Here is a 144179-nt window from a genome sequence, read left to right as displayed (position 1 = left end):
TCCTAATAAAACCACTAACAAAGTGCTAAGGAAACTTTTTCTATGGTTCTCTGTAAAAAAAGTGTATTTCGGTAGGAAACACATAAAGCATACAACGCCAGTGTGCTAGAAATTTTGTTTTCAAAGCATATAACTCATGTAGCCTTATATCACATGTGCAAGAAAGAAACCATATATGATTAATTAAAATGTAGCAGCAGCAAGGGCAGGTTTGTTGAAGGGTGACTTGGAGCAGCAGGTCGTCCAGGGAGCTGAAGCAGTGAAGATGGCGGCTCCTTCTTCCACAAGCAGGATATGCAGTCGCGTACTCAAGATGAAAAGCAGCTGGTCCCTTATGCCGGCTAAGCTAGAGTTGTATCAATCGCAGCTTGTGCGCTGCTGTGGGTGAAACTCCCGTGTTTGGAACCCCAGTTAATCTCGTAGTGTATCTTTTGGACAGCTAGTTTGTTGCCTAGTTTCTGGTACTGGTAGTAGCGGTAGTTTGTGTCTATGCCTATGTGTGATCATTTGCATGGATAAGTTTTGCAGTGGTGGTTATGTGTTACGGTCACTAAACTGATACTATCTGTAATTTCGTTGCCATGGTAATGAAATTCGGTTTTACCGGTGTGGAAAAAAAAGACATAGCTACTTAAGCCCAGCATCAGTAAAATAAGTTGTAACCTCAAATCAACATATTGTAACAAGAACCCATCATCTATAACATTGCATAAATGATAGAAGGAAATATTTGCATACAATTACCCTTGCAATTTTTCTTCAACACTTGCTCTGGTTGTCTAGTCGATTAAGTGCTTTGAAGAAAAAAGATTGACCAAGATTTGTTGTCTAGAAGGGAGGACCAAGGGGAGGGAATACCTAGTGTCCTGGTGGTGCTCGTCGCCGGCCAAAGTGGCGAGTGGCGAAGTAGGACAGCAGCGACGGTCGCTGGGACACCGGGGCTGCAGAGGGCGGACGCCGTGCCGGAGATGGTCGCAGGGACACCGGGGCTGCAGAGGGCGGACGCCGTGCCGGAGATGGTTGCGAGGACACTGGACCCCAGGTGGTGCTCGACCAAGCGCGGTCTCCTCTCCGGGTTGCGGCGCGGTGAGCGGATGGAGGAGATCAGCCACGGGCGAGACGAGTCTAGGCGGCAGGGCCGCCGGCGGGAGCGGCCGGTGTGGGCGGGCGGGCGCGCGCGGGGCGACGCGCAGGCGCGGCGTTGCGGACGGGGTGGCGTGCGGGGCGGTGACGGGGGCGGTCGGCGGGCCAAACTTTGCCGGTGGAGGCGGCTTCGGGGCCGCGGCCGCCGGGCGCGAGCACGGCGGGCGGGCACGAGCGGGGCACCGCGGGAGAAGGCGCGGCGGTGCGAGGATGACGGGTAGGGCGGGGGGCGGCGCTGGCAGGGGCGGTGAGCGGGCGTGCATGAGTGAGTCTCGGCCGTGGCAGTTAAGTATTGGGTCAAGCCTTTGCTGAGTGTCCGCGATCCGGCACTCGGCAAAGCCGGGATTTTTTAAAAAAAACATTAAAAATCTTTGCCGAGAGTCAAACCGATAAAGCACTCGGCAAAGACTATACTTTGCCGAGTGCTAACCCTAGGACACTCGGCAAAGGTATTTTTTTTAAAAAAACTTTTCTATTTCCTTTCCCTTTTCCTTTACATGTTTTTTCCAAATTTGTTCCAATACACTTTGAAAATACCTTGTCAAATTCACTCAACAATGCAAATTTGATGCTTCAGCGAAAAATAGACCATGATTTCATGTAGTTATAGCTCAAATTCCATTTATATAATTGCAATTACAAATTAATAATTATCAAATGGATCCAAAAAATCACTAAAATTTAACATGACATGATCTTTCATGTCTATTGGCTATACAAAAAGTTTCGGAGTCAAACCATAACTCGACCGTTACTTTCACTCCAAATCTTACCAGATCATACTCAACAATCATGAAACTTCTTCGGAGATGTTTCGGTTTGTAAGCAATGTACGTGACAACTTATGCGACACCTTCTCAAATTTTTACCACAGCCTCCACATAAGATATCATGACATCTTATCAAATTTCATGATTTTCGGACTTCTTTTGGTTTTTATAGAATTTAAAAACCATTCAACCACACGCTCGGGGTCGTGTTTCCAAAATAAGATGTTCGAAAACCCTTATAATCTTATAGGTAAGGCCTCAAACTGGGTTGAATAACATGAATATCAATTTTATACTCATTTTTTCCAAATATTTGAATCACTTGCAGTTCAAATTTAACTTAATTCAAAAAATTGCTTGAAATGCAATTAATTAGTTAAATATAGCAAATAAATTCAAAAATACATCAAACTTAAGCATGGAGTACCACATGTGGTGTGTGGAGAGGTGAAAAATTTTGAAGTGCAGGAGCCAAAAAAAATTATACTTTGCCGAGTGTCTGCTATGGACACTCGGCAAAGAGCCTCTTTGCCGAGTGTTGCATTTGTACACTCGGCAAAGAGCTGACGGCGGCAGGCTGGATTAACAGCGGGCCAAAATTTGCTAAGTGTCAGACGTTGACACTCGGCAAAGAGACGTCTTTGCCGAGTGTCAAGCCTGAGCACTCGGCAAAGAGTAGCTTTGCCGAGGGTCGTGTCTTTGTCGAGTGTTGAAGTTTGGGCACTCGGCAAAGACATCCTTTGCCGAGTGCCCGATATAAAATACTCGGCAAAGTTCTTGGCACTCGGCAAAGCTTGCGATTCTGGTAGTGCACCGAACGCGCACGCGTGCGTGTACCCTAATTTTTTTGGAAAAATTCCAGAAAAAGGTGCGAATACCAGAGTTTAAACCCTGGTAGGTAGGGACCAACTGAACTATCCTACCATTAGACCACAGGACCATTCACGTATTGCAGTTATTGTGGCGCGGACTGTTGGTTCGCTCTTCACTATTAATCTCAAGTCGAACCATGTTAGGGAGATAGGAAAGGGTTTGAACCTGCATGGCTATCATGTTGTTCCCTTTTGTGAGCTTCCGCACATGTCACATACACACGCATGGACACACACGCGCGCACACAGACGCGCCCACACCCACATGCACACACGACCGAATACACATTGACACACGCACAACACACACATGCACAAGCACACACGTGCGCACGCACACGCACACGCACAGGCACACAAACGCACCCCCACACATAGACGCGCCCACACATGCACTCCACCGCACACACGCGCACACAGAGACACACATGCACATGCGCACACACGCGCACACACAGACACACATGCACACATGTGCACGCACAGACACAAGACACACAGAAGCACGCATGCGCGCCCACACACAAACACAAACACACATGCAGACACATATTCTATGTACTTGCTTTATCACACAATGTACACAGCATGTAAACCTCTACGCAAAAACAATAGGATCATGGTATTTGGATGTTGTACATACATGTTCATGAGACATGTCGGTAACAAACCTACTGAGATTCTGGTAGGAGCACTGCTCATTGAGCTCGGTTGAATCCAAGAACTCTCAAGGTGCGTCCTTCGACCTCCATGAATAATGGAATAGAATCTGACATTACCTAATGAAAATGTATTGGCATTAATTGATGTTCTCCACATTACCCAAGTGTATAAAACACAGTATGCACTATGTAACAATAAACCATAGTGCCTCTAGTGAGAATGGACCATTTCTGGCCTTTTCACAACCGTGGTCGAAACCATTGTATTTGGATCTCCAGTGTCTTTGTACTAGTGAAAATAGTCCCTTAGACGCTGGGAAAGTTGGATTGAAAGGTGGTTCTTGAGTTGTGATTTGAGTTTGGGAAATATTTTGCTTAGAAAACATACAATTTTGAACTTCTTTTTCTTTTTTTTTTCCTTTTTCATGGCGGCATGTTTCAGTTTGAATTTATACGTTGGATTCTTTTGGAGACAGACATTTTTTTATCGTCTCAGTTAATGAAATGGTCTACAGCACAAATCATTTTGTAGTAGTAAAAGCTGAAAATTTATTTATTAGTAAAGCTAGTTTCTTCATTTAAAATAACAATAGCCACGCTAACCGTCGGATAAAGAAAGTTGCTTATTTATGCACGTCACTGTATAGTGATAGTTGTAACATTTTTGGGGAGACTGTTTCTAGGCCCCATAAATTTTATATTGATTAAATATTTTTCATAATATTTATGGATTTCAGTGTCGTATATGTAAATTCAACTTAACAGTGTCCTATATGGGCACAGAGCAGAGTCATTGAGCTCGGCGCTTCGCTCCCTGTTAGTGTCCTCTTGGATCCGGTTCGATTGGTTAGCTTTACGAAAGGAGTCCTTGCTAGTCACTAGTCTCTACTTACACAAGTCACCATTAACTGCAGCAAACCTGTGGAAGTCCATGGGACAATATGTAGAATATAAGATATCATGTCTAAATTGCCGTGAAGCCAATGATGGGCAAGCTAGGCATACTTACATTTTTGTTAATTTCTGCTTCTATATATGTGGCTGCCCTGCTGGTCTGGAAGAACCAGATTGCCCCATCTGAACAATGGAATAAGATCAACAATTATTATTGATCAAGTTCGACATAAATGAAACATGAATTAGAATAAATGGAATAAGGTAGCAGTTAAGTTAATTGAATTCCTCTTGAAAGAGTATCATTTGCTTACAGAAAAAGCTGTGAACACACGATGAGAAGGTTTATTACCTGACTTCTTCCCGATGGTCTGGCCAGTCCATGATTCAAATCTGATAGCAAGAGCAACACATCTTAAATAATTTCGAACATCATCAGATGACAGTCAGATTAGCACATGATAGCAGGCTGCAAGACTTATCACCTGGCGGTGTCACTAGCAGATACATGCCGTTTCCATTATGATACATGGGGATATAATATCCAGCTGGGATAGCAACAGCGGGACACAACATAGCTGATGACACAAGATGCAAATAAATTTAGGAAGGAAAATATAATATTATTACCCAATGCAGAAATATTGTAAAACATTATATATGTGTCGCAATAGCTTAGAATTTGAGATAACCTCGAAGCTGGAATAGCATAAGTGTTATTTTCGTGCCTCGCATGACCCTCCCAGCTTGTGATATAAGAAGAATGAGCAGCCTGCAGTAGGTACGATTAAACCTCTCTACTAGCACGGACTGGTGGTCAGCTGTTTACTATTGATCTTAAGTCAAGCAGTGGTAGTGAGCTTCTGCACATGTCACATACACATACACACGCATGCACTCACACATATACACGCACACACGCCCGACACACACACACACACAACACGCACAACCACACCCACATGCACACACGCCCGAACACACACACGCACAACACGCAGACACACACGCGCGCGCACCCACACGCACAGGCGCACATACCCACACATCCACACAGCTCCACACATAGACGCGCCCACACATGCAGCCCACCACACACGCTCGCACACACACACACGCACATGCACATGCGCACACACGCACGCCACGCGCCACTACTACAGATTTGATATCTTGTCCCGGTTGGGAACTGGTTTTAGTCCCGGTTTCCCAACCGGGACTAGCGATCCGAGACTAAAGTGTTGTTCTTTAGTCCCGGTTTACCACAACCGGGACTAAAGATCCTCCCGGCTTTAAAAAAAATAAAGCCTCCCACCGCTGCTCCCCCTGAGATTCGAACCTAAGACCTCATGCACTGTCCTCGCGCGGAGCTTACCACCCCACCTACACAACACATATAACAATGGATGGGATGCTTTCCTTTTGAACTAACCCATCGGAGGACCTTTAGTCCCGGTTGGTGTTACCAACCGGGACTAAAGGGTCCTTTAGTCCGGGTTGGTGTTACCAACCGGGACTTAAGGGTCTATCTTTAGTCTCGGTTGGTATTACCAACCGGGACTAAAGGTTGGAGGACTTTTTAGTCCCGGTTGGTGGCTCCAACCGGGAATAAAGGAACATTTAGTCCCGGTTGGTATTACTAACCGGGACTAATGGTCCTTTAGTCTTGGGGGCAAAAAATGCCGAGGCTAATACTAAATTGAGACATCGTTCTAAAGTCTGTTCTCTAGTAGTGCGCGCACACACACGCGCGCACAAGCACGCACAGACACAAGACACACATTCTCAAGTACGCACGCGCGCCCACACACAAACACGAACACAAACACAAACACATATGCAGACACATATTCTATGTACTTGCTTTATCACACAGTGTACATAACATGTAAACCTCTACCCAGAAACAATAGGATCATCGTATTTGAATGTTGTATAGGCGAATAAATCCCTCAACTAGCTCGCATACAGATACAACGCAATTAATTCTAAGCTAGCTAGCCGCGCGCAGCTCCTTGTTGATGCGCTAGTTGCTGGCGCAGGCCCTGGCGGCGCTGGCAGGAGGATTAGGGTCGCCGCCCTGACCGTTGTGGTCGTGGATCTCCATCTCCAGCTACTGGCGCTAGAGCTTCTGGTATGCCCTATCTTTCTGGGCATGGGACCTGTCTAGCTCTGCCCGGACCGAAGAATACGGTGAGCCTTGTGGCTTGGAGATGATCTCCTCTAGCAAGCCTGAGTAGGAGATCTTTTCCAGCTCACTGTTGAGCTGTAGCTCGAGTTTACCAATCCTCGCGTCTAGAACCCTAATCTGTAAGCAGGCATCGACAGTGGCGGAGGACAAATACAGGTTAAGGTGTGGCACAACTATACCAATAGAGCTCCATGGCTCATTTTATTGTGAAGATATAGGAAAAACACTAGAAAAAACAAAAATATAAAAGAGAGAAAACGATGCACTAAAATCAAGGTGTGGAAAAGGCCCTACCTAGCCATATTGAGCCCTCCGCCACTAGGCGTCGAGAGAAAAAGTTATTATACTCCTCATAAGTCATAATCGATCAACAACGCACCACCTAATGCAATCGAAAAAGGGACAACAAACGTGAGCGAGCTCGTACGTACTTCACGCACGACGTTGCACTCGTACACAGTCGTCATCTTGAGTTCCTGAGCGGCGACCATGGATGTTGTGGATAACCTTGCCTTTTGAACGACAATCGATCTCTTGTCTTAGATGGCTATGCCTATACATGTTCAACATATCAGTAAGAAACCTATTGAGTGTCTGTAGGAACATTGCTAATTGAGCATGGTTGAATCCAAGAGCTCTCGATGCGTCCTTCGCCCTCCATGAATGGAATAGAATCTGACATTGCCTAATGAAAATATATTGGTAGTTTTGATTTTCTCAACATTACCCAAGTGTATAATAACATAATATTCACTGTGTAACAATAAACCATAGTGCCTCCTCCAGTGAGAATGGACCATTTCTGGCCTTTTCACAACCGTGGTCGAAACCATTGTATTTTGACCTCCAGTGTCTTTGTACTAGTGAAAATAGCGAATTTGAGTTTGGGTTATATTTTGCTTAGAAAACATAAATTTTGAACTTCTTTTTCTTTTTTTTTCCTTTTTCATGGCTGCATGTTTCAGTTTTACACGTTGGACACTTTTGGAGACAGAGACATTTTTTATCGTCTCTGTAAATGAAATGGTCTATGTAACATCCCAAAATTTGCTTCTTTTAAAAATAGGATTAAAATGATTTAATTCTGTATTTTTGTGCTCATGAAACATAGGAAAATAAAAGTTTTCATTAAATTAAAAGTTATCATAAGGTAGCAACATATTTGTGCATACATGCCCTTGCATTTGATGTATTTGATTGAGTGGTTTTAATTGAAAATTTAAAATGGTTAAAATTGCTTTTGCAAATGAAATAAAAAAATGCTTTGAAGTAAAAGAAAAGAATGAAAAGAGAATTAGAAGTAAAAGAATTTAAAAAGTTGTAAAAATTTATTTTTGAAAACTTACCAAAATTTCTCAGTTTACTTTGACTTGAAAGTATAATTTAAATGATATTTAAATTTGGTTTTGATTCAAGGTTCAAATGAATCTAAAACCCGTTTGAAAAAGTATTAGGAAAATCAAATTTAAAAAAATTTGATTGAGCAAGCCTTGCTTCTGGCCCATGATTTTCTCCCACCGGCCCACCTTCTCTCCATCCGCGTGGCCCTTTCTTCTTTCTCCCCTGCGCGGCTCGTTCCAGTCCGGCAGCCCAGCTCCTTCCTTCCCCGCGTCGGCCCAGCTGGCCGTTGGCCTTTCTCCTCTCCTTCCCGCTCGGGCCGCCTCTCCTCTCCTCTGCGCCGGCTCATCTCCCGCGCCGCTCCACACGGCCCAGCTGAAGGCCCAGTCGCCGCGCGCCTCTCCTTTCTCTGACTGCTGGCCCTCACTCGCCGACGCCGACAGGTGGGACCATCCTGTCCGCTCCATCTCCCCCACAAGCTCGTATCCCGCACGAGCACTCCGTCCACCAAAGGAGTCCATGCTCACCCTATCCATCGCCGATGCCATGTGCCCTAAGCTACGCCAGGGCCATAAATAGTGACCTCAGTGCCGGTTTTGTTCCTCACCGAGCCCTAGCGCAGCCGCCATGCCTTCCCATGCCCCAGCTTCGCCATTGAGTTTCCGCCGAGAGGAACCTGACGTCGCCGAGCCGCCTAGTTGGTTCTCTGTCATGGTAAGATCATCTACGAGCTTCGCATTGGATTCTAAATTGCACAGAGCCCCTTAATCCTCTCCCTCCCGCTCTGTGCTGGCTTGTTCCGTGTAGGAGTTGCTCCGCCGCTGCCATAGATCATCGCCAGCTTGCTCTGCTCGCCCATAGCTGTTGTAGGTGGCCGAATTGAGTTTGGCGCCTCCCAATCTTGCTCCATGTGCCAAACTCTGAGTCCAATTTAGCCCCTCGTTGATTTCCCAAAATCTCCGGTGAGGTGCTCTGTTTCCGGCGATGGCCGCCCACCGCTTGGTCCTAATCCGGCCAACGGAATAAGCCCAGCCCTTCCTCATCCGTTCATTGCGTGATCTGTAGTCCAGATCGGGCCATACCCTTTCAATGGTCGTTTTGCTTAAGAGCCCCTCCATTTCTTCGAAATAGTACCCGCAGTCCCTAGCGCCTTTCTAGACTTCGTTTTCTTGTTTTGAAAGCGTAGTTTCCTCGGTTTAGATCCAAAATACGTTTTCACTTATTTACAAAATTGTCACTGATTTTGTTTTAGCCATAACTTCTCCGTTTTAACTCTGATTTGACCCGTTCAACTTGCGTTAGGTTCGTAATTTCATAATCTACATGTTTATACTACTGTTAGATGTGTTTTCAACTTTTAAAGTTCGTAATTTGATTTAATCTATTATTTTATTGAAGGAAATCTTGTTTAATTCATATCTTCTTCGTTTTAGCTCAGTTTTAGTACATTCAAGTTGCGTTAGATTCATAGCGATGAGATCTACACGTTAGTAACAGTGTTTATCATGTCACTAATACTGGAATTTCATGGTTTGAATCATATCTTAAATAACAATTGTGCAACTAGGTTTTGTAAATAAAATATGATTTGTTTTACTTTAGTTTTATAATTTGAATCTAAATTTGACTTAATTCAATTTATCTAAGCTTTTATATAGTTAAAATAAATGAAGCTTATAGTTTTCTTTTCTGTGTATAAAGCAAATCTATATGTAGTTGTATCTTTTCAACTATAGCTTCGATTAGTGTGTTTTTGCGCGTCTGTGTGTTCGTAGCGAGACATAGATTTGTTTTACAAACTTTTCATCTTGATTTTATGTTTGGTGTACTGTTCTAATTTAGATCTATTGTTTGCTTTGTGTATGATTGTATGGATGCTTGTGTGGTGCTTTATGATTTCATCCAGTCGGTGAGATATACGTGGTGATCAAGAAGAAGAAGAAGAACATTGAAGATTAAAGCTTACCGAAGGATCGGTGTTTAAGGCAAGTATAGCATGAGATCTTCCTTGTTGTCCTATACACCTAAAAACATTTAATTCATACTGCATGTGTCTACCTTGACTGCCACTAAGGATTTCCTAATATTTTGTACTTGTACCTTGACTCCTTTGGGATATGCATTGGGTAGTATGATGCTAGTGCTCAACTACAACCATGATCTTGTAACTTGACTAATGGGTTATGCAATAAACACTAAAAGATGCTTTTTAGCAACATGGAATCAAGGGGCTAGAGCATTGGGCTATTTTTAAGGTGCTATAGATTCCTCTCCCTAAGGTCTTATGTGTAAGTGATCATTCGGGAGTTATAGTACAACTGTGAGGGTTGTATGGCTCTGGCTTGAGCTCAGTATGAGGACATTTTCTAGCTTGTTAGTGGTTACCTTTATTGGCATAAGAATGGCTTGCCGAATCGGGTATAGTGTGGCCTTTGTCCCCTTGAGTATAGGTTGCGCGTCATTGTGCCATCGGGAAGGGGGGCTCTATATCTATTTGCTGAGTGAATCTAATGGCCCTAACTTGTTAGATGAACCTTTGAAAGGCTTCATAGTGAACCCTGCCGACCTTCCTTGGTAGTGGGTCAAGAGGCTGATCACCTCGGACGAAAGGGTAAATCACGACTCACAGTGAAAGTGTACAATCTCTGTAGAGTGTAAAACTGGTATATCAGCCGTGCTCACAGTCACGAGCGGCCTTGGAACCCTTATAGAATAGATGATGAACACTAATGATATGGATGATGAAGATGCTCACTAATGGTTAATTGTTTATGCTATTCATTATTCATGTTTACCTGATCATGTGTTTACGGGCTTGTGATAAATTTGTTGCCACCCCATTGCTAAAAGATGACTCATTAAAAGCTAATCGCAGTTAAACCAGTGTTAGCCTTTTGAGCCTCATGAACCCCATGTTATATTTGTTGAGTACGACATGTACTTACGCTTGCTTTACTTTTCAATTATTTGGATAAAAATCCCGGATGGGTACCAGATTGCTAGAGTTTGGAGGAATTAGGCTTGTGATCAACCAGTCAGTTGTCCCTATGGATTTGGAGTCTTCGCTTGAAGATTGAAGTTTTCTTTCCGCTGTCTATACTCTGAGGTTATAATCTTTATACTAATACGCTATGTATTTAAGCATTATCTTTTGATATTACCCTATATGTGAGATTTGACTTCCTAGGCTCACATATGGTGTGTATCTAGTTTTGTTCTTAAAACCGGGTGCTAAAAAGTGGTATCAGAGCAATGCTGACTGTAGGACGCAAGCCTAGTAGAAACTGGTCATTCTAAGGTTTAGAAGTTGCTACAAAAATCCTTTCTATGAACCTTGATATTTTCTTCTCTATTATATCTCTACCTTTGCTACTCATCTCTACATTGGTGCTTATTTTGAAGTCTTTGTTCTTATCTCCACTCCTTGATTTGATTTGCTTTTAGAACGGTTTCTCATCCCCTTCTTGCGTAATCTGAAGACGAGTCTTAGGATTGGTACCCCTAGTATAATGAGGCTGATAGTATCGCAAGTTGAATCAATGATTGAGTTTTGCATCTTTATTGCTTGTTGAGTTGTCATTTTGCTTATGATTGTTTTGAATCTTTGTAATGATTGCAATGATATTGTTGGGTGTTCCCACAATTTCATTTAGCTTATAGGCTTAAGGTATAAGGATTAATGAAATAAATAGTTTGGTTATGGTTTTCTTCTATTTTCATTATCCTGTCTTTTCGGAACAGTCTACACTTTTCAGCTTATATCTCTATTCTTGCACAACCAAAAATCATGATAAAATTATGGACAATAGTAGACTACCATATCTTTCTCTGAGTGCAAGAATCAGCTGGATAGCTGTTTTGGTTATGCAGATACGAAAATCACAAGGCAATGCATTTGTATTGTTTGGAACTTGGAGCAGTTTCTGTTGTGCACTATTTTTGACCACCGAAACTACAGAATTTGGTAGAGTGTTCTATAAGAAAGTTGTGGAGAATTTGATAAGCTTTCCAACGGTATAAGCTACAACTTCGTTGGGTTAACAGAATGGGAGTCACAGCTGTTTTACTGCACTGCTGTTTTTCATCTCGCGAGAAATTTCAGGTTTCTTGTTCTTGCCCATAAACAAGAGTATCGTTGGGATGTCAGAACATCTTGATACTAGTTAGCTCCTCTCGAAGAAGGTGAAAGCTACCCTTCTTGTGTACCCTACTTTATCTTTTCTTAAGGGGGGTAGCCAAGTGAAAGAATTTGTAAGATGAAGTATCATATGTTCTAGTTTGCGTAGCAGAAGCGTGGTGGTACCCAAAGATGTGTGATGTGTCCTTATGCAAGAAGAAAAGTAGTACCTTGTTTATTAAGTCAACTAAGGAAACATGAGATGAACTACCTAACGTGTTATTTGGAGTTATCCATTGTGGAGCATGGAAGTACTGTCTTTTTGGAAGTAAAAGTGATATCTAGGAGGATCATAAGAATCTACAGGACATCTTCACTAAGTTGGTCCTGAGCTTGTGTTATCTTCGTTGGAATGAAATCGCTTATGACTTGGAAAAGTGCTATCACCTGGAGAAATAGAAGTCACAGCCGATGCCCTTAGCAATGGAGAGTCATGCTAAGAAGGTTCGGGTGACACCAAGGACTAAGAATTGTGTCCCAAGTTCGAGCAACTTAACCGGAATCATTAATGTTTGAAGAATGGTGGTAGATTCTCCTTCTGACCAAGAGAATCATCAGGCTTTGTTGGAAGATAAATATTTTAGGAAAGACAATTGATATTAAAGGAAAGGTGGCCTAGTGATTGGAAATACCAGAGCATTGGTTGGAGTACCTGTCAGAATCTTGGAATCAGTTCAGTAAGTTACTTTGAGTAAGGTATGCAAAGTAACGTGGAATCCTCACCAAGACGATGGAGCTACACGATGAAGTAAAGAAGAGTCTTGAGACAAAGTATCCCTATCTCTGAGTTAACGTCTTCCGAATCTCGAGGACAAGATTCATCTTAAGGGGGTAGAATTGTAACACCCCAAAATTTGTATCTTTTAAAAATAGGATTAAAATGATTTAATTCTGTATTTTTGTGCTCATGAAACATAGGAAAATAAAAATTTTCATTAAATTAAAATTCATCATAAGGTAGCAACATGTTTGTGCATACATGCCCTTGCATTTGATGTATTTGATTGAGTGGTTTTAATTGAAAATTTAAAATGGTTAAAATTGCTTTTGCAAATGAAATAAAAAAATGCTTTGAAGTAAAAGAAAAGAAAGAAAAGAGAATTAGAAGTAAAAGAATTTAAAAAGTTGTAAAATTTATTTTTGAAAACTTACCAAAATTTCTCACTTTACTTTGAATTGAAAGTATAATTTAAATGATATTTAAATTTGGTTTTGATTCAAGGTTCAAATGAATCTAAAACCCATTTGAAAAAGTATTAGGAAAATCAAATTTAAAAAAATTGATTGAGCAAGCCTTGCTTCTGGCCCATGATTTTCACCCACCGGCCCACCTTCTCTCCATCCGCGCGGCCCTTTCTTCTTTTCTCCTCTGCGCGGCCTGTTCCAGTCCCACGGCCCAGCTCCCTTCTTCCCCGTGTCGGCCCAGCTGGTCGTTGGCCTTTCTCCTCTCCTTCCCGCTCGGGCCGCCTCTCCTCTCCTCTGCGCCGGCTCATCTCCTGTGCCGCTCCGCACGGCCCAGCCGAAGGCCCAGTCGCCGCGCGCCTCTCCTTTCTCTGACTGCTGGCCCTCAGTCGCCGACGATGACAGGTGGGACCATCCTGTCAGCTCCATCTCCCCCACAAGCTCGTATCCTGCACGGACACTCCGTCCGCCGAAGGAGTCCTTGCTCGCCCCATCCACCGCCGATGCCATGTGCCCTAAGCTACGCCAGGGCCATTAATAGCGACCTTCGTGCCCGTTTTGTTCCCCACCGAGCCCTAGCGCAGCTGCCATGCCTTCCCATGCCCCAGCTTTGTCGTTGAGTTTTCGCTGAGAGGAGCCTAACGTCGCCGAGCCGCCTAGTTGGTTCTTTGTCAAGGTAAGATCATCTACGAGCTTCGCATTGGATTCTAAATTGCATAGAGCCCCTTAATCCTCTCCCTCCCGCTCTGTTCTGGCTTGTTCCACGTAGGAGTTGCTCCGCCGCCGCCATAGATCGTCGCCAGCTTGCTCTGCTCGCCCATAGCTGCTGTAGGTGGCCGAATTGAGTTTGGTGCCTCCCAATCTTGCTCCATGTGCCAAACTCCGAGTCCAATTTAGCCCCTCATTGATTTCCCCAAAATCTCCGACGAGGTGCTCTGTTTCCGGCCATGGCCGCCCGCCGCTTGGTCCTATTCCGACCGATGGAATAAGCGCAGCCCTTCCTCAGCCATTCATTGCGTGATCTGTGGTCCAGATCGGGCCATACCCTTTCAACGGTCGTTTTGCTTAAGAGCCCCTCCATTTCTTTGAAATAGAACCCGTAGTCCCTAGCGCCTTTCTAGACTTCGTTTTCTTGTTTTGAAAGCGTAGTTTCCTCGGTTTAGATCCAAAATACGTTTTCACTTATTTATAGATTTACCACTGATTTTGTTTTAGCCATAACTTCTTCGTTTTAACTCTGATTCGACCCGTTCAACTTGCGTTAGATTCGTAGTTTTCATAATCTACATGTTTATACTACTGTTAGATGTGTTTTCAACTTTTTAAAATTCGTGATTAGATTTAATCTATTATTTTATTGAAGGAAATATTGTTTAATTTATATCTTCTGCGTTTTAGCTCCGTTTTATAGCTTTCGCTTGCTGCTAGTAGGTGACAAAAGGAAGGAGTTGGATTCTTGAGCCATTGTTGTCGATGGGATACTGGTGTGGTAGCAGCAACAACATCTACAATGGGAGAGAGCGAGTGGGAAAGAAGCAAGAGGGAGGGGCGAAGTGGGAAGGAGAGGGAACCTTAGAAACAAAGTCCACTCAACCTCACGTGCAGCGCACGTGACCCATGCGTCATGTTGCCTGATGACATGGACTTTGTTACGTTGGATCTATTCCCCAAACAAAGGGGTATGGACCTACATTGAACGGCTTAAAAGGTTTATGGCCCAAATTTGATGGACCTGAATGACATCGAGCCCAGAAAGTTAATGCACCTACGGTGCATTCACATTGGTTCTATTTACCAAAAGAAGATGTGTGAACTAGCAGTGAACTACTTCAAAAGTTTATGGACCCAAATCTGCAGTTTCATAGTTACACAGCCCAAAAAGTTAATGGACCTACAATGCATTTATCTTTATCTAAAAAAATCAGAATGACTCATAATTTGGAATGGAGGGAGCTAGTCATATTTGACTTGAATATAAGAAAATCACTCATAAGCAAAATCGTACTAGTTTAAGAAAGATAGAGATGATGTGTAAGGCAGTACCTCCATAGTGATGAGCAAAACATGTCCAAAAAAGTAATTCGAGAAGTAATTCACAGGTATATGAATCAAAGACATTTCTTGTGTGCCCAAATCATACTTTAGATGCTCGTGCAGTCTTCTCTCAAGAAGTAGAGTGCATTACCCTCAACCACACTGGCTTTCGGCACTTGGCCAACACTGCAGTGTGGATGCTGCCTACAGGTTGTCTTAGTCCTTGAACCAGCCTCTAGTGACTAGACATAAGTCAACATCTCCCTTTTCTTGAGGCTAACTACCACAACAAGGAAGTGTTTTCCGTGGCACTCTTGGTGGTGGCAGCCTCGCTGGTGCCACCTAGCCTGGCGGCGCAGAGCACAAGCTGCATTCGAGCTGTGAGCCTATGACAGCCAAGGATCCTAGACAATGAAGGCGTAGTCCATGGTTTTTTCGTGCACTCTGCAAAGGAGGAGGCAACCGTGGTGGGCGTTGATGACCTTGCACTTGCGGTGGAGGCGGTGCAGACCAAGTAGGATTTCATCCCACCTTTACAAAAGAAGCCGAGCATGTGGGGGGCGCTGTGTAACTCCCAAAACCTACAGCTGAAGGCAAAGCTATAGATGAAGTGGCACCATCCACTAGTAGAGTAATGACCTTTGATCCACTTCAAAATTTGGCTTTAGTCCCGGTATTTTTCGCGCCCGGGACTAGAGAAACCTTTAGTCCCGGTTGGTAGCTCCAACTGGACTAAAGGTCCTTGCGCAATGGCTACCGCGGTAGGCTTTTGCTGCAGGGGACCTTTAGTCCCGGTTGGAGCTACCAACCGGGACTAAAGGTTAACTTTTACTCCCGGTTGGTCCCTCCAACCGGGAGTAAAAGTCTACTCCCGGCTGGAGGCTCCGTCCGGGACTAGAAAGGGACCTTTAGTCCCGGTTTCTGTCTCCAACCGGGACTAAAGGTCCCCTCCTATATACCCCTTCTTCCTTTCTGACCCTGAGCCACTTTGACCTCAGTGTTCTTGCTTCATCGCCGGCCTCTTTTCTTCCTCATCGCCGGTAATCACAAGATTTTCTTCGATTCCTCCATTGATTCTTCAATTGTAAAGGTTACCAACTTTATACTCTCATGTTTTATCAGTAGCATATCTCATTTTGTGGACTAGATATATGTGGTTTTTTATGGTGGATTTTTTTTATTTGTAAGCCATTGAAGCTCAAAATCACTTTAAAGATTGCATATTTGGATGAAGGAAGGTTAAAGTAGTTATTCAAAACTAGTATTCAGCTTTCATTTCTAGCATGCATAGCACACTTCATGGTTTAGAGATATAGAGAATTTTAGAGTTTTTTTAATTTTATTTGTTTATAAAATAAGAAATTTATATTATATTAAAAATGAGTATAGAGAGTAGATGGCAACTGCTTCTGGGTCCTCGGCCTCTCATCGGCAAGTGTGAGGAGAAGATTGTGATGGAGTACCGGGTGAGGAAGGAGTGTTCAGGCTGGTACTAGGAGGAAGAGTATATTGAACATGTGCAAAACTCTCTTGCACAGGCGGCTACGGCGGCTGATGAGGCAGTGATCCTGCGAAAGAAGCCCATAGATGTTGAACAAACGCATGATCTGTCTGTTTTAGTTGGGATTGGTCGTGAAATCCTTATGCTGCTGAAGTGCATTTTAGCTTTAGTTTTTTTAGTGGTAGTTGGGATTGTCTACATTGTAGCGAGACTTTCATAAATTAATACCTTGTGTGATGGCATGCATGTCATATAATTAACTAATTATGTTCTAGGTTTTAATATGGTATGTATGTCATGTAATGCATATGAGCCGCCATTGGATGTACAATGCTGATCGCCGCTCCCAAGAGTTCATTGAGGGCGTGCATTCTTTCTTACGTGTGGTCGAGGCAAACAAACGCGATGGTTTCATGTGCTGCCCATGTGCCATATGTAAGAATTTGAAGGAATATGCTAGCTCAAGGAGTCTTCATTCACACTTGTTGAAGTCGGGTTTCATGCCAAACTATATTTGTTGGACAAAGCACGGAGAAACTGAGGTGGTAATGGAGGAAGGTGAAGAAGAACAATGGGACGATGATGACATTATTGCTGAATATGGTGGCTTCAATGATACTGCAATGGGGGAAGCTAAAGAAGAGGTAGGGGTAGAAGATGAGCCCGCTGATGATCTTGGTCAGGCCATTTGTGACGCACAAAGAGAATGCGAAAGTGAAAAGGAGAAGATCAAGTTCGAGCGCATGCTAGAGGATCACAAGAAATTGCTATACCCAACTTGTGATGCGGGGTAGAAAAAGTTGGGTACCACACTGGAATTGCTGCAATGGAAGGCAAAGAATGGTGTATCTGACAAGGGATTTGGGGAGTTACTAAAAATCGAAAAGAAGATGCTTCCGAAGGATAACGAATTGCCCGCCACTACGTACGAAGCAAAACAGGTAGTCTGCCCTTTGGGATTAGAAATCCAGAAGATACATTCATGTCCTAATGACTGCATCCTCTACCATGGCGAGGAGTACGAGAAGTTAGATGCATGTCCGGTATGTCATGGATCGCGGTATAAGATCAGGCGAGATGACCCTGGTGATGTTGAGGGCGAACGTCCCACGAAGAAAATCCCTGCCAATATTATGTGTGTTGACACCGTTTATTTGCACGTGTCAAAATGATCAGAGTGGGCTAATCGGCAGGAGGGAAGTTACTGTATACGCTGACAGTCGATGAAAATCAGCTTGTAAAGATGGTTGCCGATGAATGGTGGTGATCGATGGAAAGGTTGATTTAGACTCGGGCGTTGCCGATAAGGTTGGAGATGTTATTGTCGATGCCGATGAAGGAAGGCTTGAAGACTACTGCCGATGAAACAGGGAGTGTGCCGATGGAAATGGAGGTCGGTGAGAATTTCCATCGTAATTGAGGCGGACAGGGAAATAGTTAGGAGTTGATGTCCTTTTCTATATTTGTTAGAATATGATTCATGTAAGAGTCACGTGTTTCCTTAGATATGGACTTGGTGTCCTAGTTGTATTTGGTTATGTCTCTTTAGATCAGGGTATAAATATCGATTGAGGGGCAATGTAATAGGGATATATCAATCAATATCAAAACCAATTTTTATTCCTATTTGCATCTACTTACTTTTCGACGACTTCGTCAATTTGCATATTTTTCCTTTTTACGAGTTCTCATTGATTCGGCGAGCTGCATCGCTTCAGTGCGACCTTCGGCGATTCTCGAGTTCCGCGTGAGTACCTTTTGGCCATGACTTCCGGGCGTATCGCTGTTGTCAGGACCAAAGTGCTCGTATCTTCATCCTTGTCGATTAACAGGTCAAATCGACTGGCACGCTTTGGATATCGATTCGGGTATTAGTCCTTTGTGTTTGCAGATCCACTTTTGCATCAACACATCTTTTGGCACGCCCGGTGGGACCAATCAATCCGATCAATATGTTCAATTCCGAGATCGATTCAGGGAACATTATCGCGGTATCAGAAGAAGATCTTAAGGAAGAGCAGAGGCAAGCTATGGAGAAGGCTATAGAAGAATACAGGCAGCTTTATCTGAGATCGTTTAGCCTGAACAAGAGTGGACAAGTCATCCAGAAGCAAGATTTGTCGTTGCCTCGACAGGTTACCTTTGACTCCAATCCTGGTAAACTTCAAGAGATGGTTAATTCTGCAGTAAATCATGCTTTGATTTAATCATTCCAATGTGCTGTCCAATACTGTTCATAATGCTGTGGTTCGAACTCTCAAAGAAGGACAAGCGTCACCGTATTACGTTGGGCCTACCTATCACCAACCAGAGCCGGCATCTATCAATACTCCATCGGCTCCCTCGGCCGTTGTGGGTACAGAAGTTACTTCTACTCCAGTATTGGCAGGCTTGCCTAATATTCAATCTACACCGATACGATCAGATCCGGTACTACCAGGAGGACGAGTTCAGCTTAATACAGATCTATCGGCATCAGCTATGACAGGCCCTGCGTCTCAGAATAGCCAGATTCCTGCTAATTGGTGGGGATATGGTATGCCTCCGGAGTCATCTGCTTTCAATCCTAGGTTACCTCAAGTGTTTGATGCAGTAGGAAAAGCTCCTATACCATCGGCTGTTTCGCCGATGGCTCAAGTGCCTCAATATGCCACAGCAACTACTGTGCAACCAACTCCAGGAGGTTTCCAGATGCCTTTGGTTCAAACACCCAATTCAAGTCCATCGGCAAGCTTACTGCCGATGCAGCAGAAAGCCCCTGTTATGAGTCAAACTAGGGTTCAGTTCGTGCCTCAAGCTGGTTATAATTATCCAACAATGTCAGCAAATTACCAGCCATCGGTAAGTTTTGTACCGATGAGTTCTAATAATGGTTGGTCAGGACAGTTACCTGTTCAACATACAGTTCAGCAAAATCAGCAGGTTGCAAGGATTCAACAAGGTCATATGCAAGCTGGTTTCCAGAATCAAGCATCGGTAGATCAGCCGATGAATCCTTTCCAGCAGGTTAATGGACCACAAGTAACGGCAAATATGCCGATTGCTGGAGATCGTGGGCCACAAAGATATGTGGAGGGATATCAACAGGTACCTCCTGTAGAAATTCAGCCAGTTCGTCAGCAGGAGGCTGATACTTTTTAGGCCGATAAGATAGCAGAAATTATGAAGGATCAGTTTGGGATAAAGCCCAAGGTCAATACTTATTCTTATCGGACTCCATATCCTCCTGCATATGATTTAATTCCTCTCCCAAATCGGTACAAGGTACCAGATTTCACTAAATTCTCTGGGCAAGATGATACATCAACAATGGAACACGTCAATCGCTTCATTATTCAATGTGGAGAGGCAGCTAGCAGAGATGAATTAAGAGTTCGATTATTTTCATCATCTTTGTCTGGATCGGCATTTACATGGTTCATTTCATTACCACCAAATTCTATTATTACTTGGGCTGATCTAGAAAAACAATTTCATAAGTATTTCTTTGCTGGAATCCATGAAAAGAAGCTTACCGATTTAGTAAAATTGAGACAGCGTAATGATGAATCGGTAGAAAGCTTTGTGCAAAGGCTACGAGATGTAAAAAATAAGTGCTATAGCCTGGTGCTGGATGATCGGCAGCTTGCCGATCTGGCTTTCCAAGGGTTATTGCCACATCTTAAAGACAGATATGCTTCTCAGGAGTTTGAAAGCCTCAGTCATCTTGTGCAAAGGATCTCTGATCAAGATACTAGGGTTTTTGAACCTAAAAAGAATTGGAGTAAAAAAGTATCATTTGTTGAAGAAGTAGGAGATTCTGATTCTGATGAAGAACCAGTTATCGGCTTAGCTGAGTGGGTTAAGAATAAAAAGCCGATATCTTGTCCCTTTGGTCAGAAAGAGCCAGAAAAGTTTACCTTTGATATCACCAAGGCCGACAAGATATTTGATCTTCTGCTTCAAGAGGGCCAAATTAAGCTGTCACCTAATCATGTGATACTACTACACAAACTTTACTGGAGGCGGGCATTTTTGGTTTTCCGCGGCGGGATTGACAAGATCCGTCCGTGACTTAATACCATCCTTTGTCTTGCCCTTGATGTCCAGCAGGACACCGATCGTGCTTTCGAAGACATTTTTCTCCAGGTGCATGCAGTCGATGGCATGGGGTGTATTCAGTGTTTTCCAATACGACAGGTACTTGAAGAAAATTGACATCTTCTTGAAAGGAACGGTGGCGGGGACTTCCTCCGTCTGGTCCCGCTTTCGCTTCCTTGTCTGCTTGGGCCCCTCTTTAGGCGGCTTCTTCTTCTTTCCAAACTCCACCTGATCCATGTCCTTGACCATCTCATACACCTTTGTTCCCCAACTAGTCTGCGTCATTTGATCACGCTGCGGCTCGTCTTGATTGTCAAAGTATTTGTTCATAATACTTCTTCTATACCTACGATTTTTGGTGAGGAACCGTCTGTGCCTCGTGTACACCATCTTATTGGATCCCTTAAGGTAAGTGTAGCAGGTCTCGTCGATACAAATTACGCAGCCGGTCTTCCCTTTGATCTGCCCCGATAGTGAGAAGAGACCGGGGTAATCGGTGATGGTGACAAAGATGATTGCTTTTAGTGTGAACTTCTCCTTGCGGGATGCATCCACCATCTGGACCCCAACATCAAATAGTATCTTCATTTCCTCCATGAACGGCTCCAGGAACACATCTATATCGTTGCCGGGCTGCTTCGGTCCGGAGATAAGCATGGTCAGCATAAGGTACCTACGCTTCTGACATAGATGGGGAGGTAGGTTGTACATGGTGAGCACGACGGGCCAAGTGCTGTGCGAGCTGCTAAGCTCACCGAACGGGTTCATCCCGTCGGTACTTAGCGCGAACCTAACATGCCTGGGCTCCTTGCCAAACTCCGGGTAGGCCTCGTCGAAATCCTTCCACTGCTTGCCATCGGATGGGTGCCGTAGCTTGCCATCGTCGTTCAGGCGGTCAGCAGATGCATGCCAGGACATGAGCTTGGCATCGTCCGGGTTCCCGAATATTGCACGCAGGCGATCGGTCACGGGCAGGTACCACACCGACAGTGCTGGACTTTTCCTGTGCGTGTAACCCTCTTCTTCATCGTCCTACTGAGCCGAGATCTGTTTGGCCACACTGCTCTTCTTTGCCCCCTTCTTGTTCTTCTTCCGACCACCCCGCAAGCCTCCCTCGTCTTCTGCATCCACGCGACAACTAGCATTTTTCTTGTACCGACTAAAGCCGCAGTGCGGACAACTCGTCAAATTCTCATACTCATTACCCCGATACAGGATGCAGTGGTTAGGGCATGCATCAAACTTTCTAAGCTTCATCGCCACTGGCCGGATCAGCTTCTTGGCCCGATAAGTATTGGAGGGCACCTTGTTAGCCGTTGGGTACGTGGTGGCAAGGTAGCTTAACAACTCATTGAAGCTAGTGTCAGACCAACCATGACGAGCCTTCAACATCAACATATGGAGGTTAAAACGGAGCGCCGTGCAGTCCTTTGGACAATCGCCGCCGTCCTTATAGAGAGGATCAACTGCCGCCTGTTTCAACTCTCTGAAATTCTCCAACCACTTTGGGCAACCCAACACAACGTCGTCTTCATCGAAGTGTTTGACAAGATCTTCAACAAGCTGCACATCCTCGGGTTGGCTCACAGTATCCTGACCATCAACACCGTCGCCGGCTTCGTCGGCCATGTCTTGCATTACATCATCCACCGTGATGTAATCACGACAACTGTTGTCACTGTCGGCTGGCGCAGCTGCTGCGGAAGGATCTTTATTCACCGGTGGTGCTGTCGTCGTCGGCGTCGAAGAGGTAACTCCAGATGCAGCGCCACTCGCACCAACTCTTTCGCCGTGAAATGTCCAGACTGTGTAGCCCTCGATGAAACCATACATGATCAAATGAGTTTGCACCTTGCTGTCTCGGTGGGCTTTCAGGTTCTTGCAACGAGAACATGGACATATGGTTGTCATCCGCTTCAGTCTCTCACGGTGAGCTTTACCAGCCGCAATAAACTTCCTTAATTCAAAGAGGTACCGTGGATCATTCACTCTATCGATCCGGTACATCCATTCCGATCTATCCATCGTATCTGCGAACATTATCCATCACAATCAACATTAAATAAAGAAGAATTAGGAGAAATTGATGATTTTTACGTCCAAAATCATGAAAAAGAGAGGAAATGACGATGTGAAAGATGAAGCATGCATCTATGATGAATCTAAAGTTAAAGAAATACATGACATCATTTTTTCCATTAAAATTGATCTAGATCTAGATCTAGATCTAAAGAGAACTCTAGGTGATGGAAATAAAGAGAGAGGATGGAAGGAGAGAGGGAGAGCCTTTATGAACCTCTTATGATGTCCTCCTCCCTCAAATCCAAGCCCTTCAACTCAAATCAAAAGTTTCCTCAAATTTTAGGGCAAAGCCTCCCCCCATGAGTTTTGAGAGAGGAAGACCCGTGGAGAAGAAGGAGGGTCTGAGGCCTGTATATGTACAGGCTTTACCGCGGCGGGCAACATAAAACGCCCGCCTCGGTAAATCAAGTCTTTACCGCGGCGGGCAGTTTAAAGCGCCCGCTATGGTAAACCGTATTAACCGCGGCGGGCTATTCATACCGCCCGCTGCGGTAAATAACGATTTTCTGCGGCGGGCAGGTAAGGTGGCCCGCCGCGGTAAACCAATTTCCCGCAGCGGGTGCCCCGGTGGCCGGCCTCGCTGGCCGGCCACCGGTTAACCGTGGTGGGCAAAAAAGGTGCCCGCCATGGAGCGTGTTTTGGCCACGCTGCGCAAATTCATTCCTGTAGTAGTGTGATCCCATCGGCAGAAGAGTTGAAGAAGATCTTGTACTGCAAATGGCACAATGCAACTTCACACAGTACAAATGAGTGCAAGGTGTTCAGGCAACAGTTACAATCGGCTATTGAATCTGGGAGAATTAAGTTTGGTACTTCCAAGGCCCAGAAGCCGATGAAAATTGATCAACACCCTTTTCCAGCAAATATGTTGGAGGCCAAAGGGAAGACCAAGGTATTGACATCAGAGGCTGCTGAGAAAAACGCATCAGTGGATCCCCAACATCGGATAACTACCGATGATGCAAAAAGTAAGGGTTTGCTGGGAGAAAGCAGTAGTTCCAAAAATCCTCCTCGGCCTGGCATTGTGATTACTCATCGAAGGCAGCAGGAGGGTTGGCGTCAGCAAAATGACCGATATCGACAACAGCAAGAAGAGAGACGTCGGGAAGAATGGTATCGGCATAAAGATCATTGGAGGTGCCCGTTTTTTGTCCGTTGCTGGGAAGAAGGTATTAAATTGCCAACTGTTGAAAATTGCCCTGAGTGCAATGGTTATTATGGGGTCAATCGGTCAGAAAGGAGGTTTCAACCTAGCAATCAGGGTTTATTTATCAATGAGCCAATCAGAGGCAGAGCATCAGTGCATGATCGGCTGGGGGGTAGACTAAGTGTACATGAGAGGCTTGGTAAACGCGCTGGATATTTTCCAAGGAATCAAGAGGAGCTTGAGGAAATGGCAAATGCAAGAGTTCCCGATGAAGAAATATTCTATAGGGACCCTAATATACGCCGTGTAGAATCAACTAGGACCTGTTATCAGCCGGTTTGGAAAACCAAGTTTCCTCGATGGTGCCCGGAGGGTCTGACAAAGACACAGAAAAGGAGGATGCAACGTGAGCATCAGGAGGATTTATACCGGGAGGAAAATTCCTCCAATGAGAGCTCTGGTCATCAGCAGTGGCAGGTAAAACACAAAAATAAGGGTCCAGCGGCAGATGTTAATATGGTATTCATGTTGCCGATGGAGTTTTTGGCACTATCTGATAATGAGGAAGAAGTCGTTCTCTCTGATCAAGTAGCTCAGTTGACACTAGATCCAATGATGGCTGTTTTTGAGAAACCTACTGATGACGAGAGACAGCATCTTAAGGCTTTGTTTGTGAAAGGCAGAGTTGATGGGCAGCCTGTATCTAAGATACTTATCGATGGAGGGGCTGCGATTAATATTATGCCTTATGTGATGCATCGGAAACTTGGCAAGGGAGATCAAGACTTGACCAAAACCGATATGATGCTGAAGGATTTTGAAGGCAATGTGTCACCGGCTAAAGGGACAGTATGCGTTGAATTGACTATCGGCAGCAAAACCTTGCCGACGATGTTCTTTGTTATTAATGGCAAGGGTGCATATAATCTGCTTCTAGGGAGGGATTGGATTCATGCTAATTGTTGTGTTCCTTCTACAATGCATCAATGCCTCGTACAGTGGATTGGGGATAAGATTGAGGTTGTCCCTGGTGATTCTTCTTATATCATCGCATCGGCAGAATCAGATACTTATGAGCGAACTAAATGCATATCAGGAGAAGTTTGGGAAAAAGAGTTCCTTAGAGTTGCTGATTATGAAATTCCACCGATCCAAGCAGTCGGTTCTGAAGAAGAGTTTTAATGGATAGGTTTGCCGATGATGGAAAATTAGGTCAAGGGTTCACATCGGCAGATGATTTAGTAGAAGTAGATATTGGTGATGGCGATAGGTCAAGACCTACTTTTATTAGTGCTAAGTTAGATTCCAAGTGTAAGCAGTGAATAACTAATTTGTTAAAAGAGTATAAAGATTGTTTTGCTTGGGATTATACTGAGATGCCTGGATTAGACCGATCGATAGTTGAACATCGGTTACCTATCAAATCTGGATTTCGGCCACATCAGCAGCCAGCGCGCCGATGCAACCCTAATATACTTCCTGACATTAAGGCCGAAATAATTAAATTAATTGAGGCAAAGTTTATTCGGCAGTGTCGATATGCAGAGTGGATCTCTAATGTGGTTCCTGTTTATAAGAAAAATGGAAAACTTCGTGTTTGTATTGATTTCAGGAATCTCAACAAAGCCACACCAATGGATGGCTATCCAATGCTAATTGCTGATTTGTTGATTGATGCTGCAGCCGGACATCAAATTATCAGCTTCATGGATGGTAATGCAGGTTACAATCAAATATTCATGGCTGAAGAAGATATTCCCAAGACTGCTTTCAGATGTCCAGGTCATGTGGGGTTGTTTGAGTGGATAGTCATGACGTTTGGTTTGAAAAATGCGGGCGCTACTTATCAAAGAGCTATGAACTTTATTTTTCATGAATACATCGGCACATTAGTGGAGATCTACATTGATGATGTAGTGATTAAGTCTGGAGATGTCACAAAACATTTAGCCGATCTACGAAAGATACTGGAGTGCACAAGGAAGCATGGATTGAAGATGAATCCTAATAAATGTGCATTTGGTGTATCGGCAGGTCAATTCTTGGGTTTTATGGTGCATCAACGGGGCATCGAAATCAGTAGGAAGTCTATTGATACAATTAACAAGGTGGTTGCTCCTGCCAATAAGACTGAATTGCAATCTTTGATCGGTAAGATTAATTTCATTAGAAGATTCATATCTAATCTGTCGGGTAAGATTAAGGCTTTCAGTCCATTACTTAAATTGAAAGCCGATCAGGAATTTGTATGGGGAGCTGAGCAGCAGTTAGCCCTCGATGAAATTAAGAAATATTTAACAAATCCTCCAGTGCTAGTTCCACCTCAACACGGGAAACCTTTCAGGTTGTATTTGTCAACTGATGATACCGTTATCGGTTCAGCTCTTATTCAAGAATTTGAAGGGAAAGAACGTGTTATTTATTATTTGAGCAGAAGATTAGTGGATGCTGAGACAAGGTATTCGGCCATCGAAAAATTATGTCTGTGTTTATACTTTTCTTGTGTCAAATTAAGACATTATTTGTTATCTGCCGAATGTACGGTCATATGCAAAGGCGATGTAGTCAAGTATATGCTGTCGATGCCGATATTAAGTGGTAGAATCAGCAAGTGGATTTTAGCATTATCAGAATTTGAACTACGTTACGAATCGACTAAGGCAGTTAAGGGGCAAGTTATGGCTAATTTTGTCACTCAGCATTATAATACAGTGGACTCTCTGGAGGTTGCTCCTTGGACACTTTTCTTCGATGGGTCCACATGTGGTGAAGGAGCAGGTATCGGCATTGTGTTGATTTCACCTCAAGGAAGGAAGTATGAGTTTTCATTGCCGATTGTTGCTACATCGACAAACAATCAGGCTAAATACCAAGCCTTGATAAAAGGGTTAGAATTGCTGAAGGAGATACGTGCCGATGCTGTTGAAATCTTTGGTGATTCTATGCTAGTTATAAATCAATTGGCTGGGATTTATGAATGCCAAAGTAAAGTTTTGATTTCGTATTATGAAAGATGTTTGCAATTGTTGAGAGGATTTAGAGATTTTCGTCTTGAACATATTTCTCGACTGCATAATGAGGAGGCTAATCGACTAGCTCAACATGCTTCAGGGTATCAGCCTATTCAGGAAGTGCTAACATCGGCAGTCGATACCGATGACTGGAGAAAGGAGATTGTCGATTATTTAAAGGATCCATATAAAAAGGTTGAAAGACGTATAAGGTTCCAAGCTACCAAGTATGTGCTCCTCGATGATGAATTATATTATCGAACTATAGATGGAGTTTTACTCAGATGTGTTAGCAGTGATGAATCGAAAAGCTTGATGGGTGAAATTCATGAAGGAGTGTGTGGGGCGCATCAATCGGCTTTCAAGATGAAGTGGATGATCAGAAGGAATGGATACTATTGGCTAACTATTCTTGAAGATTGTTTTAAATATTTTAAAGGATGTCAGGGGTGTCAAAAGTTTGGTAATATTCAAAGAGCGCCTGCATCGGCTATGAACCCTATAATCAAACCTTGGCCGTTCCGGGGATGGGCTATCGATCTCATCGGTCAGATTTATCCGCCATCGAGCAAAGGACATAAATTTATTCTGGTTGCTACTGATTATTTCACAAAATGGGTTGAGGCAATTCCTTTAAAAAAGGTGACATCGGTTAATATGATCGATTTTATGAAGGAGCATATTGTTTACCGATTTGGTATTCCTCAGACTATCACTACCGATCAGGGTACTATGTTTACATCAGGAGAATTTGATGAGTTTGCTGTAGGTATGGGAATTAAAGTTTTAAATTCTTCTCCATATTATGCTCAAGCTAATGGTCAGGCTGAGGCTTCTAACAAAGGGATCATCAAACTCATTAAGCGCAAAATTAAAGAAAATCCTAAGAGGTGGCATACAGTATTAAATGAAGCCTTGTGGTCATATCGGATGTCATATCATGGTGCAACCAAAGTAACGCCTTATCAGTTAGTGTATGGACACGACGCAGTATTGCCTTGGGAAATTAAAACTGGCTCTAGGTGAATACGTTCTCAAAATCAGCTAACAGCCGATGATTATGATGCTCTTATGAAGGATGAGTTGGAAGATGTGGCGGGTCATCGGTTAAGGGCTTTAGTTAGCATCGAAGAAAATAAGAAAAGAGTAGCCAGATGGTATGACAAGAAGGTGAAGGTAAAGGAGTTTGCCGATGGAGATCTGGTCTGGAAATTGATTTTACCGATTGGGACTAAAAGTTCAAAGTTTGGGAAGTGGTCTCCTAATTGGGAAGGTCCATATCAGATAAATCAGTCTGTTCCTGGTAACGCATATATTCTAGAAACCCTCGAGGGGGTTGTGTTTCCCAGAGCATTAAATGGAAAATATTTAAAGAAATATTACCCTAGTATCTGGATGGATGCATAAAAGTATAAGTGCCGATAACAGTCCTATCGGCTAGAATTATACAAGGATATCAATGCCTCATAAAGTGCCGATGCAATAGACAAGATTTACAAGTTTAACAAGGATTGGATAGCCAATATCGCACGCAGGCGAATCTGGTCGGCTTCCTTCATTTCTTTGATGTCTTCATCGGCAGCACCCTCCACAGGCTTGAGTTTTTTCTTCATGGCCAAGGCTTTGCGAGCCTGGATGTCTCTTTCTTGCTGAAGGGCCTTGATGGCATCGGGTAGCTGGCTTTCTTCTTGTTGGGCATGAGTTAGGGCTGCCTCGACTTCTTTCAATTCAGCCAATAGAGCCATCTTCTTTGCTGATAAATCTGAGATTTTCTGCTTAAGTTCAGCGCCCGAAGTCTGCAAGTTGCCGATGCCCTTGTGCTTCTCATCGGCAATCTGTTTTAGTTGTAGCATCTCTTCTTTGAGTTGAGCCTGTGCTGCTCTATCGGCAATGCGTTGAGCAGCCCGTTGATATTGCAGTTGGCGGCTTTCTAAATGGGCTGCTGGGAAGAGTGCTTCTTCAACATCGGCAGGGACCTGGCCACGGATTGTTTTGAAAATTGCCTTTGCGGGGTCCGAGTCCTCTATCAGTTGGGCGGTATCCTGCTGTAACAAGTCCAGGAGAGCTTCCAACTTGGACTTAATTTCTGCCGATATTGTTCCCAGTGCAAGGGAAGAACTTGTTTCCTCTCCATCATCGTCAGAAATGTCAATGGCAAAGGAAAATAGGCTATTTGGGGAGTCTTGTTCCTGAGAAAAAGAAAAAGAGGTCAGTTAAGGGTAAGTATGAATATTATAAATCGACTAGGTCAATCGGCTTACCTTTTTCAAGGCGATTTCCTGTACTTGGCTGGAGGAGGCAGCCTGGAGTATGCCGTGTGGAGGATCGGCTGAGCTTGCCGATGGGATATCCTCTGTGGCCTCATCGGTGGTTAGCCCTTGGGGTATGATGACCGATGGTATGTCCTGTACAGGAGGATTAACTGCTTGCTCAGTTGCATCGATTGATTCTGGCCGGCTTGCAGACGTTGGGGCAGATGGGGGGATCGGCATGGACTTCTGTCGTTTTGGCTGTGCCTCGGCATCTGTTAAGGCTTTGCGCTTTGCTTGGGCCTCAGCAACGGTTGGCTGGGGGCATTGGCACTTGTTGGTTGTGGAGCTTGAACATCTGGTACGCTTGCCGATGTACCCATTTGTTGTTGCAAAACAAGTGTAAGGTATGATATTTAACAGATAAAATGTAAAATCAAAGGAATACCTCTGAAGGATTGTCAGAGGTAGTGGTGCTTGATGTCGGAGGAATTGCCGATGACGATCCAGCAACAGCTCTTACACCCTGATGATTAATGTTAATACAGTTTGTGATCGGCATAAGTACAAATAAACAGGGTTGTTACCTTGAAAGCCTTGATCAGGTTTGTAGCAGCAGCCAATGGAGTGGCCCTAGCTGTAGCCAATTTGGACTTGGAGGTGATGGTCTTGGCACGGGTCTTCTGGTGAGTCAAAGCAGCTAAGGTGGGGGCGTTGTAGCCGATCGGTGATATCGGGGAAACGGGCTGAAGATTGAAGGGTTTCCCACTTTTGCTCATAGATGGTGCTGGGTTGTTAACCTGTCATGAGAAAGTCAGTTACCGATATATGAAACGAAAAAGCAGAAGGGAGTTAAAAGAAACTTACTGCGTCATCGGGGATGGCGTATTCAGGGTCGATCATGTGCCGATAGGTGTGAGCAGATGTTGCAAACAGTTGTTCCTTCCACTCTCGCCACCATTGCTTATATGATTCGGTGATGAAAGACACTAGCGTCTAGGTGGATATATCGACATCTGTAGTATCGGCATCGGGGGATAGTCGCACTACCTTGCTCCAATCTGTTCCGCAGGTGATTGTTTCTCTGGGTTTGATCACATCGGCAAAACAAAGTTTGATTGGCAGTTGCCCAAAAGCCAATTGACGGGATACTGCCGATGGGTTGTAAAATTCATATGTGATATTGGTGTTTTTCCCGCTATCGAATGTGTTTACTAGGATTGCCCTGGGAGTAATGATGGCCGTCATGAGTTCATTGTCCTGATTCAGAGTGTCATCGGTAAAGTTGAAAAGAAGGGGGAATCTGTTTTCTTCGTCAATATAAGGTACCCAAGCCCTATGATCACGAGAAAGACCATTGTAGAAGCTTTGGAAGAATCTGCCGATTTGGTCTTCATTGGCCTCTGTTCTAGGGAGGACAATTATAGCTTCACCAAAATTGAGGGGTGAGCGTGTTGCCGATTCCTCATCCCCAAGCACGTGGTCTTCAGCAATTTCTCGTGGGAATTGTTGGGCAAAGAAGTCCCATTGCAGACGCTTATGCATATGGGCATTCAGCCACATGTTGATAAACCACCACGGGCCTCCTAAGTTGCCGATGGGTTCGCCAAGCAAAAGTTTCTGAGACACTTGATGAAGAAGATGATAGGTGGAGCTCAGAAGGTATCGGCCAAGAGGGAACCTTACACCATTAGCCAAGAGTTCAGCCGCGGGGAGGAAGGCGTTGGTTGGTCCTACTGATCGACCATAGAAGATAAATTTTTCTAACCACATATTCAAGAATGTGGCATGTTCCCTCTGGTTAACTGTCCCGGTCTTCTAGCATTCTTGAATGTATCCCGTCCAACCGCCGATGTTGCGGGTATTCATCCTATATTCAGATTTTCTGCCATAGATGGAGCCTTCATCGGCGGTTGAAATATCCAAGCCAGTGAGCATGTAGACATCGGCAAGTGTGGGAGTAGCTGGGCCATGTCCAAACATAAAAGTGTTTGTTGTGTCTGACCAGAAGTAAGCAGCTGCAATCATCATTGACTCGTTCTTTTGCATATCGGCAATGGATAGCCTAATGCATTGGTCTAGTTTCCGTTCTGCCCAGTGTACTTGCATCGACCTGTTGACCCTCAAGTACCAAACTTTCCACCCTTTGGTGGTTTTGGGCCAAGATCGGAATGTAACTTTCCATAAATTCAGAGAGAAATTTTGGGCTCTAAAAGGGATTCTATTAACTTCGGCGTTAATCAGATCAGTTGGATCTGGGTTGCCCATTGGTCCTAGGCATTGGACATGCGGCTGATCAGTTGGAATAACTAATTTGTTGAGAAATTCCTAAGTTTAGAAGATCCGAAGAACAAAGAAAAAGAGAAAAATTACCAACTGTATGAACTCGCAAAGACCAGAGGAATCGAGGTAAAAGGTAATGGAAGTGGAACGAACCGTAGGGACATCGAAGTTGATTGCCATTATCTTCAGGTGGATGGGGGCACGAGCCGGAGACTCGAGGTTGACGCTGGAGAAAAGGTCTTGTTGGTTGAGGTCGCGCAGTTGTTCGTCGGAGTCACCGCCGGAAAGAGAGAATGCCAAAGATTGGAATCTGAGGGTAGAAGACGGGCGTTCCGGAGAAATCTATTTATAAGCCGCTCGGAGTAGGGGTATTTTGGACTTATCTCTATGCCGCGTGCATGTAGGTCGAGGTGGTTCAGGTGGATATGGTAACTGTCCGCACGATAATCAAGGGATTGTACAGATGATTCGATGGCAAGTAATCATGACTTGGAAGAGATCTCGGTACAGGATATTTTAATTCTGAAAATGGCGGCATTATTATGTTAGGATCTTGCCGATGGATTATTGTTTCGGTATCTTAACCATAATCAGGGCAAGAGTGGTTGGAAATTGTGCGATATTTACTGAGGTGCGTGAATCAGGACTAGATTTGATTAGATTTGATAACAGATCAAGTTTTGGTTTGGAGGATGAGTTACGGTAATTGGGCAAAGGCAAACGTTATCTGGAGTAAATTTCGGAGCATTAATGGTTTTATACTCCGAAATTGGGGGGCATGTGTTGACACCGTTTATTTGCACGTGTCAAAATGATCAGAGTGGGCTAATCGGCAGGAGGGAAGTTACTGTATACGCTGACAGCCGATGAAAATCAGCTTGTAAAGATGGTTGCCGATGAATGGTGGTGATCGATGGAAAGGTTGATTTAGACTCGGGCGTTGCCGATAAGGTTGGAGATGTTATTGTCGATGCCGATGAAGGAAGGCTTGAAGACTACTGCCGATGAAACAGGGAGTGTGCCGATGGAAATGGAGGTCGGTGAGAATTTCCATCGTAATTGAGGCGGACAGGGAAATAGTTAGGAGTTGATGTCCTTTTCTATATTTGTTAGAATATGATTCATGTAAGAGTCACGTGTTTCCTTAGATATGGACTTGGTGTCCTAGTTGTATTTGGTTATGTCTCTTTAGATCAGGGTATAAATATCGATTGAGGGGCAATGTAATAGGGATATATCAATCAATATCAAAACCAATTTTTATTCCTATTTGCATCTACTTACTTTTCGGCGACTTCGTCAATTTGCATATTTTTCCTTTTTACGAGTTCTCATTGATTCGGCGAGCTGCATCGCTTTAGTGCGACCTTCGGCGATTCTCGAGTTCCGTGTGAGTACCTTTTGGCCGTGACTTCCGGGCGTATCGCTGTTGTCAGGACCAAAGTGCTCGTATCTTCATCCTTGTCGATTAATAGGTCAAATCGACTGGCACGCTTTGGATATCGATTCGGGTATTAGCCCTTTGTGTTTGCAGATCCACTTTTGCATCAACAATGTGGTATGCTCCTATAATACCACGCTTGAAACGTCTGTTCAGAAACAAAGACCATGTAAAGTTGTTGCGATGGCACAAAGAAGACCGTAAGGTAGACAATATGTTGAGACACCCTGCTGATGGGTCCCAGTGGAGAGCAATCGATAGAGAATTCCCGGAGTTTGTAAATGACGCAAGAAACTTAAGGTTTGCTTTAAGTATGCATGGTATGAATCCTTTCGGGGAGCAGAGCAGTAGTCATAGCACTTGGCCTATTATTCTATGTATCTACAACCTTCCTCCCTGGTTATGCATGAAGCGTAAGTTTATTATGATGCATGTGCTCATCCAAGGCCCAAGGCAACCTGGCAACGACATCGATGTGTACCTGAGGCCACTAGTTGAAGAACTTCTACTTTTGTGGAACAGACCAGGTGTACGTGTGTGGGATGAGCACAAATAGGAGCACTTTGACCTACGAGCATTGTTGTTCGTAACAATCAATGATTGGCCTGCTCTAAGTAATCTTTCAGGACAATCAAACAAGGGATATAATGCATGCACGCACTGTTTCGATGACATTAAAGGTATATTCTTGAAAAAATGTCGAAAGGTCGTGTACCTTGGCCATCGTCGATTTCTTCCTATGAATCACCCCCTAAGAAAGAAAGGCAAGCATTTTAAAGGTAAGGCAGACCACCAGACCAAGCCAGGCAACTGAACTGGTGAGGATGTACATAATATGGTCAAGGATGTGAAAATAGTATTTGGAAAGAAACATGGCAGAGAACCTGTTCTGAACGACGCCGACAGTCACGCACCCATGTGGAAGAAGTTCATATTTTGGGAGCTACCCTATTGGCAAGTCCTAGAGGTCCGTAGCGCAATCGACATGATGCACCTGACGAAGAATCTTTGTGTGAACCTGCTAGGCTTCATGGGTGTGTATGGGAAGCCTAAGGACACACTTGAAGCACGATAGGACCTGCGGTGTTTGAAAGAACGAGACAACCTGCATCCAGAGAACACAGATGATGGACGCCATTACTTAAGTCCTGCCAGCTACACTCTTAGCAAAGAAGAGAAGAAAAGCATGTTTGAATGCCTAGCAAGCATCAAGGTACCATCTGGATTCTCCTCGAATATAAAGGGTATAAGAAATGTGCCAGAGAAGAAATTCCTAAACTTAAAGTCCCATGATTGCCACGTGCTCATGACGCAATTGCTTCCAGTTGCATTAAGAGGAATTCTACCTCCAAATGTACGTCTAGCCATCGTGAAGCTATGTGCATTCCTCAATGCAATTTCTCAGAAGGCAATCGATCCAATGGATCTAGCTAAACTACAGAATGATGTGGTTCAATGTCTTGTTAGCTTTGAGTTGGTGTGGATCTAGCTAAACATATATTGGTACGCAGGACAATTATTTTAATAAAGCACACTATACAGTTATGCAAAACTCCTCCTTGGTGGATCTGTATATCGAGACACATAAAGAGTTGCTCCGATCCGAGTTTCTAGGGAAGTTTGGAGCTTGGATTACGCGTCAGCATATGGAAACTTTCAGCGACTGGTTGCGAAAAGAATGTCAGGGTGTTGAGAGTATTGATGAGCAACTGTATTTGTTGGCAAGGCAGCCATCATGGCATATCCTCACATACAAAGGGTACGAGATAAATGGGAATACATTTTACACAGTAGCCCAAGATAAAAGGAGCACCAACCAAAACAGTGGTGTCCGCATAGATGCCACCGACCCTAATGGAAATAAGCAAACATATTATGGCCGCATAGAGGAGATATGGGAACTAAACTATGCACCTACTTTTAAGGTACCTTTGTTCAAGTGCCAATGGGTAAAGTCGACTGGAGATATGGGAACTAAACTATGTATTCATATTTTCTATGATTTAAATGAATTTTCTGCTTGACGGTGGATTTCCTGTGGAGAATGTGTGATGAAAAAACAAATGATCAACGTCAATAAGATGTGAAAACTAATTTCCTATCGAAAAACAATAGTTTTAATTAAGTAGTACATTTTTGCATGGTGAAAATTATGATTATTATTTACACTGTTAAATATTTATACGGTAAAACAAAAGAGTTTAGGTTACATATTTTTCTTATGTACAATAATGCAAAACCAGGTCCCAGAATTCTTTTTGTAATTTTTTTGCTTATATTTTATTTACTAGGTAATTAACAACTCTCTGTATATTTATATAAAAGAAATATATAAAAAAGGAAAAAACTTCTAGAAACTGGCGGGAAGCCAAACTGTAGCCCACCAAAAGGGAATGCCACAATCATGGTGGCTCTCGGTGTTTTTTCTCCTCTAGATCCTACCAAGACACCAAGAATCCATGGGGCAATAATACCACCTAGATATGTTAGCGTCTCAGTGCATAGAGTTATCAAAGGTTTTAGTGATCTGGCTCTTGACATTCCAGGAGGTGATGGGGAGAAGACTCTAGGAAAAGCAGAGAAGACATTCATACTATGGCGCAAGCGCTACATCATTATTCCTGGGGTCTCTAGTCCACCGCCGCTTCCTCAACTGCCAGACAATAGGTGCGGACAAAAGTGAACGAAACAATTTTTTCACTAATTTTCTATTGACATGCATGATTAATAATAACAATTTCTTATACCTAATTATTCTTTTTTATACTCACACAGCAGGACCTCTGCCAACCTAAGTCCAATTATTCAATCTCCAGATCATCATAGTGCTCTGAGCAATGATTATGCAACGCCGCCACCGCTGCCACCTCCAAAGACGTCTCCAACGCCTCCAAGGAGGTCTCCAACGGCTGCCCCGCCTCCCTTCATGACCAAGAAGCAGCCAGCTCCTAATAGGTCCGTGTCGATAGAATATGCTCGGCAGTCCACCGAGGGGTATCCCGCAATGGTAGATTTGTCGGTGGGGGTGCGCGTGATTAGGAACCGGATGGTGACACAAGGCGTAGAGACAGTGATTTAGACAGGTTTGGGCCGTCTGATCGACGTAATACCCTACGTCCTGTGTCTATGGTTTATTGTATTGAGATGTAGTAGATAGATCTTGATGGATCTTCTATGTATCTTGTCCGCTAGGGGATCCCTGCCTCTCCTTATATAGTCTAGAGGGACAGGGTTACAAGTAAAGTGTCCTATTTGGTACTATACAATATCTTACGGTGCACGCCGAGCAGCGCCGTGCACGCCTTGATCTTGTGGGCTGGGCCACCACTAGGGGTGCAGCCCATATCTTGGGGGCCATACCCCCACAGCTAGTCCCCGAGCCTAATAGTATGTGACGTAGTCACGTGGTGCCAGGGTCATAAAGTAGAAGACCAGCTGAGCAGATAGCTAGTCCCCGGGCGTAGCCTCGAGATGAGAACAAGCACATTCACCGCAAGGTGAAGTGTGCCCACTTAGTCCTCGAGCCTGCTGGAAGATGAAGAATGAATCTTGTAGCAGGGTCAAAGAAGTCTGAAAGCTTGCCGATGTCATCCGACATGTGCGTATCAAGACCCCAGACGTGTTGTCCAAGATCAGCACCCTAATCTGAACAACATGGAGCAGCTTGATAGCACACCGATGAGACGTAGCAAGATCCGACCACCAAGGGAGTCCCTGGCATAGCTGGCGATGTCCGAGCACCGAGGAGCGAGGAGTCCCTGATGTCGCTGGCGATGATCGAGCACCGAGGAGCGAGGAGTCCCGGTGTCGCTGGCGATGACCAAGCACCGAGGAGCGAGTCCTCGGCGTCGCTGGTGATGTCCGAGCACCGAGGAGCGAGGAGTCCCCGGCGTCGCTGGCGATGACTGAGCACCGAGGAGCGAGGAGTCCTCGGCGTCGCTGGCGATGACCGAGCACCGAGGAGCGAGGAGTCCCCGGCGTCGCTGGTGATGACCGAGCACCAAGGAGCGAGGAGTCCCCGGCGTCGCTGATGATGACCGAGCACTGAGGAGCGAGGAGTCCCCGGTGTCGCTGGCGATGACTGAGCACCGAGGAGCGAGGAGTCCCCGACATCGCTGGCGATGACCGAGCACCGAGGAGCGAGGAATCCTCGGCGTCACTGGTGATGACCGAGCACCGAGGAGCTAGGAGTCCCCGACTTCACTGGCGATGACCGAGAACCAAGGAGCGAGGAGTCCCCGGCGTCGCTGGCGATGACCGAGCACCAAGGAGTGAGGACTCCCCGGCTTAGGCGGCGATGTCTGAGCACCGAGGAGCGAGGAGTCCCCGGCATCGCTGGCGATGACCGAGCACCGAGGAGCGAGGAGTCCCCGGCGTAGGTGGCGACGTCCGAGCACCGAGGAACGAGGAGTCCCCGGCATAGGCGGTGAGGTCCGAGCACCGACGTAGCTGACGATGTCCGTGCGGTGATGTGTGCCCACTTAGTCCTCGAGCACGAAGAATTCGAGTGCTGAGGAGTAATCGGCGTAGCTGGCGATGAAGCACGAGCGGCGAACAGCCTGGTCAACTGGTCAGCGGTGAAGTGAGCATTAAGTAGAAGCGACCGACGAACAGTCCAATCAACTGGTCGGCGATGGAGTCCATGAACCAAGTGGTCTGACCAGTTGATCGGTGGAGAAGTCCGAGCACCAGGTGATCCGATCACCTAGACGATGATCCTGCAATACAAACATGTAGAACGGGTAGTACATGATGTAAAAATAGATGAACTCTGGAGAAAAATCAGCAGTGGTGATGAAACGACGTATGCAGCTCGGCGATCAGTTGGAGCGAAAATACATTTATGTTTACTATAAACCGCTCGAACAGTTAGTGTGTAGCTGAGTCTCCAGCCCCAGCTAGCCCATAGTCCATAATGTCGAGCGCGGAGCCCATGCATGTGTAGGAGGAACAGGCATGACCAAGGAGCTGCTGTCGACCAGCCATAACGCAGAGCGCGGAGCCCATAGCACGTGTAGGGAGGAGTCAGAGATAGGGCCGTCTCTGGAGACGTCCGAGCATCAACACGACTGTTCGGGGGTTCGGAAAATCGTTTGAAGAGCAAACATGGAGAAAACAGTTCGTAGAAACATTATGGCGATATACGGAGATTGGAGAATATTTAGGAGAATATTAAGGCGTGACTTAGCTTTGGACGGAGCGTCTGGTCGGCGGCGTATGGCGTTATCAGGTTGGCGTTGACGGCGAGCACCTGACGGGCGGTGAGTTGTTGGTAAAGACGACCTCGGAGGTGGTTCCAAGATTGGATCTGCTGTTGCGGGGGCCGATGTAGCCAGTGATGAATCATCGTCGTGGACTAGCATGGATCTCCACGAGATTGATGATGAGAACGCGCTGTTGATTTGAGGTCCATCCGGCTCGCCATGGATCAAGCACACACCCCTACCTAGCGCGCCAACTATCGACAGAATATGCTCGGCAGTCCACTGAGGGGTATCCCGCGATGGTAGATTTGTCGGTGGGGGTGCACGTGATCAGGAACCGGATGGTGACACAAGGCACAGAGACAGCAATTTAGACAGGTTCGGGCCATCTGATCGACGTAATACCCTACGTCCTGTGTCTTTGGTGTATTGTATTGAGATGTAGTAGATAGATCTTGATGGATCTTCTATGTATCTTGTCCGCTAGGGCATCCCTGCCTCTCCTTATATAGTCTAGAGGGACAGGGTTACAAGTAAAGTATCCAATTTGGTACTATACAATGTCTTGTGGTGCACGCCGAGCAGCGCCGTGCACGCCTTGATCTTGTGGGCTGGGCCACCCCTAGGGGCGCGGCCCATGTCTTGGGGGCCATACCCCCACAGTCCGCCCCGCAAACGAAGCCGTTGGCCCACCAGCCGGCAAAGAAGAAAGCCTCCTCTAATCCAGTTATTCCCCAAATACTGGCTTACGAGAAAAGTGAAAAGGAATTAAATGCTGTAGTACAAAAAGATGTGAGCAGTTTCTTCGAAAAAGTAAGAAAGCAACAAGAAGCGAGGGAGAACCCGGAGAAACCATACTTCTACCTACCTCCACATCTTCTAAGAAAGAAGGTGGACCAGAAAAAGCGGGAATCTAAAAGACCCTGCCAAAATCGGACTACGACCGCTCTCTCACCAAGTCATTTGAGGCGACGCAGAAAAAGACTAGAGCAGGGAAAGGTGTTGCACAACTCGGACAACAATCGCAACAATCAGTCCCCCCTCTTGTCATTCGTAATGAATATGGTTCAAACTTAGACGTACTGGACGTCGATTTTGAGGACCTAGCTCGGTTTTACGAGTATATCGGTTTGGACCTTGCCCAAGTGCTCGCTGAAGGACCATCTGCTCCAAAATTGGATCCTTGGAAGAAATTTGAACATGGAAAGAGTCTATACAACTCTAAGACCTTAGGTGAACTGGGTACGTAAATGTACCTGCTAAACAAGTGGTACATGGCGGCATGTGAACGGGGAGAGACCTTTGTTTCTGTCAGAGTTAGAAACCAACATTACTTCCGTGGCGATGACGTTATATATGTCGAGTTTTCAGAATTACACCAACTATGCCACCTGGACTCTCTCGACAAATGTCTCATTAGCTGCTATTGTCTGTAAGTGTGATTATTTTCTACTATTAAAGTGTATATATATAAAGCTACATGTATATATATAAATTATATATCCTCACACTATATTTTTATATATGCAGATATGAGATGACAGAACTCAGAAAGAGAAAGGATAATGATGTTGGTTTCGTTAATCCAAATGTCGTATTCAAACACCCTAATACCCTGCCTCAATGGAAAGCTGAACTCGAGAAAAATCTCATGAGGTTCTTAGTGAACCAACAAAACAAGGACATACTCTTCCCCTACAACTTCAAGTGAGTGTTAAATAATTAATGTCAATCATATGGACATTTGTTCAATTATTTGCTTACTAGCTAAGCTATCTCCCATATATATATATATATATATATATATATATATATATATATATATATATATATATATATATATATATATATATGTTGACTCTAGTTAATGTCAATCATATTTGTGTATAAAAATATATGCAGCAATCACTGGATATTGATGGTCATCGATATGGCCAATAGTCGGTTGAGCATCTCAGACTCGTTAAGAAAAGAGCAAACAGAGTACCAAGACATGATAGAAATTATCCAAGGGTAATTTGGTCTCTCTAGCAACTATATATACCCCGATCTCTTAACTGCAACAATTATTAAAGGCCAAATTAATTTTTTATTTTATTGGACACAGTGTTTGAAAAAGTTTCATTGAGGAACACCACATGAAACATTGCAAAGCGCCACTGGATGTAATCGCACACAAAGTAAGTACTAGCTATATTTATATATATATAATTCAATTAACACCATGCATGCTTTCAATTCACTTGATCTTTTTTCTCGTAAAAGTGGGTTCTGAGGCAAGAACAGGGGAACAACTACTGCGGATACTATGTTTATGAGTTCATCATGGCGTACTAAAAAAGAACTCCACCTCAAAGTACGTTATATAAATATATTCATATATTCACAATTTCTTTCATTGCTCATATATATAAGTAATCACGTGACCAACACACACACACACACACATATATATATATATATATATATTAATAGTTTTTCTTTAACTTTTATTGAAGACTCTATGGTTGAAGGAAAAAGTCATACGACATGACCAACTGAAAGCAATTCAAGAGACCATAGCAGGATTTCTTAATGACCAGGTCCTAAACCCTGCCGGCGAGTTCTACAATGACGTGAACGAAACATGGAAGCCAAACCAGATAGAGTGAATTTGTTATGCCAAGAATATAATAGAATATACAATGCAAGCTTTATTTGTAATATATATATATATATATATATATATATATATATATATATATATATATATATACACATATTATATGTACATAAAATAACGTACAATATATATATATATGCATATAATATATACGTTAGTTTCATACTTTAGTTTGTACAAAATGTTCGAACATTATAAACATGTAGAATACGTATATTATTAGCAGCGTAGAATGCGTATTCGAAAACCTATTCGAAAACCAAAATGAATCATCAATTGAAAATAGAAACAAAAATAAAGAAAAAAAAGAAAACCTTTAGTCCCGGTTGGTAATATCAACCGGGACTAAAGGGCCGGACCACGTGGCCAGGCTGGGAGGCCTCTTTAGCCCCGGTTGGTATTACCAACCGGGACTAAAGACGGTCCCGGGCGTGAAATCGGGACTAAAGGAGGGGCCCTTTAGTACCGGATTCGTGCTCCCAGTTCTAAAACTGGGAGTGAAGGGGGTTGAGAACTGGGAGCACACCTAGTTTCTCCACTAGTTTCGCGGCACGCTGTGTAACTCTCGGAACCTGCACGCAGGGTTGCCAGCAGGAAGCAGATGAGGACCTCCTCGACAAGCTCTTCTAGCAGGCGGCAGCTCCGGTGGTTAGCGCTGGATAGACCCGCTGGCTGGCTCAATACTCCGAGGATGCGAAGCGACGGAATCAATGGGGTGCTGATGTAGTTTTCGGCGGGCCCAACAGCGCTGGTGGCGGGAGGGTGCTGCGGCGGCACCATGCTGCGTGGTTGGTAACAGAAAACTGGGCCATAACAAATCTTTCAGTTCCAAAGATGTGTCATGAAAAGGCTAAGGTATTGCTGAGTAACCGAGTTCATTTTTCCAAACAAGGAACACCAAGCGAAAACATACAGAAACTGGAACACATTTTGTCATTCATGATCACAAGTGAGATTGTGAGCAGAATTGACATTGCTTCTAGGAAGCTGAACTGAATCGCACGGGTGCTTTGCTAAGTATTAAGATATGTGGCTTTCAGAAATCAGAACAACAATTGGCAAGAAGTCACAATAAAAAAACTTTCTTGTGTTGACTAACAAATGGCCCAACTGTGTTAGCTTCGCTCATATCACTGAAAGTAAAATGTTCTACCAAAGTATTATATACTAAATGAACAACACGGGTAGCAAATGATCCGAGAATATCTGAAAAACCATATCACATACACGACGGTTCTCTGACCAATTACGGAATGTCACTATGTAAAAAATGATTTTTAGCAACGGGGCGAATTTTTTGTAGGGGCGGCTGGTGATGGAGCCGCCCCTACAGTGGCGTGCTCGGGTGTCCAGACACCAGCCGCTCCTACAAATGGAACAGCAGGGGCGGCTGGTGATACGAGCCGCCCCTACAAATAGGGTCTGATTTATAGGGGCGGCTCAATCACCAGCCGCCCCTGGAATTTCTATTTGTAGGGGCGGCTGGTGATTAAGCCGCCCCTACAAATGCCCACGTATATATAGCTCGGATTTGTAGGGGCGGCTACAAATGACCCACATATAAAATAGCTGCAGCACTTCTTCCTCCTCAGGTCACTCACTCCAACCCGTGAAAGAAAGGTGGGGAGGCCTTGGGCACCTCCCAACAATTGCTCTACTAAGGGGGAAGGTTTTGATCTCAAATCCTTTGGTGGAGAGGTTGTAGAAGGTAAGAAAATACTATTCCACATTTTTTTTTGAAGTTTTAATGGTTGGTTTGTGAGTAATTAGAGTTTTGTTTTTCTCTCTCTTCTATGGTGCTTGAGCTACTTATGAAGCAAATTAGAGCCAAGTTTTAAATGTACTACGGTAAATTAGGGAGGAGAACAAGATCAATACCTTATTTGGTCCATATTTTTTGATTTTAGTGAACAATTAGTTAGTTTTATGGATGTTTCATGTGCATGTGGATCTAGATCTAGGGTTTGGTTTTTTTATTAATTTTGTTTTTGTTAATTTATGTTTGATGAAATTGGACTAGGGTTTGTATGAAAGATATTGGGTAAAGTATAATTGTTGCTAATTGTTGTCTTTGAAATTGTTTATTGTAATCAATAAATATGTAATTTAATTATTTATGGATAAATGGGCCATTAATTAATTTTCCTCTACCATGGTGTGTTTGTATGCTTCATGTAATTATATTAGATTTATATTCATATATATATGAAGTATATACAATTATTCTCAAGTAATTATTAATTTGATTCATTTTTATATATATCTGAATAAGTAGACCTTTAATGTTTGTTTTGTTGTTGTTGTAAAAGATGGAGTACAGGAACTCTTGGATGTTTGGTTCGTTAAGGTTCAAGGCAGGTTTCCGTGAAGAGGTGGATAAATTTATTGAAGCCGCAAAGAAGCATGCAACGACATTGAAAGAGAATAAGGATACAATTATTTGCCCCTGTAAAGATTGCAAGAACCGTATGGCATGGACAGATGTGACTATCATCAGATCACATTTGATTATGCGAGGATTTGTTGAGGACTACACAGTGTGGATTCATCATGGTGAAACGGTTATTGTTAACGACGAGGATGAGGAGGAATACGACGATGAAACCATAGAATCTCTGTCCCAATATTCAGCAGAGCTTGATGCACGAATGGATTTCGAGTTTGGTAATGAACAAGGTGGTGATGCTGGTGGTTGGGATGGTAACGACGAAGATGGTGCCAATAATGATGGTGGAGCACGTGTCGGGGATGAAGATGATTTGGAGGACATGATTCGAGCCCTTGGACCAGAGATTTTACTAAATAGCCTGAAAGGTCTAGAAAATTTGGAAAGGGTAACAAAAGCATCGAAGGAGACTGTGTATGGTGTTGAAAAGGGTTGTCCGACACATTGGACATTGCTACGTTTTGTGCTTGAGCTACTCATCCTGAAGGCTAAGTACGGCTGGTCAGACTATAGTTTCAATGATCTATTGCATCTCCTGTCATGGGTGCTACCACAACCAAACTCAGTTCCTGCCAACACATACCAAGCGAAGAAGGTCATAAGTCTATTGACAATGGGGGTTGAAAAAATCCATGCATGCCCCAACCACTGTATACTTTTTTCATGGCGAAACATTCAAGTCACTGGATAAATGTCCCCGGTGTGGGGCCAGCCGGTACAAGAACAATGACCTTTACGGTGGGGATAAACCCTCCATGGGGAAAAAGAGGAATAAGAAGGGTACAAAAAAGGTGGTACAAGAATCTCAGCCCCCAGAGGACACTCCATTAGGCAACGATGCAAAGCAGAGAAGAATTCCTGCCTTGGTAATGTGGTACCTGCCAGTGACCGACCGCTTGAGACGTGTCTTCCTAAACCCTAAAGAAGCCGCACTCATGACATGTTGGGATGATGAGCGCAAGGTGGATGATAATAAGATTGCACACCCGGCTGATTGTAGTCAGTGGCAAAGGTTTGAAGAGAAGCACAAAGAATTCAATGATGTCCCAAGGAATGTACGGTTTGGCTTGAGCACCGATGGAATAAATCCCTTCAATGAGAGGATGAGCGACCACAGCACATGCCCAGTGATCTTGACCATATACAACATCCCAACATGGTTGTGTTAGAAGAGGAAGTACCTTCTCCTCACTATTCTTATTTCTGGCCCTAAACAACCAGGCATTGATATAGACGTGTTCCTCGAGCCTTTGATGCAAGAAATGGAGAGGCTATGGAGGCATGGGGAGCAGATGCACGATGCGTTCTGAAAGGAGGACTTCATATGTAGAGCAATAATATTCGTTACTACCAATGATTATCCCGCGCTATTTGCTTTGTCTGGACAGATCAAAGGAAAGACGGGATGCTTGGTTTGCTTGGATGGTACTACATGGGTGTACCCAGATGCATCCAAGAAGATAGTTTACCTAAGGAACCGACGCTTCTTAAAGATAAGTCACAAGTACCGCAGCAAATTGTTCTTTAGATTTTATGACAACACCCCGAAGATTGAACCCCCTCCGGAGAGACGTCATAACGGAGAACACGTGTACAGAATGGTGAAAAACATACATGTCGTCTATGGAAAGAAGAATCCGGATGGAACGAACAGAGATAGAAGCACACCTCCTGTCGAAGGCGTACCTTTCAAGAAACAATCGATCTTCTTTCAGTATCTGCCTTATTGGCCAGACTTGGAGGTCCCCCATGCCATTGATGCTATGTACGTGCAGAAGAATGTCTTTGAGAGTCTCATTGCTACCTTGATGGACACAGGCAAGTCAAAGGATGGTCTAAAAGCACGGAAAGACATGGTGCAGCTAAACGTGATGCCACAGCTTCACCCGGTACCTGAGGCTAATGGAAAATACACTCTGCCCGTGGCGTGCTTCAACCTAACACCAAACAAGAAGAGAGCTATATGCACTTTCCTGAGGGGGATCAAAGTCCTGACTGTGTTTTCAGCAAATGTTAAGAAGCTAGTGTCGATGAAGGACTTGTCAATAACACACTACAAGGCTCACGATTGCCATGTGATGCTGACAGTATTTCTACCTATTGCAATCAGGGCTATAAAGCCTGAGTTCTTGAAAATGGCCATCATCCGCATGTGCTACTTCTTTTCGAAGATCTCACAGAAGACGATTGGCAAGCAAGAGCTGAGTGACCTACATGAATTTGTGGTGGAGACACAAAACCAACTGGAGATGTGTGTTACCTCCTACTTTTTTTGATATAATGCCACATCTCATGATTCACATGGTTCATCAGATACAGGTGCTGGGCCCTTTCTACTTGCATGAAATGTGGTCCTACGAGCGGTTCATGTCGGTTCAAAGTCGATATGTGCATAATCGAGCATACCCAGAGGGCTCCATGATAGAGGGTTACAGTACTAAAGAAGTCGTCGAGTGCTGTCAAGAGTACCTAAAAGTACAGAAAGGGATTGGTAAACCCGATTCTCGTCACAAGAGAAGGCTGGCCGGGAAGGGCACCAGTGGTAGAAAAGTGTTCATCGACCATGATTACAAAGAGGTGAGTCGGGCGCATTACAGTGTCTTGCAGAGTACACAACTGATGCAACCGTACATTGATGAACACTTGGCTACCATTATGGCAGAGAGAAATGGCTGTTCGGATGATTGGGTCATGAAACAACACAAGCAACGACTAACTACCTAGTTGAAGGACCAAAACATACCGCCTAGAGAAACCACAGACTCTATTACCATCAGTAGGTTGGCAGAGGGGCCATCAAGACAGGTAACATCTTGGAATGCTTATGACATCAATGGGTATACGTATTATACCCACACAAAGGATAGTAAATATGTGAACCAAAATAACGGCGTTCGAATAGAGGCTCTCGATGGATTGGGGCGAAAGATCCAATACTTTGGCATCATTGAAGAGATATGGGAACTTGACTATGGAAGGGATATAACGGTGGCCCTGTTTTGATGCCGCTGGATCAAACAACACCAACTGAACGAGATCGGATTGAGAGTCATGGACCTCGAGAATCTTGGCTACCAAGATGACCCTTGGGTGCTCGCTTCACGTGTCGCACAAGTTTTCTATATGTCTGACCCACAAAGTAACCTCCCCCCGAAGAAGAAGACAAAGCACGTGGTTGCCTATGGGAAATAGCACATTATTGGAGTTGATGGCGTGGACGATGTTGAAGCTTACAATAACTACGATGAGATGCCGCTATTCATAGACTTTCCTAAGAAGATCAGTGTTGTGGAAAAGAACCTCCCCAAAGATATATTGCCATGTGAACGAAAAAGTGTCAAGGGGAAAGTCGTTACAGTGGGCTAGCTAGTTGTTGAACGTGGAGTGTTTGTGTAAGTGTGTGTTTGTAAGACTTCATTTATGCATGCGTGTGAGACTATATATTTATGTACGTGTGTAAGACTACATATTTTTGTATGTGTGTGAGACTACATTTATGCATGTGTGTGAGACTACCTTTTGCAACATCCAGATGACTCTATTTGAACATCCACTCTATTACTACTAAAACTTTATGAAATCACTTAACACTTTATGAAATGAAGAAATGACCAAAATAAAAGTAGGAGATCTTGATGAGTTATACGACTTTTATATTCATCACCTTTACAGTTGAAATCATTTAGTGTTTCAAAATCAGGTTTGAAGCTGTCATTTTCTAAAATTTAAAAATTGAATTGTTCAAAATTAGTGACAAAGATAGATGACTAGACTAAAATAATAGAGCATGATTTTAGAAAATTTTAGAGAAAAAAACCATCACATTTGGAGTTAGTATGAGGGAGAAAAACTAGTTACAAGTTTCAGCCACAGATGAAAAAGAGAAATCACACTTGTTCATCATTGATCATCATGAACAGTTGTGATTTTTCTTTTTAATCTCTGGGTAAAATTTGTAACTAGTCTTTCTCCCTCATACTAACCCCAAATGTGATGATTTTGTTTCCTAAAATTTTCTAAAATCTTGCCCTATCAAGTTAGTGTGTTGATTTGGTCATTCTTTTCATTTGACAAAGTTTGAGCACTTCAAATTTTCAAATTTAAAAAAATGACAAGTTCGAACGAGATTTTTAACCATTAAATGATTTCAGTTGAAAAAGTGATGAATATCAAAGTTTCATAACTCATCAAGATCTACAACTTTTATTTTGATCATTTCTTCATCTGACAAAGTGATAGTAAACATTGTTTACAAATCAACATGATTCTCGTATAGTTTATGGAACTATGAGTCATATGTGTATTTATAAACAATGTTTACTAATACTTTATCACATGAAGAAGTGACCAAAATAAAAGTTGTAGATAGTGAGGAGTTCAACAACTTTTATGTTCACGACTTTTATTGTTGAAATCATTTAAGGTTTCAAAATCTTGTTTGAAGTTGCCATTTAGTGAAATTCAAAATTTCAACTGTTCAAATTTGGTCAAATGAAAATATGATCAAAATAAAAGTTGTACATATTGATGAGTTCTACAACTTTGATATTCATGAGTTTTTCATCTGAAATCATTTACTCTTTCAAAATATTGTTTCAAGTTGAAATTGTTTGAATTTCAAAATTTGAATCGTTCAAACAAAGTCACATGACGAGATGACCAAAATAAAAGTTGTACATGTTGATGAGTTATACAACTTTTATGTTTACAACATTTTCATTTTATTTCATTTAATGTCATAAAATTGTAGTCAAAGTTTTAAAATTCAAATTTTTAATTTTTGTTTTTTTGTTTTCTATATTGTTTTGACCACAATTGTTTATATACATATTTTTTCATATATAGAATAATACAAAATATTATATTTGTGCATATACACAATTTTTGTTATATTATTTTGTGTTTTTATGATATAAAAAATATATAATTTATTATTTAAAAAATAGAAACTATTTGTAGGGGCGGCTGGATCAGGAACCGCCCCTACAAATGCATTTGTAGGGGTGGCTGGATCAGGAACCGCCCCTACAAATCATCCCGCCTATATAATCAAGGCCGTACACGGGAGTTGCCTGTTGGGCGCTCTCTTCTTCTCCGACGCCGTCAGGCTGCCTCCCCTCAACGCACCCGCGCGCCCCCTCCCCGCACCCGCGCGCCCCCTCCTCCCCGACCTAGGGTTTCGGACCGGCCGGCGGCGGCCCCATCTCCGCACCCGCCCCGCCGAGCTCGACTTCCTGTTCCACTCCATGCAGTGGGAGCCACCGTCCACACTGGTCTCCGTGGAGGCGTACGTGTGCCTGCAGTCGACCAAGAGGATCGTCGGGAACATCGGCACCTACGAGTCGGCCGTGCTCGGGGTGGCCAACGCCAGCCAGCTGCAGGCGCTGCGCCGGTCCATGCCCAGGCGACCCAGGCCCAATGTGAGTTCATATCCACTCTTTCCTGCTTCTCAATTGATTTCAAGTGCTTGTTCGATTCTAGTGTAGCCACCTCTGCTGTGTGCCCCTTCCAAGATCTTCTAATCTTGTGAAGTTGTTCTGCTACTTCCTCCATTGTTGGTCTCCGTGATAAGCTTACATGCCCCTGAAAAATCTGCGAGCTTTGGCAAAAAGTTATTGTCTAGAAGTATAGTAGATGCTGCAACATTACCATGTCCGATGATACCAGTAGTTGATGAATGGAGGTACTGTAATGCTTCTGCAGTCTTAATTGCAATCCCAATACGTTTGTCTAGGGAAAAATCTTCCTGGCTGCCTAAAATGTCCATGAGGCTACCTTTATTAGCATACTCATATATCAATATCAGACTTTCAGCTTCCAAGCAACAACCCAAAAGTCTGATAACAAGAGCAAATACAAAAGATAGCATCTAAGGCATGCAATTTTTCATCCATACAGATTTAGGAAGGCAAAGCCCTCGAAAAAAAGTGCATATCCTCATTTGGGTTCAAAATAGAGGCAGAGCGGTAGTGTGTTAGTACATGACATACAACATATATGAGTAGCTAGCGTGCTGTCTAGATCAATACGGCATCTGTATATAGTCATCACAATTCACAATGATGTCTGTATATAGCCCTAGGTAGATAACAGGTTCCTAGATAGATAACATAATTATTAAAAGGGCTATTGCTTGTGAAATATATATTCAGACACAAGAAAGTGCAATGGACTGTGATGTTTCACTCCAGCGCTTTTCTTTTAGTTGCCCACAGAGGAGGAGTGCATAGTTTCTTCATGACACCTGGCTTATCAAGGCCCTAAGGACAATAAATACAAAAGTAGGGAACTAGAATCAATCCAGAAACGAAAATATCTTAGTACAAATGGTACCATACAGCACAAGATATGACGCGTTACCTTGAACATCTTAGCTCAGCTTCCCTAGCTTTCACCTGTAAAAGTGGGGGAGACCACGTGTAATTGAAACTGAAGCAACAAGAATGTTGAAAGGCTTCCCAGGAAATAAATCATCATACATATTTATCATCATCATCCTCATCCTCATAGTCCCTCTTCCACTTTGCAAAGTATCCAAATGGCAAACCCACATTCAAGTGACCAGCAGTGTATCCAACAGAACTGCTAGGGTGCTTCATACCAACATCACCATATCTGGTGCAACCATAGCAGTGACCTTTATTAACAAAAAAAAAGAGTTAACTGCAAAGGAACCAACCAAGCACAAACACACAATAATGTTAAAGGTAATAAAAAGTCATTATGCAATCATTGGTGTGCATTAACCAAGTTTGATATTATAAATAATAAAAAGCTCCAGGACAACGAAGGTGGCACACATGGAACAGGGGCAAACAAACAGGTCAACACCGTAAAGATCATATGCTACAGCCAGAGATACATTACAATTACAGGCAGATAAGTTGAAGTTAGCGCGACCAAATAACTGAATTTGAACAGTACTTAATTTAAGATAAAGAGTATATAATACCATTGTCATTCAGATTAACTGTGCAGAAACGGTTGACAAGCAGTTCTTTAAGCTTTCCTTGTGGCATACATTTCACTTCCACAAAGAAAAGATTGTCCATGCTACATTCATTTGGACCAGCCCTTTTAATCTTTGTAGTGAAATTTAGATGATAGTAACATTTCAGGTTCTCAAAACTTGACTTGTAGTGTAAAACGTCTTTGAGTTCGTGTGCAAGATCCTGAAATAAGAAGCATGGGTCAGATCAGCAATAGCCCTTTTAATAATTGTGTCTGAATACGGCATCTGTCTAGATCAGGTTCCACCAAATTAATGGAATGCACTCATGATGTGCCACCTCGTCTAGGATGAGTTGGTTCCATAAACCAAGCACAGCCCAGCTTTTCTTCTGTATATAGTCATCACAATTCACAGGCAGTAAGCATAATAACTTTACAAAAACTGCATTTGCAACTAGGATTGTGATGACACACTGAGTAGAGTAAATCTGTATTTACTCTACTCTACTACTTTCTACTTACTACTACTACTTGCTACTCCTAAGTGGTTGCTGCTCTTACTCTACTACTACCACTCCTTCTCTGTTTTTTTTGCTTATATATTGCTGGTGTGTAGTGGCTGTTGCTACTACTACTACTCCTCCTACTCCTACTAGTACTCCTCCTGCTCCTACTACTCCTCCTTCTCTGTTTTTTTTTGCTTATATACTGCTGGTGTGTAGTGGCTGCTGCTGCTGCTACTACTACAACTCCTCCTCCTACTACTCCTCCTCCTACTCCTACTACTCCTCCTCTTACTACTCCTATTACTCCTCCTCCCTGTACTTGCTACTCCTACTACTGCCCTTCTTTCAGTGATGCTCCTACTACTACTCCTAAGTGGCTGCTGCTCTTACTCCACTACTACCACTCTACTGCTACACTTACTCTACTCTACTACTTTCTACTTACTACTACTACTTGCTACTCCTAAGTGGCTGCTGCTCTTACTCTACTACTACCGCTCCTTCTCTGTTTTTTTGCTTATATACTGCTGGTGTGTAGTGGTTGTTGCTACTACTACTACTTAACTACTACTACTACTACTACTACTACTACTACTCCTACCACTACTCCTACTAGTACTCCTCCTGCTCCTACTACTACTCCTCTGTTTTTTTGCTTATATACTGCTGGTGTGTAGTGGCTGCTGCTGCTGCTACTACTACTACTACTACTCCTACAACTCCTCCTCCTCCTACTACTCCTCCTCCTACTACTCCTCTTACTACTCCTACTACTCCTCCTCTTACTACTCCTATTACTCCCCCCTGTACTTGCTACTCCTACTGCTGCTCTTCTTTCAGTGATGCTCCTACTACTCCTCCTAAGTGGCTGCTGCTCTTACTCTACTACTACCACTCGACTGCTACACTTACTCTACTCAACTACTTTCTACTTACTACTCCTAAGTGGCTACTTCTAGCTACTAACTGTTGGCTGCTGTTGCTTTTTTTACCAAATCTCCCAGGACTCGCCCAGGACTTGTTGTCCTGTCTTTTGCCATCAGCTGCTGCACTTTGTTTGCTAAGCAGCTGTTGGTTTTTTTGCCAAATCTCCCCTCTCCTCTTCTCTCCTTTGTTTTGCCAATGATGAAATTGTCCAAGTCCATACATTATATGGAATATGAGCTGATGATCAAGAACTTGTGAGGAACTTGGCATCATTAGCAGCCGCCCCTACATTACCTTCTCCTCTCTTCTCTGTTATGATGTCTTGATGCTCCAAGTTCAAGATCAGATGATGATTGACATGTTTCTGAGGCCTCTACCACTACAACTACTCTTTTTTTGATATATAATCTGTCATTATAGCACCTACTACTACCACTCTACTGCTAAGTGGCTGCTGCTCTTACTCTACTACTACCACTCTACTGCTACACTTACTCTACTCTACTACTTTCTACTTATTACTACTACTTGCTACTCCTAAGTGGCTGCTGCTCTTACTCTACTACTACCACTCCTTCTTTGTTTTTTTTGCTTATATATTGCTGGTGTGTAGTGGTTGTTGCTACTACTACTACTACTCCTACTCCTACTAGTACTCCTCCTGCTCCTACTACTACTCCTTCTCTATTTTTTTTGCTTATATACTGCTGGTGTGTAGTGGCTGTTGCTGCTCCTACTACTACTACTACTACTACTACTACTACTACTACTACTACTACTACTACTACTCCTACCACTTTTCCTACTACTCCTCCTCCTACTACTACTCCTCTTACTACTCCTACTACTACTCCTCTTACTACTCCTATTACTGCTCCCTGTACTTGCTACTCCTACTGTTGCTCTTCTTTCAGTGATGCTCCTACTACTACTCCTAAGTGGCTGCTGCTCTTACTCTACTACTACCACTCTACTACTACACTTACCCTACTCAACTACTTTCTACTTACTACTCCTATGTGGCTACTTCTAGCTACTAACTGTTTGCTGCTGTTGCTTTTTTTTGCCAAATCTCTCAGGACTCGCCTAGGACTTGTTGTCCTATCTTTTGCCATCAGCTGCTGCACTTTGTTTGCTAAGCAGCTGTTGTTTTTTTTTGCCAAATCTCCCCTCTCCTCTCCTCTCCTTTGTTTTGCCGTTGATGAAATTGTCCAAGTCTATACATTATATGGAATATGAGCTGATGATCAAGAACTTGTGAGGAACATGGCATCATTAGTAGCCGCCCCTACATTACCTTCTCCTCTCTTCTCTGTTATGATGCATTGATGCTCCAAGTTCAAGATTAGATGATGATTGACATGTTTCTGAGGCCTCTACCACCGCTACTACTCTTTTTTTGATATATTGTTGTTTTATAGGACTACTTTGGTTTATAGCCCTTTTTGATTTCTAATACCTTCTCGCGTACCTAAAGCACACTTTCTTGCATGTATTAGAACAAAGCGTGAAATAATGTCGTGAACACCAGACAGTGCAGCCCGATGCCTCGAGCATGATGAGCACCCAACCAATGAGGAGCAAGCACTAGACGACCAGCTAACTCAGGATCAGTTCGATAACGAGTTAGAAAAGGATCTAGAAGTGATGCTTACTCAGGAGCAGTGTGACGAGGAGAAAGGGGGAGCAGAAGGAAGAGCAGGAGAGGCTGCTGAAGGCGAAGAAGAAGAGGATGATGATGATGATGACTCAGAAGAGGGATATGAAAGTCTCGAGGATCCTTTCCCACGTGAAGCCAGAAGGAGGCCAACGGAGGAAGATTTGGACAAGGATTTTGACCCGAACGAGGAGGTAGGGAAAAAGCCTTAGCTTGTAAATTTTGCTAAAGCTTTGGCTGTGTTACCTCTGCTAACACTTTGACCTATCGTATATTCAGGTCCCTCCTGAAACTCGGAAAAGACGATGTCGACGTCCGCGACATCTCGCTGGACAAGATGGAGTAGAGGAAAGGAGAGCAGATGCAACAGCCATAGAGACGGATCACGATGCCTCTGCTCCACAAACTCAAGACACAACCACGACTACCAAGCCTAAGAGGAAACGAGGGGATAGAAAAGGAAATTTATATCCAGATAAGGCATGCTATGTGATAACGGAGGTCGGGCCAGCAGGGGAGATCCTTGAGCCGAAGGAATTAAGAGGAAAATTCCGTAATGCGATCGGGGCCCTAGTAAGAGATAAATTGAACCCATCAATCCCTAACTGGAAAGAGGTACCAGAGAACACAAAGAATGCCTATGGGATAGGCAGTTGAAGGTCAATTTTAGATTTCTGGAGGGTAAGCACGAATTGGTAAAAAAAAATGCTATCAGGATGATGGGAGAGTCATTCCAACGTTGGAGGTCGGAGCTCAACACGAAGTATATCCAAAAGGGGTTAACTCCCTTCAATGAGTTTGGCAAAATAACTCCTAGTCAATGGGAGGAGCTCGTGGCTCAGAAGACTTCACCGGAGGTATTGGAGCTCAGTGCCCGTAACACCGAGCTGGCGAAGAGGAACAAACACCACCATCATCTAGGCCCCGGTGGCTACTATGCCAAGGAAGAGCAGTTTACGAAGATGGACAAAGAGGTCGCAACTGCTGGAAATATCGATGTGACGAATTTGAAGGTACGCTCAAGGAACTGGATATATGCGAGGAGTACAGAATCATCCGGCAGTAATCTTAAGTTTGATAAGCCAGAGACCCAAGAGGCGGTATCAAGGATACTGAAATATGCTGAAGACAAGGAGAAGGGCCCATTCAATCCTTCCAGAGAGAGGGACGAGCTTAGCCTTGGCTTGGGAAACAAGGAGCACACAGGCCGCACCAGGGGGCTAGGGAAAAGGACGACCTAGAAGCAAGGATTCGAAGAGGACAGGCACATGTACAAGAAACATGGCTGAGACCGGGAGACTAGTCTTGAGCTCCAAGTGAAGGCTTTAGTTGCGAAGGCACTGGAGGAGCAAGGACTGTCTACGGAGCCACGAATATTAGAGACGCCATCGGGAGAACTGGCATTAGTTGGCAGCCCTCCAAAAGTTCCTAGCAGCCAAGGTTCCACTACAGCCACAACCCCAGTCGATCACATACGGGAACCAACTAGTTGCACCTTGTTGTTTCTCAGCGGCCGGCAGAACACTGTGATGGAGGTGGCAACGGGTGTGGCACATCCTCCCGGTGGCTTACACCACAATAATAAGATACCTCCGGACTACACTAGGGTCTAGGTGCATACAGTGAAGCCCGAGTTCATGCAGTGGAGGATAGCCTATGCAACTCCCAAGGGGCTGGTGTTACTCGAAGACGTTATGGGGCAGTTCATCCTCTGGCACAAACGAGACATTATATTGACTGCTTCTTCGCCGCCTCCCCCTCTCCCAAATTTGGAGCGAGTTGTTTAGGTCGGGGAGATATTTTTGCCGTCTCGTGACCCCACATTCCTGAGATGCCACATTCTTCCCCGCCTCCTAGCGAGCATGTGCCTGATGAGATGCCACAACCTTCTCCAGCTCATACCGAGCAAGTGCATCATGAGATACCACAGTCTTCTCAACAAGCATAGCCGATACATGAACAACGAGTGCCTCCTGAAGAAGCTGCAGCACAAGAAGATGAGGACGTGCCTGTATGGGAATTTTGAAAGAAGCATCCAATCACCATAAGGCCAGTTTATGTTCCGATCAAAGACGTCTCGTCGGTGTCCAAGTGGTATTCCCATGACCAGTTCAAGCGTGAGAACCAAGTTAAAAAAGTCCCATCACGGGGTTCTGAGGAGGCCGTCACTAGCAAACTCCACCAAATTGCAAAGCAGTATCCAAATGTTGATGCCATCAAATGGTCAAAGGATTGCCCGAAAACATATGAAAGAGGCAAGCCCTTCCTACCAAACCGGGACATCCAGCGCCTACCACTTGGAATGAGAAGGTTCCATGATTGGTACTTGCGTGTTCTCCCAACGAGCATAAATATCATACAAGCATGCTTTCCCACCGGCACATTTGGAAGCCCAGCCGGGAAAATTGTCTTTGACTTCAATGACATGCAAACATGCTTTCACTTGGGAGAAATGGAGATGAATCTAATTCGCACGTGGTGCCTGTACGTCCTTGTCCTCCCGATATGATATGAATGTAATCTTTGAATTTTGTTGTAACTAACTCACACCGTGATTTGTAGAATGCAAGTGCACATTGTCAAACAAATGCCAAGTGTGAAAGCCGGGTATGTGGACCCTCAAGCTAGAGCCCAAACAAATTTCAATTACCCTAAACGGTGGACACTTGATGCCAAAGAGCTAGCTGCTGCAAAGACTCTTCGGGAGAAAGAGCACATCCATACGGCGAAACTAAGGGAAGAGTCCCTTAAGGTTGCGGCATACATTGCCCTGGCTTTCAAAAATCTCCAACAACACTCTACTATATGGCTACGATAAAACTTCGAGTAAGCTCAACTCTATACTTAAAGCTTTGTTCGATATATTTTATTCGATGCAAAAGAGCTTATTTAGTTCTATGATTAAATCCATGCAGCAACCACTGGATTTGTATAGCCGTCGATGTCGGGAGGAGCATGGCATGGGTCTTTGATTCATTAGATAAGGACACGGTGACATACAAAGACTTCATATCGATTCTCAAGACGTATACATATCGACAATCCTCATTAGCTTATATGTTTGTATACATACTTGTAACGTTCACTTTTGGATACTAACAAGTTATATTTGCTAAAATAATTCGAACAGGGCATTTAGGTTCTATGTCACTAATCATCATGGAAGGCATGATCCAGCAAGGAAGGAAAAGCTGGCTATAAAAACACTATGTGCGGTAAGTGTAACTTACTTCTTCAGTACTCCATTACATGGCTGTCAAAAGCATTACTTAACATTTTCATATGCAAAAGACACAGTGCCCCAAGCAGAAGCCTGGGAGTGTACATTATGGATACTATATATATTCTATAATGAGTAACACCGGTGCCTACAGGAGACACCCCTTAAGGGTAAGTTTGAACCTCTTCACCCGTAGTATAAAAACTTCGTAAATGGTATGAAATACTAAACTGAAACTTGTTCTCTTGTAGTGGAGAGAAGAGAAAGGAATGAAAAGAGACCCATACAAGGATGACCAACTCTTAGAGCTCGTCGGCGACCTTTGCAACTTCATATTGGACCAGATTGTACACGTCCGAGGCGCCTACCATGACCGAGAGTCTGAGTTAGGTACAACTCCTCAGTACCAACACCTTCGTGAGACTGAAAGGCTAGCTCTAGGACGTTGATAACAATGTATATGGAATTTATATATTTAATGATGGATTGTATATATTCTTGTGAATTGGACTTGTAATTGCAGTTTATAGAATACTCTTGTGCTTGTAGTCACGGTCGCGGGGCGTTCGGCAACGCGAACGCGGTTCGGAACGCGAACGCTGGTCGCGGGGTGTTCGGCAACGCGAACGCGGTTCGGAACGCTGGTCGCGGGGCGTTCGGCAATGCGAACGCGGTTCGGAATGTTGGTCGCGGGGCGTTCGGCAACGCGAACGCGGTTCGGAACGTTGGTCGTGGGACGTTCGGGAACACAATTTTGAATTGTAAATTTATTTTTTTTGGCAGGAAAACGTACTGTAGGCGCGCTTCTAGATTGAATCGCCCCTACAAAAATACCTGTTTGTAGGGGCGGCTGGTAATATAAGCCGCCCCTACAAATAGATTTGTAGGGGCGGCTGGTAATACGAGCCGCCCCTACAAATCGATTTGTAGGGGCGGCCTGGGAACCGTCCCTACAAATGCATGATTTGTAGAGACCCTTGCGTAGGGGTGGCTGGGCAAACCGTCCCTACAAAGGGTTACCAGCCGCCCCTGGAAATGCTTTTTGTAGTAGTGTGTGCAATTACCATGAGTGTGCCATACGGATATTTGCTCTCTTAATAGAACTTCCAGATAGTGCGATCTTACTGTCCTGTCAGTTCCCTCATGCAACTATCTCTTTACACTTTAGCAATGCCTTCCTATACAAGTGAACTACTGAGGATATCCGAAATTTAAACATACAGCATTCATATATTGCAAATAGGACCCAAATATTTTCATGGCTAGTTATTACCGAAAGATCGACGGGGTAGTATTGACCGTTAATTTCTTTACTGGAAGTGGTGGAATGAGTACTTTATTTTTTTAATCTCAGTTCTCATCTTCAAGCCCTAGTATTCGAACTTTGAAGCTTAACCAATCTAAACGTACGAGTAACATGGCTCATGAATGGTATGTAGAACATATTTTTGCACAGAGAACCATATTCACCGCCAGATATCTAAGCCTGTAGAGTACCGCGTACCACATCATAGACAAGACTGTAGAGCTTGAAAATAATGATCAAGTTCAGAAACTTAAAAGAAACATGCGCATCAAAGAAAACCCCAGAAACCTAACACGGCCTAAAAAATCTAGAATTGTTCCTTCATAATTTCTCATTGATTAAGAATCTATCACACTTGAGCGCCTTAAGTTTGTGATGAAGTTGAAGCACTCCAATTTGGTCCCAGAGCCGAAGAAGCTGCTCCCAGAGCTGGAAAAGGACAGAGAATTTTGAAAGAAAAACAGTTTGCTGAGGAACCAAATTTATCCTAAAAAAACATTTTTTCTCTGCAGCCAGAAGGAGCAACAAATTAAAAAATATTAAGAGTAATTAATGAACTCCAATAATTGGGAAGAACGTGTCGATGCTCCTTAATTAAGGGGAATAGGGTCTCCAGCTGGATACCTTCCCAGCTCATTCTAAACCTAAATCAAATGTCAAGTTCCAAGTACATGAATAGATTACTAGGCATTTTGTACCCAATTTCAAGAATGGTGCAAGCCAAGGCTACTTTTACAAAGTTATTTTTCTCATTTCTTGATGACATATATAACATTGTCCACATTTTCTTGTTATTAACTAATTAAAGGTATTTTCATTCCGAATATTCAAGCCATACCTGGAGTGGAGAAGCTCACAAAGGGAACAACACCATAGGAATGGAGTTTTAAACACTTTCCTATCTCCCTAACATGGCTGGCCTTGAGATCAATAGCGAAGAGGCCATCAATAGTCTGCACTATAACAGTAACTCCAATACCATCCGCGAAGGCAACCAATTGAGGCGGATACGAGAAGGCGCTAGAAGGGAGCAAAGTGCTGAGCTCAATGACTCTGTGCTGTGCCCATCCATGGAGAGTTTAGACTGCTGGATCATGGCAAATCCCAGCGTGCCATCTTCGGTATCAGTGAGCAATACTCTCTCACCTTCAATGGACGCAGGTCTTTGCTCAACCCAAGACATCTGGGTGTCCAAATCGTGCTTGAGGACTCCGCTACGGCCTTGAAACAAAAAATACAGTGCATTCCCCACCAGGGTGGTTCGTCCCGAGCCGATGGGGCACCTGTGCTGAACGGTTGTGAGCACATCACTCCACACACCAATCTCTGACCAGTAGACGTAAACAGACGCGAGTGATGGCGAAAGCCATTGTGTCCCCACGAAGAAGACACGGAAGGGACTGCCGGTGCAGTCTAGGTGGTCACAACCGGCTGCCGCGCAGACAAAAGCTGCGGTTCTGCTGCAGCACAACGGGAGGAGCCGCGCCCTGGGCAGCGTCCGCAGGTAGCCCGTGATAGGATCCCAGACGAGGAAGACCCCCTTCGCGGTGTGTGGAGAGTAGCGGTGAATGAGGACGCGGCCGTGGCGGCCGTCGATCGCCCGGTAGATGCTGCTGCTGCGCTCGCCTGCAAAGCACGGGCGGAAGGAGGTGGTGGGCTGGAAGCGGAATAGAGCCCCGCGCTGGCGGAGGAAGCCGAGCATGGAGGCCATGCGATGGACCTCGCGGATTCTGCGCCGGAATCCGAGGGTGGAGACGAGGCAGCGCTCGCCCTTGCAGACAAGGGCGGCGCGGACGAGGGCCACGGGATCGTCTGGCGGGAAGCGTAGGAGGATGTCCTCCACGAGGTCGTCCACCAGCGCCGGTACCGGCGCCGTCGCCAGGCTGCTCGGTCGGATGGATCTCACCCAGGCGGCGGCTGAGCGAGGGTTTTGTTTAGGGTTGGGACTTGCGACGGGTTATTTTCTGAGGCCTCTGCCAGGCGGGGCCATGGAGCAGCGGGCAAACTGTTTGGCCTTTTTTTTAGAATGAACTGTTTGACTAATTAGAATGAAGGTATTCAACGTAGTCTCGCTGGTGGGCTAAAAAGAGTTTGAGGCCCGACGACTTTGCCAAGAAGCAGGAGAGGACATCGTCAAAACACCTTGGATGCGGGCCAAACAACGTGAATCTTGCGCTGACCATCCCTTCCCTCTCCCTCTCCCTCTCCCATGCGACACTGCGCTTAGGGCCCGGCCCAACCTCTCCCACGCGACCATGCGCCAGGCCCCGCCGAAGGCGGCAGCTAGGGTTCCGATGACGGCGGCGACTAGGGTTCCGATCATCCGATGTCTCCCCCTCTTCTTGTCCAACTCTAGCGGACTTAGAAGGGGTTTCGGGGGAGGTATGTCGGTCAAACAGTGGAGGCAGTGGCAGGGCAGTTTAGTGTCCTGGTGGCGGTGGAGGCGGCCGGACCAGGTCGAGGCGAGGGCATTGCGGCGGTGCTCACCGACGAGCAAAAGGACAAGGCGACGTTCGGAGTAGGGCAGGGGAGGGGAAGAAGAAGGCCGCAACAGCCGCACTAGGGTTTCACCGAGTCTCCACAACCGTAGAGCTATGGCGAACCCATAGGGCGGCCGCAAGTGGGGGGGTGGGCGAGGAGGAGGTGGGGGAGGGGGGCGGGGTCAAGGACGAGCGCGAGCGCGAGCTGGGGGAGCGAGGTTGAGTGCGAGCATGTGGTAGAGGAGGAAGATGAACAGGAGGTGGTCGTCACGATGCTAAATGCCACCTTGGTCGGAACCTAGCACGCCCGCCAAACAGCGGGTTCGCACAATGTACAAGTGAAGTGCATGACACTTTACACACATGGGCTGCAAACCTTTAACAGGGTGCATGTAAAAGGCTTATAAAACTCCGGCATCACCTGAACAAGCTGCTTACCGGACCTCTCTCTGATCAAGCTATGGCAAAACAGGAAGGAGCTGCAAATTCAAATACAAAGGGTGTCCAAATCCAGAGGGCACTCGACGCCCGCCACGGCCGCGTCCTCCTCAGCCACTACTTACATCTACGCTTGAGAGCGAGGAGGACCTCGTCGTGTGCGACCCTGTCAAGGGCGACCTGCTAACACTGCCGTGGCTCTACCATTGGTGCCGCAATGACTGGACTGCGACGTTGGTCTGCGCGGTCGCTGGGTGCGACCACATCGACTATGCCCGCGGACCCTTCCGTGTTGTCTTCATGGGAATCGACACGGCGTGGGCGTTCGTCATGTCCGTATGCGTCTACTCATCTGAAGTGGGTGCATGGAGTGAGCACTGTGGTTTCTCCCTTTTAACGACGATCGCCGCCTGGCACCCTGTGCCCTGGTGTGGAATCCACTCTTTTTTCGATGCTGCACCGGAATCCTGGAGCCCGATTTGGACACACAGGATTCTAATGTTAGATAAGCACCTGCATTCTTCATGCAGGATCTCGGCGCCGTGCTCATGACTACAGAAGATGGTAAACTAGGATTGGCTGTCATTCAGTAGTCCAAACTCGTCCTGTGGTCAAGGGAGGCTCTACCTCAACTCGATAGCAGGAAGGAGGACACTGGATGGGCATAGAGCAGAGTGATTGAGCATGTCGCTTTGCTCCCTGTTGATGTCCTCTTCCATTCGGCTCGATTGGTTGGCTTTATAGAGGATATTGTCTTTATTGTACAACTTGGACGTACACAACCCACACACTCCACGCTCACACCACACGCACACAAACGCATGCGCGTCCATACACATGCAAAGAAGAGATTGGAAGGCTCTCCAGCCTCCAGTGCGCAGCCCACCGAACGCGCACACGTGCGTGTACCCTAATTTTTTTTAGAAAAATTCCAAAAAAAAAGTGCGAACACCAGAGTTTAAACCCTGGAGGGTAGGGACCAACTGAACTGTCCTACCATTGGACCACAGGCCCATTCACGTATTGCAGTTATTGTGGCGCGGACTGTTGGTTCGCTCTTCACTATTGATCTCAAGTCGAACCGTGTTAGGGAGATAGGAAAGGGTTTGAACCTGCATGGCTATCATGTTGTTCCCTTTTGTGAGCTTCCACACATGTCACATACACACGCATGGACACACGCGCGCGCACACAGACGCGCCCACACCCACATGCACACACGACCGAATACACATTGACACACGCACAACACACACATGCACAAGCACACACGTGCGCACGCACACGCACAGGCACACAAACACACCCCCACACATAGACGCGCCCACACATGCACTCCACCGCACACACGCGCACACAGAGACACACATGCACATGCGCACACACAGACACACATGCACACATGTGCACGCACAGACACAAGACACACACAGAAGCACGCATGCGCGCCCACACACAAACACAAACACACATGCAGACACATATTCTATGTACTTGCTTTATCACACAATGTACACAGCATGTAAACCTCTACGCAAAAACAATAGGATCATGGTATTTGGATGTTGTACATACATGTTCATGAGACATGTCGGTAACAAACCTACTGAGATTCTGGTAGGAGCACTGCTCATTCAGCTCGGTTGAATCCAAGAACTCTCAAGGTGCGTCCTTCGACCTCCATGAATAATGGAATAGAATCTGACATTACCTAATGAAAATGTATTGGCATTAATTGATGTTCTCCACATTACCCAAGTGTATAAAACACAGTATGCACTATGTAACAATAAACCATAGTGCCTCTAGTGAGAATGGACCATTTCTGGCCTTTTCACAACTGTGGTCGAAACCATTGTATTTGGATCTCCAGTGTCTTTGTACTAGTGAAAATAGTCCCTTAGACGCTGGGAAAGTTGGATTGAAAGGTGGTTCTTGAGTTGTGATTTGAGTTTGGGAAATATTTTGCTTAGAAAACATACAATTTTGAACTTCTTTTTCTTTTTTTTTCCTTTTTCATGGCTGCATGTTTCAGTTTGAATTTATACGTTGGATTCTTTTGGAGACAGACATTTTTTTATCGTCTCAGTTAATGAAATGGTCTACAGCACAAATCATTTTGTAGTAGTAAAAGCTGAAAATTTATTTATTAGTAAAGCTAGTTTCTTCATTTAAAATAACAATAGCCACGCTAACCGTCGGATAAAGAAAGTTGCTTATTTATGCACGTCACTGTATAGTGATAGTTGTAACATTTTTGGGGAGACTGTTTCTAGGCCCCATAAATTTTATATTGATTAAATATTTTTCATAATATTTATGGATTTCAGTGTCGTATATGTAAATTCAACTTAACAGTGTCCTATATGGGCACAGAGCAGAGTCATTGAGCTCGGCGCTTCGCTCCCTGTTAGTGTCCTCTTGGATCCGGTTCGATTGGTTAGCTTTACGAAAGGAGTCCTTGCTAGTCACTAGTCTCTACTTACACAAGTCACCATTAACTGCAGCAAACCTGTGGAAGTCCATGGGACAATATGTAGAATATAAGATATCATGTCTAAATTGCCGTGAAGCCAATGATGGGCAAGCTAGGCATACTTACATTTTTGTTAATTTCTGCTTCTATATATGTGGCTGCCCTGCTGGTCTGGAAGAACCAGATTGCCCCATCTGAACAATGGAATAAGATCAACAATTATTATTGATCAAGTTCGACATAAATGAAACATGAATTAGAATAAATGGAATAAGGTAGCAGTTAAGTTAATTGAATTCCTCTTGAAAGAGTATCATTTGCTTACAGAAAAAGCTGTGAACACACGATGAGAAGGTTTATTACCTGACTTCTTCCCGATGGTCTGGCCAGTCCATGATTCAAATCTGATAGCAAGAGCAACACATCTTAAATAATTTCGAACATCATCAGATGACAGTCAGATTAGCACATGATAGCAGGCTGCAAGACTTATCACCTGGCGGTGTCACTAGCAGATACATGCCGTTTCCATTATGATACATGGGGATATAATATCCAGCTGGGATAGCAACAGCGGGACACAACATAGCTGATGACACAAGATGCAAATAAATTTAGGAAGGAAAATATAATATTATTACCCAACGCAGAAATATTGTAAAACATTATATATGTGTCGCAATAGCTTAGAATTTGAGATAACCTCGAAGCTGGAATAGCATAAGTGTTATTTTCGTGCCTCGCATGACCCTCCCAGCTTGTGATAAGAAGAATGAGCAGCCTGCAGTAGGTACGATTAAACCTCTCTACTAGCACGGACTGGTGGTCAGCTGTTTACTATTGATCTTAAGTCAAGCAGTGGTAGTGAGCTTCTGCACATGTCACATACACATACACACGCATGCACTCACACATATACACGCACACACGCCCGACACACACACACACACACAACACGCACAACCACACCCACATGCACACACGCCCGAACACACACACGCACAACACGCAGACACACACGCGCGCGCACCCACACGCACAGGCGCACATACGCACACATCCACGCAGCTCCACACATAGACGCGCCCACACATGCAGCCCACCACACACGCTCGCACACACACACATGCACATGCACATGCGCAAACACGCACGCCACGCGCGCACACACACGCGCGCACAAGCACGCACAGACACAAGACACACATTCTCAAGCACGCACGCGCGCCCACACACAAACACGAACACAAACACAAACACATATGCAGACACATATTCTATGTACTTGCTTTATCACACAATGTACATAACATGTAAACCTCTACCCAGAAACAATAGGATCATCGTATTTGAATGTTGTATAGGGAATAAATCCCTCAACTAGCCCGCATACAGATACAGCGCAATTAATTCTAAGGTAGCTAGCCGCGCGCAGCTCCTTGTTGATGCGCTAGTTGCTGGCGCAGGCCCTGGCGGCGCTGGCAGGAGGGTTAGGGTCGCCGCCCTCACTACTGGAAACAGAGACTTTGCCGAGTGCAAAATTCTTTGCCGAGTGTCAAAAATCGGGCACTCGGCAAAGACCTTCTTTGCCGAGTGCTGCACTCGGCAAAGAATTGCACTCGGCAAACACGGGCACTCGGCAAAGGACTTCTTTGCCGAGTGTCAGACTCTCGGCAAAATCTCTACACTCGGCATAGGCTGCCCGTGAAACGGCGTTCGGTTACGGCCTTCTTTGCCGAGCGCCTGCAGTTAGGCACTCGGCAAAGATTTGATTTTTTTTTAAATTCTTTGCCGAGTGCCCCAGATCTGGCACTCGGCAAAGATTTAATTTTTTTTAAATTCTTTGCCGAGCGTCTCAGATCTGGCGCTCGGCAAAGAAATTTTTTTAAAAAAAAATACTTTGCCGAGCGCCCCTAGGACGGCACTCGGCAAAGATTTAAATTTTTTTTATTATTTCTTTGCCGAGTGCTCCTGTGGATGCAATCGGCAAAGTGGAATTTTTTTAAAAAAATTTAAAACACGCTTTGCCGAGTGCCTGATGGTTGGCACTCGGCAAAGACACCCTTTGTCGAGTGCCATGCCCCGGCACGTGGCAAAGTTTTTTTTGTTTTTTTGTTTTTGGCCTCCAATTTTTTTGTGCAGCCCTTTTAAAGCACCAGGAACTCCTAGTTACAATTTGGAGATTTTTTGTGGCTTTTTGTTATATTTAGTTACTTTATTTCGTTTACTTGAATTTTTCCGGAAATTAGAAATTTGAACTGCACGTGGTACGAATAATGGAGTTTAATGATTCAAAAATTGATAGTCATGTTAGTGAGTGTTGTGAGAGGCCGTATCCAGGAACGGACCCGAAATTTCGGACACCTTGTTCACGAAACATGTCCGCGAAATTGCGTGTGAAGTGTTTTTAAATTCTATAAAAAGAAAACGAAGTTCGAAAATCATGAAACTTGTTGAGATGTCGTGATATCATATGTGGAGGCTATGATAAAAATTTTAGAAGATTTCGTGCACGTTGTCACATACGATGCTTACAAACCAAGACATCTCTACATGTGATATCCCTGATCCGGCACTCAGCAAAGCCGCGGGGCCGGGACTTAGTCATTTTTGGCCGGCCGGGCAGTCAGAGCCAGCCAGCCCCGCGCCCACGCCTGCCCGCCCCGCCCCCGCCTCCGCACCGCGCGCCGTGCCCACACCGGCCCGCTCGCCCGCGCAGCCACCGGCCGCCCGCGCGCCCGCGCTGCCCGCACGTCCGCGCGCCCGCTCCGTCGTGCCCTCGGCCGGCCCTTCCCCCGGCCGCGCCGCCCGCTGCCCGCGCGCCCTGCTGCCGGCCGCGCCGTGCCCCCGGCCAGCCCTTCCCCCAGCCATGTCGCCCGCTGCCCGCGCGCCCGGCCGCCCGCGCTGCCCGCGCGCCCTGCCGTCGGCCGCGCCGTGCCCCCGGCCGGCCCTTCCCCCGGCAGCGCCGCCCTGACCCCGGCCGGCCTAAGCCCTGGCCGCGCCCTGCCCCCAGTCGCGCCCCGTGGACCACCCGCCCCGATGCCGTCCGTGCCCGACCCCGTCCCCGACTCCGCCCGATCCCGACGCCGCCCGCCCCTACCCCGTCGCCCGTCAGGTATGCCTTCTCACTTATTATTGTCGAGGTAGTGGTAGTTGTAGTAGTATTAGTTGTACTAGTGGTAGTAGTAGTACAACTAGTGGTAGTATTAGTAGTAGAATTAGTGGTAGTAGTAGTAGAAGTAGTGGTAGTAGTAGTAGTACAACTAATGGTAGTAGTTGTAGCAATAGTGGTAGTAGTAGAACCAATGGTACTAGTAGTAGCAATAGTGAAAGTAGTAGTACAAGTAGTGGTACTACTTGGATATATTCTTTTGCATGGATTGATATCCAAACTACATGGCTTCTATTGAGCCATATGTGCTTGTCGGCCATCGTGCCGTTGTTTTTTGCAGGTTTTTGAAACCTCACCGTGCAGGGGAGGTTCTGCCGATTTTTTTTGTAAATGACAGTATTTTGTTCCATTTTTGTAGAGAAGAGCCCGTCGGAGTTGAGTCGGAGTTCTCGCCACCGTGCTGGTCTGCCTGCACCGCGTCGTCTCGCCACTGCACCGACACGCCACGGCCCCGCTAGCCTGACTCCGCCGCCACCCTAGGTATAACCCCTCTTTTCGTATCATTGTCGTAGATCACGTAACCCAGTTAGACGTCTCCCGTTCAAAAGAGATACGGTTGGAGGTATGCAGATCTTTGCATATCTATGACCGTATCTATTTCGGATTGTCCACGCTTTTTGGACAGCCCGCGGATGCGTAGATGGGTTAGTTCCCATGTTCCGCTCTGGTCCGAGACAGAGTTTCGGCATCACCTCCCTGTTGTTCTCTGGATACACACTCTTCTTTGGCAGGACGTGTATCTGGAGAACAGCGGGGAGGTGCTGCCGAAATTCTGTCTCGGATAGGAGTAGAGCATGGAAACAAACCTCATCTATGCATCTACGGGTGGGATTAGGACCTATCCTCACCTATTAGACAGTAGGAACACCATGTAGATGCAATTGATGGTTACATTACTCACTGATACATATGTTAGAGGATGGATGACCGTCAGTGGATGTACATGGGCTGGAGAAGTCAGAGTGATTACACCACGGAATGGATGAACAAGACCGATGCTTTCTGGAACAGTGCATTTGGCAACGCTGCTAAAGGACATTGTCTAGTTTTGTGTCCCTGCAGCAAATGTGGAAACAAGAGAAGGGTAAACAAGGTGGAAATGGGTAAACATCTTGTGAAGAATGGATTTACACCGGACTACACCCGGTGGGTCCACCATGGTGAAGCCCATCGTATGAGAGAGGAGGTGGTGAGACCACGGGTGGAGGCTTTTGATGCTGATGCCGGGGTAGCAGACATGTTAGATGACTTTCACCACGGATAGTTCGATGAGGGACGTGAGAAGGAGGAGATGGAGGCAGCCGCACAGGCGTTCTACGATATGATGGACTCGGCACAGAAACCCCTTCACGATCGGTCAACGGTGTCTCAACTGGATGCCATTGGACGCTTAATGGGGTTGAAGTCCGAGTTAAACTTGAGTCGACCTGGCTTCGATAAGATGTTGGCCGTGATTGGCACCCTGCTTCCGGAGGGCCACATTCTGCCAAAGAGCATGTACGAGTCACAGAAACTCCTTCGAGCACTTAAGATGCCGTATGAGCAGATACATGCTTGTCCGAAAGGGTGCGTCCTATTTAGGAAAGAACACGAGCATGCAAAGTTCTGTCCAAAGTGTAAATCCTCCAGGTACCTGGAGGTAGACTCTGATGATGGCCAGAAGAGGCAACTTACGATCCCCATGAAAATCCTACGGTACCTTCCGTTCCTACCGAGGATCCAACGGCTATACATGACCGAGGAATCCACGAAACAGATGACATGGCACAAAAATGGCAAACGGTACAATCCTGACAAGATGGTACATCCATCCGATGGTGAAGCTTGGATCCGCTTTAATGACAAACATCGTGACAAAGCAGATGAGGCTCATAATGTACATGTCGCATTGGCAACAGACGGGTTCAATCCTTATGGAATGATGGCTGCCCCATACACATGTTGGCCCGTCTTTGTTATCCCCCTTAATCTCCCCCCCCCGGTGTCTCCTTTCAACGACATAACATATTCTTGTCGTTGATAATTCCTGGACACCCAGGGAGTAATATGGGTGTGTTCATGGAGCCCATGTTTGATGAATTGGTCCATGCTTGGGACGAAAGGGGTATGGACATACGATCGAGCTACAAAGACAACCTTCAAAATACACGTTTGGTACCACTACTCCCTGCATGACTTCCTGGCAGTATGGGATATTCTGCGCCTGGTGTGTTCATGGGAAGTTCCCATGCCCAATATGCAAGGAAGGTGTGAGGTTTATTTGGTTGCAGAAGGGTGGCAAGTATTCAGTCAGTTCGACAGACATCGTCAATTCCTACCTCTTGACCATCCATTCAGACAAGACATCAAGAACTTTACTGAAAGGTGTCAAAGTGACAAACCCTGCACCGTGGATGATGAATGGTGCCGAGGTTCATGCTCAGATAGGTGCTCTCGTGCCCAATGAAGAAGGTGGTTTTGTGGGATATGGTGAGCAGCATATGTGGACTCATATCTCGGGCATGACGAGGCTCCCCTATTTCGATGACCTTCTTCTACCACATAACATTGATGTAATGCACACTGAAAAGAATGTCGCCGAGGCACTTTGGGCAACACTCATGGACACTGAAAAGTCTAAGGACAACCCAAAGGCTAGAGTAGACCTGGCAACGTTGTGCGATAGACCAAATCAAGAGATGCAACCTCCTAGTCGTGGCAAGACCTAGAGAAGGCCTAAGGCCGATTTCGTCTTGAAAAAGGACCAAAGGAGGGAAGTACTTGAATGGATCAAGAAGCTAATGTTCCCTGATGGGTATGCAGCGAATCTAAAGAGGGGAGTTAACTTAGGCACTCTGCGAGTCAACGGGATGAAGAGTCATGACTACCACATATGGATTGAGCGGCTTCTTCCGGCGATGGTTCGAGGCTATGTCCCGGAGCATGTCTGGCAAGTGCTGGCAGAGTTGAGCTACTTATTCCGCCAGCTTTGTGCCAAGGAGCTCTCTCGGACCGTCATTGATGACTTGGAAAAAGCGGCACCCGTGTTGCTCTGTAAGTTGGAGAAGATCTTTCCACCCGCCTGCTTCTTGTCGATGCAGCATTTGATTGTGCACCTCCCGTATGAGGCACGGATGGGGGGGCCCGTGCAGAACCGTTGGTGCTATCCAATCGAGAGATGTCTGAAGACTCTTCGCAAAAAATGTAGAAATAAAGCTAGAATTGAGGCTTCCATTGCAGAGGCATACATTCTAGAGGAGGTGTCGAACTTCACAGAGAAATACTACACTGAGAAACTTCCTAACGTTTATAATCCACCCCCTCGTTACAATGCTGGCGAAAATGAATCGAACCTCAGCCTTTTCCAAGGGCAACTCGCAAGCGCAAGTGCATCGACCACTAAGCAATTGAAAAATGAAGAGTGGCGCAGTATCATGCTATATGTGTTGACCAACCTTGTCGAGGTGCAACCAGTTCATTCGGTAAGTTCTGAACGAACTTGTTTCATTTCGCCGTATGTCCTTGTTTCGTCGTCCAACCCCCTTGTTTCTCGTTGGTACAGGGAATTTCTTCGTCAATCCTGGCATGGATCAAGGCAACCTACCCTGCAAGAAAATGATACCCTTCTTTCACGGGGTGCGGACCAGGGAGCCCCGATTTCATTTGTTGGTTCAAACAGAAAGCCCAAACTGATGGGCCTATAAGTGATGAGTTAAGACAGGTTGCAAACGGCTGTGCCGTTAGGGTCAAGTCATTTACCGGTTATGACGTGAATGGATATCGTTTTCACACAGCAAGCTACGAGCAGAGTTGGCCCAATCGACAAACCACAAACAGCGGAGTTGTTACGCCCGGCACTGATGGACTCGACTATTATGGAAGAATTGAAGAAATCTACGAACTATCATTTTATGGTTCCAAACCTCTTACTCCTATCATATTCAAATGCCACTAGTTTAATCCTGGTGTAACGAGACGGACCCCTAAGCTTGGGCTAGTCGAGATTCGACAGGATTCCAGTCTATCCAGGAAAAGATGTCTACATTGTGGCTCAACAGGCCGTCCAGGTTTATTATACGTCATACGCGTGCAAAGACGCCGAGCATCTTAAGGGTTGGTCTATTGTGCACAAGGTATCACGGTAAACTACCTGTCCCAAACGATGAAGATTACAACTTCAACCCAAACACATATGATGGAGAGTTCTATCAAGAAGAGGGGCTACAAGGGAGGTTTGACATAGACTTAACCGAAGAGATAGGAATGGAAGTAGACAATGAAAGGGATGATGACGAGGACGCTGGAGATGAGGTGCGAAATCTGAAGGACATACAAATGCTTGAGCGATTACATTTGGGCAATGACAATGAAGACAACATTCCTCCTTCGGATAGTGTTGATGAGGTGGACAATGTTGATAGTGATGACGAGACCTATGATCCAGCTAATTTCAATCATGAAGATTATTTCTAATACATGTAATACTATGTTTTTTGTAATTATGTTTTGTTCATTTTTGCATATATTTCTAATACATGTATTACTATGTTTTTTGTAATTATGTTTTGTTTATTTTTGCACCTATTTCTAATTACGTCTTGTTTTTCTTTTTTATTGCAGGTGATTGAACAAAGATGGCGGGCGACCGTCATAGGTCTGTGAACTCGATTTACCAAAGACCACGCCGGTCGCAGGAGGGGGCGGAGGGGGTGGCAGAGGGATCGAACAGGAGGAGGAGGACCGCTAGCCGCAGGAGGGGGCTGTCTCCTCCCACGCCACGTGAGGAGGACCGCCAGCCGCAGGAGGAGGTGGCGCCCGTGGACGAGTCAGACGAGGAGCTAGTTCGGCAGACGGAGGAGGAGGAGGAGGAGGGGGGGGAGGCGGCAAGCACGGGTTCCGCTTCCTCCAACTCCTCTTCGAGTGTCTACTTGCGAGGTCCCGCGAGTCTCCCACAGGTTCCGCTTCCTCACCAACGCCCAGTGATTCACCCCGAAGGACAAAAGTAAGTAACTGTATATGTTATCACCACTACTTCATATGATATGATGAAAAAAACTAATAATTTTTCTTAATCACTTGTGCAGGAACTGGGTGGTTGTGTTGGGTGGTAGCGCATGGCTAGTCAACGGCATCCTGGGTCTTCTGTGCAGGCAGCACTTCCCCGGCATTGTCACGTATGCATCGAAGACGGAGTCAGCCTACTCGTTTGACCACTACGTCGTCGCCTCCGATGCGGAGTACCCCAACAAGGCGGCGCGGGTGAAGGCAGAGTTTTGGGTAAGTCTCCCTTGCACAACATTGCTCAATACGTCACATTCATTGGACTTTTCTTGAAATAATGAATGGATACATCGCTTTTGTATGTAGACTTATTACAGATGCGAGGAGGGATTTGAGGCCAGGGCGGAGCAGGCGACTACCAAAGCCTGTAAAACACTCGTCACCGACATGCATCACGAGGTGCGCATCCATGCCATTGTAACCTACTACGGGTCGAAGCTTGGAGAGAGGAAAACCAAGAAAGACGCAAGAGAGATGTAGCTGACCCGAGAGCAGTACCTTGAGGTAAATGAAGAACATCAATATTGATTCGTTTTGAGATTAAGTTGGTTTAATTTGATATTCTTATATGTCCAATACTTGATGACGTGTAGATGATTCCCTGGTGGTGCCAAGCGTATCCCGAGTGCTGGGCGATGATGGTGGCAGGTGGTTCACGGAGGAGTACCTCAAGAAGCACAGGGATGCCCGGGACCGTCGTTTGCTGATGCAAGGTCCAGCACACCATCAAGGCAGCCGCAACCTCACCGGATACAAACAAGCATGGGTACGCGAATTGATTTATCTATTGTCACGCTCAGTTCTGTCTGATTTCTAATCATCGTGCTATCTTTCTCGCAGTCGGTGTCACATAGTGGCCAGGCTTGCTCAGACTTTCAGGCATGGTGTATGGCCCACAAGGGCAAGGCGATGTCCGATGTCTCCTTCAACCTGGAGGACCCGCCCAAGGCATACACGAACCTGAGCATCCACTCCCGCATCAGTGAGTACACTGAGGTAGTGAGGTCGCTCCATGGGTCAGACCACGATCCAAGCACCCAAGACTTCGATGGAGAGGCCGTCATGAGGGCGGGGCAAGGCAAGAAGCATGGGTGGTTCTGGCTTGGTGACGGCGTCATCGACACGGCCTCTACTCCCTCTCTCTCCCAGATCCGAGCACGGAGCACGAGCGAGAGCCCGCCATTCGCACACGGCCGACCGCTGCACAGCACCGGGTCGACGCACTCGAGGTTATTCCTATTTTACTCGTCATACATTGATCTTTAAACACCTTAATTAGCTTTGCATTACTGAAACATTGGAGTGAAAATATTGCAGGCCCAGCTGGAACAAGAAATGAAGGAACGTCCAGGAGCTGGGGGCCCAGCTGGAGGCCGAGCGGGCCGAGCGGCAGGTCCAGGCGCAGAGGCTGATGGACATTACGGATTTCCTACAAGGGCTTGGGCAACGTATGGGCTTGTCTCTACCACCTGGTCTATTGGTTCCACCTCCGCCTCCGCGTCCTGCAGCTACAGCTACTCCTGTGAGTATCAAAGTTTTTTACTTTCGCTTGTGCTTTGCTTGTATGGCCTCTATCGTCCTAGATTAGCTATCAAAATAATCTTGTCTCACATGCAATCTTTTCTTCTTTGTGCAGTCTTCATCTGACGGTGGTTCGAATAATCCACCTCATGCACCAACGAATGATGCATCTGGGCCTTCACCACAGTCACAGTGGCCGAGATGAGTGCATGTTGTATTTTTTACATTTGTTGTTCACTTGGTGATGGACTTGTGATATACTTGTGATGCACTTGTGGACTTTGATGGACTTGTGGACTTATTTGGATGGACTTGAGCACTTATTATTATATATTGTGATGGATGTGATATGGGCGGATGGATGTGTGGATGGATGAGATATATGTGATGGATGAGATATATATGCGATGGATGAGATATATATGTGATGGATGAGATATATATGTGATGGATGAGATATATATGTGATGGATGAGATATATATGTGATATATGTTTGTATGAATGTATTTGTCATGATGGAATGCAAAAAAAAAATTGCCGTTTTGGGTCACTTTGCCGAGTGTTGCACTCGGCAAAGGACCCCTTTGCCGAGTGCAATGGTCACAACACTCGGCAAAGCTGGCAAAAATGGGCGACCAGAAAACAGATTTTCCAGCTTTGCCGAGTGCTGTGACTATAACACTCGGCAAAGAAATTAAAAAAAAATTAAACTTTGCCGAGTGCCTGGCGGGTTGGCACTTGGCAAAGAAAATTTTCAAAAAAAAATAAAAGCTCTTTGTCGAGTGCCTTCCGGGTTGGCACTCGGCAAAGAATTTTTTTAAAAAAAATAAAAAATCTTTGCCGAGTGCCTGGCGGGTTGGCACTCGGCAAAGAAAATTTTCAAAAAAAAATAAAAGCCCTTTGCCGAGTGCCTTCCGGGTTGGCGCTCGGCAAAGAAAATTTAAAAAAAAATAAAAAATCTTTGCCGAGTGCCTGGCGGGTTGGCACTCGGCAAAGAAAATTTTCAAAAAAAAATAAAAGCTCTTTGCCGAGTGCCTCACAGGTTGGCACTCGGCAAAGAAATTTAAAAAAAAATAAAAAATCTTTGCCGAGCGCCTCACGGGTTGGCACTGGGCAAAGAAATTTTTAAAAAAAAATTAAAAAAATCTTTGCCGAGGGCCTGCAGGGTTGGCACTCGGCAAAGTGACCGTCAACGGGACCAGCGCCGTGACGGTCGCTTTTCTTTGCCGAGTGTCCCCGGGGCACTCGGCAAAGCCTTTGCCGAGTGCCCGATAAAATACACTCGGCAAAGAGTGTTTTGCCGATCAATTTTTTGCCGTGTGTTCTTTGCCGAGTGCCGCACTCGGCAAAGGCTTTGCCGAGTGCAATCTGGCCTTTGCCGAGTGCCTCAGGCACTCGGCAAACAACCTGAATCCAGTAGTGCCTGACCGTTGTGGTCGTGGATCTCCATCTCCAGCTCCTGGCGCTAGAGCTTCTGGTATGCCCTATCTTTCTGGGCATGGGACCTGTCTAGCTTTGCCCGGACCGAAGAATACGGTGAGCCTTGTGGCTTGGAGATGATCTCCTCCAGCAAGCCTGAGTAGGAGGAGATCTTTTCCAGTTCACTGTTGAGCTGTAGCTCGAGTTTACCAATCCTCGCGTCTGGAACCCTAATCTGTAAGCAGGCATCGACAGTGGCGGAGGACAAATACAGGTTAAGGTGTGGCACAACTATACCAATAGAGCTCCATGGCTCATTTTATTGTGAAGATATAGGAAAAACACTAGAAAAAACAAAAATATAAAAGAGAGAAAATGATGCACTAAAATCAAGGTGTGGCAAAGGCCCTACCTAGCCATATTGAGCCCTCCGCCACTAGGCGTCGAGAGAAAAAGTTATTATACTCCTCATAAGTCATAATCGATCAACAACGCACCATCTAATGCAATCGAAAAAGGGACAACAAACGTGAGCGAGCTCGTACGTACTTCACGCACGACGTTGCGCTCGTACACAATCGTCATCTTGAGTTCCTGAGCGGCGACCATGGATGTTGTGGATAACCTTGCCTTTTGAACGACGATAGATCTCTTATCTTAGATGGCTATGCCTATACATGTTCAACATATCAGTAAGAAACCTATTGAGTGTCTGTAGGAACATTGCTAATTGAGCATGGTTGAATCCAAGAGCTCTCGATGCGTCCTTCGCCCTCCATGAATGGAATAGAATCTGACATTGCCTAATGAAAATATATTGGTAGTTTTGATTTTCTCAACATTACCCAAGTGTATAATAACATAATATTCACTGTGTAACAATAAACCATAGTGCCTCCTCCAGTGAGAATGGACCATTTCTGGCCTTTTCACAACCGTGGTCGAAACCATTGTATTTTGACCTCCAGTGTCTTTGTACTAGTGAAAATAGCTAATTTGAGTTTGGATTATATTTTGCTTAGAAAACATATATTTTGAACTTCTTTTTCTTTTTTTTTCCTTTTTCATGGCTGCATGTTTCAGTTTTACACGTTGGACACTTTTGGAGACAGAGACATTTTTATCGTCTCTGTAAATGAAATGGTCTATGTAACACCCCAAAATTTGCCTCTTTTAAAAATAGGATTAAAATGATTTAATTCTGTATTTTTGTGCTCCTGAAACATAGGAAAATAAAAGTTTTCATTAAATTAAAATTCATCATAAGGTAGCAACATGTTTGTGCATACATGCCCTTGCATTTGATGTATTTGATTGAGTGGTTTTAATTGAAAATTTAAAATGGTTAAAATTGCTTTTGCAAATGAAATAAAAAAATACTTTGAAGTAAAAGAAAAGAATGAAAAGAGATTTAGAAGTAAAAGAATTTAAAAAGTTGTAAAAATTTATTTTTGAAAACTTACCAAATTTTCTCAGTTTACTTTGAATTGAAAGTATAATTTAAATGATATTTAAATTTGGTTTTGATTCAAGGTTCAAATGAATCTAAAACCCATTTGAAAAAGTATTAGGAAAATCAAATTTCAAAAATTGATTGAGCAAGCCTTGCTTCTGGCCCATGATTTTCTCCCACCGGCCCACCTTCTCTCCATCCACGTGGCCCTTTCTTCTTCCTCCTCTGCGCGGCCCGTTCCAGTCCCGCGGCCCAGCTCCCTCCTTCCCCGCGTCAGCCCAGCTGGCCGTTGGCCTTTCTCCTCTCCTTCCCGCTCGGGCCGCCTCTCCTCTCCTCTACGCCGTCTCATCTCCCACACCGCTCCGCACGGCCCAGCCGAAGGCTCAGTCGCCGCGCGCCTCTCCTTTCTCTGACTGCTGGCCCTCAGTCGTCGTCGCCGATAGGTGGGACCATCTTGTCAGCTCCATCTCCCCCACAAGCTCGTATCCTGCACGGACACTCCGTCCGCCGAAGGAGTCCGTGCTCGCCCCGTCCACCGCCGATGTCGTGTGCCCTAAGCTACGCCAGGGCCATAAATAGTGACCTCCGTGCCCGTTTTGTTCCCCACTGAGCCCTAGCACAGCCGCCATGCCTTCCTGTGCCCCAGCTTCGCCGTTGAGTTTCCGCCGAGAGGAGCCTGGCGTCGCCGAGCCACCTAGTTGGTTCTTTGTCAAGGTAAGATCATCTACGAGCTTCACATTGGATTCTAAATTGCACAGAGCCCCTTAATCCACTCCCTCCCGCTCTGTTCTGGCTTGTTCCACGTAGGAGTTGCTCCGCTGCTGCCATAGATCGTCACTAGCTTGCTCTGCTCGCCCATAGCTGCTGTAGGTGGCCGAATTGAGTTTGGAGCCTCCCAATCTTGCTCCCTGTGCCAAACTCTTAGTCCAATTTAGCCCCTCGTTGATTTCCCCAAAATCTCCGGCGAGGTGCTCTGTTTCCGGCCATGGCCGCCCGCTGCTTGGTCCTATTCCGGCCGACGGAATAAGCCCAGCCCTTCCTCAGCCGTTCATTGCGTGATCTATGGTCCAGATTGGGCCACACCCTTTCAACGGTCGTTTTGCTTAAGAGCCCCTCCATTTCTTCAAAATAGAACCCATAGTCCCTAGCGCCTTTCTAGACTTCGTGTTCTTGTTTTGAAAGCGCAGTTTCCTCGGTTTAGATCCAAAATACGTTTTCACTTATTTACAGATTTGCCACTGATTTTGTTTTAGCCATAACTTCTCCATTTAACTCTGATTCGACCCGTTCAACTTGCGTTAGATTCGTAATTTCATAATCTACATGTTTATACTACTGTTAGATGTGTTTTCAACTTTTAAAATTCGTGATTAGATTTAATCTATTATTTTATTGAAGGAAATCTTGTTTAATTCATATCTTCTGCGTTTTAGCTCCGTTTTAGTCCATTCAAGTTACGTTAGATTCATAGCGACGAGATCTACGCATTAGTAACTGTGTTTATCATGTCACTAAAACTAGAATTTCATGGTTTGAATCATATCTTAAATAACAATTATGCAACTGGGTTTTATAAATAAAATATGATTTGTTTTACTTTAGTTTTATAATTCGAATCTAAATTTGACTTAATTCAATTTATCTAAGCTTTTATATAGTTAAAATAAATGAAGCTTATAGTTTTCTTTTCTGTGTATAAAGCAAATCTATCGATAGTTGTATTTTTTCAACTGTAGGTTCGATTAGTGTGCTTTTCGCGTCTGTGTGTTCGTAACGAGACGTAGATTCGTTTTACAAACTTTTCATCTTGATTTTATGTTTGGTGTACTGTTCTAATTTAGATCTATTGTTTGCTTCGTGTATGATTGTATGGATGTTTGTGTGGTGCTTTATGATTTCGTCCAGTCGGTGAGATATACGTGGTGATCAAGAAGAAGAAGAAGAAGAAGAAGAAGAAGAAGAAGAAGAAGAACGTTGAAGATTAAAGCTTACCAAAAGATCGGTGTTTAAGGCAAGTATAGCATGGGATCTTCCTTGTTGTCCTATACACCTTAAAACATTTAATTCATACTGTATGTGTCTACCTTGACTGCCACTAAGGATTTCTTAGTATTTTGTACTTGTACCTTGACTCCTTTGGGATATGCATTGGGTAGTATGATGCTAGTGCTCAACTACAACCATGATCTTGTAACTTGACTAATGGGTTATGCAATAAACACTAAAAGATGCTTTTTAGCAACTTAGAATCTGGGGGCTAGAGCATTGGGCTGTTTTTAAGGTGCTCTAGATTCCTCTCCCTAAGGACTTATCTGTAAGTGATCATCCGAGACTTACAGTACAACTGTGAGGGCTATATGGCTCTGGCTTTAGCTCAGTATGATGACCTTTTCTAGCTTGTTAGTGGTTACCATTATTGGCGTAAGAATGGCTTGCCGAATCAAGTATAGTGCGGCTTTTATCCCCTTGAGTATAGGCTGCGCGTCATTGTGCCATCGGGAAGGGGGCTCTATATCTATTTGCCGATTGAATCTAATGGCCCTAACTTGTTAGACGAACCTTCCTTGGTAGTGGGTCAAGAGGCTGATCACCTCGGGCGAAAGGTTAAATCACGACTCACAGTGAAAGTGTACAACCTCTGTAGAGTGTAAAACTGGTATATCAGCCGTGCTCACGGTCATGAGTGGCCTTGGAACCCTTACGGAATAGATGATGAACACTAATGATATGGATGATGTAGATACTCACTAGTGGTTAATTGTTTATGCTATTCATTATTCATGTTTACCTGATCATGTGTTTACGGGCTTGTGATAAACTTGTTGCCACCCCATTGCTAGAAGATGACTCATTAAAAGCTAATCGCAGTTAAACCAGTGTCAGTCTTTTGAGCCTCATGAACCCCATGTTATATTTGTTGAGTACGACATGTACTTACGCCTGCTTTACTTTTCAATTATTTGGATAAAATCCCGGATGGGTACCAGATTGCTAGAGTTTGGAGGAATTAGGCTTGTGATCAACTAGTCAGTTGTCCCTGTGGATTTGGAGTCTTCGCCTGAAGATCGGAGTTGTCTTTCCGCTGTCTATACTCTAAGGTTATAATCTTTATACTAATACGCTATGTATTTAAGCATTGTCTTTTGATATTACCCTTATTTGTAGCTATATGTGAGATTTGACTTTCTGGGCTCACATATGGTGTGTATCTGGTTTTGTTCTTAAAACCGGGTGCTACAGTCTATCACCTCAAATCATTTTGTAGTAATAAAAGCTGAAAAATTATTTATTAGTAAAGCTAGCTTCTTAATTTTAAAAATAACAGCGGGCGACACAACATAGCTGATGAGACAAGATGCAAATTAATTTAGGAAGGAAAATATAATATTGTTACCTAACGGTGAAATGTAAAACATTATATATGTGTCGCGGATAGCTTAGAATTTGAGATAATCTTGAAGCTGGAATGGCATAAGTGTTATTCTCGTGCCTTGTGATATGAGCAGCCTTCCATGACGGACTGGTGGTCAGCTGATTACTATTGATCTTAAGTCAAGCATTGTTAGGGAGGTAGGAAAGGGTTTGAACCTGCAAGGCTATCATGTTGTTCCGTTTGTGAGCTTCTGCGCATGTCACATACACATACACACGCATGCACTCACAGATATACACGCACACACGCGTGCACACACACGCACAACCACACCCACACGCACACTCGCCTACGGTGATGGGCACTTTTGAACCGACGATAATGAGATGTTTATTAGTAGTGAACTTGCTCTGTTTTGTGTGGTTCTAGGTGTTAGAGATATTTGTGTATACCTGCGGCTAGGTAGTTTTATATCCAGCACGTGATCCAAGTCTAGCTTGTAGATTAAGTCTTGGAGAGATAGGATAGATATCTGAGTTTGTTGGAGTTTGTTGTAACCAAGTTTGTTGTACAAGATTGGGCCTATTTAACATGAAACCGAGACTCGGGGAGGGCAACTCATTCACTTCCCTTCACATGGTATTCAGAGCCCATTTCCTAGCGCAGTTAGATCATGGCGTCATCTTCCGCTGTGTCTGTTGTTCCCTCCTTCAGCTTCATCCTGTCAACTACCAAGCGTGGAGTGCGCAAGTCCTCTCAACCATCAAGGGGGCGCAGCTCTTCAGCTTCATCAAGCCCACGGTGGTTCCACCTCCCGAATTTCCTTGCTCCCACCAAGGGGGACAACAAGGATGCGCCGCCCAAGCCCAACCCCGACTACGATACTTGGGTGGCAAAGGACCAGCAGGTCCTCAACTTCATCCTGTCGAACATGGGGAAGGAAATCCTTTCCCTGGTCTGACCCCACTGCTAGCATCATAGATTGGAAATCGTCAGGTGGTAAGCCTTGCTTATGGCCAAGCATAGTCTTTGGCTGAATGCTATGTCTGCATCGGCTATTTAGCCGATCGCCTGAGCTCTCACGATCATAGCGTGTTCCCGCGATCTCGTTAAGCGTTTATAGATCCATATGCTTTGAAGGTTTAATCTGTTATTCTTATTATAGTTGTATCGGTTAAGTCTGACCCCCACTGATAAAGATTGTAGATTGAATCTGATAGGCGTACTGGTTTATACACATTTAATGGTTGAGTGGTTGCATGCTATGACCCTTTTTCACTTGAATATGCTATTTAGCCGGTAGCCTGTCTTTTGAGAATATATATTGGTTGTTTACATGCTCTTTACTTGTTCTTGTCTTGGTTAAGAGCTAGTTTGTTTCTCAATCAAATCATATACTTTCACGCCTTTCTTTTTACATTTTTTGTATGCTTTCATGATGATCGGCAGGTTAGATCTATATAATTGACTAACTGATGATTGTCGCTGTGCTCATTTTATTTATCATACATCATGAACAAGCTGGATATCGACTCTCCCGTCGATAGCCTTGTCTCGCTGGCCACTTGGCCGTACATTTGGAACTATCTGGACAAACGACCAACATGTTCCACCTTAAATTACTGATCAATCTTGCTCCCTTGTCAATTACAGGTCAAATTGACTAGCATGCCCCCCGAGGTCACGACCGTCTGGTCCGGTGGTGCCCTTCCAAAGCCTGGAGAGAAGCTCGGGATCTCCTCCGCGCTGGGCCTCTCGCCGGCGTTGATCACTATGTTCCCGGCGCCTAATTTTCGGCGTCGACATCCCCATGGATACGATATTCGATAATACTCTAGGTGAAAACTACTTCGATACCCATGCGCTTGCGGATTTTGTCTGTGTGCCACCATAGGTGTCAGCAGTCGGCCACCAGGTACAGCGACGGCATGAAGTAGAGGTCGCTGTACAGCAGCAATTAGTTGACATTGCCGAGCACGAGCTGGTGCTCACCGTAGAAGAAGAGCGGGTCCTTGAGCTAAAACCCTAAGCTTTGGTACACGTACGGCGGCACGACCGCCGTCGTGTTTGTGGCCAGGCCGACCACCTTAGCCTTGAGCAGACTCGTGTGTGACCCCTCGATGCGCTGTCCCTGCAGGACCAGGTTAGCGATGGGGAAGTCGTCTTCCATCAGGAGGCGCCACATCGTGCCCGAGAATAGCTCGCAGTAGAGGTCGGTCGAGTCTGGGGGCAGGGCGACGAGTAAGATGCGGCCCGTCAGCAGCGGGTAGAAGAAGGCGCTCACCATGGATTGCATGTGGTTGCTGAGGCTGTCGAAGGGGAGCCACACGACATAGGTGCACTCCATGATGTAGTGGTTGCGGCCGGACCAGAGCTGCTCCATGGACTTGGCATAGAGCGGCGTTCTGGGGGCGCACCACCTATCCCGGGCCTCGTAGGTGCGCAGCTTGTCTCCGAGGTACAACGACGTTGCATACGGGAAGTGCTTATGTTACCGCCATGACTCATACCGGCTCCGGCACGACCGCCGATCCATGCCCACTGGGAGAAGACTGCCGAGGAGCTCATCGGCAATGTGGAGCTTTCGTCGTCAAAAGCCCTAGAGCCACCATGTACGAAGGGAACAAGGCATGTGGCGTTTTGGCCGAAAGCTTGATAGTAAAGACGGCAGGGAGCATTACGGAAGAGGCTTGCCGGAAAGCACATTGGAGACCCACTTGCTTGTGGAAAAGGCCCAAGGCTATCCACGGAGTTACCTGACCGGGAGCTTGGCCCTTACGGAGGCTCCAGTGAGCACTAGGGGAAGCTTGCACGTTTCTTGATACCTTGGTAAAATTACTGGAGTCGTCGACGGGAGTTTGCGTCTCTACCTCATCTTTAGTTATCGCATTTATATTGCAATCTTGGTTTTGTGCTTTACCTTTCTTAGCATGGTTGATAGTCTAGTTGATAGGATTGGAACATATATTTCATAACTCTTTTACAGTAGAGATAGCAACACAATAGTAAAATCAAAGTTACATATTTAGATAGTTTATTTATTTGCATAGGTTTTGCTAAGGTGAGAATTAGAGGTATAGTAAGAAATAGATTTTTACGTTGCTTAATTTACCCCCTCTTAGGCGTCACGGTCATTACAGAAGGAAAATGCATATGGAAAAGTAACAACGCCACGCCGCCTAGTCAAAAAACTTCCCCATCCTTGAAATCCTCGCAGACCTTGATATGGTGTTCCAGGTCCTCCTCGTTAGTGGGCTTGTCCCGGCACTTGAGGCCCCGGGGCGGCGTGAGGTTGCAGGGCTCCATGGACACTGCCCGCTGGCACGGCGTCTCAGGAACCTTGTGGTTGAACGCGGTGAGCAGGATCGCTGGCCGGATGCCGGCGAGGCCACTGCTGACGTACCCAAACGTGGACAGGCCGGATGTGACCAGCTCCTCGGAGAAGCTGAGCAAGTATATCTCCACGAGCGCCTTCTGGTTGTGCGCCAGGTTCTCAGTCGCCTGCCGCTCCTCATGTGTCCGCTGGAACACGCTTACCCTTGTCGCGCCGCCGTCCTTCGCCACGTGCTGTGTGGAGTACCTCGACCTCAGCCTCTTGTAGTAGTCGGAGTACAGCGACGCGATGAAGATGGCCGTGGAGCTGTTGGAGCCATTGCCATCGCCGCCAGTCACCGCGGTCGGCGTCACAGCCTTGTCATCGTCGTTGGTGGTTTCCGGTAATATGTGCTCCTGCCTGGAGCAATTGAGGATCTAGTTGTACATGTCATCGGCCGGGATTGAGGAGTGGCCGTACATCCTGATCTGCACGCCGATCCTCCGTGTCGCCGGAGATAGGTACGAGCGGTAGTACCTGATGACCAAGCTCCACACGGGGTTGGCCGGGTGGAGCAGGTACCAGGACAGGAGGTGGTGCACGCTCTCCTTCTCCGGGAACAGTCGCCCAAGCTCGTCCTGGAACTCGGCTACCTCATACAGCGACGACGCGAAGTAGAGGTCGCTGTACAGCAGCAGCCAGTTGACCTTGCGAAGCACGCGCTGGTGCTCGCTGCAGAAGAAGATCCTATCCCTGAGTCGATACCCTAGGCTCAGGTACACGTACGACGGAGTCATGGCCGCCGTCGCGTTCGTGGCTGTGCCGACCACCTTGCCACCAACCAGCCTCGTGTACGACTGCTCCATGTCCTGCCCGACCCCGAACAGGTTGGCGACGGGGAAGTCCTCCACAGGGAGCCACCACGTCGCGCCCAGGAACGGCTCGCAGAAGAGGTCAGCCGAGTCCGGGGGCAAGGTGGCCAGGAGGACGCGATCGGTGAGCAGGGCGTAGAGGAAGCCGCTCAGCATGGATAGAATGCGGTTGCCGAGACCGTCGAACGGGAGCCACACGACGTAGGTGCACTCCATGCGCTCGGTGCTGCGGCCGGACCGGAGCTGCTCCACGGACTTTGCATAGAGGGGCGTGCCGGGGGCGCACGCCGGTGCTGAGCCTCGTAGGCACGCAGCTTGCCCTGGAGGTACGGCGACGCCGCGTACGGGAAGTGCTTGTAGTATTGCCACGACTCGTACCGGCTCCGACATGCCCATGGTCCATGCCCGCCGGGAGAAGCCCGCCGAGAAGCTCGTGCGACTATGAGGAGCGTTCGTCGTAAGCCCTGGAGGCAGGTGCACTACTGGAATCACGCGATTTGCCTAGTGCCTCAGGCACTAGGCAAAGGCCCAAAAACACTAGGCAAACAGTTTGCCTAGTGTCACACTAGGCAAACAAGGGTCGGCAGAGGCGGACTAGGCAAAGAGCACTTTGCCGAGTGTCAAACCTCGGACACTCGGCAAAGTGTTTGCCTAGTGTCAAGGACACCACTCGGCAAAAGTATTCCACTGACGGTGGAAATCGTAACGGACGTTTTGCCTAGTGTCGGAGGTCTGACACTCGGCAAAGTATGCAAGGTTTGCCTAGTGCCAGGCGTCCGACACTAGACAAATATGTCAAGCTTTGCCTAGTGTCAGGCCGCCTACACTAGGCAAATATGCCAAGCTTTGCCTAGTGTCAGGCCTCCGACACTAGGCAAACTGCCTACTTTGCCTAGTGTCAGTTTCCTGACACTAGGCAAAGCCTGTTCCCAGGTGTGCCACGTGTGGCCCCTTTGCCTAGTGTCAGACCCCTGACACTAGGCAAAGTAACCAGAAGCTGAATTTTTTTTTTGATTATTCCATTTGCGACACAAATATAAATCATATTCAAACACCACAAATATATCACATGAATCATAAATAAGAACCACATGTTCACATATATCACATGTTCATACCAAAAGTCCAAATGTGCCACAAGTTCACAAGTTCATAAGTGCACAACCAAATTTCTTAACAAAGTTCACAACAAGCTGATCACGACGATTGTCAAGGGTGAAGAGGCCCGTGGTTTGATGCTCCAGGCGACCCTTCCACTTGATTCGGCTCAAGCTGTGGTGCCGGTGACCCTTCCACTTGATTCGGCTCAAGCTGTGGTGCCGGCGACGCTCCAATCTGTGAAGCCGGCGACCCTCCAATTTGATTCGATGCCACGCCCGATTGATGCTAAAAAAAATGAAAAGGATACCGTCAATAAAAAATTTCGGCAGAACCTCCCCTGCACGGAGAGGTTTCCAAACCCTGCAAGAAAACAAACGGCACGATGACCGTCAAGAACATACATATCAATACACCGCCACCAACACCACCACCACCCGAACACCACAACTGCCACCACCACACCACAACAACAACCGCCGTCACCACCAACACCATATTGTATGTTTGAGATTGCATATTTTTTCTTGTGTGCCCTATGTCAGGTTGGAACATAATAAGTAATATATTGGTACTCACAGGAGTAGCTGCTTGAGGAAGTGGCAAGACTAGGCTAGCTGGCATGGTCCGCCCCATAGCGGCGCCAAGAGTGGACACGAACCCCACCAGCTCCTCTATCCTCTGTCGTTGGGCCTCCCGCTCTTCCACCGCCCTCGCTTCCATCTCCTCGCGAAGCCTCCTTTCTTCTAGCAGTTGGGCCTACAACATTTGACCCCCAATGTTAAAGTAAGGCAAAGGTATGTAAAAATCAATAAGCAACGAATAAAACAGAAATTACCTGGAGTTCGTTGACATTAACAAATGCGAATAGGAACAGGCAAGATCTATACAGAGAAATCTGCCTCGCTGATAGCTCCCGTCTTACTAAGAAATCAGTTCGTTCTATACAGAGCTGTGACCTGCATAAATGCAGAGAAAACAGCTATATGAGAAAAAAGCAAGAAAGAAACTAGAAGATATATGGCCAAATTAGTCTTCATAATAAGCATATACTGAAAACAGCTATATGGATATGTCCACGAATGCAAGTCCATTCTAGCTAACACACCAGGCACTAGTTTTAGGAGTCCGAAACAACTCGTTCAAACAATGCAGAGTAACAGCTAACACACCAGGCATGTCCATTCTAGCTAATTTGCACAAGGCATGTCCATTCTAGCTAAAACTCTGATGCCTTGTTCTTCCATGGCCGTAGATAGGAGATATGCACAAGACATAATAAGCTTACAAAGAGCCTTGGTCTAACCACCCAAACTAACTGCTCGGTGAACAGAAAGCACAGGCAAATTGGTATCTTACTTTAATATAATGGCACATTATATTAAAAAAAAAGAGAAGCCAATATGTGCTGACATGAAAAAAAGAGAAGCCAATATGCTAATTGGTCAGATATCATAAGTAAAAAACAGAGAAGCCAGTTATAGTTCTTCTAGTTCGATAAACTATCATCAATTAATAGATCAATGATGTTGCAGTATAGAACAACCAACCGGCACTGGCAAATTGTGATAATGCCTGTCTAGTACATGAAGCAAAGTTTTATGTACAGATCACAGGTTCCTACTTCCTAGTGACATTACTAGACAAATGGGTTAGCCTTGTGTCTAGCTGTGAATCAAGACAGTGCATTAATCCTTTCATAAGTACAATATTAATTGCAGTCAAATGAGCAACATACAACCATTAAGAATAAGTGTTTGTTCTGAATGAGCAACCAAGTCAGTTCAGTTGACAATGGAAAATCATAGAGTATGTTCTTGGACTACAGAACAGTAGACCACAAGCTGAAACAAGTCCATCTTTTAAATAACTAGCAGGTCCACCCAAAAGATAATACTCTTGCTCCATCTCTAAGGAAAACTTCACTAACTTTAACTGAAATTGTAGAAAATATATCAGCACCTACAACTTTAACCAAAAAACGATTGGTAACATAAGAAATAATGGCAAAAGCTTTATCTTAGCTCAAATTAACTAGTCCAGAAAAAATACAAGTTCAACCATTATAAGTTATTAAGTTTACAAGGTTAAAGAAATAATATCGATGCTCAAATAACTTGAACACTCTAAGAAGATAAAATGGTGACCAAGTGAACATACTAATGAAATCATCTAGTACATACACACTGAGCCTGCTCACAGCTCATCATTACAAAGCGCTAATCCATCTCAAATGTTAGCCACTCACACGAGCACTTGAAAGTAACTTCAATTTTAGAACTAGATAGGCGTTGTTGGCTATAAAAACGAATCACATGTATCAAACAACCAAAAGAATTACGCTTCCACATCAAACATTCCACTACGGGTACTAATAGGAGAGGAACCAATTTTTTTTTAAAAAAAAGGAGCATATGGAATCTTCTGACCTCCAGTTTTCCTTGGGCTTGCATCGGGAACGAGGTAGGCGACGAGGTCCTCCTTATGGTCTAGATCATAACACAGTAATTGCTCGTACTGAATCACGATATCTTGCTGCCAATCCTGCAGAAGAGCAACACATCTTCAGTTACCATTATCGAATTTGTATATACACGTATCCAAACTACTGGCAGCAAGCAAGTAACACAGAGTTCCTTCTTTTGTACAGAAGTTTGCATGGAATGTGTATTCTTAATTTTTCTCTGTTGTAGTCTCCAGATTACAGTTCCTATCTTAAATTTATGTGTTGTAGACCAATAATTTGTAGGCTGTAAATAATACCTGCAGCCTGTAAATAATATAGGTGTAATTATGTATAATCTGAACCATCGCAACTACTACCAGGTTCACCTGATGTAGAGGCAAAAATAATGTCAGACTAACTATGAGCAGCCCCAAATAAAATCAACCTATTGCTTTTTGCGTCAAGAAACATAAGTAGTTTGTATCAAGCATATTGCATCCACTACCTGGAATGACTTGACAAAGACAAGTATTACTGCTGAACCAGAGCTACAATGACCAAAGAATTGATCAGGTGCTACACATGCAAATTCCAGGTTCCTTTTTTTATTAACAAGATGCCATGGAGCTTTGGACAGGCAATGGCATAGAATGAGAATAGCTAAATTTGCAGGAGTTAAGCATATAATATACGTCCTGAAATGCTAAACAAATAAGGAAAGAAAAATCCAAAAATCCAGCATCGCATACTGGAGTTAAGCATATTTGTGGCTTCTTCAAGTTTGCTCTACCAATTGAATTTGCTTACTACGAATTGAAGTTAACATCATACGTGACGATGTGCTCGAAATCTTTTTAAATTTTTATCATGGCACCCGCATGCGATATCTTGACTTGTCGACAAGTTTCATGAATTTCAGACTCCGTTTTCATTTAATAGAATTTAAAAACTATTTGCTCGCAAGTTCGTGGTCATGTCTCGACGTGAAGATGTGTGAAATTTTGTCTGTTTCTGGATACGGCCTCAACTAACACTTACTAACATGAATATCATTTTTGCATTCATGAATTGCCATTATTCGTCACACTTGCAGTTCAAATTTGCATTTGTCGAAAAAATTCAAAGAAATTAAATAAACTAAAGAAATATAGCAAAATTTCATTAAATTGTGCCAACTTTCAACATGTTGGTCAAGGTATAGTAGGAAAGCTACAGAAAAAAATTGGAAGCTAAAATCAAAAAAAGAAAAAATATTTTGCCTAGTGTCTCTGTAAGACACTAGGCAAACTGGCCGGTTTGCCTAGTGTCGTCTGGAGACACTAGGCAAAGTTATAATTTTGCCGAGTGTTAACGGAAGACACTCGGCAAAATGGTAACGGCGGTTGCCCTCCGGCAGCCTTTGCCGAGTGTGATGGTATGCCTAGTATTGACACTAGGCAAAATGGTCATTTACCGAGTGGATTTTTTTGCCTAGTGTCGACACTCGGCAAATCGTTATTTTGCCTAGTGCCTTTGTTTTACCGAGTGCTCCGGGGTCTAACACTCGGCAAACAAGCTCTTTGCCTAGTGTCCGACGATTGGCACTAGGCAAACCATTAAACACTAGGCAAATCTCGGTTTTCCAGTAGTGGTGGCGACTGAGGTTAGTTTTGCGGATATGCTACAGTGCTATAGCATGCAAAGCCCGGGAATGACATGGACATGCACGAGCTGACCGTATGTACCTGCAGTTCCATTGTTCATGGCTGTGAGCTTGGCGAGGTCGATCGCTGACGACGCGCTCTCCCGCCCGAGGAAGAAGCACGCGAGGAGCAGCAGCGTCATCAGGCTGCCGGCGAGGAAAGCACGGTGACACAGCTTCTTCTCCCTCACCGGCCATGGCCACGGCTCCGCCTCCGGATCGGCCACCGGCTTTGGTACCATGCGTGCAGCGCCGCCACTCGTCGTCATCTCCGTCGATCAGCTCTGTACCGTTCGTGCTTGCCGACGACCGTGCCGCGGTATTTAAAGGATCCGATACGCGGCTGCGTGTACCGGAAGAGCAGTAGAAGCTGGAGCTGGAGTCCTCGTCACGTCGGTGATTGCAACGAACGTGGGAGATTTAAGGTGATGGACCGACCTGAATTCGAGGATGAGGTATCCAATATAATGAAGTAGTACCAAATTGAATTTTATTACACGGCTCTGATGAAACTGGCAAACCTTTGGACAATAATTATTCTCCATGTAAACAATGTGTCACATAGTCGATGTCAATTTGTCATTACACAGTTGTTTTGAAAAATAGTTACTTATACTACCTCCAGGTTGCCAAAGGAAGTCGTTTTGGACAAGGCTTGAGTCAAGCATTGGGAATATAAATCATGAATAACTTTTAAGTTGCTGAGTTTGAAAATGTGAAAACCACATGAATATAGATTTGTCTTGAAAAAAACTTTCATAAAAATAGACACATATCACTTTTTAATAAATAGTTTTATAAAAATAAGAAGTTAAAGTTATGCTTTGGATACCGTATCGCTGTCTAAACCGACTACTTTTACCAACCTCGAAGGAGTACTTTTTATCACGTAAATGGATCATTAATCATCCGTCCAAACCTTCTCCTAACTAAATGAAAGAGTGGAATTTACAGGGGTCCCTAAACTTGCACAAAGACCACAACAGCCTAGTGTAAACCTGTGCAGTGCAGGAGTAGATTTGACTTGATAACATAGTTGTGCAGAACTTCCGGCATTGACTTGGCTGCTGAGTGCTGACTAAGGCACTGATGCATGCCTTTTTAAGAAAGCAACTGACGAACGGCGCCTCTAAGCAATCCAGTCTTGACTCTTGAGGCCATATGCATGCAGCATGCACACAGACAGGGGAGGGAACCAGCTCAAGAACCTGCACTGCACAATTCTCGAGGAAGTACTGTAGTTGAATAATGCCTTTAGATTACTGTATGTATTATATATCAAAATGGAGGATACGATGCAACGGCTAATTAAGCATGCATGCAGCAACACAAGCACCGAAATGACTAGCTCAGCCTGGCCGTAGGAGCGAGCAAGCCAGACTCCTCTGATCACTGAACCAACCATGCCCTAATCATATACTAGATTGAGGCTTGGGGCCTGGGAAGACATGTTCATGTCTAACTGAAAACTGAAAAACTCACAAAAGGAAACGAAAAGCATAGCCCGTGAGAGAGAGCGAGCGAGCGCAGATAGGAGCCAATAAGCAGCAAACCAAACAACCAATGTGCTCATCTAGTATATACTCATATAATCAACTAATGTTGAGTACGTTGGATACAGTAAGCCGGGCCTAGCTCAGCTGGGCCGTAGGAGCGAGCAAGCCAGACTCCTCTGATCAATGAACCAATCATGCCCTAATCATATACTAGAGGCTTGGGGTCTTGGCAGACATGTTCATGTCTCAGAAAACTGAAAAACTCACAAAAGGAAACGAAAAACATAGCCATTTTAGAGGAATTATTAAACGGCATCGCCTGCTGCAGAAACTAAGGCTTGTTATATATATCCAGCAATGTCTACAGCAGACATATGATCAATAATGAGACTTAGCGTAGTAGTAGTAAATTGACATGTGTACTTCCATAAAAAATTAGTGTTTCAGGTTAAGAAAATGTTTTCTCTTCCATGTATTTGCAAAGCTCTGTAGTATGCAGTCATACTTCAGCCCGTATGATGAGTGCATCATGTAGAAACTAGAAAATGTTTCTTCTGTTTTTTTCCTAGTTAATCAACATCATGACTATGATACCACTAGCTAGCTGCCAAGCTGTAAAAAAAAGTTGTATGACTGACAATGGGGTTTCCTGTCGACCTTATAGATCAAATCCCCAAGGAGCAAGAAAGAGGAGATAGCGCGACGAGATAAACTATTGGTCACGACAATTGCACAGCTGAATGTAAAAAGAAAAAATATGACGAACTCTTTCTTTCCTTCAACTGCACAACTTAGAATTAAACATACTTAATGTCCATGAGAATCTACTTTCTATACTCAACTGTCAAACAGTAGCAGGATCATGTTCATGGATGAATCATTGCATCTTCATGGTAGTGACAGTTTGCATTTGCAAGATCTGAAAAGATACAATCCATTAGTTTGATATTTGCAAATATTTGATATATTTACCGCTAAATGATTATATGGCTTGGTACTTCTGCATCACATGGCCTAAAAGTTAATACAAACTAATATATGTTTAAGTTTCTATAGATATATTGATAGTATATCACTAAAATAGATATGTGAAATTCCGATTAACCTTACATTCCTAAAAGATCATTTACAAGTCATGGCTCAAAAATATATATCTAAATCATGTTGTATGCAAAGGCTTTAAGGGTTACGGATAGGTGACAGTAATTTGCTGCATATCTGAACACCATGTTGTATTATTCACATCCAATGGCTCCGGTTTATGACTACTTGACAGAAGTAAATGAACTTTTGGACATAACTATAACATTTCTAAGACAGGTATATAATAAAGAAAGCCACAAAGCTACTATACCTTGGGAGTGTAGAAGCTCGTGTAAGGTAAGATGAGGTCGAATCGGTCGCCCTCTCTTTCGCTTACCTTTCTCACTTTCTTTGACTTAAGGTCAACTGTGAAGATTTCAGTAGATATGTTAACCAAAATAGTATTTGTGCCCTCGGCGAAGCCAACCACTTGATATGACTTGTATGGTACACGACTTGGGAGCAATGTCCCAAGCTTCATAACCTTGTGTTTCACCCACCCATCAATGTCATTAGTAACATCTTGTCGTGACCACATATGGATGCAATTGTCGTCAGACACGGTGGCAAGTCCCAGCCCTCCATCCTCTGTCTTCATGAGAACTGCCCTAGACATACCTCGTGGTATGTTGATCTCGGAAAGCCATTGTGTACACAGGTCATACTTGATGATGTTTGTGTTATATTCAAAGGGGAAGTATATGACATCTCCAATAAGAAGACTGGGTTTGCGACCGGCTCTGAAGCGGTAGTAGTTGGAGCTGTGAGTTATATGATTGGGGGTGGGAGTGGGAGCGCTCCACGCACCGGTCAGTGATGAGTAACTGGTCGCACACATGCGAATATAGGGCTGAGAAGGTTGGTCTCTACAAAGACCACACGAAACGGACCATCGTGGCAGTCGAGGTGGTGGCAGCCGTCCTTGGCACACAGCACCGCCTCTGTGTAGTTGTAGGACGAGTAGGACGGGTATCTATCAGAGGGCAATCTCAGGTGCTGTTGGCTGCCGGTGATGGGGTCCCAGACGACGAGTCTCCTCTTTGACGCGTCCCTGAAGTGGATCAGCACGCGGCCGTGGCGGCAGTCAAGGGCGACCCAGCTGCTGTTTTCGACCGTCGGCATGCGAACGATGGAGGCGACGGAGGTCGTCACGGGGACCAATTGCATGGATGAGGCGTCGGAGTAGCGGTTCTGGATGTAGCCGAGCAGGGGCGGCGCTCCATGGAATCCGCGGCAGCGGCGCACGAAGCAGTCCCGGTCGGAGAGGACGCGGCGCCAGGCCTTGCAGACGAGGCTGGCGCGGACCAGGTGCACTGGCTCGTCCGCGGGGAGGCGCACGAGGATCTCTTGGACGAGCTCCTCCGGCAACGAAGACGCCATGCAAGTCGTCGGTGGGTTGGGATTGGAGGAATTGAAATGACGGCACGTACGTACGTAGGATCGGAGTCGCTATATATATCAATTTATATGGCACAAAAATCTGAGCAACAAGTACGTACTCCAGATGCGATACGATCGATCCTCCAGTTCCAGGGACTAAGCAATCGATCGAGCGTGTGGTAGAGACGGACGGCGACACGATCGGGGCCTAATACACGGATTTGGATCCGAACCGGACGCGGACCCTGTGATGATGATTTCTTGATCAGAATGGTCCAAGACGATCCATCCGACTCAAATGGCTATTGTGATGTATTGAAAGGCTGAATGCACTTTGGAGAATAACTTTGTTATCAACGTATATATATCCAGAGTTAATTTACGTAAACTTGAACAGAAAAAATACTTAGCTTCAGTTTTTGTGCACATGCAGGGTTGCTTATCCCTTGGATCACAAGTTCACAAGTTTGGTGGAACCATTTACAACGACGTTTATAGACAAGAGATGCCCGAATGAGGCACACTGGACGCCAAGGAGATCTCCCCCTAGTAGTCTACTAGTATTTGTTTTCATAATGGACGTGGCTAGTGCCCAGACGCTCGGGACGCCGGCACCTGCTGCTCCATTTCACGCGTGTCCGCGCGCATGCGGGAACCTCCGTGCCTCCTGTCCGGCGGCCCGCGCCCCCTCTGCTTCCTGTGCCCACATGCGCGCAGGGCCGTGCGCCCCTGCCTCCATCCTCTTCTGCTTCCCACACCCACCGCATACACGGCGTCCTAGCAGCTTTCGTTTCACGCGTCTGGGACCGCTCATGCCCCTGCCTCCAGCCCCCTCCGCTTCCCACACGCATGCACGACCGCTGCAGCAGGTGGATCCGTTGTAACATGTGCAACACCAAATCTACTTATGCAACATTCAAATGAAACACTTGCAACATACGTCTGAATCAGTTAAAACAATGACAACATACGTCTGAAACACTTGCAAACACCTGAAAACACTTAAAACATATGTGTGTAGGCATTGCAAAACAAATGCAATATCCAGTTTAAACACGTGCAACATAAGTATGAAACACTCGAAACATCTGAAACATACTCTTGCGACATACGTGCATTTGCAACGTCCAGATTTACTTTTGCAACATCCAGATGAAACACTTGAAATATTCTTATGAAATACTTGAAAACATACGTTTGCAACATGTGTGGAGATGTCTGGGTTTTAGGCATTGTACGTTACAACTTGCTCGGAAACTTCTAAATTTTTTACCACAGCCTCTACATGCGATGACACGACACCTCGACAAGTTTCATGATTTTCGGACTTCGTTTACATTTTATATAATTAAAAAACACTTTTCTAACAAGTTGGTGGTCATGTTTCGTGAAACAGATGTTCGAAATTTCATGAATGTCCCTGCACACGGCCTCAAAATACACTCAAAAACATGAATACCATTTTTTGAATCGCTAAATTCCAACATTTCATGCATCTGCAGTTCAAATTTACTTTTTCGAGAAAAATTCAAGTAAACATAAAAAATTTAAAAAATATACCAAAAAGTCATAGAAAAGTTTCAAATTGGAACATGTGCTTCAAGGTACTGTATAAATGCCATAGAAAAAATTTGAAAAAAAATAAAAAAAATACTTTGCCGAGTGTCGGAACTGGCACTCGGCAAAGGAACCTCTTTGCCGAGTGCCAGGCTTGCAGCACTCGGCAAAGACAGCTCAGATTTTTTTTTATTCTTTTGGATTAAAAGTAACCCTGAATTTATTTGCCGAGTGCCCGCATCTCGGCACTCGGCAAAGAGCCGCCACACTTAACCCTAGCGGGCCGGCCGGCCCGCTCCCACTCTCCCAGCCGCGCGCCGCAGCTGGCCCCGCCCCACCGCCGCCCCACCGCTCCACCGCGCGCAGCCGTCCCCGCCCCGGCCCCACTCCGCCGCGACCGTCCACGCCGCCGGACTGGTGCCCTGCCCCCTGAACCGCTGGATTGGAGGAGAGGAGGAGCAGGGCAGTAGAGGAGAGAAGGGAGGTGGAGGAGAGAAGGGAGAAGGAAGAATGAGAAGGGAGGAGAAGGAGAAGGGAGAAGGAAGAAGGAGAAGGGAGGAGGAGCCTCGGCCGCCGGCCACGCCCCTCGCCGTCCGTCCCCGCCGTCGTCCCCGCCCCTCGCTGGAGACGAAGGTGACCCCAGCACCGCGTCGCCCGACTCCACCGCCACCCAGGTATAAAGCCCCCCGGTTGTCGGCCTTCATGCCTTGTATGTCATTGACGGCCTTCGTGCCGTATGTGGATGTGTGGGCCTTCGTGCCATACGTGGATGTGTGGGCCTTCGTGCCGTACGTGGATGTGTGGGCCTTCATGCCGTATATATGCTGTCGGCCATCGTGCCGGCTTTTTTCTTGCAGGTTTTGGAAACCTCCCCGTACAGGGGAGGTTCTGCCGAAATTTTTAACTTATAGTATTATAATTCTTCTTTTGTAGAGCAGGACCCGTCGGAGGGGACCCAGAGTACGTAGGCGACCCCGATCGTCTTCGTCGGCGCTGCGGTACTGCCTGCACAGCGTCGCCTCGCCACTGCCCCGCAAGCCTGACTCCACCGCCACTCTAGGTATAAATAACCTCTCTTCCTTATGGTTGTCATAGATCGGTGTAACCCAGTTAGGCGTCTCCCATTCGAAACAGATATGCTTGGAGGTTTGCGGATCTTCGCATATCTAAGACCGTATCTGTTTCAGATTGTCCACTTTTTTGGATAGCCCGCGGATGCGTAGATGGGGTAGTTTTCATGTTCTGCTTCGATTCGAGATAGAGTTTCGGCACCACCTCCCTGTTGTTCTCCGGATACACACTCTTCCTTCCAGGACGTGTATCGGGAGAACAGCGGGGAGGTGCTGCCGAAATTCTATCTCGGATTGGAGTAGAGCATGTAAACTAACATCATCTACGCATCCGCGGGTGGGATTAGGACCTATCCTCACCCATTAGACAGTAGGCACGCGGTTCAGATGCAATTGGTGGTTATATTACTCGCTCATGTATATGCTAGAGGATGGATAACTGTGAGTGGATGTACACGGGCCGCCCAAGTCAGGCTCAAATCACCCTTGATTGGATGGACAAGACCGAGGGTTTCTTGAACCAAGCATTTGGCAAGGCAGCTAATGGAGCGAGAGACACATTCTATCCCTATAGCGAATGCGGAAATAGGAAAAGAAAAATAAGGAAGATCATGGGGGAACATCTTTGCAAGTATGGATTTACGCCAAACTATACCCGGTGGGTGTTCCATGGTGAAGCCCATCGTACTAGAGAGGAGGTAGTGAGACCACGCTTGGAGGCGTTTGATGCTGATGGCGGGGTAGCAGGATGGTTAGGTGACTTTCACGAAGCAACGTTTGTTGAAAGACCTACGGAGGAGGAGGAGGAGAAGGAGGATGAGGAGGAGGAGCCAGAGCCAACCGGAAAGGCGTTCTACCAAATGTTGTCTTTGGCACAGAAGCTCCTACACGAGAAGGCAACGGTTTCTCAACTGGATGCCATTGTATGCCTAATGGGGTTGAAGTCCCAGTACAACATGAGTCGAGCCTGCTTTGAAGGTATGTTGGCAGTTATTGGTGGGCTGCTTCCGGAGGGTCATATTCTGCCGAGCAGCTTCTACGAGTCATAGAGACTCCTTCGTGCACTTAAGATGTCGTATGAGCAGATACATTGTTGTCCGAAGGGGTGCGCCCTATTTAGGAAAGATCACAAGGATGCAAAGTACTGTCCAAAGTGTAAATCCTCTAGGTATGTGGAGGTAGGCAAAGGTGATGGCCAGAAGGAGCAGCTTGAGATCCCCATGAAAGTCCTACGGCACCTTCCAATCATATCGAGGCTCCAATGGCTATTCATGACCGAGGAGTCCGCGAAACAGATGACATGGCACAAGAATGGCATTCGATACAATCCTGACAAGATGGTACATCCAGCTGATGGTGAAGCATGGAAAAGCTTTAATCGCAAGCATCATGACAAAGATCTTGAGGCCCATAATGTACGTGTTGCGTTGGCAACGGATGGGTTCAATCCTTATGGAATGATGTCGGCCCCATACACTTGTTGGCCTGTGTTCGCTATCCCCCTCAATCTCCCCCCCGGGGTCCTCCTTCAACGGCAAAACATATTCTTGACGTTGATAATTCCTGGACACCCGGGAAACAAAATGGGTGTGTACATGGAGCCCGTTTATGATGAATTGATCAGTGCTTGGAACGAAGGGGTATGGACTTATGACCGAGCTACAAAGAAAAACATCAAAATGTATGTTTGGTACCAGTACTCCATGCATGACTTCCTGGCGTATGGGATATTCAGCGCCTGGTGTGTCCACGGGAAGTTCCCATGCCCGGTATGCAAGACAACTCTAGAGTTCATTTGGTTGAAGAAGGGTGGCAAGTTTTTGTCGTTCGACAAGCATCGACAGTTCCTCCCTCTTAACCATGCATTCAAACAAGACACCAAGAACTTCACAAAAGGTGTCAAGGTGACCGACCCTGAACCTCAGAAGATGACTGGTGCCCAGGTTCATGCTCAGATAGATGCTCTCGTGGTCAATCCAAAGAAAGATTGCTTTGTGGGATATGGTGTCGAACATATGTGGACTCATAAGTCGGGCTTGGAGAGGCTTCCCTATTTTGATGACCTTCTCCTTCCACATAATATAGATGTAATGCACACTGAGAAGAATGTCGCCGAAGCACTTTGGGCAACACTCATGGACATTCCTGACAAGACAAAGGACAACCCTAAGGCCAGAGTGGACCTGGCAACGCTATGCGATAGACCAAAGCTAGAGATACTGCCTCCAAGAGACGGCAAGCCATGGAAAAGGCCTAAGGCCGATTACGTCTTAGAAAAGAAGCACATTACGGAAGTGATACAATGGATGCAGACGTTAAAGTTCCCGGATGGGTATGCAGCGAATTTGAGGAGGGGAGCGAACCCAGAGACTGCCCGAGTCTTAGGGATGAAGAGTCATGACTACCACATATGGATTGAGCGGCTTCTTCCATCGATGGTTCGAGGCTACGTCCCTGAGAATGTCTGGAAGGTGCTGGCAGAGTTGAGCTTTTTCTTCCGCCAGCTTTGTGCCAAGGAGGTATCTGTGAAAGTGGTTGAGGAGTTGGAAAAAGTGGCACCTCTGTTGCTCTGTAAGTTGGAGAAGATCTTTCCACCTGGCTTTTTCTTGTCGATGCAGCATTTGATTTTGCACCTCCCGTCTGAGGCATGAATGGGGGGGCCCGTGAAGAACCGTTGGTGCTATCCAATCGAGAGATGTCTAAAGATTATTCGCAAGAAATGTGGAAACAAAGGCAGGATTGAGGCTTCCATTGCTAAGGCATTCATTCATGAGGAGGTGTCAAACTTCACAACAACATACTGTGATGAGAACCTTCCTAGCGTGCATAATCCACCCGCTCGGTACAACGAGGACGAAAATGAATCGACCCTTAGCCTTTTCAAAGGGCCACGTGGGAGAGCAAGTGGAGCGACCACAAAGACCTTGAGCTATGAAGAGTGGCGCAAGATCATGCTCTACGTGTTGACCAACCTTGATGAAGTGGAAACGTATCTGGGGTAAGTTCTCAACGAACTTGTTACATACTCCGTAACTTTTGTACATCCAACAACATTGTTCCTTGTTAGTGCAGGGAATTTTTTGATGAATCCTGGCATCATTCAAGGCCACCTTCTGACCATGAACGAGAGACCCTTCTTCAACATAGTTCGCCTGATTTCATTACATGGTTCCAAAAAAAGGTACCGGCCAACTTAGCTCTTACTAAGTTTGATGTTCCAAGTTGCCTGATTTCATTTCTCTCCTGCTTGAACTTGCAGTGCCAAAGGGATGTGTCTATAAGTGCTGAATTACAATAGGTGGCCAATGGCTTTGACTATAAGGTCTTGTCATTTAACGCTTACGACGTGAATGGATATCGCTTCCACACAACAAGATACGAGCAGAGTCGTCCCAATCCAAGGACAACGAATACCAGAGTATTTACGCCCGGAACTGATCAGGAGGAGTATTATGGGATAGTTGATGAAATATACGAGCTCGACTACCGTGGTTCCAAAGCACTTAATCCTGTCATATTCAAATGCCAGTGGTTTGATCCTGCAGTATCGAGAAAGTCTCATCAGCTTGGGATAGTCGAAACTCGACAGGATTCCTTCTATCCAGGAGAAGATGTCTATATTGTGGCTCAACAAGCCACACAAGTTTATTATTGTCCATATGCTTGCAAAATCGACCCACGTCTTCAGGGTTGGTATATTGTGCATAAGGTATCACCACACGGTAGATTACCTCGCCCAAACCCTGATGATTACAACTTGAACCCAAACACGCATGACGGAGAGTTCTATCAACAAGAATCGGGGCTACCAGGGATGCTTGAGATAGACTTAACTGGAGAGATCGAAATGGAAGTAGACGAGGAATGGGTTGTTGACGAGGATGCTGCAAATGAGGTGCATGATCCAAAGGACTTGGAAATGCATGACGGACTATGACTAGGCAATGACAACGATGAGGATGAGGCTATTGAGGATTTGGACAATCTTGATAGTGATGACGATACCTATCGTCCAGATAATCCCGATCATGAAGAATATTAGAAATACATGTAATACTATGTTATTTTGTAATTACATTTTCTTTATTTTGCATCTCTTACTAAGTACGTCTCGTTTATCTGTACTTACTGGTTTACTCTTTTGAATTGCAGGTGATGGGGCCCACTAGGAGGAGCTGCCCCTCGGTTTACGCCAACCGGAGGGACATGGCAGAGGCGCCAGAGAGGCCGAGGAGCCGAGAGGCAGGCCAAGGCGGGAGCCGTTGACTGACCACGGGCGCAGCTCCTCACGCGACTCTGTGCACGATGATGACCTTCAGCACACGGTGGACGGGGACGGGGGTCCATGGACGGAGGATGAGGAGGCGGTTCCAGCGACGGAGGACGAGGAGGCGGTGACGGTAGGGGGTTCCACTTCCTCTGGTACGTCGAAGCCCTACCAGCGAGGTCCCGCAAAGCTCCCGAAGCGACCAATACCTGTTGAGAGGCACCCACTAAATGCACCCGAGGGTGATAAGTAAGTAACTTCATATGTTCTTCATTTGATATGTTGAAAAATCATAATAACAACTAATAACTATTGTGGACCACTTGTGTAGGAACTGGGTGCTTGTGGACCAAGCGGCCCCGGCACGCAATGTGAATGGCATCCTAGGACTTCTGTGCAAGGAACACTTTCCTGGCCTGGTTAGGAAAGGAGATCAGGATTGGGAGCCGGCCTGGACGTTCGACCACTATGCCCTCGTGCAAGATGCTCCAGATCATAATGGCATCCGCTGCAGAAAACAAGGTAGATCGGGTGATTAGGGAGTTGTGGGCAAGTCTTTCTTGCACTACATTCCTCAATTCCTCGCATTCATTGGACATTCTTGAAATAAAATAATGGATACCTCGTGTCTTTATGCAGGACTTCTTCAGAATCCAGGAGGGACAGGAGGAAAGTGCGTATCAGGTGGCTTACGCTTCCTGTAAAAAGCGTGTCACGGACTTGCACTACGAGTCCCACATCCAGCCCACATAGACTACAACGCCAAGTTCCTACTCAGGCGTGTCAACAAAGAGGAGGCAAGACGAATGACGCTGACAAGGGAGTAGTACATACAGGTAAATACAAAACATGAATATTCATTTCTTTTGAGATTAAGTATGCCTAATTTGATCTTCTGATATGTCGTCTACTTGATGTCCTGTAGGTGATTCCAAGCTGGTGCGCCACCCACCCCGATTGCTGGGAATATATTGTGGACACCTGGTTGGACGGGGACTGGCAGAAGAAGCACGAGGAGGCCCACGACAAGCGTTTGTAGATGCCAGGTGTACCTCACCATTAGGGCAGCCGCAGCCTCAGCAAATATGCAAATGCATATGTAAGTCTCCGCCATTGCTCTAATCTAGCCACGCTCAATTCCGCATCATTTCTAACCACATGTTGTTGTCTTTCTCGTAGTCGGATGCACACGGTGGCCACCCAGTTGGTCAACTCAAGGCATATGCTCTGGCTCACATGGGCAAGGCGACGGCCGACATCGAGTATGACCCAGATGCCCCGCTTGAGGCGTACACCAACTCCAGCGTCCATACCCACCTCTCTTCGTACACGGAGGCGGCAAGGTCAGTCCATGGGACGGGCTACGATCCGAGAACCGAGGAGCGCCTTGATCCTGAGCTCGTGATGAGGGTGGGGCAAGGCAAGAAGCATGGACGGTTCTGGATTGGCGACGACGTCCTCGACACGGCCTCTACTCCTCCTCTCCACCAGCTCCGAGCAGCGAGCACGAGCTCAAGCGTGCCCATACGCCAACGGCCGACCACGGTGTCGGCACTCCAGGTAAGCATTCCTATTTCATTCGTCGTTCTTTGAATTTTACATACCTTACCTATGCATTATTGAAACATTGGGGTCAAATGCTACAGGCCCAGGTGTAGGAACTGCAGGCCGAGTGGGAGGCTGAGCCGCAGAGGCTACAGACTTTGGAGGCCCAGTGGGAGCAAGATCGGCGGCAGATGGCCGAGATGATCAAGTTCATGCAGCAAATTGGCCAGCAACAAGGTTGGGCGATCCCACGACGCTGCTTGCTCCAGATCCACCTCCACAACGTCCTGATTCTACCCCAGTGAGTATAAGTATGAAGTTTTACTTTCTATGCTGAAACTTAGAGAAACCTAGTGAAACCTAGACAAACCTAGTGGTGGTGGTGGTGGTGGTGTGGTGGTCATGGTGGTGGTGGTGGTGGTGTGGTTGTGGTGGTGGTCATGGTGGTGATGTGGTGGTGGTGAAGTGTTGGTGATGGCGGGTGATGTGGTGGTGGTGGTGGTAGTGGCGGATATTTATCTTGCATATTTATCTCTTCTCTTGTCGCTCACGTGCAATCTCTTCTATTTTGTGCAGCATCAATCGGGGGCGGCGTCGAACCACCTCGGAGGGTCACCGGGATCGCACTTTGGGCCATCCCAACTCGGACCGTCGCCATGAGCTTCAAATGGCAGCCGTTGTGATATAATGCACTTGTGAACTATGCTTGTGTGTTTGGACTTTGGACTTGGGAGTCGAGATTGTGATACTTGTATGCTATGTTTGTGTTTGTGGTGGATTGTGATATACATTTGTATTATATATATATTTGTGTGATATATAGTTGTGTTATATATATATATATGATGTATATCTTGTTTGCAACGATGGAAGACTAAAAACCAAAAAAATTGAATTTTTTCACTTCTTTGCCGAGTGTCATGACCATGACACTCGGCAAAGCTGGGAATCTGGGACACCTAGTTTCCCAGCTTTGCCGAGTGCCATGGTCAAGGCACTCGGCAAAGAAAATGCAAAAAAAAAAAGAAAACAAGATTTGTCGAGCGCCAGATTCAGGCACTCGGCAAAGAAGTTTTTAAAAAGAATAAAAAACACATTTCTTTGCCAAGTGCCGACTCGTGGCACTCGGCAAAGGGGTCGTCACCGTGACCTGGCAGTCACGACGGCTTTTCTTTGCCGAGAGACGTTGTGGCACTCGGTAAATCCTTTGCCGAGTGCCCGAGATGCGGCACTCGGCAAAGAAGCCTTTGCCGGGAAGGGATATGCCAACAGCTATTTGCCGAGTGCAGCACTCGGCAAAGGCTTTGCCGAGTGCAAAGCCTTCTTTGCCGAGTGCAATTGCACTCGGCAAAGGACGCGTCTCTTGTAGTGTAATGTCCATGAGAACCTACTTTCTATACTCAACTGTCAAGTAGCCGCAGGGTATTCCTTTTCGGACCCCCGCGTCGTTCCTCATGGGGCGACTCGGGCGAAGCCTCGCGCCGCCGCCGCAGCACTCCATGCCTTCCTCGTGCGTCCTCGCCACCACCTGAGCACGTCGCCGGTGGCTGTGCGGCCGCAGTGAAGGTGGCGGTGGGGTGCTGCCCGCACAAGCTGCTTGCTCCATCCCTTTCCCTCCCCGTCTTCCTCTTCCCATGGGTGCTTGGCTTCCGCGCTGCCGCGATGGCTTCTCCGGCCAGGGTCCCATGGATCTGGGGTCTTGTGGCTTGGATCCGTGGTTCCTCGGGCTGGCCTTTGTTGGCTGCCTGGGTGGTGGCCGGCTCTAGACTGAACTTGTCTGCGAACTCGGCGGCGGTGGCCGGGGCGAGACCTTGAGCTGCAGTTGGTCCGGCGGCCAGATCCACGCGGGGGTGGCAGCCCTGGGTGGCTGGCGACTGGATCCATGGTCCTGTGGCTGGATCTGAAAGTCTGGCTGTCGGGGCCACGTGGAGGGTGGCTGGGTGCAGCTGGGGGGCAGGTGTTGGCGGGCTAGGCGGCTGGGGCTTCTACCTCCACTTCCCTGGCCCCCTTCTCTTCCCCGTCATCTCCCCTCTCCCTTGCCGCTGCCCGTTCGGCTTGCTGTTGGCTGGCTTCGGCCGGTTCTGGTGGTGGACATCCTCTTCGGCGTGCTTCGTTCGGCTCTGCTTTTGGCTGGTTGGTGGCTGCGGCTGCCCATCGTCCTTCCTCAGGGCGACGGTCGTGCCTTCTTGTAGCTCTCAGTGGCGGCTTGGATCACCGCGGAGGTTGGCTCAGCAGGGATTGGGACGGTGGTGGGCTGGGTGACTGGGGCTTCTTCTGATCCCGGCCCTCTTCTCTCCGTCATCTGCCTTCTCCCTTCCTCGGGTTGGCTTCCGTGGCGGAGGTGGTCGGTTTTGTGTGCTACTGGCCGGCTTTGTCGATTCTGGCGGGGGCGGAGTCTCCGACGGGCTTCTCCCGGCGCTTCTCTTGGCCGGCGTCTCTAGGGGCGGTGGCCGGGCGGGGCTGCTGCCGATCCTTCACCGCAACATGCCTCCTTGGTAGGGTTCGTTCTCGAGCGGCGACGGTGTGGAGGTTGCTCGAGGTCGGGGCGAAAGCTTGGACGACGACATCTGTGGACGCCGATTCCTGCTTGGAGGCGTCCTTTCCTGCCTCTTCTCCTGCCGTCCTGGATGTTGTAGGTGAAAACCTTCCCTTGGCGGGCTACATTGTCGGCGCTTTTAGCGTCGTTTCCTTCTTGGAGGCATTGTTAGGCGTTCCAGTTCCGCGGTCTCTCCTTGCCGTCTGGCCATGGTGGTGTCTCCAGCTGTGCTGTCTGGAGTCGCCACGGCAGGTCATCGTGTTTTCTTCAACCCTTGTTAGTTGCTAGTTGAGTTGTTAGTTGGGTCGATTCGACCATTTTAGAGCAAGTAGTGGTGTGAGTAGATGTTTGTCCAGTTGTTGTATCAAAGTTGTATAGGATGAGTGGTGCACTCTCCTCGGTTGTATGGTTTTTTGCGCTCAGTTTCCATTTAAAAAACTAGGCGGGCACTTGCCTTTATTTTTCTTTCTTCGTCTAATAGAAATCGTGGCAAAGCTTTTACCATCCTTTCTAAAAAAAATACTCAACCATCAAATAGTAGCAGGATCATGTTCATGGATGAATCATTGCATCTTCATGGTAGTGACAGTTTGCATTTGCAAGATCTGAAAAGATACAATCCATTAGTTTGATATTTGCAAATATTTGATATATTTACCGCTAAATGATTATATGGCTTGGTACTTCTTCATCACATGGCCTAAAAGTTAATACAAACTAATATTTGTCTAAGTTTCTATAGATATATTGATAGTATACCACTAAAATAGATATGTGAAATTCCGATTGACGACCTTACATTCCTAAAAGATCATTTACAAGTCATGGCTCAAAAATATATATCTAAATCATGTTGTATGCAAAGGCTTTAAGGGTTACGGATAGGTGACAGTAATTTGCTGCATATCTGAACACCATATTGTATTATTCACATCCAATGGCTCCGGTTTATGACTACTTGATAGAAGTAAATGAACTTTTGGACATAACTATAACATTTCTAAGACAGGAATATAATAAAGAAAGCCACAAAGCTACTATACCTTGGGAGTGTAGAAGCTCGTGTAAGGAAAGATGAGGTCGAATCGGTCGCCCTCTCTTTCGCTAACCTTTCTCACTTTCTTTGACTTAAGGTCAACTGTGAAGATTTCAGTAGATATGTTAACCAAAATAGTATTTGTGCCCTCGGCGAAGCCAACCACTTGATATGACTTGTATGGTACACGACTTGGGAGCAATGTCCCAAGCTTCATAACCTTGTGTTTCACCCACCCATCAATGTCATTAGTAACATCTTGTCGTGACCACATATGGATGCAATTGTCGTCAGACAGGGTGGCAAGTCCAAGCCCTCCATTCTCTGTCTTCATGAGAACTGCCCTAGACATACCTCGTGGTATGTTGATCTCGGAAAGCCATTGTGTACACAGGTCATACTTGATGATGTTTGTGTTATATTCAAAGGGGAAGTATATGACATCTCCAATAAGAAGACTGGGTTTGCGACCGGCTCTGAAGCGGTAGTAGTTGTAGCTGTGAGTGATATGATTGGGGGTGGGAGCGGGAGCGCTCCACGCACCGGTCAGTGATGAGTAACTGGTCGCACATGCGAATATAGGGCTGAGAAGGTTGGTCTCTACAAAGACCACACGAAACGGACCATCGTGGCAGTCGAGGTGGTCGCAGCCGTCCTTAGCACACAGCACCGCCCCTGTGTAGTTGTAGGACGAGTAGGACGGGTATCTATCAGAGGGCAATCTCAGGTGCTGTTGGCTGCCGGTGATGGGGTCCCAGACGACGAGTCTCCTCTTTGACGCGTCCCTGAAGTGGATCAGCACGCGGCCGTGGCGGCAGTCTAGGGCGACCCAGCTGCTGTTTTCGACCGTCGGCATGCGAACGATGGAGGCGACGGAGGTCGTCACGGGGACCAATTGCATGGATGAGGCGTCGGAGTAGCGGTTCTGGATGTAGCCGAGCAGGGGCGGCGCTCCATGGAATCGGCGGCAGCGGCGCACGAAGCAGTCCTGGTCGGAGAGGACGCGGCGCCAGGCCTTGCAGACGAGGCTGGCGCGGACCAGGTGCACTGGCTCGTCCGCGGGGAGGCGCACGAGGATCTCTTGGACGAGCTCCTCCGGCAACGAAGACGCCATGCAAGTCGTCGGTGGGTTGGGATTGGAGGAATTGAAACGACGGCACGTACGTACGTAGGATCGGAGTCGCTATATATATCAATTTATATGGCACAAAAATCTGAGCAACAAGTACGTACTCCAGATGCGATACGATCGATCCTCCAGTTCCAGGGACTAAGCAATCGATCGAGCGTGTGGTAGACGGACGGCGACACGATCGGGGCCTAATACACGGATTTGGATCCGAACCGGACGCGGACCCTGTGATGATGATTTCTTGATCAGAATGGTCCAAGACGATCCATCCGACTCAGATGGCTATTGTGATGTATTGAAAGGCTGAATGCACTTTGGAGAATAACTTTGTTATCAACGTATATATATCCAGAGTTAATTTACGTAAACTTGAACAGCAAAAATACTTAGCTTCAGTTTTTGTACACATGCAGGGTTGTTCGTCCCTTGGATCACAAGTTCACAAGTTTGGTGGAATCATTTACAACGACGTTTATAGACAAGAGATGCCCGAATGAGGCACACTGGACGGCAAGGAGATCTCCCCCTAGTAGTCTACTAGTATTTGTTTTCATAATGGACGTGGCTAGTGCCCAGGCGCTCGGGACGCCGGCGCCTGCTGCTCCATTTCACGCGTGTCCGCGCGCATGCGGGAACCTCCGTGCCTCCTGTCCGGCGCCTCGCGCCCCCTCTGCTTCCTGTGCCCACATGCGCGCAGGGCCGTGCGCCCCTGCCTCCATCCTCTTCTGCTTCCCACGCCCGCCGCATGCACAGTGCCCTAGTAGCTTTCGTTTCACGCGTCTGGGACCACTCGCGCCCCTGCCTCCATCCCCCTCTGCTTCCCACACGCATGCACGGCCGCTGCAGCAGGTGGATCCGTTGTAACATGTGCAACACCAAATCTACTTATGCAATATTCAGATGAAACACTTGCAACATACGTCCGAATCAATTAAAACAATGACAACATACGTCTGAAACACTTGCAAACACCTAAAAACACTTAAAACATATGTGTGTAGCCATTGCAAAACATATGCAACATCCAGATTAAACACGTGCAACATACGTATGAAACACCTGAAATATTTGAAACATACTCTTGCGACATGCGTGCATTTGCAACATCCAGATCTACTTTTACAACATCCAGATGAAACACTTAAAATATTCTTATGAAACACTTGAAAACATACGCTAGCAACATGCGTATATTGTCATTGCATCATATGCAACATCTCAAATATACTTTCGCAACATCTAGATAAAAACATATGCAACATAATTATGAAACACCTAAAACACTTGGAACACGGTGTCACTGGCGTCCACGGCCTACAAAGTGGAGGACAGCAGTAGCTAGCAAGCTCAGGGCTGGCGAACGTCGGCCCAGCATACACCTCCACTGTAGGACTTCCCTTCCTGCAGTCACTACAAGAGATGTGTGGCTTTTTGACGTATTTGGTATGACAACCGGTGATAATGTCATTATATCATTCGGTTTATGACATTATGTTTTAGGCAATTCGACTTGGTGCCAATAAAAGGTTGTATGTCACAAAAAACGTCATACAACTAGTTCAATTCCATCCAATGACGATATTTGTGACGTCACATAGGCATTTTCGGTGTCTCAAAGGCTAATTTACAAATTCCATCAATCTATGATAGAGTTTGTGCGTCAAAAAAAATAAAATATTGATTTGTTTACATGTTGTTCTCCATGTTGGCATGTTCAACAGCTGTGTGGTCGGGTTGGTCCATATACTTTTTAATTTTCATTGTTTTCCCAATATATTTCATCTCATGTTATCTATGTTTCACCGCCCACGTTGTTAACGTGGCGTTTTATTTTATATAGCCTAATCACTACATCAAAAAAAACACAAACAAAACATGCAGTCATGTGATGTGAAGAGGGGTCCCTAAAAATATCAAAGCACCGGTGGACGATTGGTCGTTTAAGACTTATAGTTGGTCGCAATAAAAAATGTATGCATCCATTGTTTAAAAAAATAATTAAAGAATAATTAAAGAAACATTGAGTGTTTTTCTTATCATGTGTGTAATTATTCATTTCTAAACTCAAACTGATAGGTTGGTGATATGAAAAGGTTATGTACAAACTGAAGTGGGAGATAAAAATTAATAGAGACATACATTCATATATATAAAGAAAGAAAAGAAAAGAAAAAGAAAACAAATTTAAACACACACACCACCCTGAATGCCCGACCCTCGCTGTATCCTCCCTGCGCCTGACGCTCTGTCGCGTGCGCGACTGCACAGCCTGAGAGCCCAGCGAGGTGCGTGTCCTGAGAGGCCCCCAGCAAGCATGCGAATCTTTTTTTTTTTTTTTTTTGAGGGGCAAGCATGCGAATCCTGAGTGCCAGCCCATTTGCAAAGGGTCAAGCGTGAGCATGGAAATTACCCAAAAAACAGATCAAAGGCAACAGGCTCACCACTGCGTTGTGATGGTTTTGTTAATAAAATATCCATCCATAAATTTATAAAGGAACTATGGCAGCAAATTGACTTCCCACTCAGCGCCCAGCGGACGTACCGCTCGAACCTAGGATTCGGCCCATCACGTAGGGGACTCAGGACCCACCAACAACTTTTTTTAACAAAAAAACTACAGCAACTAGGAATGGAACCTGGTACCTCACTCTAGGCTCCAAGCACCATACCATTAGACCACGACTAGTTTTTGTTCAATTGCTGTGACCAGCCCATATTTATAAACAATCAACATTACAGAATTTCTAGAGTAAAATATAATAAAATACTAGATAAATCAATAAACAAGATTTCTAACTTTTAATCTATGGGTGAATGTTCAAAATTGTTTATTACAATCATACAAACTCTAAATTGGATGATCTTTTTTCATTGTCCATCTACAATAATTATATATGCATGGTTCTATGAAACATAGGAGTTGTAGTCCGGGTTCCATGAAATGGCGCATCCATTTTTGTGAACCATTCAAACAATGTTGGATGGAGAAATGGCCAATACAAAATTTATAGATATTAATGATTTCTTCAGCTTTGTAGTTGACAACTTTTCCATTTAAAATCATTTAGTATCCCAAAATTCTGTTTGAAGTTCTCATATTTTGAAATTCAAATATTGAACTGTTCAAACAAAGTCGGATGGAGAAATGACCAATACAAAAGTTGTAGATATCGATGAGTTCTACAACTTTGTTGTTGATGACTTTTTTATTTAAAATCATCTACTATACGTTGTTCACAAATGGATACATCTCTCACATAGTTATATGGCTAAGTGAAAGATCTATCTATTTGTAAAGAATGTATAGTCTCTCTTTATTAAAATTGTTTGAAATTTTTATGCAGTGCTTATAGACCTAAAGTATGTTGTTGTGTCAATTTATAGATTTTGCTGACCAAATTTAGATATTATTACAATTATATTGTGGAATTACCATGCAATAATTGTAATAATATCTAAATTTGGTTAGAAAATTCTACAAACTTGCGTGAAAGCATGGTTTTGGTGTATGATCATTCCTTAAAAATTCAATTCATTTTAGCAAAGCGTTACTGCATATTGTTCACAAATCTATACATCTCTCACATAGTTACATGGCTAAGTGACAGATGTATCTATTTATGAAGGATGTATATAGTTTCACTTTGTCAAAATTGTTTGAAATTTTTACGGAATGCTTATGGAACTAAAATATGTTGTTTGTCAATTTGTAGATTTTTTCTGACAAAATTCATTTATTATTAGAAATTTATATCATTATGAGGGCATTAAACTTATTTTATATTACTTAAAAACTATAATTAACTTGCTGAGAAAGAATGTAAACTAAATTAATAAACATAATGAGGAAACTACGAGCTCAAAACTTAATTAAAGCACTTAAATGATGTGCTAATATTAAATAGCCAAGGAAACTTATATTCTAAAATAAATAAGTCTTAATTCGGCCTTTAAAAAAGAGGAACAACCAAACCAGGCCATTCGGCTCCCAAGCGTGCGGCCTGCTAAGGCTGTCTCCAACACCACACACCCAGACATAAAACCCATTCCAGGAATTGAGTCCGGCACAGTAAAAAATTCACCCACCCAAATCTACCCGTCTCCAACAGCCAACCCCATCTCTGCTCTGCCCCACACCGCCGCCGCCGCCCTGCTCTGCTGCTCCGCCCGAGGCCGAGCGCCGCGCTCGCCTCTGCCTGATGGAGCCGCGAGCGGCCAAGCACCCTCGCCGGCGTCCTGTTTTGCTCTCCCTCTACCTCCTCTTCTCTGCTTCCTGCTTCGCCACCGTTGCTCACCCCGTGCTTCTTCCTCGCTGGAGCCGGAGCCGAAGCCGCTACCGCCCTTCCGTCGTCGTCGTTCGGGACGCGGGCGTCGCGGCTGCTGCGGCTGGCGGTGCTGTGGCCGCGGAAGGGTGGCGCGGCGCACACGCACAGCCTGCGCCTCCTCCGCACGCTCCGCCGGCTCCGGCACGGCGAGCGCGAGTACTCCATCGACGAGACGCCGGCGTTCTGGTTCCGCACCCCGTCCGCGCGCGTGCTCCGCCTCATCCCCTGCAGCGTCCGACGAGCTTCTCCTCCTATCGTCGATTTGGGTCAAGGAGAGAGACATACGCATTTTTGAGTGCCCTCTCACCTCCGACGCAAAATTGGTCTTCCCATTGCCTACTCTGTTGGAGGCCGTTTCTTCGACGTGAAGTAGGCATTTTGGGGATGGGTCGCGTGATGCATAGCCTGCTGGAGACAGTCTAAGGCCCGTTCAGCTCAGAGAACCCCAATAAAGACACGAACCACGGAGACCCTAATACCAAAACGATAGCAGCCGTTGATCTCAATCTGATGGCCAGGATTCATCTGAACAAGAAAAACACATATATAAGCCAATGAAACCCTAGCGAGCTCCTCCTGAGTCCTCACACTCTTCCCTCCTCAGTCCTCACACTCTTCTCTCTCTCCCATCGGCCGCCACTTTATTGCTTCTCGCACGCGGTGGCAGTGGCGGCGGGCGGCCCTAATGCGTGCGTGCTACGCGCAACAGGCAAGGCGCTCCTCCGGGATCCGAGGAGGCAGGGCCCCGCGGCGGCGAGGTGCGGGTGCGCGTGCGGGAGGTGGCCTGATGTTGCGCAAAAGGCGCAGCGGACCGGTGCGTACGGCACTGGCTCGCGCGGGCGAGCCGCACTTATGCGCATGGCGGAAGAGCCGACACGGTACTTTGGTGGTGGCTCCTATGGCGGCGGCGGTCCCTCGCTCAGGGCTGGAGCGGTACCGACTGAATCTGCCGTGGCCGAGTCCTAGCAGCAGCGGGCCTGCGCCTCTATTCTAGCTCGCGAGGCGAACCAGTGCGTGTCTTCTCAGGGCACTCCAGATTGTCGTCCAACGAGCGACTAGAGCCCAGGAGCGAGGGGCGCGTCCAGCCATCCGAAATCACTACTGTGACAGCACAAGTAGCGGTCGTGCACAAAGAAGCTAAGAGGCAAGTTTCTGTTCTAATCTCATCAGTTGGTTGGAATTCAATAGATCTCCTCAATCATGGTGGGTTTGTTGGTGCTCGCGGATTGCAGGGAGTAGCCTGTGAAGGGAGCAAGGATGAAGATGCAGCTGCTAGTCTGTTGGATTACTAGATGATAAAAAATTGATCTTCCTCTTGATGTGCTGCTTTTTTCCATGTGTGGTATGGGCTAATAGGTATGCGAGCTGCTCAAACATCAACCTTGTTTCATGATGCTCGAATCTTTTACAATGAACTATCATCTGGACTATGTTAATCAGGTTGCCTTCATGTGATCTAGCGCTCGGCAAAAATTTGTGCAGATATGTGTTTTCTCTTTGGATTTGTAGTGTCCGTACGAACTTTGTACCACATGCCTTGGTGCAATTTTAGTTAAAAAAATGAGGAATTATTCTTTTGGACTACTATGTGTGCGTCCAGTGTAGTGCTAGCCCAGGTCATACTCCTAGTTGTGTCAATTTATGTTGCTGCAGTTTGACCTTGCTCGTTATCATTTATGTAGTAGTAGTAGTGATAATCTGCTCAATAGCTTGTGTCTTGATCCGTGTGACATGTTAGATCTGTGTGATTATTGAATCATTGATCTTCAACTGTACAGGTGCTTCCATGTTGTACTGTTCCTTGTATTTGCAACTTGCTTGATATCAGAAACTTGTTTTCCTAATTTGTTTCTCTATTTGTATAGAAAAAGTTAATTGCAGAAAAATTTTGTATAACAATTGTCTTACATTAGAGCATACATAATCAGTGTTTCAGATTTAATTTGATGTCTGATTCGGAACTAGATTTATTTTGTACTCCTGCATGTTGTTCTTTGTGATTTCGTTGAAGTTGCTAACTCCTCTTCTACTATGTAGGTTGTCACTTGCTGTCCCACTATTCATCAAGCCTGAGTACTGAGAATGATGGCGTACGAGTAATGGAAGTAACGGTGATGGGCACGCACAACACGACAGTGGGGCTACGATTTTTTCTCTAGTTTGTTTATATGTGATGCCGATACATTGAATCAGATAATTTAAGTGGATATTTTATAATGTATTTTGAATGGTTGATTAAATATATTATGTGGGCTTCTACTCTATACGGGTGCCATGTGATGCTTTGATCTATTATGTTTGGGCTGTTTTGATGGGCTGTACGAAATTAAAATTCTGGTTTCGTGGCCTATTATGTTGATGGGCCGGAGATAATTTGCACCGGCTGGCATTAAAATTGGGTCGCAAAAAAATTCTTGTGGGCTACAAAGTGGGCCGAAAATAAAATTTGAGAAATCTAAACAGGCTGAAAGACTACAAATAAATGGGTTGCTATGTAAAAAAACAGGCCAAACAATGTTTTGGGTCTGTTATAAGTCTGCCAACCACGTGGGCCTTAACAGGCCATATTTCAATTTTATGACATTTATTGATCTGCCAACTCAGCGCCACGTCTATGCCTACATGGCACGAGGCAAGGTTTTGTGACAATACACTAATGTCAAAACTTGTGACGTTAGATATATAAATGTCACATAATAAATTTGTCACGGTGGCTTTTTGATGTTTGGATTTTCGTCAACTGGATGTCACAAATCTTAAATTATGACGTAAATTCCATATATTATGACATTAGAATGTCAAAAAGCCACACATTTCTTGTAGTGAGTGGAGTCTTCGGCTAGCCATGGGAGACGATGTCCCGACCGGCGACGACCTCCTACTCGTGGCGCCGGGTTGGTAGAGGCCCGATGACGACCTCCTACTAGTGGCATGACTTCTCTTGTGTGGCGCCAGCCATTGAAGCCGCTCGTACGCCGCCGGCTTGCCCTTCTCCCGCTCGTGCGGCGCCTGACTCGCGTGCTCCGTGCACTCGCGCCCTTCGGTGTGGCCCATCGGTCGTCCTGTGATTCTCCCGCTCCTGCTCATGGCCAAGCTCGTGCCTGTCGGCGCGACCCCTCTGTTGCTCGGCCGCAGTCGTCCAGCACCGTCCGCTCGCGGGGGATGGGGCACGACGCGACTGGGGTTGGGTTGCCGCGCAGTAGGGGGAAGGTCATGGCGCAGCGGGGGATGGGCCGCGGCGGGACGGAGTGGGGTAGGCGGATGTGTGGTGACATGCGAGTGTGAGTGGGGAAATTTTTAGAGATGGAAGAGATGCAGAGGTAAACATGCCTTTTGGTCCTATCCGCTGCATAGGCCCACGAAGGCAACGCCCGAACAGGACAGACACCAGTGTGCAAGCATTTGCGTTTCATAATTAAGTGTACATTAAGACCACCTCTAAACACAGCGCCGGTTTAAATTGATGTTTCTAGAGATGGTGCTCCATATATACGCCTCTATTAATCAAAAAATAAATTAAAGCTAGCCTAGGCTGTCCAATCAGCTAGCTAAGGTCTCGATCTAGGTCACGATGGTGTCGCCGCCACACCATCGTGCAGTCCTATGTCTTAGCTTCCACACGGACTTCTATGTCAATGCCACCACACTGCCACACCTCCATCCCATCTGCCCACCTCCACGAGGACCTCTGCGTCCATGCCGCCATGCCTGTGAAGAGGGAGTGGCAGAGAGAGATAGACAGAGAGCAAGTTTGAGCGTCGATGCCCTTGAGGTTGAGAGAGAAGGGTGAGAGCAAGGGCACATTTTGGTCGTCCTGCCTACACCCAAGAGATCCCTCTACCGAGAGATTTGCGGCCTCCTTGCCAAGATCCACCGCCTCCTCGTGCCTCCTCTCCCTGAGATCCGCCGTTTCCAGTAGGGAACGCTAGTATGGGATGCTAGGAGGGAGAGGGGGTGCTACTGGAAGGTGAGACCAGCAGAGAGTGGATGCCTGCGCATGCTTCGGATCTCGACCCCGTCGCATCCCCATGTGCTGGATCTTGAAGTGCTTTCGTTTATAGCTTTCGCTTGCTGCTGGTAGGTGACAAAAGGAGGGAGTTGGATTCTTGAGCCATTGTTGTCGATGGGATACTGGTCTGGTAGCAGCAACAACATCTATAGTGGGAGAGAGTGAGTGGGAAAGAAGGAAGAGGGAGGGGCAAAGTGGGAAGGAGAGGGAACCTTAGAAACAAAGTCCACTCAGCCTCACGTGCAGCGCATGTGACCCATGTGTCATGTTGCCTGATGACATGGACTTTGTTACGTTGGATCTATTCCCCAAACAAAGGGGTATGGACCTACATTGAACGGCTTAAAAGGTTTATGGCCCAAATTTGATGGACCTGAATGTCATCGAGCCCAGAAAGTTAATGCACCTATGGTGCATTCACATGGTGCTGAAGGGACCCATGTGCCACGTTGCCAGACATAGACTGCCACATTGGTTCTATTTACCAAAAGAAGATGCGTGAACTAGCAGTGAACTACTTCAAAAGTTTATGGATCCAAATCTGCAGTTTCATAGTTACACAGCCCGAAAAGTTAATGGACCTACAATGCATTTATCTCTATCTAAAAAAATCATAATGACTCATAATTTAGAATGGAGGGAGCTAGTCATATTTGACTTGAATATAAGAAAATCACTCATAAGCAAAATCGTACTAGTTTAAGAAAGATAGAGATGATGTGTAAGGCAGTACCTCCATAGTGATGAGCAAAACATGTCTAAAAAAGTAATTCGAGAAGTAATTCACAGGTATATGAATCAAAGACATTTCTTGTGTGCCCAAATCATACTTTAGATGCCCGTGCAGTCTTCTCTCAAGAAGTAGAGTGCATTACCCTCAACCACACTGGCTTTCGGCGCTTGGCCAACACTGCAGTGTGGATGCTGCCTACAGGTTGTCTTACTCCATGAACCAGCCTCCAGTGACTAGACATAAGTCAACATCGATCTCCCTTTTCTTGGGGCCAACTACCACAACAAGGAAGTGTCTTCCGTGGCACTCTTGGTGGTGGCAGCCTCGCTGGTGCCACCTAGCCTGGCGGCGCAGAGCTCAAGCTGCATTCGAGCTGTGAGCCTGTGACGGCGAAGGATCCCAGACAATGAAGGCGTAGTCCGTGGTTTTTTTCGTGCACTATGCAAAGGAGGACGCACTAGTACGTGGTGGGCGTTGATGACCTTGCACTTGCGGTGGAGGAGGTGCGGACCAAGTAGGATTTCATCCCACCTTTACAAAAGAAGCCGAGCATGTGGGGGCGCGCTGTGTAACTCCCGGAACCTGCAGCAGAAGGCAGAGCTGTAGATGAAGTGGCACCATCGCGGCAAGCTGTGTAACTCTAGGAACCTGCACGCAGGGTTGCCGGCAGGAAGCAGATGAGGACCTCCTCGACAAGCTCTTCCAGCAGGCGGCAGCTCCGGTGGTTAGCGCTGGATAGACCCGCTGGCTGGCTCGATACTCCGAGGATGCGAAGCGACGGAATCAATGGGGTGCTGATGTAGTTTTCGGCGGGCCCAACAGCGCTGGTGGCGGGAGGGTGCTACGGCGGCAGCATGCTGCGTGGTTGGTAACAGAAAACTGGGCCATAACAAATCTTTCAGTTCCAAAGATGTGTCATGAAAAGGCTCAAGGTATTGCTGAGTAACCGACTTCATTTTTCCAAACAACCCAAGACATCTGGGTGTCAAAATCGTGCTTGAGGACTCCGCTACGGCCTTGAAACCAAAAATACAGTGCATTCCCCACCAGGGTGGTTCGTCCCGAGCCGATGGGGCACCTGTGCTGAACGGTTGTGAGCACATCACTCCACACACCAATCTCTGACGAGTAGACGTAAACAGACGCGAGTGATGGCGAAAGACATTGTGTCCCCACGAAGACGACACGGAAGGGACTGCCGGCGCAGTCTAGGTGGTCGCAACCGGCTGCCGCGCAGACAAATGCTGCGGTCCAGCTGCAGCACGACGGGAGGAGCCGCGGCCTGGGCAGCGTCCGCAGGTAGCCCGTCATGGGATCCCAGACGAGGAAGACCCCCTTCGCGGTGTGTGGAGAGTAGCGGTGAATGAGGACGCGGCCGTGGCGGCCGTCGACCGCCAGATGCTACTGCTGCGCTCGCCTGCAAAGCGCGGGCGGAAGGAGGTGGTGGGCTGGAAGCGGAATAGAGCCCCGCGCTGGCGGAGGAAGCCGAGCATGGAGGCCGTGCCATGGACCTCGCGGATTCTGCGCCGGAATTCGAGGGCGGAGACACTACTGGAAACCGGCACTTTGCCGAGTGTATTTTATCGGCAAAGACGGTCTTTGCCGAGTGTCAAATAAAATACACTCGGCACAAAAAAAAACACTCGACAAAGGCGGCTTTGCCGAGTGTTTTTTTTTGGCACTCGGCAAAAATGTATTTTGCCGAGTGCCATTTTTTTGGCACTCTGCAAAATACGTCTTTGCCGAGTGTCTTTTTTCTGGCACTCGGCAAAGATGTATTTTGCCGAGTGCCATTAAAATGCACTCGGCAAAATGCGTCTTTGCCGAGTGCCTTGCTTTGAAAAAATGATTTGCCTTTTTTCTGGCACTCGGCAAAGATGTATTTTGCCGAGTGCCAAGGCATTTTGCCGTGTGCATTTTTTTTTGGCCCTCGGCAAATCATTTTTTCAAAGCAATTTTTGAGGCCCTAAATGAATTCAAATGAAAAACTTTTCAACTACAAAGTTGTATAACTTCTCAAGATCTACAAAGTTTATTTTGGTCATTTCTTCATTTGACAAAGCGACAATAACGTTGTTCATAAAATCTACATATCTCTCATATCTCTCATATTAGTTTCATGAAAGTAGAAGAGAGATATATAAGATTTGTGACCAATGTTACTACCACTATGTCGGATGAACAAATGACCAAAATAAACTTTGTAGATCTTGAGAAGTTATGAAAGTTTGTAGTTGGCAACATTTTGATTTGAAATCATCTTGTCATGCAAAAACGACGTTTGAATTTGAAAATTTTAAAATTTGAATTTTTCAAAAACCTCGGATGGAAAAACTTCCTAAATGAAAATTGTAGATCTCCAAAAGTTATGAAACTATGTAGTTGACAACTTTTTGATTTGAAATCATCTTATCATGCAAAACTACGTTTGAATCTCTCAAATTTGAAATTTGAATTTTTCAAACGACCTCGGATGGAAAAACTTCCTAAATGAAAATTGTAGATCTCGAAAAGTTATGAAACTTTGTAGTTGTCCACTTTTTGATTTGAATTCGTTTAGGGCCTCAAACAAGCAATTTACTCTCGGTTTAGTATAATATATGATGATAGATAACGAAATCTAGACACAAGTTACAGTGTAGTGCAGTGGTAGAGCAGCAGACACGCGAGGGAGAAGTCGTGAGTTCGAATCCCGCCGGCCGCGTTAGCCGCTAGTTTTGCGCAAAAAATGCAGCGACTTCGATGGAGACGGGCAGGCGCTGGCCAGTCGCGGCCTCCCCCGAAAAAAAATTTGCTGTTATTTTTGGGGTTTTTTCGCATTTTCATTTTGCTGAGTGTAAATCTTTGCCGAGTGCTTTTTCGGCACTCGGCAAAGGCTTTGCCGAGTGCCCGACAAAAAGCACTCGGCAAAGACTTCTTTGCCGATTATTTTTTTGCCGAGTGCCGTTTGCCGAGTGCGGCACTCGGCAAAGCCTTTGCCGAGTGTATTTCGGGCTTTGCCAAGTGCCGCATGCACTCGGCAAAGAGAGGGTTTCCAGTAGTGAGACGTGGCAGCGCTAGCCCTTGCAGACGAGGGCGGCGCGGACGAGGGCCGCGGGATCGTCTGGTGGGAAGCGTAGGAGGATGTCCTCCACGAGGTTGTCCACCAGCGCCGGTACCGGCTGCGCCGTCGCCATGCTGCTCGGTCGGATGGATCTCACCCAGGCGGCGGCTGAGCGAGGGTTTTGTTTAGGGTTGGGACTTGCGACGGGTTATTTTTTGAGGCCTCTGCCAGGTGGGGCCAAGGTGCAGCGGGCAAACTGTTTGGCCTATTTTTTTAGAATGAACTGTTTGACTAATTAGAATGAAGGTATTCAACGTAGATTTGCTAGTGGGCTAAAAAGAGTTAGGCCCGACGGCTTTGCCAAGAAGCAGGAGAGGACATCGTCAAAACACCTTGGATGCGGGCCAAACAACGTGAATAATGCGCTGACCATCCCTTTCCTCTCCCTCTCCCACGCGACACTGCGCTTAGGGCCCGGCCCACCCTTTCCCATGCGACCATGCGCCAGGTCCCGCCGAAGGCGGCAGCTAGGGTTCCGATGACGGCAGTGGCTAGGGTTCCGATCATCCGATGTCTCCCCCTCTTCTTGTCCAACTCTGGCGGACTTAGAAGGGGTTTCGGGGGAGGTATGTCGGTCAAACGGTGGAGACGGTGGTAGGGCAGTTTAGTGTCCTGGTGGCGGTGGAGGCGGCCGGACCAGGTCGAGGCGGGGGCATCGCGGCGGTGCTCGCCGACTAGCAAAAGGACATGGCGACGGTGGGAGTAGGGTAGGGGAGGGGAAGAAGAAGGCCGCAACGACCACACTAGGGTTTTACCGGATCTCCGCAACCGTAGAGCTATGGCGAACCCATAGGGCGGCCGCAGTGGGGGTGGGTGGGCGCTAGGTAGTGGGGCGCGAGGAGGAGGTAGGGGAGGAGGGCGGGGTCGAGGACGAGCGCGAGCGCAAGCTGGGGGAGCAAGGTTGAGTGCGAGCGTGTGCTAGAGCAGGAAGATGAACAGGAGGTGGTCGTCACGATGCTAAATTCCACCTTGGTCGGACCCTAGCACGCCCGCCAAACAGCGGGTTCGCACAATGTACAAGTGAAGTGCATGGCACTTTACACACATGGGCTGCAAACCTTTAGCAGGGTGCATGTAAAAGGCTTATAAAACTCCAGCATCACCTGAACAAGCTGCTTACCGGACCTCTCTCTGATCAAGCTATGGCAAAACAGGAAGGAGCTGCAAATTCAAATACAAAGGGTGTCCAAATCCAGAGGGCACTCGACGCCGGCCACGGCCGCGTCCTCCTCAGCCACTATACTCGCATACATCTACGCGTGAGAGCGAGGAGGACCTCGTCGTGTGCGACCCTGTCAAGGGCGACCTGCTAACACTGCCGTGGCTCTACCATTGGTGCCGCAATGACTGGACCGCAACGTTGGTCTGCGCGGTCGCTGGGTGCGACCACCTCGACTATGCCCGCGGACCCTTCCGTGTTGTCTTCATGGGAATCTACAAGGCGTGGCCGTTCGTCATGTCCGTATGCGTCTACTCATCTAAAGTGGGTGCATGGAGTGAGCACTATGGTTTCTCCCTTTTAACGACGATCGCAGCCTGGCACCCTGTGCCCTGGTGTGGAATCCACTCTTTTTTTTGATGCGGCACCGGAATCCTGGAGCCTGATTTGGACACACAGGATTCTAATGTCACTACTAGAGAACAGACTTTAGAACGATGTCCCAATTTAGCATTAGCCTCGGCATTTTTTGCCCCCAGGACTAAAGGACCCTTTAGTCCCGGTTGGTAATACCAATCGGGACTAAAGGTCCCTGCCCAACGGTCGTCCGCGGGGCAGGGATCTTTAGTCCCGGCTGGTATTACCAACCGGGACTAAAGGTTTACCTTTAGTCCCGGTTGGTAATACCAGCCGGGACTAAAGCTTTTAGTCCCGGTTTGGGTTATGCCCCGGGAATAAAGATTAATCTTTAGTCCCGGTTTGGACCCCTAACCGGGACTAATTATCCCGGCCTATAATTCTGCTCAATTCTTCCTCCCCGAGCCCGAGCCATTCCATTATTCAAACTCACTGCCTCTGTTCTTCACAGCTTGCTGTTGTTCTTGCACTCTCCCCCTCCATTGGTGTTGCTCTTCGATTTTGGAGGTAACAAACTTAATCCTCTTATGTTTTATCAGTAGCTTATCTCATTTTGCGATGTAGATGCATGTGTAACTTTATATGTTGGACTTTATTATGATTTTATATGTCATTTTTAGCTCAAAATCACATGATGATTTGCATATATGTTTGGATAAACAAAAGTTAAATTAGTTCATCAAAATCACGCCTCGCTCGTCCTCGCTGGAGCACGCGCCATTCTCGTCCCCGGTGGCTTACGTGATCTTAGAATTAATTTTTCCATGAAATGAAAAACTTAGAAAATTGTTAGAAAATTGTAAAAAATCCGTACTAGTTGAACTTGCGGACCGTGTTCAGCTCGGCAAGCATGTTCTCTGCCGAGCGGTAACGGACGTCAAGGAGGAGCTTTGATTCTACGAGGGAGAGCGGCAACGGTCGTGGAAGACCGTGTTCCCTTTCTCGTAGAATTGGAGCTCTTCCTTGGCCAAGTACGGTGCCGTCCGGTGGAGAAATGCTCGCCGAGATGATCACGTAAGCAAGGTCAACTAGTACGGATGGTTATTTATTGAAACATGTTTTTGAGCTATAATTTGATGGATATTTGAAAATATGAAATTTACACTAGTTTGCAAAAATAAGTATAGAAAGTAGATGACAACTGTTACTGGATCCTCGGCCTCTCGTTCGGTTGCGAAACGACTGAGGCCAGAACTCCCTCTCATTATCTGCGGCAAGTGTAAGCAGAAGATTGTGATGGAGTACCGAGTCAAGAGACAGGGACCCAACAAGGGTCGTGTTTTCTACAAGTGCCCGGATCGCGATGTGAGTTTCTTACGCATTTTATAATTATGGCTAATTGACCTGCTTTTCTTGAATATTTTTGACTAAATATTTTTTGGCTTTAATTTCAGTGGGAGGGCAATGGATGCGATGGTTGGTACTGGGAGGAAGATTATGCTACATACGTGCAGAATTTGGGTGCGCTTGAGGTAGCGGCTGCTGCTGATGAGGCAGTGAGCCAGCAGGAGAAGCTTATTGATATTCAACAGAAGAATGATTTGTCTGTTTTAGTTGCGTACGATCACAAAATAATTATGTTACTAAAGTGCATTGTAGTTTTAGTTTGTTTAGTGATAGTTGGGATTGCTTACGTTGTAGCCAGGCTTAGTTAATTAATCAACCGTGTGTGTGTCATTTATGTTGTGTAATAAAATACTTAATTATGTTCAAGGTTTTCATAATTTGTCGTGTAATACAGATTATGTCACGCCATTGGATGTACAATGCCGATCGCCGCTCCCAAGACTTTATAGAGGGCTTGCACTATTTCTTAGGTGTGGCCGAGGCAAATAAGCGGGATGGTTTCATATGCTGTCCATGTGCCCTATGTAAGAATTTAAAGGAATATTCAAGCTCAATGAGTCTTCATTCACATTTGCTTAAGTCAGGTTTCATGTCAAACTATATATGTTGGACTAAGCATGGAGAAAGCGGGGTCATGATGGAAGAAGGTGAAGGAGAAGATTTAGACATTGATGACATTATTGCTCAGTATGGTGCCTTTGATGATACTACAATAGGGGAAGATGAAGAAGAGGTAGCGGTAGAAGATGATCTCGGTGATGCTCTTGGCGATGCCATTCGTGATGCACAACAAGAATGGGAAAGTGAAAAAGAGAAAGTTAAGTTGGAGCGCATGCTTGAGGATCATAGGAAGTTGCTATACCCGACGGCCGAAGAGGGGCAAAAAAAGCTGGGTACAACACTGGAATTGCTACAGTGGAAGGCAAAGAATGGTGTATCCGATAAGGCATTTGGGAATTTATTAAACCTTATAAAGAAGATGCTTCCGAAGCCAAATGAATTGCCCACCACTACGTACGAAGCAAAAAAGGTTGTCTGCCCTTTGGGATTAAAAATCCAGAAGATACATGCATGTTCTAATGACTGTATCCTCTACCATGGCAATGAATACGAGAATTTGGATGAATGCCCGGTATGTAAAGCATCGCGGTATAAGATCAGGCGCGATGATCCCGGTGACGTCGAGGGTGAACAACGTCCTAGAAAGAAAATCCCTGCCAAGGTTATGTGGTATGCTCCTATAATACCACGCTTAAAACGTTTGTTCAGAAATAAAGACCACGCAAAGTTGTTGCGGTGGTATAAAGAAGACCGTAAGGTAGACAATATGCTGAGACACCCAGCTGATGGGTCCCAGTGGAGAGCGATAGACAGAGAATTTTCAGAGTTTGCAAATGAGGCTAGAAACTTAAGGTTCGCCTTAAGTACAGATGGTATGAATCCTTTTGGATAGCAGAGCACTAGTCATAGCACTTGGCCAGTTACTCTATGTATCTACAACCTTCCTCCATGGTTATGCATGAAGCGGAAGTTCATTATGATGCCGATCCTCATCCAAGGTCCGAGGCAACCTGGCAACGATATTGATGTATATCTGAAGCCATTAGTTGAAGAACTTCTAGTTTTATGGAACAAACCAGGTGTACGTGTCTGGGATGAGTACAAACAAGAACACTTTGACCTACGAGCAATGTTGTTCGTAACCATCAATGATTGGCCTGCTTTAAGTAATCTTTCAGGTCAGACAAACAAAGGATATAATGCATGCACACATTGTTTTGATGACCTTGACAGTATATATTTGAAAAGATGTCGAAAGGTCGTGTACCTTGGCCATCGTCGATTCCTTCCTTTGAATCACCAAGTAAGAAAAAAAGGGAAGCATTTTAAAGGTAAGCCAGACCACCGGAAGAAGCCTCATAACCGAACCGGGGAAGATGTACTCGCAATGGTCAAGGATGTGAAAGTAGTGTTTGGAAAGGGACAAGGCAGTGAATCTGTTCCCAAAGATGCTAATGGACATGCACCCATGTGGAAGAAGAAGTCCATCTTTTGGGAGCTACCCTATTGGCAAGTCCTAGAGGTCCGCCACGCAATCGACGTGATGCACCTGACAAAGAATCTTTGTGTGAACCTATTAGGATTCATGGGTGTGTACGGGAAGCCAAAGGATTCACTTGAAGCACGCCAGGACTTGCAGTGCATGAAAGAACGAGACAACCTTCATCCAGAGAAGACAGGTGATGGACGTCATTACTTAAGTCCTGCTAGCTACACGCTTAGCAAAGAAGAGAGGGACAGCATGTTCGAATGTCTAAGCAGCATCAAGGTCCCATCGGGATTCTCCTCCAATATAAAGGGTATAATAAATGTGCCAGATAAAAAATTCCTAAACTTAAAGTCTCACGACTGCCACGTGCTTATGACGCAATTGCTTCCAGTTGCTTTAAGAGGAATTCTACCTCCACATGTACGTCTAGCCACCGTGAAGCTATGTGCATTTCTCAATGCAATTTCTCAGAAGGCAATCAATCCAGTGGAACTAGCTACTCTACAGAATGATGTGGTTCAATGTCTTGTCAGCTTTGAGTTGGTGTTCCCTCCATCCTTCTTTAATATCATGACACACATCCTAGTTCATTTGGTGAAGGAGATTAGTATTCTTGGACCTGTGTTCTTACATAACATGTTCCCCTTCGAGAGGTTTATGGGAGTCTTGAAGAAATATGTGAAAGTCCGTTCTAAGCCTGAAGGAAGCATCGCCCAGGGCTATGGAACAGAGGAGGTCATTGAGTTCTGTGTTGACTTTATTCCTGACATTGCCCCGATTGGCGTTCCCAAATCACGACATGAGGGGAGACTCAGTGGTAAAGGAACTTTAGGGAAGAAAACATATATCGGCATGGAAGACGATTATTTCAATAAAGCACACTACACAGTTCTTCAGAACTCGTCATTGGTGCATCCGTACATCGAGATACATAAGGAGTTCTTACGATCCAAGTTTCTAGGGAAGACTGAAGCTTGGATTAGGCGTCAGCACATGGAAAGTTTCAGTGGTTGGTTGCGAAAAGAATGTCAAGGCGATGACAATATTGATGAGCAACTGTATTTGTTGGCTAGGCAGCCATCGTGGCATATCCTCACGTACCAAGGGTACGAGATAAATGGGAATACATTTTACACAGTTGCCCAAGATAAAAGGAGCACCAATCAAAATAGTGGTGTTCGCATAGATGGCACAAATCCAAATGGGAATATACAAACATATTATGGCCGCATAGAAGAGATATGGGAACTAGACTACGCACCTAATTTTAAAGTCCCTTTGTTCCGGTGCCAATGGGTGAAGCTGACCGGAGGAGGGGTAACAGTCGACAAAGAGTATGGAATGACAACAGTGGACCTCAACAATATTGGATACAAAGAGGAACCATTCGTCCTTGCTGCCGATGTGAGTCAGGTGTTCTATGTGAAAGACATGTCTACAAAATCAAAGAGAGGAAAAAACGAAGACATCAACTCAATGATCAATGAGTCAAAGCGCCACATAATTCTTTCTGGGAAAATAAATATAGTAGGAATTGAAGACAAGTCAGAAGATTACGAAAGAAATGTCCGAATTCCACCCTTCATAGTGAAGAAAGATCCAAGCATCATGTTAAATGATGAAGACACTCCATGGTTACGACAAGATCATAACCAAGGGTCATACGTCAAGAAGAAATTCACTGTTGTGCCTGCATGATACAACGATGCATGTTTAATATATTATGTTTTAGAGACGGATATTATGTAATATGTTATGACTTCACAATCCTTATATAGGCCAAGTTTGTTCATATTTGTGATTTTTAAATTTCGACGCCTACAAACTAGTTTTCGGAACCCTAGATTGTCTAAAATTGAAAAGTTTTGAATACCAAGTTTGTTCATATCATCAATATCTACAATCCTTATATAGGCCATTTTTTCATTTGAGAAAGCTTGAACAAAATGTAGTTCAATTTTCACAAGTGTGTGACAGTTTTAGAAAGTCTATATGAGATTCAAGAAGTTGTGACTAGTGTTTGATAAAAATTTCTCAAATAGGAAAATGAGCTATGTAACAATTGTAGATCTTGCTGAGATGATCAAACTTGGTATTCAGAGTTTTTTCATCTGAGGTCATTTAGTGTCTCATTTGAGCAAGTTTGACCAAGTCAAATTTGGTCAAATGAAAAAACAACACTTTGACTCTAGTATTATGGACTCTAAATGACTTCGAATTGAAAAGTTTTGAATACCAAGTTTGTTAAACTCAAAAAGATCTACAATTGTTGTTTTGGTAAACTTTCCATTTGATAAAGTTTGGACGGTTCAAATTTGTGATTTTTAAATTTCGACGCCTACAAACTAGTTTTCGGAACCCTAGATTGTCTAAAATTGAAAAGTTTTGAATACCAAGTTTGTTCATATCATCAATATCTACAATCCTTATATAGGCCATTTTTTCATTTGAGAAAGCTTGAACAAAATGTAGTTCAATTTTTCACAAGTGTGTGACATAGTTTTAGAAAGTCTATATGAGATTCAAGAAGTTGTGACTAGTGTTTGATAAAAATTTCTCAAATAGGAAAATGAGCTATGTAACAATTGTAGATCTTGCTGAGATGATCAAACTTGGTATTTAGAGTTTTTTCATCTGAGGTCATTTAGTGTCTCATTTGAGCAAGTTTGACCAAGTCAAATTTGGTCAAATGAAAAAACAACACTTTGACTCTAGTATTATGGACTCTAAATGACTTCGAATTGAAAAGTTTTGAATACCAAGTTTGTTAAACTCAAAAAGATCTACAATTGTTGTTTTGGTCAACTTTCCATTTGAGAAAGTTTGGACGGTTCAAATTTGTGATTTTTAAATTTCGACGCCTACAAACTAGTTTTCGGAACCCTAGATTGTCTAAAATTGAAAAGTTTTGAATACCAAGTTTGTTCATATCATCAATATCTACAATCCTTATATAGGCCATTTTTTCATTTGAGAAAGCTTGAATAAAATGTAGTTCAATTTTCACAAGTGTGTGACATAGTTTTAGATAGTCTATATGAGATTCAAGAAGTTGTGACTAGTGTTTGATAAAAATTTCTCAAATGGGAAAATGAGCTATGTAACAATTGTAGATCTTGCTGAGATGATCAAACTTGGTATTCAGAGTTTTTTCATCTGAGGTTATTTAGTGTCTCATTTGAGCAAGTTTGACCAAGTCAAATTTGGTCAAATGAAAAAACAACACTTTGACTCTAGTATTATGGACTCTAAATGACTTCGAATTGAAAAGTTTTGAATACCAAGTTTGTTAAACTCAAAAAGATCTACAATTGTTGTTTTGGTCAACTTTCCATTTGAGAAAGTTTGGACGGTTCAAATTTATGATTTTTAAATTTCGACGCCTACAAACTAGTTTTCGGAACCCTAGATTGTCTAAAATTGAAAAGTTTTGAATACCAAGTTTGTTCATATCATCAATATCTACAATCCTTATATAGGCCATTTTTTCATTTGAGAAAGCTTGAACAAAATGTAGTTCAATTTTCACAAGTGTGTGACATAGTTTTAGATAGTCTATATGAGATTCAAGAAGTTGTGACTAGTGTTTGATAAAAATTTCTCAAATGGGAAAATGAGCTATGTAACAATTGTAGATCTTGCTGAGATGATCAAACTTGGTATTCAGAGTTTTTTCATCTGAGGTAATTTAGTGTCTCATTTGTGCAAGTTTGACCAAGTCAAATTTGGTCAAATGAAAAAACAACACTTTGACTCTAGTATTATGGACTCTAAATGACTTCGAATTGAAAAGTTTTGAATACCAAGTTTGTTAAACTCAAAAAGATCTACAATTGTTGTTTTGGTCAACTTTCCATTTGAGAAAGTTTGGACGGTTCAAATTTGTGATTTTTAAATTTCGACGCCTACAAACTAGTTTTCGGAACCCTAGATTATCTAAAATTTAAAAGTTTTAAATACCAAGTTTGTTCATATCATCAATATCTACAATCCTTATATAGACCATTTTTTCATTTGAAAAAGTTGTAGAACAAAAAATACTACATTTTCTTTATTTTTATAGGTTCAACAAAAATTTCCTGTCAATTTTGGTCAAAAACCGAGAAAAAATTGAAACATTGACGTTACAATAATGTGATAATAAATTTCCTATCGAATAATATTAGTTTTATTAATTTTAAGTTACAAATATATTTTTGCATTAACAAAATACTTAGTATTAGTCACATTTATATTCTATATTCATAAAAGAAATTAAAAACTTTAGGTTACAAAATTTTCCTATTTACAATAAATAATTAGTTAATCAATAGATTTTTTTAAAATAAATATTGCAAAGTATTGAAGTTGCTATGGAATTAATTGATTAACCTAGTATTAAACAAAATCAAAATCCCAGGTCTTTCCAAGTACGCTGGCGGGTTGGCAAAATTTTCAGGCCTTCAGTCCCGGCCCAGACCAAGAACTGGGACTAAAGGGTGGGCGGCAATTTCGGTGCCCGCCCAAAATACTTTTAGTCCCGGCTAGTAACACCAACCGGGACTAAAAACCCTTTAGTCCCGGCTTGTAAGGCGAGCCGGGACTAAAGGGTTGGGCCTTTAGTCCCGGTTGAGATTACCAGCCGGTACTAAATGACCTTTAGTCCCGGCTGGTGTTACCAGCCGGGACTAAAGGGTACCGGCCTATATATATCGACTTGTTCTGTTCATCTTCGATCTCGCGCGTCGTCTCTCCGATCCCGTCTCCGCCGCCGCACCCGAGCTCGTCCTCGTCGTCGCCGAGCCCCGCCTCGTCGTCGATCCCGGCCTCGTCTGCCGTCGTCGAGCCCCGCCCGGCGGCCGTCGAGCTCGCCCGCACGCCCGGCCTCGTCTGCCGTGTCGTCGAGCCCCGCCCGCCCCGCCTCCGTCGAGCTCTCGCCCGCCCGCCCGGCCTCGTGATCTCAGCTGCCGTCGTCGAGCCCCGCCCGCCCAGCCTCGTCTGCCGTCGTCGAGCCCCGCCCGCCCGGCCTCGTCGTCGAACTCGCCCGCCCGCCCGGCCTAGCTCGCTGCCGTCGTCGATTATAATGTTGGATTTTTAATTAATTGTTTTTTAGATAATACTAATAAATAATATTTAGTAGTTTAGTTAGTTTTTTAGATAGTTTTTGATATATGTTAGTTAGATTTTTTAGTTAGTTAGATTTATTAGATAATTGATATATGTTACTTAGATTTTTTAGTTAGTTAGATTTATTAGATAATTGATATATGTTAGTTAGATTGTTAGTTGATATATGTTAGTTTTTTAGATAATTTTTTAGTTAGTTAGAATTTTTAAAATGTATTATCTATTACTAGTTTATCTAATTTCATGTTAGATTTATTTAATTGGATTTAGTAATTATATATTCTATCTCTCTCTATATATATATATCTAGAGAGAGATTCTATATGTGTATATATATGTACTTAATTATTTCTATATGTATATATACATGTACTTATTTTCATAAGTTGAGAGAGAGAGAAAATTGCATCTAGAGAGACATTCTATGTGTTATCACATGCATATCTAGAGATATAGACATATGCACTTATTTCTATGTGTTGAGAGAGAGAGAAAATATATTGTATCATTCTATGTGTATATATATACATGTACTTATTTCCATGTTTTTGGATCGAAAGTGTTTTTGATTCGATTCCAAAGCCTATACCTTATGTAATTCTTATGTTTATCCTTATGAAATATTATGTGTTATTATATTTAATTGGATTTAGTAATTCTATATGTGTTATCACATGTACTTATGTTATGTACCATAATAATTCTATCTATGTGTTATCTTGAAGATACAAATGGCTGCTCCGGATGATAACTTGAGTGATGACATAATGGCGGATATTATCAACGCCGGCACCAATGTGGATGTAGATGACACGAGTCAGTACTTTGCTGATTATGAGGATATCCTGAATATGCCGGTGGTTGAAGATCAACAAATTGTCGCGCAAGAAAATACTGGCGAGGTATATTCGATTATCTATCATCTCTTATAGATGCATGCGTACGTATATTTGTTGTTAATCGTTGTGTTTCTACTCATGTAGCCGGTCTCTGGATCTACATCAACCACCGACAAAAGTAGGAAAGTCCGAGGGCCAAAAAAGCCATTAGAGGGCCATTTCATAATATCAGAATTCGACACCGACACCGGCAAACCATTGGGACCACATGCTCAGACATATGTCAATCAATGTGGGTTCATTGTAAGGGATAGGATCCCAGTTAGTGCTCGTGAATGGAAGCAGAAGATATCCGCTCCTAATGTTAGTTTTGTATCTGATCGTGATAAGAACCTAGCTTGGAGAGATATCACTCAGCATTTCACATTACAAGCAGATGATGCTTTGAAGGAGCTAGTGAGGGATTGGACAATGAAGAAGATGGCAACATTGTTCCAGAGTTGGAAGAAGACATTGTATAAAAAGTTTATCTTGAAGAATGCTACGCCGAATTTCAATGCTAAGGCGTTTGTCAAGTTGGAGTCCCATTGGGATGCCTTCGTAGAATACAAGACATCTCAAGACAGCGAGGAACGTGTGATGAGGAATCGGCAGAATGCCCGACAGAAGCAATACCATCATCGCATGGGATCAGGTGGTTATAGGAGTGCTATTCCCAAGTGGCAGAACCTAGAAGCAGAGATTACTGCCAAGGGAATCATACCTGAAACAATAGAAAAGAACTGGCCTCAACGCGCGAAGAATTGGTTCTACGCTCATGGGGGAAGCCTAGACCCAGACACTGGCAAGCTAATTTTCGGTCAAAAAATTGAGAGAGCAACACAGAGACTAGCTCGTGCTAGGGAAGAAGCTGATAGTGGTGTTTTCAAGCCCAACAGAGAGAAGGATGAATTGACATATGCCCTAGAGAATCCCGAACACGGTGGTCGAACAAGAGGCTATGGGGCGGTTCCGTGGCTACACGCATTCCCAGCAGACAAGGATACCTACAGAAGCCGCCAGAGAAAGAAGGATGAGGAGGCAGAACGAATTCGTGCATTGGAGCAATTTGTTGATGAGTCACGATAAGCATTGCTTGAATCACGTGAACGAGAAAAATCTCTTGAGGCAAGAATGCAGGAGGAGATCAAGAGGCAAGTGCAGCTAGCAATGAGTCAAATGCAATCGCAATCAACGCCGGGAGTCACCATTAGCCCCGTTGGTCAGATGAAAAGCAGTTGTGCTTCTACGGAGCTGCCAGTTATTCAAGACGACGCTGGGTTGCGCTTCCCTGTTGATGACATTACCGAGCCTCTAACAAAATGTGAGCTGCACATTCCAGATGGTAATGCATCAATCATGGTGGCTGTCGGGGTTGTATCTCCAATAGACCGAACGAAGACACCAAGAATCCATGGGTCAGTTATTCAACCTGGATATGCTAGCGTCTCGGTCGATAGAGTGCTCAAAGGTTACAGCAATGTTCCTCTTGACATTGAAGGCGGTGATGGGGAGAAGACACTAGGAGAAACAGAGAAGACATTTATTCAATGGCGCAAACGCTTCATCATCATTCCTGGGGCGCCACCGCTTCCCCTACCTCACCCTAGGTACGAATGAAAGTGAATGAAATATTATTTTCCATTAATTTTCTATTGGCTTCAAAAATAATTGATACACAAATTGTTTTTATAGCAGGGTCTCTCCCCAGCCTAGCCTAATCATTCATTCCCCATCTCATCACAGCGTCGCGGGGGGCGAGACGACTTCATCCCCACGGCGATCGCCAACTCCTACACCGGCCCCATCGCCTCCACAACGATCTCCAACTCCTACACCGGCCCCACCGCCTCCACAATGATCTCCAACATCTCCACGCCGGTCTCCACCAACACCGGCCCCATCGCCTCCACAACGATCTCCAACTCCTACACCGGCCCCACCGCCTCCACAACGATCTCCAACATCTCCACGCCGGTCTCCACCAACACCGGCCTCATCGCCTCCACGCCGATCTCCAACACCGCCCCCACCCCCTCCACAGCGACGCACTACAAAGACGTCTAAGGTCCCGGCGGCAAAGAAGACCCCGAGAAAAAGAGTTATTTCTCAAGAAATACTTCCTGAAAAGACTGATGAGCAAATAGCAGCTGAAGAAGACAAAAAAGTAAAAGATTTTTTATAGATATCAAAAACAAGAGTCAAGCAAAGCTTAAGGAGAAGCCGTACTTTTACATACCACGAGATGTGCTGAGGCAGAAGGTCGATGCTCACAAGAAAAAGATGATTGAACTTCGTAAGCCTTCGCCACTATCAGACTATGATCGCTCCCTCGTAAAGTCACATGATGCAGATAAGAAAAGGAAAAGAGCATCAGGGAAGGATGTCCCACAGCTCGGACAACAGAAGCAACCAATGCAAAATCTTGTTGTTGCTAATGAATATGGTTCCAACATAGAAGTCTATCGACCAGACAACTCTGGAGAAGTGTCGGTTCAAGCCCTTAATGCTTTTTTTAAAGATACTGGTTTAACCTTGGATCAATTGACGGGCAAAGCTCCAATCCAGAACCTGGAAGTTGATACCTGGAAGACTTATAAATATGGCAAAAGTCTGTACAACCCTGCGGCTCTGAATGAATTGGGTACGCAAATGTACTTGCTCAACAAGTGGTACATGCAGGCGTGTGGCAGGGGTGAGCAGTGGATCTTTGTCAGATTTAGAGACCATCATTACTTCCGTGGCGATGACATCTTACATATTAGTTTCGAAGAATTGCATCAACTATTCCACTTGGACGCTCTGGACAAATCAATCATTAGCTCCTTTTGTTTGTAAGTGATTCTTACTTTTATTTAATAAACTCACTTCCATGCGTACGTGTATATAATTATCCTCACATGTAACTTATATTTATATACAGATTCCAGATGTCAGAGCTCCAAAGAATACAAGACACCAGTGTTGGCTTCATTGATCCTTATATCGTATTCAAAACCGGTATTATTATCAAGGAGCGATGGGTATCTGGAGCACAGGAGAATATCATGATGTTCTTCATGAAGCAGCACGACAAGACAACAATACTTTTCCCGTACAACTTTGAGTAAGTGTTAATAATAATGTAGTCTACACATTTTATGTAATATCAATACAACTTATATGCATGTACGTGTGTGTATAAACCAATGCAGTTTTCACTGGATACTCATTGTCATTGAGTTAAACTCAAGTCGGTTACTAATCTTTGACTCGTTGAGAAAAGAACGGGCACTATACCAAGATATGATAGACATTATCCAGGGGTAATTTCGATCTCTCGCGCACAACTATTATTGAATAGACTTTGCCATAATTTATTAACGATCGTACATTATTGGTCGCACAGGGTTTGGAAAGAGTTTATTCGGCAACATCGCAAGGATTGCAAGGCACCACTTAATGTAGTTGAAATACCAGTAAGTTGTACTATATACACTTCCCCATGTGTTTAATTACTATATCGTACTTCAATTTACGTGTGAGATGATGAGAATAATCTTCTTCTCGTACAGTGGTGTTTGCGGTAGGAACCAGGTAATAACTTGTGTGGATACTACGTTTGTGAATTTATCACTGCGCACATAAGAAGAACTCCTGAAGATGTCCTCAGAGTACGTATATATCAATTTTTATTTATTTTTAAATGAATATATATACATATATGTGTATTAATACTTTTCCTTTTATTTCAAATGCAAGACTGAATGGTTGAAACGAAGGGTCATGCAAAAAGACCATCTGAAAGCAGTTCAAGAGTCAATAGCAGGATATCTTCTAAAAAAAGTGCTAAATCCCAACGGCGAGTTCTACTTTGATCTTAAGGAATAAATGATGTAAATTAAATGTTTATTGATATCGTTATTTTCGAGAACAAGATTATGAAAGTGTTGTATATATACATATATATATATATCTATAATATATATAGTTTCATACTTTATTCGAATATAATAATGCTCAAGATGAGAATTAGATGTAATTATATGCATGCGTGTATTTATATTAGCAACGTAGAATACGTACATAAAAACATATTATATATTAAACAAATACGTGTAACTGAACTGAAAATAAATTAAACAAAAAAAAAGAAAAAGAAAAGGAACATTTAGTCCTGGTTGGGGTTACCAACCGGGACTAAAGGGTGAACCATTAGTCCCGGTTGGTAACCCCAACCGGGACTAAAGGGTGCGCCAGGTTCGCTCGGCTGGAGGGCCTTTAGTCCCGGTTGGTGTTACCAACCGAGACTAAAGGTCCCTCTTTAATCCCGGCTCGATGACCCGGGACTGAAGGTTCCACCTTTAGTCCCGGGATCGTTGTCCCGGCGCGGTAACCGGGACTAAAGGCTGTTACCGCCCGGGACAACATGTCCATTCTGTAGTAGTGTGTTAGGGGGTGTTTGGTTCGAGCTACTAAACTTTAGTAGCTACTAAACGGTTTAGTCACTTTTAGTAACTCCAGAGTTACTAGAGAGGACTAAAGTCCTTTTAGTAACTTTTAGTCATATCGTTTGGTTAAAAAGTTACTAAAGTGACTAAAAGCTACTAAATTTAATAGCTACTAGACGAACCAAACAGGCCCTAGATAAGCACCTGCATTCTTCATGCAGGATCACGGCGCCGTGCTCATGACTACACAGAAGATGGTAAACTAGGATTGGCTGTCATTCAGTAGTCCAAACTCGTCCTTTGGTCAAGGGAGGCTCTACCTCAACTCGATAGCAGGAAGGAGGACACTGGATGGGCATAGAGCAGAGTGATTGAGCATGTCGCTTTGCTCCCTGTTGATGTCATCTTCGATTGGGCTCGATTGGTTGGCTTTATAGAGGATATTGCCTTTATTGTACAACTTGGACGCACACAACCCACATACTCCACGCTCACACCACACGCACACAAATGCATGCGCGTCCGTAAACATGCAAAGAAGAGATTGGGAGGCTCTCCAGCCTCCCGTGCGTGGCCCACCGAACGCGCACGCGTGCGTGTACCCTAATTTTTTTTTAGAAAAATTGCAGAAAAAGGTGCGAATACCAGAGTTTAAACCCTGGTGGGTAGGGACCAACCGAACTGTCCTACCATTGGACCACAGGCCCATTCACGTATTGCAGTTATTGTGGCGTGGACTGTTGGTTCGCTCTTCACTATTGATCTCAAGTCGAACCGTGTTAGGGAGATAGGAAAGGGTTTGAACCTGCATGGCTAAAATGTTGTTCCCTTTTGTGAGCTTCCGCACATGTACACATACACACGCATGGACACACGCGCGCGCACAGACACGCCCACACCCACATGCACACACGACCGAATACACTTTGACACACGCACAACACACACATGCACAAGCACACACGTGCGCACGCACACGCACCCCCACACATAGACGCGCCCACACATGCACTCCACCGCACACACGCGCACACAGAGACACACATGCACATGCGCACACACGCGCACACACAGACACACATACACACATGTGCACGCACACACACAAGACACACACAGAAGCACGCACGCGCGCCCACACACAAACACAAACACACATGCAGACACACATATTCTATGTACTTGCTTTATCACACAATGTACACAGCATGTAAACCTCTACGCAAAAACAATAGGATCATGGTATTTGGATGTTGTACATACATGTTCATGAGACATGTTGGTAACAAACCTACTGAGATTCGGGTAGGAGCACTGCTCATTGAGCTTGGTTGAATCCAAGAACTCTCAAGGTGCGTCCTTCGACCTCCATGAATGGAATAGAATCTGACATTACCTAATGAAAATGTATTGGCATTAATTGATGTTCTCCACATTACCCAAGTGTATAAAACACAGTATTCACTATGTAACACAGTATTTCTGGCCTTTTCACAACCGTGGTCGAAATCATTGTATTTGGATCTCCAGTGTCTTTGTACTAGTGAAAATAGTCCCTTAGACGCTGGGAAAGTTGGATTGAAAGGTGGTTCTTGAGTTGTGATTTGAGTTTGGGAAATATTTTGCTTAGAAAACATACAATTTTGAACTTCTTTTTCTTTTTTTCCTTTTTCATGGCTGCATGTTTCAGTTTGAATTTATACGTTGGATACTTTTGGAGACAGACATTTTTTTATCGTCTCTGTTAATGAAATGGTCTATCAGCACAAATCATTTTGTAGTAGTAAAAGCTGAAAATTTATTTATTAGTAAAGCTAGTTTCTTCATTTAAAATAACAATAGCCACGCTAACCGTCGGATAAAGAAAGTTGCTTATTTATGCACGTCACTGTATAGTGATAGTTGTGACATTTTTCGGGAGACTGTTTCTAGGCCCCATAAATTTTATATTGATTAAATATTTTTCATAATATTTATGGATTTCAGTGTCGTATATGTAAATTCAACTTAACAGTGTCGTATATGGGCACAGAGCAGAGTCATTGAGCTCGGCGCTTCGCTCCCTGTTAGTGTCCTCTTGGATCCGGTTCGATTGGTTAGCATTACGAAAGGAGTCCTTGCTAGTCACTAGTCTCTACTTACCCAAGTCACCATCATTAACTGCAGCAAACCTGTGGAAGTCCATGGGACAATATGTAGAATATAAGATATCATGTCTAACTTACATTTTTGTTAATTTCTGCTTCTATATATGTGTCTGCCCTGCTGGTCTGGAACCATATTGCCCCATCTGAACAATGGAATAAGATCAACAATTATTATTGATCAAGTTCGATATAAATGAAACATGAATTAGAATAAATGGAATAAGGTAGCAGTTAAGTTAATTGAATTCCTCTTGAAAGAGTATCATTTGCTTACAGAAAAAGCTGTGAACACACGATGAGAAGGTTTATTACCTGACTTCTTCCCGATGGTATGGCCAGTCCATGATTCAAATCTGATAGCAAGAGCAACACATCATAAATAATTTCGAACATCATCAGATGACAGTCAGATTAGCACATATATAATAGCAGGCTGCAAGACTTATTACCTGGCGGTGTCACTAGCAGAGACATGCCGGCCGTTTCCATTATGATACATGGGGATATAATATCCAGCTGGGATAGCAACAGCGGGCGACATAACATAGCCGATGAGACAAGATGCAAATAAATTTAGGAAGGAAAATATAATATTATTACCCAACGCTGAAATATTGTAAAACATATATTATATATGTGTCGCGATAGCTTAGAATTTGAGATAACATGGAAGCTGGAATAGCATAAGTGTTATTTTCATGCCTCGCATGACCCTCCCAGCTTGTGATATAAGAAGAATGAGCTGGAATAGCATAAGCGTTATATATATATGATGCATGCATGCATATATATATATATATATATATATATATATATATATATATATATATATATATATATATATATATATATATATATATTTCTATGCTTGAATTGTGTGATTTAATATGTTCATTATGCTTGAACCGAAACATACTATACGCGCGTATAAATATATAATTAGCAGCATACAATACGACTTCGAAAACCTATTTTGAAAAGAAAACAAAAAAATGAAAAGAAAAGAAAAAAGAAAAAAACCTTTAGTCCCGGTTCGTATTACCAACCGGGACTAAAGGTGCTGGCCATCGTGGCATGTCAGGAGGCACCTTTAGTCCCGGTTGGTGTTACCCACCGGGACTAAAGGTCCTCCTTTAGTCCCGGTTCCTGACCTGAGACTAAAGGACCCCCTTTAGTCCCGGATGCTTGCTCCCGGGTGGGGAACCGGGACTAGAGGGGGTTCTTCACCGGGAGTAAAGCTCTGTTCTCTACCAGTGAACGCTGAAATATTGTAAAACATTATATATGTGTCGCGATAGCTTAGAATTTGAGATAACCTGGAAGCTGGAATAGCATAAGTGTTATTTTCGTGCCTCGCATGACGCTCCCAGCTTGTGATATAAGAAGAATGAGCAGCCTGCAGTAGGTACGATTAAACCTCTCTACTAGCACGGACTGGTGGTCAGCTGTTTACTATTTATCTTAAGTCAAGCAGTGGTAGTGAGCTTCTGCACATGTCACATACACATACACACGCATGCACTCACACATATACACGCACACACGCCCGACACACACACACACACACACAACACGCACAACAACACCCACATGCACACACGCCCGAACACACACACGCACAACACGCAGACACGCACACGCGCGCACCCACACGCACTGGCGCACATAAGCACACATCCACGCAGCCCCACACATAGACGTGCCCACACATGCAGCCCACAACACACGCTCGCGCACACACACGCACATGCACAAGCGCACACATGCACGCCACGCGCGCACAAGAACGCACAAACACAAGACACACATTCACGAGCACGCACGCGCGCCCACACACAAACACGAACACAATAACAAACACATATGCAGACACATATTCTATGTACTTGCTTTATCACACAATGTACATAACATGTAAACCTCTACCTAGAAACAATAGGATCATCGTATTTGCATGTTGTATATAGGCGAATAAATCCCTCAACTAGCTCGCATACAGATACAACGCAATTAATTCTAAGCTAGCTAGCCGCGCGCAGGTCCTTGTTGATGCGCTAGTTGCTGGCGCAGGCCCTGGCGGCGCTGGCAGGAGGATTAGGGTCGCCGCCCTGACCGTTGTGGTCGTGGATCTCCATCTCCAGCTACTGGCGCTAGTGCTTCTGGTATGCCCTATCTTTCTGGGCATGGGACCTGTCTAGCTCTTCCCGGACCGATGAATACGGTGAGCCTTGTGGCTTGGAGATGATCTCCTCCAGAAAGCCTGAGTAGGAGGAGATCTTTTCCAGCTCACTGTTGAGCTGTAGCTCGAGTTTACCAATCCTCACGTCTAGAACCCTAATCTGTAAGCAGGCATCGACAGTGGCGGAGGACAAATACAGGTTAAGGTGTGGCACAACTATACCAATAATAGAGCTCCATGGCTCATTTTATTGTGAAGATATAGGAAAAACACTAGAAAAAACAAAAATATAAAAGAGGAGAGAAAATGAAGCACTAAAATCAAGGTGTGGCAAAGGCCCTACCTAGCCATATTGAGCCCTCCGCACTAGGCGGCGAGAGAAAAAGTTATTATACTCCTCATAAGTCATAATCGATCAACAACGCACCACCTAATGCAATTGAAAAAGGGACAACAAACGTGAGCGAGCTCGTCCGTACTTCACGGACGACATTGCGCTCGTACACAATCGTCATCTTGAGTTCCTGAGCAGGCCGGAGAAGGTTGTTTTTCTGGGGTGGAGCGGCGACCATGGATGCTGTGGATAACCTTGCCTTTTGAACGACGATCCATCTCTTGTCTTAGATGGCTATGCCTATACATGTTCAACATATCAGTAAGAAACCTATTGAGTGTCTGTAGGAACATTGCTAATTGAGCATGGTTGAATCCAAGAGCTCTCGATGCGTCCTTCGCCCTCCATGAATGGAATAGAATCTGACATTGCCTAATGAAAATATATTGGTAGTTTTGATTTTCTCAACATTACCCAAGTGTATAATAACATAATATTCACTGTGTAACAATAAACCATAGTGCCTCCTCCAGTGAGAAATGGACCATTTCTGGCCTTTTCACAACCGTGGTCGAAACCATTGTATTTTGACCTCCAGTGTCTTTGTACTAGTGAAAATAGCTAATTTGAGTTTGGGTTATATTTTGCTTAGAAAACATAAATTTTGAACTTCTTTTTCTTTTTTTTTTCCTTTTTCATGGCTGCATGTTTCAGTTTTACACGTTGGACACTTTTGGAGACAGAGACATTTTTTTATCGTCTCTGTAAATGAAATGGTCTATCACCTCAAATCATTTTGTAGTAATAAAAGCTGAAAATTTATTTATTAGTAAAGCTAGTTTCTTAATTTTGAAAATAACAGCGGGCGACACAACATAGCTGATGAGACAAGATGCAAATAAATTTAGGAAGGAAAATATAATATTGTTACCTAACGGTGAAATGTAAAACATTATATATGTGTCGCGGATAGCTTAGAATTTGAGATAATCTTGAAGCTGGAATGGCATAAGTGTTATTCTCGTGCCTTGTGATATGAGCAGCCTTCCATGACGGACTGGTGGTCAGCTGATTACTATTGATCTTAAGTCAAGCATTGTTAGGGAGGTAGGAAAGGGTTTGAACCTGCAAGGCTATCATGTTGTTCCGTTTGTGAGCTTCTGCGCATGTCACATACACATACACACGCATGCACTCACAGATATACACGCACACACGCGTGCACACACATGCACAACCACACCCACATGCACACTCGCCTATGGTGATGGGCACTTTTGAACCGACGATAATGAGATGTTTATTAGTAGTGAACTTGCTCTGTTTTGTGTGGTTCTAGGTGTTAGAGATATTTGTGTATACCTGCGGCTAGGTAGTTTTATATCCAGCACGTGATCCAAGTCTAGCTTGTAGCTTAAGTCTTGGAGAGATAGGATAGATATCTGAGTTTGTTGGAGTTTGCTGTAACCAAGTTTGTTGTACAAGATTGGGCCTATTTAACATGAAACCGAGACCCGGGGAGGGCAACTCGTTCACTTCCCTTCACATGGTATTCAGAGCCCGTTTCCTAGCGGAGTTAGATCATGGCGTCGTCTTCCGCTGTGTCTGTTGTTCCCTCCTTCGGGTTCTGTCCCGTCAGTGAGAAGCTGACTCACGCCAACTACCAAGCGTGGAGTGCGCAAGTCCTCTCTGCCATCAAGGGGGCGCAGCTCTTCAGCTTCATCAAGCCCACGGCGGTTCCACCGCCGAAGTTCCTTGCTCCCACCAAGGGGGACGAGAAGGATGCGCCGCCCAAGCCCAACTCCGACTACGATACTTGGGTGGCAAAGGACCAGCAGGTCCTCAGCTTCATCCTGTCCAACCTGGGGAAGGAGATCCTTTCCCAGGTCTCTTCGGAGAAGACGGCGGCTGCAGCATGGGCCGTGATTGAAGCCATGCACACATCCCAGTCGAGGGCGCACATCATCGCCACAAGGATGGCGCTTGCCACCGCCACCAAGGGAACATCTTCGGTGGCGGACTACTTCACCAAAATGAAGGCCCTGGCGGACGAAATGGCGTCTGCAGTAAGGAAGCTTGAGGATGAAGAGCTTGTCTCTTACATCCTCACCGGGTTGGATCTGGATTTCAATCCAGTGGTCTCTGCGGTGACCGCTAGGGTTGAGCCAATCATGGTGGCGGAGCTGTACACTCAGCTCACTAGCTTCGAGCAAAGGATGGAGCTCCATGGAGGGGGCTCCCACTCATCTACAAACATGGTTGCCAAGGGCGGCCGTGGAGGAGGAGCAGGCCACAACAACACCCGGGGCCGTGGCGGCGGTGGCCGTGGTGGTTTTGGGCGTGGCATGAAGGGAGGCCGCGTCGGTGGCCGTGGCCATGGCGGCGCACCATCAGGCGTCATGTGCCAGCTGTGTGGCAAGGAGGGACACACCGTGATCAAGTGCTTCAAGCGTTTTGATGCTTGCTTCATGGGTCCTCCTCAGAAGAGCGTCTCGTCGGCTACCACATCCTATGTGGTGGACACCAATTGGTACATCGACTCGGGCGCTACAGATCAAATGACTAGTGAGCTGAAAAAGCTCACCATCCGTGACAAGTATGGTGGCCACGATCAAGTCCACACGGCGAGTGGAATAGGTATGGAAATTGGTCATGTTGGCTCCAGTATTTTGCATACCCGCACTAGTAACATTCATCTTAACAACATCCTTCATGTTCCACAAGCCACAAAAGTTTGCTTTTTGTTGATCGTCTTGACCGTGACAACAATGCCTTCTTAGAATTTCACCCTCATTTTTCTATCAAGGAACAGGGGACGAGGAGGACCCTCCTTCAAGGCAGATGTGAAGGAGGCCTTTACCCTCTCAAGTCAGTCAAGAATAAGCAAGCTCTCAGTGCCTTTAAGCCGTCCGTTTCCCTGTGGCATCATAGATTAGGTCATGCATCTACTCAAGTAGTTCAGCAAGTCCTTAATCACCATAGGCTTCCCTTTGTTAGAGATTCCAATAAAACACCATTTGTGATGCGTGTGAGAAGGGCAAAAGTCATCTGTTGCCCTATCCTAGATCCACTAGTGTATCTACTAGTCCTTTGGATCTTGTTTTTTCTGATGTTTGGGGCCCTGCTCCTACTTCTGTTGGACGCAATAATTATTATGTGAGTTTCATCGATGATTATAGCTGGATTCACCTACTGTTGTGATGGCTGATCCGATCGGATCAGCTCCGGGATCGGAGCCCAGTCTCTCGGCGACAGCTTTGTGCCTGACAATGTCTGCCAGTGGGTCTTCTATGGCTCCTACGGTCTCTCCTGTGCCTGCGCCTCCCACATCTGAGCCACAGAGTGATCTAGTCGAGGGGGGTACAGGTCCCGCTCTAGGTCCCATGGAGATCTTGTTGCCCGGATCTTATGCGGCGCCTAGATCCGGAGACGTTTCTGCATCAGCTACACCACCTCGCCCTACAACACGGCTTCAGCACGATATTGTTAAACCAAAAGTTTTGTCGGTACCGATATTAGGGATACCCAGAGTAAGAGTTAATGACCGCATGACACTGATCTGCTCGGATGATTAGTGGTGTATCTAAGGCCTCGCTTGACCCTGAGGGCACGAGCTCCATCACGCCTAACCCCTCGGGCATGAGCTCAGCCTCGCCAGACCCCTCGGGTGCGGGACTCGTGTCGCCTGACCCCGAGGGCATGGGCTCCGCCTCGCCAGCCCCTCGGGTGCGGAACTCATGTCGCCCGACCCCGAGGGCTCGGGTTCCGCCTTTCCTGACCCCTCGGGCGCGGATTCTGCCTCGCCCAACCCCTTGGGGATGAACTCTGTCTCGCCAGACCCCTCGGCGCAGATTCCGCCTCGCCCGACGGGGTCCGTGCCGCCCCCAACCACCACGGGTCCAAGAGCGTGGGCCCTGCATCAAACTCCTAACACAAGAAAAGGTGTGCGCATGTCCTGACGTGACCCGTGGCCACGACGGGCCACGCCCGGAGAATCACGTCACCAACAGCGGTGGGCATGCGGGACAAGATGCAAATAAATTTAGGAAGGAAAATATAATATCGTTACCTAACGGTGAAATGTAAAACATTATATATGTGTCGCGGATAGCTTAGAATTTGAGATAATCAAGAAGCTGGAATGGCATAAGTGTTATTCTCGTGCCTTGTGATATGAGCAGCCTTCCACGACGGACTGGTGGTCAGCTGATTACTATTGATCTTAAGTCAAGCAATGTTAGGGAGGTAGGAAAGGGTTTGAACCTGCAAGGCTATCATGTTGTTCCGTTTGTGAGCTTCTGCGCATGTCACATACACATACACACGCATGCACTCACAGATATACACGCACACACGCGTGCACACACACGCACAACCACACCCACACGCACACTCGCCTACGGTGATGGGCACTTTTGAACCAACGATAATGAGATGTTTATTAGTAGTGAACTTGCTCTGTTTTGTGTGGTTCTAGGTGTTAGAGATATTTGTGTATACCTGCGGCTAGGTAGTTTTATATCCAGCACGTGATCCAAGTCTAGCTTGTTGCTTAAGTCTTGGAGAAATAGGATAGATATCTGTGTTTGTTGGAGTTTGTTGTAACCAAGTTTGTTGTACAAGATTGGGCCTATTTAACATGAAACCGAGACCCGGGGAGGGCAACTCGTTCACTTCCCTTCACATGGTATTCATAGCCCATTTCCTACGCAGTTAGATCATGGCGTCGTCTTCCGCTGTGTCTGTTGTTCCCTCCTTCGGGTTCTGTCCGGTCAGCGAGAAGCTGACTCGCGCCAACTACCAAGCGTGGAGTGCGCAAGTCCTCTCAACCATCAAGGGGGCGCAGCTCTTCAGCTTCATCAAGCCCACGGCGGTTCCACCGCCGGAGTTCCTTGCTCCCACCAAGGGGGACAACAAGGATGCGCCGCCCAAGCCCAACCCCGACTATGATACTTGGGTGGCAAAGGACCAGCAGGTCCTCAGCTTCATCCTGTCCAACATGGGGAAGGAAATCCTTTCCCAGGTCTGACCCCACTGCTAGCATTATAGATTGGAAATCATCAGGTGGTAAGCCTTGCTTATGGCCAAGCATAGTCTTTGGCTGAATGCTATGTCTGCATCGGCTATTTATCCGATCGCCTGAGCTCTCACGATCATAGCGTGTTCCCGCGATCTCGTTAAGCATTTATCGATCCATATGCTTTGAAGGTTTAATCTGTTATTCTTATTATAGCTGTATCGGTTAAGTCTGACCCCCACTGATAAAGATAGTAGTTTGAATCTGATAGGCATACTGGTTTATACACATTTTATGGTTGAGTGGTTGCATGCTATGATCCTTTTTCACTCGAATCGGCTATTTAGCCAGTAGCCTGTCTTTTGAGAATGTATATTGGTTGTTTATATGCTCTTTACTTGTTCTTGTCTTGGTTTAAAGCTAGTTTCTTTCTCAATCAAATCATATACTTTCACGCCTTTCTGTTTACATTTTTTGTATGCTTTCATGATGATCGGCAGGTTAGATCTATATAATTGACTAACTGATGATTGTTTTATTTATCATACATCATGAACAAGCTGGATATCGACTCTCTAGTCGATAGCCTTGTCTCGCTGGCCACTTGGTCATACATTTGGAACTATCTGGACAAACGACCAGCATGTTCCACCTTAAATTACTGATCAATCTTGCTTCCTTGTCAATTACAGGTCAAATTGACTAGCAAGCCCCCCGAGGTCACGACCGTCTGGTCCGGTGGTGCCCTTCCAAAGCCTAGAGAGAAGCTCGGGATCTGCTCCGCGCTGGGCCTCTCGCCGGCGTTGATCACTATGTTCCCGATGCCTGATTTTCGGCGTCGACATCCCCATGGATATGATATTCGATAATACTCTAGGTGAAAACTACTTCGATACCCATGCGCTTGCAGATTTTGTCTGTGTGCCACCACAGGTGTCAGCACTCGGCCACCAGGTACAGCGATGGCATGAAGTAGAGGTCGTTGTACAGCAGCAATTAGTTGACCTTGCCGAGCATGAGCTGGTGCTCACCACAGAAGAAGAGCGGGTCCTTGAGCTAAAACCCTAAGCTTTGGTACACGTACGGCGGCACGACCGCCGTCGCGTTCATGGCCAGGCCGACC

The 144179-nt window shown here is 45.4% G+C and overlaps 2 protein-coding genes, 3 long non-coding RNA genes, 1 other non-coding gene and 3 pseudogenes across 7 annotated transcripts; 4 read left to right on the top strand and 5 right to left on the bottom strand.

Annotated features, from left to right (window-relative positions):
- Positions 1 to 49551: 49551 nt before the first annotated feature.
- On the bottom strand, positions 49552 to 50547 carry LOC136543228 (uncharacterized; annotated as a pseudogene).
- A 15310-nt stretch (positions 50548 to 65857) lies between these two features.
- Positions 65858 to 66304, top strand: LOC136543227 (uncharacterized). The gene has a single exon (XM_066535732.1). The coding sequence runs from the start codon at positions 65858 to 65860 to the stop codon at positions 66302 to 66304; it is 447 nt and encodes a 148-aa protein (XP_066391829.1).
- A 16189-nt stretch (positions 66305 to 82493) lies between these two features.
- Positions 82494 to 88989, bottom strand: LOC136543225 (probable fucosyltransferase 8; annotated as a pseudogene).
- On the bottom strand, positions 84575 to 85447 carry LOC136545049 (uncharacterized). 2 transcript variants are annotated; one of them, XR_010780903.1, is made up of 3 exons: positions 85432 to 85447; positions 85173 to 85352; positions 84575 to 84881 (listed from the first exon to the last, which is right to left on the bottom strand). It is a non-coding gene; the product is annotated as an uncharacterized lncRNA (long non-coding RNA). The 2 variants fall into 2 exon arrangements; XR_010780902.1 differs by lacking the exon at positions 85432 to 85447 and having other exon boundaries at positions 85173 to 85414.
- Positions 88990 to 91564: 2575 nt separating the features above from the next.
- Positions 91565 to 92679, bottom strand: LOC136543224 (uncharacterized; annotated as a pseudogene).
- A 9839-nt stretch (positions 92680 to 102518) lies between these two features.
- Positions 102519 to 105804, bottom strand: LOC136543223 (uncharacterized). Its single transcript, XM_066535731.1, has 2 exons — positions 104698 to 105804; positions 102519 to 102992 (listed from the first exon to the last, which is right to left on the bottom strand). Exons 1-2 carry the CDS (start codon positions 105802 to 105804, stop codon positions 102519 to 102521), a joined length of 1581 nt encoding a protein of 526 aa, XP_066391828.1.
- Positions 105805 to 110884: 5080 nt separating this feature from the next.
- Positions 110885 to 112409, top strand: LOC136545048 (uncharacterized). The gene is made up of 2 exons (XR_010780901.1): positions 110885 to 111503; positions 112185 to 112409. It is a non-coding gene; the product is annotated as an uncharacterized lncRNA (long non-coding RNA).
- A 19229-nt stretch (positions 112410 to 131638) lies between these two features.
- On the top strand, positions 131639 to 132624 carry LOC136545047 (uncharacterized). Its single transcript, XR_010780900.1, has 3 exons — positions 131639 to 131783; positions 131873 to 132055; positions 132144 to 132624. It is a non-coding gene; the product is annotated as an uncharacterized lncRNA (long non-coding RNA).
- Positions 132625 to 140111: 7487 nt separating this feature from the next.
- LOC136547764 (small nucleolar RNA Z247) lies at positions 140112 to 140250 on the top strand. Its single transcript, XR_010781721.1, has one exon. It is a non-coding gene; the product is annotated as a small nucleolar RNA Z247 (small nucleolar RNA).
- The last annotated feature ends 3929 nt before the right edge of the window (positions 140251 to 144179 follow it).

The sequence above is a fragment of the Miscanthus floridulus genome, chromosome 3 (assembly GCF_019320115.1).
Source record: "Miscanthus floridulus cultivar M001 chromosome 3, ASM1932011v1, whole genome shotgun sequence".
Taxonomy (NCBI): domain Eukaryota; kingdom Viridiplantae; phylum Streptophyta; class Magnoliopsida; order Poales; family Poaceae; genus Miscanthus; species Miscanthus floridulus.
This window is presented reverse-complemented; position numbering and strand designations above follow the sequence as displayed.

Excerpts from the sequence above, each read along its gene's own strand:
- LOC136543227 (XM_066535732.1), top strand. The coding sequence starts at position 65,858 with ATGCTTACAAACCAAGACATCTCTACATGTGATATCCCTGATCCGGCA.
- LOC136543223 (XM_066535731.1), bottom strand. The coding sequence starts at position 105,804 with ATGGCGTCTTCGTTGCCGGAGGAGCTCGTCCAAGAGATCCTCGTGCGC. Across the intron at positions 102,993-104,697 it reads CGAGCTTCTACACTCCCAAG|TCGCCAGCCACCCAGGGCTG; the intron begins GTATAGTAGCTT and ends CCATGGATCCAG.